Below are 121,838 nucleotides of genomic sequence, written 5' to 3' on the forward strand. Positions count from 1 at the left end.
GTGATGGCTATTTAACAGTCTGATGGCCATGAGATAGAAGCTGTTTTTCATTCTCTCGGTCCAAGCTTTGATGCACCTGTACTGACCTCGCCTTCTGGATGATAATGGGGTGAATAGGCAGTGGCTCGGGTGGTTGATGTCCTTGATGATCTTTTTGGCCTTCCTGTGACATCGGGTGCTGTATGTGTCTTGGAGGGCGGGTAGTTTGCCCCCGGTAATGCGTTCGGCAGACCGCACCACCCTCTGGAGAGCCCTGCGGTTGTGGGCAGTGCAGTTGCCGTACCAGGCGGTGATACAGCCCGACAGGATGCTCTCAATTGTGCATCTGTAAAAGTTTGTGAGGGTTTTAGGTGATAAGCCACATTTCTTCAGCCTCCTGAGGTTGAAGTGGACCATTTCAGTTTGTCAGTGATGTGTACGCCAAGGAACTTGAAGCTTTCCACCTTCTCCACTGTGGTCCCGTCGATGTGGATAGGGCGGTGCACCATCTGCTGTTTCCTGAAGTCCACGATCATCTCCTTTGTTTTGTTGATGTTGAGTGAGAGGTTATTTTCCTGGCACCACACTCCCAGAGCCCTCACCTCCTCCCTGTAGGTGATCTCGTCATTGTTGGTAATCAAGCCTACTACTGTTGTGTCGTCTGCAAACTTGATGATTGAGTTGGAGGCGTGCTTGTCCATGCAGTCATGGGTGAACAGGGAGTACAGGAGGGGGCTGAGCACGCACCCCTGAGGGGCCCCCGTGTTGAGGATCAGTGTGGCAAATGTGTTGTTACCTACCCTTACCACCTGGGGGCGGCGCGTCAGGAAGTCCAGGATCCAGTTGCAGAGGGAGGTTTTTAGTCCCAGTGTCCTTAGCTTAATGATGAGCTTAGAGGGCACTATGGTGTTGAATGCTGAGCTGTAGTCAATTAATAGCATTCTCATGTAAGTGTTCCTTTTGTCCAGGTGGGAAAGGGCAGTGTGGAGTGCAATAGAGATTGCATCATCTGTGGATCTGTTGGGGTGGTATGCAAATTGGAGTGGGTCTAGGGTTTCTGGGATAATTTGTGTTGATGTGAGCCATGACCAGCCTTTCAAAGCACTTCATTGCTACAAACGTGAGTGCTGTGGGTCGGTAGTCATTTAGGCAGGTTACCTTAGTGTTCTTGGGGACAGGAACTATGGTGGTCTGCTTGAAACATGTTGGTATTACAGACTCGGTCAGGGACAGGTTGAAAATGTCAGTGAAAACACTTGCCAGTTGGTCAGCGCATGCTCAGAGTACACATCCTGGTATCCGTCTGGCCCTGCGGCCTTGTGAATGTTGAACTGTTTAAAGGTCTTACTCACATCGGCTATGGAGAATGTGATCACGCAGTCGTCCGGAACAGCTGATGCTCTCATGCATGCTTCAGTGTTGCTTGCCTCAAAGCGAGCATAGAAGTAATTTAGCTCGTCTGGTAGGCTCGTGTCACTGGGCAGCTCGCGGCTGTGCTTCCCTTTGTAGTTTGTAATAGTTTGCAAGCCCTGCCACATCTGACGAGCGTCGGAACCGGTGTACTACAATTCAATCTTAGTCCTGTATTGATGCCTTGCCTGTGTGATGGTTCGTCGGAGGGCATAGCAGGATTTTTTACAAGCGTCCCGCTCCTTGAAAGCGGCAGCTCTACCCTTTAGCTCAGTGCGGATGTTGCCATGACTTCTGGTTGAGGTATGTACGTACGGTCACTGTGGGGACAACGTCATCGATGCACGTATTGATGAAGCCAGTGACTGATGTGGTATACTCCTCAATGCCATCGGAAGAATCCCGGAACATATTCCAGTCTGTTTTAGCAAAACAGTCCTGTAGCTTAGCATCTGCATCATCTGACCACGCTAAACCAGTTATAATTTTAAAAGATAAAGATAAAAATGCGTTAATTAGAAACAACCACACCATTAATGACAATTTTAAAAGCTTCTATGGAAATGTATATCAATCAGAATTAAACAACAGTTGGACGGACCCTATGGCCTTCTTAGACTCAACAACCCTGAAGCAATTATCAGCAGACAAAAAATAATCACTAAAAACAGAGATCGCCCAAGCACCAGGAGGAAACCACAGCCCCGTGTAGCTCAGTTGGTAGAGCATGGCGTTTGCAACGGCAGGGTTGTGGGTTCGATTCCCAAGGGGGGCCAGTATGAAAAATGTATGCACTCACTAACTGTAAGTCGCTCTGGATAATAGCGTCTGCTAAATGACTAAAATGTAAATGAATGGATGGCTTTCCCATAGAATTCTATTCAACATTTTGGGACAAAGTAGTGCCACTATTTACACAAATGACAACACACGTCACTCAATTCAGTACTTCCTAGTTCCATGTATTAAACAGTTATTTCAGTTATATTAAAACCAGGAAAATCTGGAGAGTCCCCTGCTGATTATAGACCCATAAGTTTAATAAATTGTCACAATAAAATAATAACAAAGCTTATAAGCAATAGAATGGCAAAAGTCTTACCAGACTTGATACATATCAATCAAACAGGGTTTATTAAAAATAGACACTTACAAACAAATACAAGAACATGTTTCAGTTTAATACAATATACAACAAAAAATAAGATATAGGTTTATCTATAATGGCTATTGATGCCATTAAGACTTTTGACCGTCTTGAATGGCCTTTTCTATTCAAAACTTTGGAAACGTTCAACTTTCCAGCTGAAATACTAAATGTTATTAAAATATTATATAAATGTCCTAAAGCAAAAGCTTACACAAATAATACAGTATCTGATTAAATTGCTTTAGAAAGGGGCACAAGACAGGGATGTCACCTCTACCCGTCCTGTTTGCACTGGCAATTGAACCGCTTGCAGAAAGAATTCGACAGGACCCAAACGTAACATGTATCAGTATTGGTAAACATGAATATAAACTAAACTTATTTGCAGATGATCTCCTGACATACATGACCAATATTGAAAACTCAATGCCCCCTTTGCAAAAAATATTTTCAGAATACGCTAAAATCTCAGGATATAAAATTAACGTGGAAAGAAATGTAATAATGGCAATAGGAAAAATAATCAGCAATCATTTAAGTGGACCACAAAAAATATTAAATACTTAGGATGCTTAATAAGTGACAACAAACAGCAAATATAACAAAAATCTTTCCATAAATCTTACTGGTAGAATTAACCTCTTCAGAATGGCATAACTCCTAAAGTTTTTGTATTTATTCTTGGTAATACCAATTACCCCACCATTGGCATTCTTTAAAAAAGTATAATCGGTCATAACAGACTTTATATGGGCAAATAAAATAAAAAGGAATGTTTTAAATCTCCCTAAGTCTGAGAGTGGTTTTAACCTTCTAGACTTGGAATTGCATCAACTTGACAACCAAGGCTTTTACTTGCGACAAATTGTTTACATCCCTGTTAGTGAGCATTTCTCCTTTGCCAAGATAATCCATCCACCTGACAGGTGTGGCATATTAAGAAGCTGATTAAACAGCATGATCATTACACAGGTGCCCCTTGTGCTGGGGACAATAAAAGGCCACTCTAAAATGTGCAGTTTTGTCACACAACACAATGCCACAGATGTCTCAAGTTTTATTTTATTTTACGCGTTCAGGTGTTCACACATTCAACAAGGTGTTAGTAAGGCGTTCAGTCGCTCGCCCCCTTTGGTTCATTTATGGCCTTTATCACCGTGTGTGTGTGTAATCTGCCCTGCATTTCATTGAATGTGGTTGGGTTTTTACAACTGCAAACATTAATGAATGCAGGGACAGATAACTACACAAAGAATCCATCTGAACACAGAGTGTTTAAAAGAACCCACCAGAATTGGAGCGCCGCACATTCTTTCAATTAAAACAAGTCCAAATATTTACAGTGGGGAGAACAAGTATTTGATACACTGACGATTTTGCAGGTTTTCCTACTTACAAAGCATGTAGAGGTCTGTAATTTTTATCATAGGTACACTTCAACTGTGAGAGACTTAATCTAAAACAAAAATCCAGAAAATCACATTGTATGATTTTTAAGTAATTCATTTGCATTTTATTGCATGACATAAGTATTTGATACATCAGAAGAGCAGAACTTAATATTTGGTACAGAAACCTTTGTTTGCAATTACAGAGATCATACGTTTCCTTTAGGTCTTGACCAGGTTTGCACACACTGCAGCAGGGATTTTGGCCCACTCCTCCATACAGACCTTCTCCAGATCCTTCAGGTTTCGGGGCTGTCGCTGGGCAATACGGACTTTCAGCTCCCTCCAAAGATGTTCTATTGGGTTCAGGTCTGGAGACTGGCTAGGCCACTCCAGGACCTTGAGATGCTTCTTACGGAGCCACTCCTTAGTTGCCCTGGCTGTGTGTTTCGGGTCGTTGTCATGCTGGAAGATCCAGCCATGACCCATCTTCAATGCTCTTACTGAGGGAAGGAGGTTGTTGGCCAAGATCTCGCGATACATGGCCCCATCCATCCTCCCCTCAATATGGTGCAGTCGTCCTGTCCCCTTTGCAGAAAAGCATCCCCAAAGAATGACGTTTCAACCTCCATGCTTCACGGTTGGGATGGTGTTCTTGGGGTTGTACTCATCCTTCTTCTTCCTCCAAACACGGCGAGTGGAGTTTAGACCAAAAAACTCTATTTTTGTCTCATCAGACCACATGACCTTCTCCCATTCCTCCTCTGGATCATCCAGATGGCCATTGGCAAACTTCAGATGGGCCTGGACATGCGCTGGCTTGAGCAGGGGGACCTTGCGTGCGCTGCAGGATTTTAATCCATGACGGCGTAGTGTGTTACTAATGGTTTTCTTTGAGACTGTGGTCCCAGCTCTCTTCAGGTCATTGACCAGGTCCTGCCGTGTAGTTCTGGGCTGATCCCTCACCTTCCTCATGATCATTGATGCCCCACGAGGTGAGATCTTGCATGGAGCCCCAGACCAAGGGTGATTGACCGTCATCTTGAACTTCTTCCATTTTCTAATAATTGCGCCAACAGTTGTTGCCTTCTTACCAAGCTGCTTGCCTATGCTCCTGTAGCCCATCCCAGCCTTGTGCAGGTCTACAATTTTATCCCTGATGTCCTTACACAGCTCTCTGGTCTTGGCCATTGTGGAGAGGTTGGAGTCTGTTTGATTGAGTGTGTGGACAGGTGTCTTTTATACAGATAACAAGTTCAAACCGGTGCAGTTAATACAGGTAATGAGTGGAGAACAGGAGGGCTTCTTAAAAAAGAAGAAACAGGTCTGTGAGAGCCGGAATTCTTACTGGTTAGTAGGTGATCAAATACTTATGTCATGCAATAAAATGCAAATTAATTACTTAAAAATCATACAATGTGATTTTCTGGATTTTTGTTTTAGATTCCGTCTCTCACAGTTGAAGTGTACCTATGATAAAAATTACAGACCTCTACATGCTTTGTAAGTAGGAAAACCTGCAAAATCGGCAGCGTATCAAATACTTGTTCTCCCCACTGTATAATCAGAACATTTCCTCTCTGGAGCTAGTGTGTGTGTGACGTGGGGGATCGATGACACTGTGTGTGTCCTGCTGACTCATTTAGATTTCATATTGATTCCCTGTGTTCTTGCTTCAGTTCCCTTCACTTCCCACTTTCCCTAGATCTGCACCATCTCTGAACAAGTTAATAAAAATACACATTTATAACTCCTAATAGTAGAGCAAATGAATACATACAATCTTTCTTTGAATAGCTAAAAGTATTCTGGAGGTTTATTAACTTTCACAGAAAAGTAACTCTCTCTCTCTCCACAATACACCCCTCCCCCTCCTTCCCTCTCTCATGCTCAGCAGCACACAGTCTTTAGCTGCACGCTAGAATAGACTCCAAGGGTCGCTCCTTGCCCTCTGCCCTCACGGACAGACAGATGGAAGGACGGATGGAGGCATGGTGTCTGACCATGGAACGCTATCCTGATTCGCCACCACACCCTGCTTTTACAATTCATTTCCTACATTAACCACACCCACTAAACACTTCCCTCCCCCACCATAATACCACGCTACTAAGCCACAACTGCTTTGATTGAGTCAATATCCTTTTTGTGTTCATGATTTTTACATTAAAAGTCTCAATTCAGAGTACTTTGCGCTTTACCCAGGGAGGGGTTGAACTAGAATGACAGGGTAGTAGTCTGTGATGTCTTTCTCTGAGGTCAGAGGGGCGCTAGGGCGGACAGGGCCCTTATGGAAAAACCACATGAATTTCACGTGAACACATGTGAAAACGTCATCTTATGTGATTTAATGTAAAGGTAATGCGATAACGTGACAGCATGTGATGCAACATGCGGCAACATGTGATAACATAAATCTACACGTGAGAACATGATCTCATGTTAAATTAATGTGAAATTAATGTGACAACATGGGGATGCAAAATTTCAACATGTGATAACATGAAACTACACGTGACAACATGTGAGCACGTGACAATACGATCTCATGTGAATAAATGTGACAACATGGTGACGCAAAATTTAAACACGTGATACCATGCAGGCACATGCACAGCTCTACCTGTGCAGAGCATATACCCCTTTGCCCTCCCAGTCTCTATGGTGCCCTTTTCGGTGTTGGTATAATATATATATATATATATATATACACAGTGCATTCGGAAAGTATTCAGACCCCTTCCCTTTTTCCACATTTTGTTACGTTACAGCCTTATTCTAAAATGGATTAAATAAATAAAAATCCTCATCAATCTACACACAATACCCCATAATGACAATTCTCCCAGTCCCTGCCACTGAAAAACATCCCCACAGCATGATGCTGCCACCACCATGCTTCACCGTAGGGATGGTACCAGGTTTCCTCCAGATGTGACGCTTGGCATTCAGGCCAAAGAGTTAAATCTTGGTTTCATCAGACCAGAGAATCTTGTTTCTCATGGTCTGAGTCCTGTAGGTGCCTTTTGGCAAACTGCAAGCGGGCTGTCATGTGCCTTTTACTGAGGAGTGGCTTCTGTCTGGCCAGCTCTAGGAAGAGTATTGGTGGTTCCAAACTTCTTCCATTTAAGAATGATGGAGGCCACTGTGTTCTTGGGAACCTTCAATGCTGCAGACATTTTTTCGTACCCTTCCCCAGATCTGTGCCCCAACACAATCCTGTCTCGGAGCTCTACGGACAATTCCTTCGACCTGGTTTTTGCTCTGACATGCACCGTCAACTGTGGCACCTTATATAGACAGGTGTGTGCCTTTACAAATCATGTCCAATCAAGTTGTAGAAACATCTCAAGAATGATCAATTGAAACAGGATGCACCTGACATCAATTTTGAGTCTCATGGCAAAGGGTCTGAATACTTATGTAAATAAGGTATTTCAGTTTATTATTTTTAATACATTTGCAAACATTTCTAAAAACCTGTTTTCACTTTGTCATTATGGGGTATTGTGTGTAGATTGATGAGGATAATAAAAAAAAACAATTTTAGAATAAGGCTGTAACGTAACAAAATGTGGAAAAGGGGAAGGGGTCTGAATACTTTCTGAATGCACTGTAGGTTATGGCTACACACCCCCTGCTATATTGTGGATAAAGAGTTACCTGTCTAACAGAACACACAGGGTGTTCTTTCATGGAAGCCTCTCCAACATAATCCAGGTAGAATCAGTAATTCCCCAGGGCAGCTGTCTAGGCCCATTACTTTTTTCAGTCTTTACAAATGACATGCCACTGGCCTTGAGTATAGCCAGTGTGGCTATGTATGCGGATGACTCAACACTATACACGTCAGCTACTACAGCGAGTGAAATCACTGCAACACTTAACAAAGAGCTGCAGTTCGTTTTTGAATGGGCGGAAAGGAATAAGTTGGTCCTAAATATTTCAAAAACTAAAAGCATTCTATGTGGGACAAATCAGTCACTAAACCATAAACCTCAACTAAATCTTTTAATAAATAATGTGGAAATTGAGCAAGTTGAGGTGACTAAACTGCTTGGAGTAACCCTGGATTGTAAACTGTCATGGTCAAAACATGTTGATACAACAGTAGCTAAGATGGGGAGAAGTCCATAATAAAGTGCTGGTCTGCCTTTTTAACAACATTATCAACAAGGCAGGTCCTACAGGCTCTAGTTTTGTCGCACCTGGACTACTGTTCAGTCGTGTGGTCAGGTGCCACAAAGAGGGACCTCGGAAATGTACAATTGGCTCAGAACAGGGCAGCACAGCTGGTCCTTAAATGTACACAGAGAGCTAACATGAATAATGTGCATGTCAATCTCTCATGGCTCAAAGTGGAGGAGAGATTGACTTCATCATTACTTGTTTTTGTAAGACATGCTGAATGCATCGAGGTGTCTGTTTAAACTACTAGCACACAGCTCGGCCACCCATGCATACCCCACAAGATATGCCCCCATGTTGAGGACCAGTGTGGGAGATGTTTTGTTGCCTACCCTACCACCTGGTGGCATCAGGAAGTCCAGTTGCAGAGGGAGGTGTTGAGTCCCAGGGTCTTTAGCTTAGTGATGTGTTTTGAGGGCACAATGGTGTTGAAGGCTGAACTGTAGTCAATGAACAGAATTCTCACGTAGGTGTTCCTTTTGTCCAGGTGGGAAAGGGCAGTGTGGAGTGCAAGTCATCTGTGGATTTGTTGGTGCGGTAAAATTGGAGTGGGTCTAGGGTTTCTGGGATGATGGTGTTGATGTGAGCCAGCCTTTCAAAGCACTTCATGGCTACAGATGTGAGTGCTACTGGTTGATAGATCATATGAGATGCAATGTTATTTACTTGCCAACTTTTTAAGAGTGTTTCCCAAACAAGCAGATAGAGAGAACGTTGGCTAAGTGCGTCGTTAGACCAATTATTGAAGGGAAGTTTGGCTCTTTTTACTGACTCAGATATTTTCGACTCGTTCAGTCAAAATAACAAATATTTCGACTCATTTCGTTTATTTAAATCAGTAATGTCCAAAGCAAGCATAACCCCCTACTGGTGAACAATGAACTGAAAACTCGAAAGAGTCATGGATTCTACAAGCCTCTCGTTTAAATGTTGTTCACCATAAGGGGCTTATTGGAGCTGTCATTAGTGACTGAGACTTGTATAATTGTGCTTTAAACAATGTACATTTGTTGATTGCTAGGCATACAAATACGATTATTTATTGATACATTTGAAACGAGGTCTAGTTGTGGCCACAACTGGACTAGATTGTGAACAACTCTTGGCGGAATGCATTGCTTGACTGCCGTGAGGGTGATAAGCACCAAAGCCTATCATTCGCAAACTGCAGTACAAATGATGTGTTCTCAAATCGAGTTTGTTGAGCAGAGACTGTGTGCATGATCTATGTAGTTGGAGCACTTCTCGGGAGCCGCTGAGCTGGAGGAGCGCATATTAATCCTGCTTTAGTCATTGCGGCCAGCAGGTCAAACGAACGACTAAACTAAACGAGTCACATAGAAAAACAAATCATGACTCTCAAGTCAGTAGAAAGAGTTGTTCAAAAAGAATGAATTGTTCGTGAACTGCACATCAATATAGACCATGTGTTGATACTAATAGGATCGAAAGAAAAGCAGCGCTGCTCTCGGATCAGCTTTCTCCATTCAAATCTTACCTTAACATTAGAATTATTCCACAATACTGAATACAGGTCAGCTCCTAGAGAGATATTACCACCTATGGCTGCAAATAGGCTATTGAGGCAGCTTATTACGCTTACCCAGTAATAATGCACTAAATCACTGATTGTGCACATCATTGAGGCAAACATTTTGACAGTAGCCTAGTCATAAAATAGAACTCAATTGATTGAACATGAAATTGATTTCAATATGATTAGAATAGCCTATATAGGGCCATGTAGCCTATGTATCTTTTAATGCAGTCATCTCTGTATTCATTGAAGCATCATTTTAACCTTCCCTTGTTTGTAACAATTGCAAATACTTTGGCCACTTTGTATTTGTAGTCAACTTCCTTCTGATGTAATCGACAGTCAGACAGATAGAATAAAGATGTTTAGGCTATGTTTAGCGGAGATCTTCTGTGAATAAAGTTACAGGGCAAAAAAGCATCTAAAGATGCACTTCTGCTGCTCTACGAGTGATTTGGCTCTACGAGTGGTCTGGATCACTCGTAGATGTGCAAAGGTTTTTAAGAGCCATGTTAGTAACGAAAGCTCTGGGAAACACCTTGGCTACTAAAGATAAATATTGCGAAGGTTCTAAAAGCTCAGACACACCGGTAGGATTGTCAAATGTTTGCTTGCCGACAGTACTTAGCACCTCTGAACCGTGTCGGCAGTCAACCTCTTGTGTTCACACAGCAAAGACCTTGGAAGCCACTCAGCCTTGTTAAAATACTCCAATCCAGAAGGTGGCAGTAGCGTTGTTTGGCAATGCATATCCATGCGTATTGCTTATGGTCTAGATTCCAAGCTATCTGCGCTAATGTTGCTATTTTGTAGAAAGCCCTTGTTGATACTAGCCAGATATCCACAGCTAGATAACTACCTAGCAAGATGACGAAGAAAAATTTGAATTAATTCTAAATAATCCCATACTGCCAGTGCCAGCCCATAGAAAATGTTTAGCTAGCTAGCTAACGTTAGCATATTTTCTAGCTAGCACAACATACAGTAGCTAGCTAGCTAAGGACACTGCACAAACTCTGCTACAAACACAGGCAGTTGTTTCATGGAAACGAGCTTATCCATTGTGATTTAATTATAACGTCAATACTAGCTATCCAAGAAGGCGTAGAAGTGCAGTCGTGTATTCTGTAGTGTCCTTGTGTAAATAGCCAGTTTTTTAGTTTTTTTGTCTTTAACTAAATATACTTTCCTGCAACCCGCCTCACCCAACGTGGAAAGGATTCTATTATTTCTTTATAGCTTTTATCAAGAACCTTAAGCTGAAACTAGTCTAGCTGCAACCGAATGGCTGTGGTAGCCAGCTAGCTAGCTACTTGCTATTAGCCACCGTTAGCGTCTTCACCATTGTCCGTGGCCTGCACTACCCACCAGCCAGCTCTAGCTCTAGCCTGGACAATTTGTCAGCCAGTCTGCACAGCATGCTATCGACCCAGAGCATATCGGATTTTCTGCCGGAATCACTGGACCCTAGCACCGGATCATCGCAACTAGCTAGCTGCAACCAAATGGCTGTTGTCGTTGGCTAATTACCATTGCCCCTTAGCAAGCACCAGTTAGCCTTGAGCTAGCCTTGAGCCATGCCCATCTCCCAGCTATCTACCTCTCTGTCAACCGGACAGGACCTCCTAGTGTTGACACGGAGCCCCGCCGATCCAACACGACTGGTCTGCCGACGAAATCGTCTGATGTGATTTCAACAGGCTTCCCGTTACGACGTCGACCATGAAGATCCATCTGCTAGCCCCGGCCCGCTAGCACATGCAAGCCGTGGCCTCTTGCTCGCCAGTGCTGTAGCAGCCCCCGAACTACCTCCGAACTGTCCTATTGCTGTTCACCGGACCTTATGATAACTCAGCTATACAGCTGATGCCTGCTGGACTGTTCCTTTATACGGTACTGCATCCTGTTTATGTTTAGCCTCAGCCCAAACTTTGTCGCCATTACCAGCTGTTGTCTTAGCTCTCTCGAATAACAACTGTGATTGCTTTATGCCTCTCTCCCATGTCAATATGCCTTGCTTATTGCTGTTTCGGTTATTTCTTATTGTACTATTTCACTGTAGATCCCCCAGCCCAGCTCAACCTGCCTTAGATAGCTCCTTTGTCCCACCCCCCATACACGCGGAGAACGACTCAATCGGTGCCTCCAATGATGCTATCTCTTTCATCGTTACCCAACGCTTAGGTTTACCTTCACTGTACTCATATCCTTCCATATCCTTGTCTGTACATAATGCCCTGAATCTTTTCTACATCGCCCGGAAATCTGCCCCTTTTTTTCTCTGTACCCAACGCACTAGAAGACCAGTTCTTAAAGCCTTTAGCCGTATCCTTATTCTACTCCTCCTCTGTTCCTCTGGTGATGTAGAGGTTAACCCAGGCCCTGTAGCCCCCAGTATCACTCCTACTCCTCATTTGTTGACTTCTGTAACCGTAAAAGCCTTGGTTTCTTGCACGTTAACATCCAAAGCCTCCTCCCTAAGTTTTAGTTATTCACTGCGTTAGCACACTCCGCCAACCCTGATGTTCTAGCAGTGTCTGAATCCTGGCTTAGGAAGGCCACCAAAAATTCAGAAATGTCCATCCCCAACTACAACATTTTCCGTCTCGATAGAACTGCCAAAGGGGGTGGGTTTGCAATCTACTGTAGAGATCTCTATCATACTATCCAGGTCTGTGCCCAAATAGTTTGCCGCTTGCTAGAGACCCACCTCAGCCCCGAGCTGTGCCCTGGACACCATATGTGAATTGATTGCCCCCCATCTATCCTCAGAGTTCGTACTGCTTGGTGACCTAAACTGGGATATGCTTAACACCCCGACCAACCTACAATCTAAACTAGATGCCCTCAATCTCACACAAATTATCAACACACCTACCAGGTACAACCCTAAATCTGTAAACGGGCACCCTCATAGATATCATCCTGACAAATTTACCCCCTAAATACACCTCCGCTGTCTTCAACCAGGATCTCAGCGATCACTGCCTTATTGCCTGCATCCGTAATGGGTCCGCGGTCAAACGACCATCCCTCATCACTGTCAAACGCTCCCTAAAACACTTTAGCGAGCAGGCCTTTCTAATTGACCTGGCCCGGGTATCCTGGATGGATATTGACCTCATTACGTCCGTAGAGGATCCCTGGTTGTTCTTTAAAAGTGCTTTCCTCTCAATCTTAAATAAGCATGCCCCATTCAAGAACTAAGAACAGATATAGCCCCTGGTTCTCCTCAGATTGACTGCCCTTGACCAGCACAAAAACATCCTGTGGCGTACTGCATTAGCATCGAACAGCCCCCGCCATATGCAACTTTTCAGGGAAGTCAGGAACCAATATACACAATCAGTTAGGAAAGCAAAGGCTAGGTTTTTCAAACAGAAATGTGCATCCTGTAGCACTAACTCCAAAAAGTTTTGGGACACTGTAAAGTCCATGGAGAATAAGAGCACCTCCTCCCAACTGCACTGAGGCTAGGAAACACTGTCACCACCGATAAATCTACAATAATCGAGAATTTCAACAAGCATTTTGCTACGGCTGGCCATGCTTTCCACCTGGCTACCACTACCCCGGCCACCAGCTCTGCACCCTCCGCTGCAACTTGCCCATGCCCCCCTCCGGATTCCGAGCTGGTCATGGGTGCACCTCAGCCACGCTCAAGGTCCTAAACGATATTATAACCGCGATCGATAAAAGACAGTACTGTGCAGCCGTCTTCATCGACCTGGCCAAGGCTTTCGACTCTGTCAACCACCGCATTCTTATTGGCAGACTAAATAGCCTTGGTTTCTCAAATTACTGCCTCGCCTGGTTCACCAACTACTTCTCAGATAGAGTTCAATGTGTCAAATCAGAGGGCCTGTTGTCTGGACCTCTGCCAGTCTCTATGGGGGTGCCACAGGGTTAAATTCTCGGGCCGACTCTATTCTCTGTGTATATCAATGATGTCGCTCTTGCTGCTGGTGACGCTCGGATCCACCTCTATGCGGACGACACCATTTTGTATACATCTGGCCCTTCATTGGACACTGTGTTAACAAACCTCCAAACGAGCTTCAACGCCATACAACACTCCTTCCGTAGCCTCCAACTGCTCTTAAACACTAGTAAAACTAAATACATGTTCTTCAACCGAACGCTGCTTGCACCCGCCCACCCGACTAGAATCACTACTCTCGGCGGGTCTGACCTAGAGTATGTGGACAACTACAAATACAGTGGGGAAAAAAAGTATTTAGTCAGCCACCAATTGTGCAAGTTCTCCCCAGTTAAAAAGATGAGAGAGGCCTGTAATTTTCATCATAGGTACACGTCAACTATGACAGACAAAATGAGAAAAAAATCCTGAAAATCACATTGTAGGATTTTTAATGAATTTATTGCAAATTATGGTGGAAAATAAGTATTTGGTCAATAACAAAAGTTTCTCAATACTTTGTTATATACCCTTTGTTGGCAATGACACAGGTCAAACGTTTTCTGTAAGTCTTCACAAGGTTTTCACACACTGTTGCTGGTATTTTGGCCCATTCCTGCATGCAGATCTCCTCTAGAGCAATGATGTTTTGGGTCTGTCGCTGGGCAACACAGACTTTCAACTCCCTCCAAAGATTTTCTATGGGTTGAGATCTGGAGACTGGCTAGGCCACTCCAGGACCTTGAAATGCTTCTTACGAAGCCACTCCTTCGTTGCCCGGGTGGTGTGTTTGGGATCATTGTCATGCTGAAAGACCCAGCCACGTTTCATCTTCAATGCCCTTGCTGATGGAAGGAGGTTTTCACTCAAAATCTCACGATACATGGCCCCATTCATTCTTTCCTTTACACGGATCAGTCATCCTGGTCCCTTTGCAGAAAAACAGCCCCAAAGCATGATGTTTCCACCCCCATGCTTCACAGTAGGTATGGTGTTCTTTGGATGCAACTCAGCATTCTTTGTCCTCCAAACACGACGAGTTGAGTTTTTAACAAAAAGTTCTATTTTGGTTTCATCTGACGATATGACATTCTCCCAATCCTCTTCTGGATCATCCAAATGCACTCTAGCAAACTTCAGACGGGCCTGGACATGTACTGGCTTAAGCAGGGGGACACGTCTGCCACTGCAGGATTTGAGTCCCTGGCGGCGTAGTGTGTTACTGATGGTAGGCTTTGTTACTTTGGTCCCAGCTCTCTGCAGGTCATTCACTAGGTCCCCCCATGTGGTTCTGGGATTTTTGCTCACCGTTCTTGTGATCATTTTGACCCCACGGGGTGAGATCTTGCATGGAGCCCCAGTCTTCACGACTATCAGTATGTCTTCCATTTCCTAATAATTGCTCCCACAGTTGATTTCTTCAAACCAAGCTGCTTACCTATTGCAGATTCAGTCTTCCCAGCCTGGTGCAGGTCTACAATTTTGTTTCTGGTGTCCTTTGACAGCTCTTTGGTCTTGGCCATAGTGGAGTTTGGAGTGTGACTGTTTGAGGTTGTGGACAGGTGTCTTTTATACTGATAACAAGTTCAAACAGGTGCCATTAATACAGGTAACGAGTGGAGGACAGAGGAGCCTCTTAAAGAAGAAGTTACAGGTCTGTGAGAGCCAGAAATCTTGCTTGTTTGTAGGTGACCAAATACTTATTTTCCACCATAATTTGCAAATCAATTCATAAAAAATCCTACAATGTGATTTTCTGGATTTTTTTCTTCAATTTGTCTGTCATAGTTGACGTGTACCTATGATGAAAATTACAGGCCTCTCTCATCTTTTTTAAGTGGGAGAACTTGCACAATTGGTGGCTGACTAAATACTTTTTTTCCCCACTGTACCTAGGTGTCTGATTAGACTGTAAACTCTCCTTCCAGACTCACATTAAGCATCTCCAATCAAAAGTTAGATCTAGAATCAGCTTCCTATTTCGCAACAAAGCCTCCTTCACTCATGCTGCCAAACATGCCCTCGTAAAACGGACTATCCTACCGATCCTTGACTTCGGCGATGTCATTTACAAAATAGCCTCCAACACTCTACTCAGCAAACTGGATGTAGTCTATCACAGTGCCATCCGTTTTGTCACCAAAGCCCCATATACTACCCACCATTGTGACCTGTACGCTCTTGTCGGCTGGCCCTCACTACATATTCGTCGCCAAACCCACCGGCTCCAGGTCATCTATAAATCACTGCTAGGCAAATCCCCGTCTTATCTTAGCCCACTGGTCACCATAGCAACACCCACCTGTAGTCTGCGCTCCAGCAGGTATATCTCACTGGTCATCCCCAAAGCCAACACCTCCTTTGGCCGCCATTCCTTCCAGTTCTCTGCTGCCAATGACTGGAACGAACTGCAAAAATCTCTGAAGCTGGAGACTCTTATCTCCCTCACTAACTTTAAGCATCAGTTGTCAGAGCAGCTTACCGATCACTGCACCTGTACACAGCCATTCTGAAATTAGCACACCCAACTACCTCATCCCCATATTGTTATTTATTTTGCTAATTTGCACCCCAGTATCTCTATTTGCACATCATCTTTTGCACATCTATCATTTCAGTGTTAATACGAAATTGTAACTATTTTGCACGATGGCCTATTTATTGCCTTACCTCCATAACTTACTACATTCGCACACACTGTATATATATTTTCTGTTGTATTTTTGACTTTATGTTTTGTTTACCCCATATGTAACTCTGTGTTGTTGTTTTTATTGCACTGCTTTGCTGTATCTTGGCCAGGTCGCAGTTGTAAATGAGAACTTGTTCTCAACTGGCTTACCTGGTTAAATAAAGGTAAAATAAAATAAAGTAAAATAAATAGCTACAGTGGAAAGGCTAGCTTGGAGGAAGTATTTAGTGTTGTGTGCATTGCGTCTGTGCACTTAGCTAGCTACCATACCATTTTATTTGGCTCCCCCATGTGGGGGTTCCTGCTCTCTGATTGGCTCAAAGTTGTTGGCCACTGACAAGCATTGTGATTCTACAAGTAGAATCGGTAGGTTCGTTGCTACTGGGTCGGCACGCAGCAGATACCACTTTTGTTATAGCAAGTGAAGGAATGGCTTCCCACTGTGATAAGCACCTATCGGGAGTCTATCGGCAGTGAGATTATCAGTGTGTTTCATGCTTAACGATGATCTCAACGCTACGAAGGCTCTGGGAAACGAGGACCTGGTTTATTTTATATGATATGAAGAGTAGCCTTGCCCCCCCCAAAATAAACTAAAAGAATGGATCATAGTAGGCATACCTGTCCCAATTCACAGTTTGACCTCTAACCTAACCTAAACTACAGCACTTAAGCCTAAAAATACAGGAGAAGTGGAAGAGAGGAGCGAAAAAAATAAAGAGAGAGAGAGTCACACACACAAAGGGGTCGGGGGGTGTTGTGGAACGGAAAGAGAGGCTTCTGCCTCTACAGCTGGTGGCTCCGAAAACTAACCAATCAGAGCCCGCTTTAGTTCACCTCGGCAGATGGCCAATTGTATCACTTCCAGCCTCTAAATGGATTTGGGCCAGACTTCATGCACACAATCGAAGCAAGGCCCGGGGGAACAGACACTTCAACCTGCTGGGTTTGTTTGGGTGGCAGACACACACACGCCAAATCACTGTACCTGCGTGCACGCACACACGCACACACACACACACTCAGGGCCAGAGGGACGACCCTCTAATTACATCTGATTATTCAATCATTACCAGAGGAAGTGACAAAGGACACTGACATCACCACAAGAGCTCGGCGGGTAAAGGTTAAGGGATAGCTTGGACAAGCAAGCATGTGTGTTATGGAATACACAAACACAGAATACCAATTGAGAAGAGACTGTAATTTTGAGATTAAGATTTAAATACTGGATATTGGATGTACCTACCTACACTAACTGGTCGTGATTTTTTTTCTTCATGTGTTTACTTGATAGCTACCTATACATAACTAGCTACCTAGAATAAAATGTTTAAGATAAAAAGTTGTGGTCAAAAGTTTTGAGAATGACACAAATACTAATTTTCACAAAGTCTGCTGCGTCAGTTTTGATGATGCCAATTTGCATATACTCCAGAATGTCATGAAGAGTGATCAGATTAATTGCAATTAATTGCAAAGTCCCTCTTTGCCATGAAAATTAACTTCATCCCCAAAAAACTTTTCCACTGCATTTCAGCCCTGCCACAAAAGGACCAGCTGCCATCATGTCAGTGATTATTTCATTAACACAGGTGAGAGTGTTGATGAGGACAAGGCTGGAGATCACTCTGTCATGCTGATTGAGTTAGAATAACAGACTGGAAGCTTTAAAAGGAGGGTGGTGCTTGAAATCATTGTTCTTCCTCTGTTAACCATGGTTACCTGCAAGGAAACACGTGCCGTCATTATTGCTTTGCACAAAAAGGGCTTCACAGGCAAGGATATTGCTGCTAGTAAGATTGCACCTAAATCAACCATTTATCGGATCATCAAGAACTTCAAGGAGAGGTTCAATTGTTGTGAAGAAGGCTTCAGGGCGCCCAAGAAAGTCCAGCAAGCGCCAGGACCGTCTCCTAAAGTTGATTCAGCTGCGGGATCGAGGCACCACCAGTGCAGAGCTTGCTCAGGAATGGCAGCAGGCAGGTGTGAGTGCATCTGCACGCACAGTGAGGTGAACACTTTTGGAGGATGGCCTGGTGTCAAGAAGGGCAGCAAAGAAGCCACTTCTCTCCAGGAAAAACATCATGGACAGACTGATATTCTGCAAAAGGTACAGGGATTGGACTGCTGAGGACTGGGGTAAAGTCATTTTCTCTGATGAATCCCCTTTCCAATTGTTTGGGGCATCCGGAAAACACCTTGTCCGGAGAAGACAAGGTGAGCGCTACCATCAGTCCTGTGTCATGCCAACAGTAAAGCATCCTGAGACCATTCATGTGTGGGGTTGCTTCTCAGCCAAGGGAGTGGGCTCACTCACAATTTTACCTAAGAACACAGCCATGAATAAAGAATGGTACCAACACATCCTCCGAGAGCAACTTCTCCCAACCATCCAAGAACAGTTTGGTGACGAACAATGCCTTTTCCAGCATGATGGAGCACCTTGCCATAAGGCAAAAGTGATAACTACGTGGCTCAGGGAACAAAACATTGACATTTTGGGTCCATGGCCAGGAAACTCCCCAGACCTTAATCCCATTGAGAACTTGTGGTCGATCCTCAAGAGGCGGGTGGACAAACAAAAACCCACAAATTCTGACAAACTCCAAGCATTGATTATGCAAGAATGGGCTGCCATCAGTCAGGATGTGGCCCAGAAGTTAATTGACAACATGCCAGGGCGGATTGCAGAGGTCTTGAAAAAGAAGGGTCAACCCTGCAAATATTGACTCTTTGCATAAACTTAATGTAATTGTCAATAAAAGCCTTTAACACTTATGGAATGCTTGTAATTATACTTCAGTATACCATAGTAACATCTGACAAAAATATCTCATAACACTGAAGCAGCGAACTTAGTGAAGACAAATACTCTCAAAACTTTTGACCACGACTGTATATGAATCAGTAAGTGAATACTCAACTTGACAAATACACTAGAAAAAGCAGGGAAAACAGTACATGTATGCAACTGAATAGTAGCTAGCGATACATTTTCCATGTCACATTGGAAAGGAAGGTCCTGAAACCTGTTAATTTGTTCCTATTGTCAGTGAGCGGGAATGAATAGTTCAGTGGTTGCGTCCCAAATGGTACCCGATTCCATATATATAGTGCACTACTTTCGACCAGAAATCCATAGGCTCTGGTCAAAGTAGTGCACTACATAGGAAATAGGATGCCCTTGGGGACGCACATGGGGCTTGAGCTGCTCTTCCAAAGGAAAATATGATGAGAGATCATTCCCCTGGATGTAAACTTAACCGCTTCAGGCTCTGCGTTATACTGAATTGGTCTTCTGGGCTTTAGAGCTGAGTGAAGGAGGAGAGGAATCCATATTAAATGTAATAAACTTACACCATCCCTGTTTGTTCAGATGGTTTCCCTCGTGTTTGAGAGAGAGATCAAATAAGCACATCAATTACAAATTGACCATAAATGTAACTGATGTTGCCTCTCGCTCGGGCCTCGGGACAAATATGACTGTGTGTGTGTGATGGCAGCCAGCAAAGGCCAACTGTTCCCTGTGCTCCAGGCTCAATCAGAGTCCATCTGAGGCCCAGACCCTCTCAATCTATACCAGATACATATCCTTACAGAGTCCATCAGACACACAGACCCGCTCAATCCACACCAGATTCATAGACCTTCAGGGCTATAGTCTAAGTGTGCACTGTAGTCTCTCAAATAGATTTTGTTCAACCTACACCACCCTTATAGACCCTCTCAGTCAACGCCAGACTCACTGATCATCAATGCTGTTCGTGGACTAGACACATTCGACGGCTTTACAAAAAAGATGAGTATGATGTTGAACTTGTGCACACACACACAGAGTCCATTCCCAGCACACACGCCACAGTCAGAGGTCTGAGTGAGGTGGACAGGGAGGGAGAGAGAGAGAAGGGAACATGGTGATGGTTCACACATGTGCCTGTGGACAGGCGGGCCGACCGACTCAGAAGCTTAATTTCAATTAGCAAGGAGGAGGTCTGGAAGTGGAGCAGCTGTGACATAACGCATGACTGGCTGTGTAAATATGCACAAGGAGGCGTTGTAGTGCCAGTACGCACAACCATTACCTCAGCGCCTGATGCTCTCATCTTGTCTCCTGTGACACACACACTCTCTCTCTCCTCTGAAATGTTCAGAATGATACATCTTGAAGAGAGTATGCTGTACAGACAGTGGCCGTATGGGACTTTATGAAACAAAATGGTCAGACATTAGCAAAATTAAGCAATGCACGCACACATACTCACACACAATTATGTGTCACAGATTGTGTGTCAGAGGGCTAATTAGCTGAATAAATTAGGCTAAAGGTGTACCAGTGTGTTCATATTGAATTAATCGGATGTGTTGTTAGTCTTAGAAGGCCAACTCAGCTTGCCTGAGGAAAAAGAAACACAGCCAGGACCGTTCATATGAGCATAGTAAGGCTATCAGGTTATATTTATTCCACTTTAAGTCCTTTCCCCTATACCAAAATCATAAAACTGAGAATATTGTCATCCTAACATTAACTGGTCATTTGTTGACTTAAAAACTCTAAAGTCATTGTGGGGCTGAATGAAGCCAGGACAGGAGAAGAGAGGAGAGGCAAAGGCCATTCAGCTGGACATAATAAGGTCTCTGGAAGGTCAGTGGGAAAATTGCCCCGACTGCACTGCTGTAATAGGGTTCATACTAACAAGGTCTCATCAGCCTCCAGACGCACACTGTTTTTCCATCAGAGCCAGGGCTTGTTGAGATCCCCAAACACAAATCAGAGTCTCCATCTCGACCCAGAAATTGACCTCAATCTCTTCAAACGTAATATTACGCAAGTGTGTCCCTTACAGATTGTTCTTGCACATAGTGGCCTAAATATGGAGTTATGAACTTAATTTTAGTTGACATAGGGTTCATGTCTGAAAATACTTAGACATGATAGTGATCTCTGAATGATCTCCCCTTGACAATAGCCTTATAATGCATCATCATGAATTTAGGATCTAGAATCTAGATGATTCACACAGGTGCACAGGAAGAACAAACACAGGAGACACCATTTTAAGTAGTCATTTTTATATACATGTATATATTCATATATTACACATTTAATACAGGCACATTGAGATCGATCATAAAGTGAAGAACAGAAAAAAGTGGCTGAAATATTCGTAAAAATGTACATTTCATGAGAAATCATTTACACATAATTTTGCTTTTTGAACTCTCCTTTTGACATAGAAATACATACAAAAAATTAACATAATGACAAGCTCCCCCCAAAAAATCACTGGGTGTTATGTAGAGACAGCAAGAACCAGCTTGCTAAATATACGTTGCATATATATTCCGTTTCTGTGTGGGGTTTCTCTGATCTAAGGGGTGAATCGAGAGAGTAGCCTGTGCTATTTAAAGGAGAAATCCACAAAAAAAATCCAGATTTTGATATGTTCTTCCTCTCTAAACGTTTCTCACCTGCTACATTTGTTTTGCATGATAATGCTTTAGTTTAGTAAAATCCATTTGGATAACCTCACATCATTTGGTTGGGACAGTATGGTGTCATATAGTGTTCTTGAAGAGATTCAAATAAATGTTGAGGTTTGTGTATTATTTTACCCCTCATCCAACTAAAGTTAGTATCGGCCTCTACAATGCTACTGAAGTTCGAGTCTTAAACTTGATCTTAAACAAATCTCATTGTACATAAAAAAAAAATGTATTACCAATAAAACAGTGATGATTCAGATTAATCCATGCCTTACAAAACAAAATCTTGACCGAATCATACTGTATCCAAAACAAAGAATATTTTACACATGATATGACATCAAAAATGCTTCTCGATCAACATTGTAAAAACAATAATCGCTTCTTTCTCATAGTTATTAAATTATGTGGCCACATGGACTAGGTGTTTTGTTGTTGTACTGAACAGTTTTATTTTGAGGATAGGTTGAATACATAGATAGAGGAGTCTAGATGGATATATATGGAGATGAGGCCATTTTAGAAGCAGCAAGAGTGTTAACAGTATCAAACCCTAACTGTTCCAAAGACCAGGAGTCTACAAGCATACAGTGGTCAGATGGCCACATACAGGATGGACAGTAAGAGTACAAATCTAGTATTGAAGTAACCTACAATGCCTAGAGGGGCCTTTAGAAAATAGTCCACAATCACAGTGTTGCTGATGTGCCCATTATCAATGTGTGTAATGACAATACAGTACTGATCATTTACCTATACCTATGTCAAAACTATGGTTTTGGGGAGGAGTTATTGGATGAAAAGGCATACAAAAACATGTTTGTGATATTGATAGAACTGCTACATAACGTGTATGCATATCCCTCCATCTAGGAGATGTAGCCCTTCTAGATACTGGTCCTCCATTGGTATATAAGGCAATAATTAATCACTCGGTATGACATCGAGTCAGCACCAAGAACCTTTGTCTGTCTCTCTCCTCACAGGCAAACATGGCAGTTACAGTATGTAACCTATCCCAACTGGATAGCATTTTATTACCGTTATCAACAGTTGTCAAGGTATATTTTCTTAAGGCATTTCTAGAATTGATTTGGCCCGATTGTGATTAAGAAGCTAGGTCAGTAGGCTGTCCAGTGCTCTTAAATAGACCGAAGGTTTTTTGTGAACAAAGATCTCTCTCTGATCAAAGATAGAAAATACCCCAGATAGAAAATACTTTCAAAGATGACATCATAGAAAAGAGACAGAACTGAGACAGTGAGTCCACTGGATCAGTGGTTTCTGAAAGACAGATGCCTTTGGGTTTGACTGGTGTAGAAACTGGAGGCATTTTCCTTTCAATGTCCAAAAACAGGACTATTTTAAAACAACAACTGGCACAAGATTAGTGCTTTCTATTTTTGTTAGTTGTGCTTTTTTAACATACAAAAGGGCAGAAAGAAAAGATGCAGTGCCTTCGGAAAGTATTCAGACCCCTTGACTTTTTCCACATTTTGTTACGTTACAGCCTTATACTAAAATTGATTAAATAAATAAAAATCCTCAGCAATCTACACACAATACACCATAACAACAAAGCGAAAACAGGTTTTTATAAATGTTGCTAATTTATGTGTGTGTATAACAGAAATACCTTATTTACATAAGTATTCAGACCCTTTGCTATGAGACTCGAAATTGAGGTTCAGATGCTATCTGTTTCCATTGATCATCCTTGAGATGTTTCTACAACTTGGAGTCCACCTGTGGTAAATTCTATTAATTGGACATGATTTGGAAAGGCACACACCTGTCTATATAAAGGTCCCACAGTTGACAGTGCATGTATGAAAAAAAGAAAAAGTGTATGCACTCACTAACTAAGTCGCTCTGGATAAGAGTGTCTGCTAAATGACTAAAATGTCATGTAAAATGCATGTCAGAGCAAAAACCAAGCCATGAATTGTCCGTCGAGCTCAGAGACAGGATATGTCGAGGCACAGATCTGGGGAAGGGTACCAAAAAATGTCTGCAGCATTGAAGATCCCCAAGAACACAGTGGCCTCCATCATTCTTAAACGGAAGAAGTTTGGAACCACCAAGACTCTTCCTAGAGCTGGCCGCTCGGCCAAACTGAGCAATCGGGGGAGAAGGGCCTTGGTCAGGGAGGTGACCAAGAACCCGATGGTCACTCTGACAGAGCTCTAGAGTTCCTCTGTGGAGATGGGAGAACCTTCCAGAAGGACAACCATCTCTGCAGCACTCCACCAATCAGGCCTTTATGGTAGAGTGGCCAGACGGAAGCCACTCCTCAGTAAAAGGCACATGACAGCCCGCTTGGAGTTTGCCAAAAGGCACCTAAAGACTCTCAGACCATGAGAAAGAAGATTCTCTGGCCTGATTAAACCAAGATTGAACTCTTTGGCCTGAATGCCAGGCATCACGTCCGGAGGAAACATGGCACCATCCCTACGGTGAAGCATGGTGGTGGCAGCATCATGCTGTGAGGATGTTTTTCAGCGGCAGGGAATGGAAGACCAGTCAGGATCGAGGCAAAGACGAACGGAGCAAAGTACAAAGATATCCTTGATGAAAACCTGCTCCAGAGCACTCAGGACCTCAGACTGGGGTGAAGGTTCACCTTCCAACAGGACAACGACTCTAAGCACACAGCCAAGACAAAGCACGGGTGGCTTCGGGACAAGTCTCTGAATGTCCTTGAGTGGCCCAGCCAGAGTCGGACTTGAACCCGATCGAACATCTCTGGAGAGACCTGAAAATAGCTGTGCAGCGACGCTCCCCATTCAACCTGACAGAGCTTGAGGGGATCTGCAGAGAAGAATGGGAGAAACTCCCCAAATACAGGTGTGCCAAACTTGTAGCTCATACCCAAGAAGAATAGAGGCTGTAATCGCTGCCAATGGTGCTTCAACAAAGTACTGAGTAAAGGATCTGAATACTTATGTAAATGTGATATCTCCGTTTTATTTGTATTGTTATAAATTAGCAAAAATGTCTAAAAACCTGTTTTTGCTTTATCCTTATGGGGTAGTGTGTGTAGATTGTTGAGGGGAAAAAACAATTTAATACATTTTAGAATAAGGCTGTAATGTAACAAAATGTGGAAAAAGTCAAGGGGTCTGAATACTTTCTGAAGGCGCTGTAGGCACGTTTCTCAATGAATTTATCCACAGTAAGAAAAGGCACTGAGGTCAGTTAAGTATTCATGGGTTGGCGTCACTCAGTCGCGTCATTGCCATTGTTATCAAATGTTCTATGGATGCCACAGCCATATTGATACCCAAAAGTAGAACGGGAGCTGTTTTGTCTAGATTACAGTGGCTTTGAAATACGATGACATTGCTAAAGTAGGCAAATATTTAGTAAGAAACAACTTTGCCATCATTATCATGTTGTCAAATTTACTTTATACAGATGGCAATGTTGTCATTACCTAGCACAGTTCGTCAAAAATAGCTAGAAATGCTAACGTTAGCTATCCGGTGGTTTCCTCTCAATCTTAGCTAGCCAGCAAATGTTATACTGCATCTAAAGTCAATATGGCAACATCAAAATGATGACAAAAGGTTTTCCTACTAATTATTTGCCTTCTTTAGAAATGTAATTGTATTTCCAAGCCACTGTAATGCACTTTTGATTAAATCTTAATCAGCACCAATTCACAATGCATTGAGTATAATGATCAGTAGGGCATCAGTTCTAAAACAAACGTTCAAAACAATATTGTGACGAAACGTGCAGCCCATGAATAGTTTTTTGCCTTTGAACGAGAACACTTAAAATTGACTTTGTATGGTTGTCTGAAGCAATTAAGCTTGTGTCATGAGAGTTTTAGAGAAGTCAGGTTATACTATAATTTCTTCAATGCACACGATCAGAATAGAAAGAGCCCAGAAAAAAAAAATCGGTAAAAAGAGACCTCGAGTTTCCGCTGGAGAAGAGAAGGAGAGGGGGGTGAGGGAAGAAAGTGTGGACTTTCCACTCCTCACGTTTTCTATTTTCTCACAGTTTTACACCAAATCTTTGTTACTCAAGAGCTTCAGTGGAATACACATACAACATTTACAAAGGAGAGAAGAAAAAAAATGTTTAAGAAATGTCCGGAAAGATTGTTAGTGCAGATTTTTGGGGGGGATATATATATATATATATTATAAGCCATACATTGTCACCTATACATAACAAAACACTACGATTCTGACTTTATAAAAGTCTGAATTAATCAGACAGCATTACACTTCTCAGTATCTATACCTTTACATTTCCTGACAGCCCAAGGTTTTTAATTTTTTAATTTTTTTTTTAACAGTGTTCAATACTCAGTGCTGCTTTACTGTAGTAAGAAGCTCTCCTCTCTTCCCGGGGACATAATATAAAGACCGTTTCCAAACTGTATTCGCTGCACCTCTCCCCTCTAACCCTCCCTTTCCATAAATAGGACAAAAAACACAAAAAGATTGAAAATAAACTTTCAATAGAGCCGTTGTGCTTGGGGGTAAAGGCCGGTGTGCCTACTCAACAGTCTGCCATGTAACGACCTAGGAGAATAAGGAACAACACAGACATTAGACCCCAGTATAGACCACATCATTCACATTTGACTAACCAAACGCGAGTGTCTTCCGCTCAAGTCACAACACAAACATTAAAACAATAAAATCGGTGACAAGTCAGTAGTTATTACCTGTAGCTAATCACTTCTTCCTAGGTAAGAATAGATTATGTGGCGAGTAGGAAAGAAAGAATCTCCCATACACAATATGCTCCTTTGCTTTATTCCTGCACCCATATGTTTCGGCTGCAGAAGCCTTAAATCAGGTGTCAGATTCTGTGTTTAGGTCTTGGTCCTATACGTACCTGTGGCAAACCTCTTCTTATTGAGGGACAGTCTGTACCCGGCTCCCAGCAGCTCCATGTCCACCCCCGACAGCGTGCTCCCCTCGCTCATAAACTGCACAGCCAGGGTGGTTGGGGTGGACGGGCCGTCCGACAGCTCAAACTTAGCCCTCAGAGACCCCGAGCCTTCGTTATCAGACTTCTCTGAGATATCACTCAGCTTCCATAGAGACTTATTCAGCTCCGAGTTCCTGGTGGAAAGAGATGAAAGACGACATGTGAACATGTATCTTACACAAGCAGTTGCACTTCCACTCTCTACCATAGATTGTAGACCTACACAAGGCTGGAATGGGCTACAAGACCATCGCCAAGCAGCTTGGTGAGAAGGTGACAACAGTTGGTGCGATTATTCGCAAATGGAAGAAACACAAAATAACTGTCAATCTCCCTCGGCCTGGGGCTCCATGCAAGATCTCACCTCGTGGAGTTGCAATGATCATGAGAACAGTGAGGAATCAGCCCAGAACTACACGGGAGGATCTTGACAATGATCTCAAGGCAGCTGGGACCATAGTCACCAAGAAAACAATTGGCAACACACTACGCCGTGAAGGACTGATATGCTGCAGCGCCCGCAAGGTCCCCCTGCTCAAGAAAGCACATATACAGGGCCGTCTGAAGTTTGCCAATGAACATCTGAATGATTCAGAGGAGAACTGGGTGAAAGTGTTGTGGTCAGATGAGACCAAAATCGAGCTCTTTGGCATCAACTCAACTCGCCGTGTTTGGAGGAGGAGGAATGCTGCCTATGACCCCAAGAACACCATCCCCACCGTCAAACATGTAGGTGGAAACATTATGCTTTGGGGGTGTTTTTCTGCTAAGGGGACAGGACAACTTCACTGCATCAAAGGGATGATGGACGGGGCCTTGTACCCTCAAATCTTGGGTGAGAACCTCCTTCCCTCAGCCAGGGCATTGAAAATGGGTCGTGGATGGGTATTCCAGCATGACAATGACCCAAAACACACGGCCAAGGCAACAAAGGAGTGGCTCAAGAAGAAGCACATTAAGGTCCTGGAGTGGCCTAGCCAGTCTCCAGACCTTAATCCCATAGAAACTCTGTGGAGGGAGCTGAAGGTTCGAGTTGCCAAACGTCAGCCTCGAAACCTTAATGACTTGGAGAAGATCTGCAAAGAGGAGTGGAACAAAATCCCTCCTGAGATGTGTGCAAACCTGGTGGCCAACTACAAGAAACGTCTGACCTCTGTGATTGCCAACAAGGGTTTTGCCACCAAGTACTAAGTCATGTTTTGCAGAGGGGTCAAATACTTATTTCCCTCATTAAAATGCAAATCAATTTATAACATTTTTGACATGCGTCTTTCTGGATTTTTTTGGTGTTATTCTGTCTCTCACTGTTCAAATAAAGCTACCATTACAATTATAGACTGATCATGTCTTTGTCAGTGGACAAACGTACAAAATCAGCAGGGGATCAAATACTTTTTTCCCCTCACTGTGTGTGTGTGTGTGTGTATGTGTATGTGTGTGTATGTGTATGTATGTGTATGTGTATATATATATATGTACACACACACACACACACACACACACACACACATATATATGCACCTAAGCTCAATTGCGAGTCTCATAGCAAAGGGTCTGAATACTTATGTAAATAGATATCTGTTTTTTATTTTTAATACATTTGCAAACATTTCTAAAAACCTGCTTTCGCTTTGTCATTATGGGGTATTGTGTGTAGATTGAGGGAATAAGGCTGTAACGTAAGAAAATGTGGAAAAAGTAAAGGGGTCTGAATTCTTTCTGAATGCACTGTATATATAAAGTATATATAGTATTTTTTAATAAATATGCAGAGATGCGCTTTTAAGATCAGAGTGACAAGCTGTAACAAGTTACATATCTTCTTCAGATTCTCATCAGATCGTCTGAAAAACCTCCAAGGTAATCCTGGAAGTGTAGCCAATAGATGCATGTAATAACTGTTAGCTAAGATACAGTAACGTTATGCTAGCAACATTTTTTGGGGGTTAATATAGAATTGGCTGGTGATGTCATTGAGTTCAAAAAATACAATTAAACTGTCCTAGATTTTCAGATGAATTTCAAAGGAAGTTCACGCATTTTGGAGTAGAATGTCCTTTTAAAAAAGTCACCAGAAAAAACCTTCTCACAATCGTTCAGGAAGACCCCACCCTCGCCCCCACCACTACCTCTGCCACCACTCCTGAAAATAAAACCTAGGGGAAACACTGCTATTAGTACAGATACACAACTACGAAACACATATATTGCTAGCGATAAGTACTGAACATTAACCATGCTCACAGCTGATGCCAGTGCTATGCTGTCTTGACTGTTGTGGTCTGTTTTTGTAATGGAAAATCAATTTATCAATATCAGTCGGTCATTACGAATCAATCAAGCAAGCAATCAATCAAAGCATCAATATCTAAATAGTACTGCTGTCCACATGTTCTCTGTTCGTTTCTCTCACCAGACAGCATTGGGCAGGGACTGCATGTTGATGACCCCTCCGTCTACGGGCACTAGGACCTGTACGTTGGAAAGAGGGCCGGGGCAGAGCATGGACTCTGGGTTGTAACGGTAGTCCAGCCTCAGGTCAGTGGTGGTGGGGGTACACTTCCAGTACACTGCCAGGTTCAGAGGGGTGGACTGGATCCCATTAGAGGACACCTAGACAGAGGGACACAGGTCAGAGGTCAGGTCAGTGGTAGCGGGGATACACTTCCAGTACACTGCAAGGATCAGAGGGGCGTACTGGATCCCATTATAGGACACGTGCGCACCCAGGAACACGGCATAAGGTCAGCGGGAAAAGGGCAAAGATCATATTATTGGAGAGATGCCCAAAAATTTATACATTAACAATATGTGAAATAAATACATTTATAAACACAAATTTGATGGTAATAAACGTTAGATTTTGAGTATAACTTATTTTACTTCTGGACTTCTGCATTATTACCACAATAGTGAGTATTTACTGTAGGGGTATACAGTATACTAAAGTGAGTCTTTTGTTTAGTCTGGGACTAACCTGGTATTTGAGGATGTCCACGTTGTAGTAGGACGCAGCAGGGTTCTGCTCTGATGCTTTCCTGAGGTAGGATGTGAGAGCTTGCATGTTGAACCAAAAGTCCTTGGTATTAGCGTCACTTTGCGAGGGATCACTGGATAACGCGCACACACACGAGAAATGATCAGAGACTCAAGTATTCATTCTTCTGCTCGGCGGCAGTGTGTGCGTGTGTGTGTGTGTGTGTGTGTGTGCGCTTGCGCTGAGCTCCAATAGCTGGAAAGAGTTACCCTTTTATTGCCCCCCAGCTATTAAAACATGAATTCTGTTTGATTCAATTAGTCCAGCCATGTGGTCTCAGAGTTAACCAGAGGAAGTAGACCGAGAAGGAGAGAAAGAAAGGAGGGGGAAGAAAACACCCTCTTCTCCTTTGGGGGAAGAAAGGAATCCACTCTTCAAAGAGACTAACTCAGGTGGCTGTCTCTTTTCCACTGATGGTTCACTGCTAATAAGTTGGCTAGGGCTAGATACATGGTGGCTATTCCGGAGGAAACACAACATGACGCTTACATTTAGAGGTGATATTGTAGCTTGTTGAGAGTTGATGCAACACTCCTCTAGACATGGCCTGTTGAGAACCTGATGTCTGAAAATAGTTTGCTGTCAGGATAATGATAGCTTTATGACTGATGCTAATAGAATTTCCCCTCAATGACGCAAGCTAGGTTCCCCCCTCCCCCTCTCAACACCTCTCTCTACGGGCTGCCACCCTGATATGCTCCAGTCTGGCCCACTGGTGTTCAAACAGTGTTACAGCCTTCCTTTGGTTCCACGCATGCCCACACCTGTATTGGAATCTGGTCTTTACTGATATAGCTGAATGATTCTCTATGGTCCTGTACGCCTGTATGGTAACTACACATCAAACAGGTTCATTAAAACGTTGTATGAATGTTTATGTTAACCATATCACCTGTGAATAAAACGTTATCAGAATGTTAGAATTTCTCCACTCACCTGAACAGTAGTGTCTGGTTTGGAAGGATCTGCTCCAGCTTGGACGTGCTCTTCAGTTTGAAGGTGAGCACGGCAGGGGAGGGGTTACTGGTGAACACCTTGATGATACCCATGGGGAAGGACAGGGTCATGTCACCCGTGATCTTTACTATGCACCTAGAGAGTGAAGGAGAGCAGCACGCAAAGGGTTAAACCTGTGCTCTTCACTATGCACCCGAGGGGAGGAGAACAGAGCAGTATGCAAAGGGTTAAACAACTGATCTTTACTACACCCGAGGAGATGAGCAGAGCAGCACAGAGAGAGCAGGCCCTACAGCTCACGCAAAGAGACAAATTGCCACTGCACTCGACACAGTACTTTGTTTATTTGGCACGCAGATGTTGCAGCACATCAGAGATTGTACTATTACTCATGCGCACAGAAAAGGAAACAGTACGTGGGACATGTCTATGGATGAACTCAAAGCATTTATTGCACTCTTGTCCATTTGGTCTGATAGGTTTGAGGTGAACTTTTCCCCAAGAGACCATGCCACGCAACCGCTTCAGAGAGATTATGTGACACCTGCATTTTGATGGCAAGGATGCAAGACCAACGCGTGCAGACGGACCAAGATCACCGCCGTCTCAGACCCCTGGAAATGTTGTGTAAAGAACTGCATTGCCAGGAGAGAATATAACTGTTGATGAGCAACTATTCCCAACCAAATCTCGGTGCCATTTCACCCGATACATGGCCAACAAACTGGACAAATTTTGAATTAAGTTTTGGGTTTCGACATCGGCGGCCAACAAGTACTTGCTCAATGGCTTTCCATATCTGGGGAAATATTAAACCAGGCTAGCTGGTGAGTGACTGTCTGAGACTGTGGTTTTGAGACTCGTGGAGACTGCAAAGGCAGTGACCATGGACAACTTCTTCACATCAATTTCCCTGGCAGACAAGTTGATTGCAAAGAAGACTAGCCTGCTCGGAACCGTGAACAAACAGAGTAGGGAGCTGCCACCCTCTGCGCAAAACAACATACCAGCAGAACTGTACTCCATATCAGTGATGGAGAGTGGTAAAGTAGTAACCGCCTGGTTATATTATCTTTGAATTTCTACATTGTCAAAAGAAGCTGAAACTTGCCTGTATTACTTACTATAACTCTATTACTAATCAAATCTACAAATCAAATTGATCAAATGTATTACCACTAATGTTTTATTGTAGGGAAACGAAAATAAGCTATACATCTTTCACTAGGACTTTGTAGAACTAGGTAGGAGCGAGGAATGCGTCTCGAGGTCAAATCAACAGATGAAGTGAGAAGAAACTTCTGGTAGGGGGGGCAGAGAGGCTCACCACAATGTCTCTCCTACTGTAGTACTACAGTGGGGAAAAAAGGATTTAGTCAGCCACCAATTGTGCAAGTTCTCCCACTTAAAAAGATGAGAGAGGCCTGTAATTTGCATCATAGGTACACATCAATTATGACAGACAAAATGAGATTTTTTTTCTCCAGAAAATCACATTGTAGGATTTTTTTATGAATTTATTTGCAAATTATGGTGGAAAATAAGTATTTGGTCAATAACAAAAGTTTCTCAATACTTTGTTATATACCCTTTGTTGGCAATGACACAGGTCAAACGTTTTCTGTAAGTCTTCACAAGGTTTTCACACACTGTTGCTGGTATTTTGGCCCATTCCTCCATGCAGATCTCCTCTAGAGCAGTGATGTTTTGGGGCTGTCGCTGGGCAACACGGACTTTCAACTTCCTCCAAAGATTTTCTATGGGGTTGAGATATGGAGACTGGCTAGGCCACTCCAGGACCTTGAAATGCTTCTTACGAAGCCACTCCTTCTTTGCCCGGGCGGTGTGTTTGGGATCATTGTCATGCTGAAAGACCCAGCCACGTTTCATCTTCAATGCCCTTGCTGATGGAAGGAGGTTTTCACTCAAAATCTCACGATACATGGCCCCATTCATTCTTTCCTTTACACGGATCAGTCGTCCTGGTCCCTTTGCAGAAAAACAGCCCCAAAGCATGATGTTTCCACCCCCATGCTTCACAGTAGGTATGGTGTTCTTTGGATGCAATTCAGCATTCTTTGTCCTCCAAACACGACGAGTTGAGTTTCTACCAAAAAGTTCTATTTTGGTTTCATCTGACCATATGACATTCTCCCAATCCTCTTCTGGATCATCCAAATGCACTCTAGAAACTTCAGTCGGGCCTGGACATGTACTGGCTTAAGCAGGGGGACACGTCTGGCACTGGAGGATTTGAGTCCCTGGCGGCATAGTGTGTTACTGATGGTAGGCTTTGTTACTTTGGTCCCAGCACTCTGCAGGTCATTCACTAGGTCCCCACGTGTGGTTCTGTGATTTTTGCTCACCGTTCTTGTGATCATTTTGACCCCACGGGGTGAGATCTTGCGTGGAGCCCCAGATCGAGGGAGATTATCAGTGGTCTTGTATGTCTTCCATTTCCTAATAATTGCTCCCACAGTTGATTTCTTCAAACCAAGCTGCTTACCTATTGCAGATTCAGTCTTCCCAGCCTGGCGCAGGTCTACAATTTTGTTTCTGGTGTCCTTTGACAGCTCTTTGGTCTTGGCCATAGTGGAGTTTGGAGTGTGACTGTTTGAGGTTGTGGACAGGTGTCTTTTATACTGATAACAAGTTCAAACAGGTGCCATTAATACAGGTAACGAGTGGAGGACAGAGGAGCCTCTTAAAGAAGAAGTTACAGGTCTGTGAGAGCCAGAAATATTGCTTGTTTATAGGTGACCAAATACTTATTTTCCACCATAATTTGCAAATAAATTCATAAAAAATCCTACAATGAGATTTTCTGGAGAAAAAAAATCTCAATTTGTCTGTCATAGTTGACGTGTACCTATGATGAAAATTACAGGCCTCTCTCATCTTTTTAAGTGGGAGAACTTGCACAATTGGTGGCTGACTAAATACATTTTTTCCCCACTGTATCTCTCACACACATTCCACGCCCACAATGGTTTTAGTAACAGGCAGGGCTGTGACTACACCAGGGAGAGGAACCAATGAAATTCCTGCCTAGCAACAGAGATGTATTGGTTGTGTAAGGAGTTGACCACGCCTATTAGAAGGTTATAAATATATGCGCTTGTGTAATCATGCTTTGTCTTTGCAGCTGTATTACCCAGTCGGTGAATAAACTTGGTTTGAGTTTTTCCTCAGTTTGTTCATAATCTTGTCATGGATATATTTCCATAAATATTACTTAATGCAATTCATCATTTACAATTGTTTATGCACTATTTATCAAGCATTGGTGCGTATGTTCATGGCAAATCATTTGGCCTGCACACCTTGCGGGTTGATATGCATCTAATGCGTATGCTAAAGGAGACACCTGGCAACGTTCTCTATCTAGCAGGTACTTATAGGCTGAAAGGCCCAGCGGTTCTAGTGTTAAACCTGTGATCTTCACTATGCACCTGAGCGGCACAGCTGTACACAAAGGGTTAAACATCTGCCCACTAGTCCAGTCTATCACAGTACATTTAATGGAATTCTAGTCCGAGGCAGTCCACACAGTCTCAGTCTTAGTTAGTCCACTGGTTTAACTCCAAATGTAACTCATCCAAGTCTAAATTAGACCCAGTACAACTCAGTCCAAGGCTACCTCAGTCCAAATCTAAACAAGGCCTGGTAGTCTAGCCCCATCCCAGTGTGCTGTGGTGTGGTCCACGTATGAGCTCCAACCCTCCCTGTGTGTCCGCTGCATTGCTTATGAAATGTTCCATTCGGTAATCCCTGCAAAAATAATCATTTTGCACAACAGCAATTTAACAGCAGTTAACCAATAAAAGGGTGTATGTTTTCTATGTCACAGACTATAATCTGCCCCGTGTGGGTTATCCACTCTGAAAGAATGGTGTCGGCCTAACCAAAATCTAAACCATTCCACACACGCAGACAGACAGACAGACAGACAGACATAGCCCACTGGCTCGTCGTGTGTGTGAAGTATGGAGCAAAGTTTAACTTAAAAATGTGTGTAACATATTATGTGTATGGACGAGTTGAATAGCAGTATGCAGCAGTATATGCAGTGCACCAATGGCTGTTCATAGTGTGTGTATGTGTGTGCGCGCATGTGTGTACAGCGGTATGTGTGTGTGTGTCTGCATGCATGCAGTGTGTCTACGTGTAAGGTGTGTGTGTTGACTTGTGTGTGCGTGCTTGGGTGCTGTGTGTGTTAGGCCCAGGCTAAGGGCTAGCTCTCTGAGCTGTAGGTGGTCATGTGAGACTCACTTAGTGGGATCAGCTCCTTTGAAGTAGGCATTAACAGACTCTGTGAAGGCCACAGCGATGGGCAAGGCATCCTGGGATGCCAGGGTCACCGGGCTGGGACCACGAGACGTCCCTGAGGGAGGAGAAAGAAAGAAAGAAAGAAAGAAAGAAAGAAAGAAAGAAAGAAAGAAAGAAAGAAAGAAAGAAAGAAAGAAAGAAAGAAAGAAAGAAAGAAAGAAAGAAAGAAAGAAAGAAAGAAAGAAAGAAAGAAAGAAAGAAAGAAAGAAAGAAAGAAAGAAAGAAAGAAAGAAAGAAAGAAAGAAAGAAAGAAAGAAAGAAAGAAAGAAAGAAAGAAAGAAAGAAAGAAAGAAAGAAAGAAAGAAAGAAAGAAAGAAAGAAAGAAAGAAAGAAAGAAAGAAAGAAAGAAAGAAAGAAAGAAAGAAAGAAAGAAGAAAGAAAGAAAGAAAGAAAGAAAGAAAGAAAGAAAGAAAGAAAGAAAGAAAGAAAGAAAGAAAGAAAGAAAGAAAGAAAGAAAGAAGAGAGAAAGAAAGAAAGAAAGAAAGAAAGAAAGAAAGAAAGAAAGAAAGAAAGAAAGAAAGAAAGAAAGAAAGAAAGAAAGAAAGAAAGAAAGAAAGAAAGAAAGAAAGAAAGAAAGAAAGAAAGAAAGAAAGAAAGAAAGAAAGAAAGAAAGAAAGAAAGAAAGAAAGAAAGAAAGAAAGAAAGAAAGAAAGAAAGAAAGAAAGAAAGAAAGAAAGAAAGAAAGAAAGAAAGAAAGAAAGAAAGAAAGAAAGAAAGAAAGAAAGAAAGAAAGAAAGAAAGAAAGAAAGAAAGAAAGAAAGAAAGAAAGAAAGAAAGAAAGAAAGAAAGAAAGAAAGAAAGAAAGAAAGAAAGAAAGAAAGAAAGAAAGAAAGAAAGAAAGAAAGAAAGAAAGAAAGAAAGAAAGAAAGAAAGAAAGAAAGAAAGAAAGAAAGAAAGAAAGAAAGAAAGAAAGAAAGAAAGAAAGAAAGAAAGAAAGAAAGAAAGAAAGAAAGAAAGAAAGAAAGAAAGAAAGAAAGAAAGAAAGAAAGAAAGAAAGAAAGAAAAAGAAAGAAAGAAAGAAAGAAAGAAAGAAAGAAAGAAAGAAAGAGAAGAAAGAAAGAAAGAAAAGAAAGAAAGAAAGAAAGAAAGAAAGAAAGAAAGAAAGAAAGAAAGAAAGAAAGAAAAGAAAGAAAGAAAGAAAGAAAGAAAGAAAGAAAGAAAGAAAGAAAGAAAGAAAGAAAGAAAGAAAGAAAGAAAGAAAGAAAGAAAGAAAGAAAGAAAGAAAGAAAGAAAGAAAGAAAGAAAGAAAGAAAGAAAGAAAGAAAGAAAGAAAGAAAGAAAGAAAGAAAGAAAGAAAGAAAGAAAGAAAGAAAGAAAGAAAGAAAGAAAGAAAGAGAAAGAAAGAAAGAAAGAAAGAAAGAAAGAAAGAGAAAGAAAGAAAGAAAAGAAAGAAAAGAAAGAAAGAAAGAAAGAAAGAAAGAAAGAAAGAAAGAAAGAAAGAAAGAAAGAAAGAAAGAAAGAAAGAAAGAAAGAAAGAAAGAAAGAAAGAAAGAATATTGCTATGACTGAATTGTACTATTCAATTTAACTTTGACATCAAAATGATAAAGGCTCACACTCATTCATGCAACAGACAACACAACCTGAAGAACACAGTTAATGTACTACATAATAAGGTCAGTCATTCAATTATATCATTATGGAAAATAGACAAATAATCCTTCCATTATTTCAGAGGAAAAGTGCATTTAAAAAATCCCAAGACATTACATACCAAAACAATCACACCTCTCTAGGAATTAAATGTTCCAGATTTGGGTAAAATATTAGGTATTGTTAAGAATTATTATACATTTACCATTGGAATGAATTACTGTCTGGGATTCTTTGAGTAAGAACTGTTAAACACTGCAATTAACTTCCTACCTTCAAAATGTTATTTGTTACTCAACAGAACACAACCATGCTTAACGGTTTGTTGATTACATGGACGTTCACAGTGAGAGAGAGGCGTATGCTGACAGAGAGACAGGCGCGTTGAGAAGATACAGATTTTTCATGAGCAGGCAGACAGAGCAGACAGCCAATCCGAGTGGCCGTTGTTAGTGTGTCACAAACAGAGAGGCGTGTCCAGGCTACTTGACCACACCCCCTACCTGCAGGTGTTTCACAGAGCTTCTCAAAGGTGGGCAGCTTCCCAATGAAACCAGCATCCTCTTTAAGGGCCCAACAAAATAAAAGAAAGAGGAAAGAAACCCCAAAAAAACAAGAAAGCGGTGAGATGAGATGAGGTGAGGTGAGGTGAGGTGATGGCTCTGGGCAGGTGAGATGGTACTAGGCAATGGGCTCCAAACCAACACACCTGGGTGTGAATGTGAGCATTTGTACGAAATCAGGATGACACACTGTGTGCATTAGGTGCTTTGCGGAGTGACAGTGAGGGAGGAGAAAGGAGACTCACTTTGGCTGAGGAGAAACAGAGGAGAGGGAGAAAGGAGGAACTCTGGTTCCGGAGAGGAGCGGGAAGGACGAAAGGTATGCTCAGGCCCTGTGAGGAGGAGAGGAGTGAGGGAAGGAGAGGAGTGAGGGAAGGAGAGAAGCCCAATAAGGTTTAAAGAAGTGGGGTTAGGTCAGGTGAGAGTAGAGGAGAGGAGAGGAAAAAAGCTGAGAATTGTTTGAGAGGAAAGGACGTTGTTAAGAAATGTGAATCGAAGTAGAGTAGAGGAGGTGAAAGGAGAAGAGGGGAATGGAGAAGAGAAGACTGTAAAGAGGAGGTAAGGAGTAGAAGACAAGAGAAGAGTAGAAAGGAGTAGACCATAAAGCAGGTGGTACGAGGTACAGAGATGGGAGGTGATGGAGCTTGGTCATGTTCTTACCCACGGTGGGTGTGTTGGAGGCACTGAGGGAGGCGGTGGAGGACAGGGAGGAGGAGCTCTCTGCCCGGGCGAGGGGAGCAGCCAGAGGAGGACTGGCGTTGGACAACGTCTTAGGCGGGCTGAACGGCCGCACCTGGTTGGATAGACCGCACAAACCCAGAAATCAACCAATAGTGATGGATATGGCAAGTTAACCCCATACATGGTACTGTATATAGCAAGAGTGAAAAACACTAAATAAATGTAGTCCATTATCATTCATTAATAGGGAATGGTTTCATCAATCAATGCTCTGACGTACAAAAAGATAGGTTGATGATACTAGAGATTCTCTATTAGATACTGGGCAGATTAACTCCACTAGAGACTCACAATTTCATTGATTCCTGTGAGTTTTCCTGTGTGTAGTTTGGGTCTGGAGGAGGGTCGTGGAGGAGGCACCAGGGCTCCAGATAGAGGAGTAGTTGGTCTGGCCAGGGCAGGCACTGCAGAGTGGCGGGGAGGAGGGGGTAGAGAGCGTCAATCATAGACAAAAAGCAGAAGTGAGCTACGGTATGATAAGGTAACCCCATGCTGCATTACTAATATATTTCTGATGGAATTCTAAAACAGGTTCAGTGCATTTAAACTTCTTAGACGTCACTGAGTCACTCAACGTAATGCAAAATCATGCATCAACACAGAAGTCACGACATGCACAAATTCCAAATCATAGAATGCATACAGAAAAAAGGAACATAACTCACAAAACTTTGTGTAAACAATTCTCTAAGGCAAACAAGCAAAACAAAAAAACACAAATAAAAGTATATTTTTCAACCAAAAAGATTGTAAATAACATTGTTATAAAAAGGTGGACATCTCAAACTGAAAAGACAATTTTAAAAAGTAGAAAAATATTTAAAAAACAAAAAGGCAACACTTCAAACTTCAATCAGACAAAAAAACATTTGTTTATGGCATGCTAGAGGTTACCGTTGTGTGTTTGGCTAGCTGCTGCTGCTGCTGCTGAGGCTACCATCCCCTCTGTCAGTGCTGATAAGACCTCCGAGACACAGGAGGCGCTGTCCTCCACAACCCCACTGCTCAGCGGCATCTTGTTATAGGGGTCAGCGGGGTCCTCAGAGAAGAAAAGGATGGACCGGCCAGACTGGACCCTGCCAATAGGAGGGTTAGACTGGGTCCTGCTGGTAGCGGGGTTTGACTGGGTCCGGTCACGGCTGACTGGGCCTGTACCCGTACCAGGACTGCAACTCTGTTGGCGTCGGAGTGGCACAAAGTCGTCGTTGAAGGCTATCCACTGGCTCTGGGACCAGGAGAAGGCTGACTGGTCCTCTCCCTGAGGGAGCCCGGCTGGGGCTGGGGGGGTTGGGGTTGGACCCTGGGGGTCTAAGGGCTCAGCCCGCCGGGTGATGGGGGCACTCTGGGCCCGGGCTGGGATGGGCTTCAGAGCCAGGAAGGGGTCGTCCAGTGAGGCCTCCCATGGAGAGAAGGTATTAGTTGTGGTGGAGGCGATGGGAGGGAGAGGGGTGACCTCTCCTTTGGTCCGCAGGCTGTCTGCCAGTGGGGGAGAGGAAAGCTCCCGCTGTAATCTCACCTCAGCTGTGAGGGGCGCCGGAGAGTCCAGGGTGGGGTAGAGTGATCAACATATACCACAGAGTAAGGAGAAGGAACCAAAGATATTCATGCAAACATCTTTACATTCCTACTTCATTTGATCATTTTAACATTCCACAGAACAAGTTAATATGAATGAATCAGTTATTCCAGGGGTCTTCAACCTTTTCTTGCCCAGGGACCCCCTCCCAGGCAAACCGGTGACCCAGGGACCCCCATCATACGTTCATAAAACATTTTTAAAAATAAACATTGTCTTATCAACAAACAAAAAATGTTATGGTCTTAACATCAGGTGAATGATAATGGCAAGGATAAGTAATCAACATTTTAAAATGAATAGATTTGGTAGATAGTTTTTCATTATTTTGACCTCCCCCACAATATAATGGGAAGAGTAAGTGTAAACTCTAACATAGCCTATTAGCTAGAAAGGTAACTCCAAACACATTTTCGCTAAGAGCAGCTGTTTAGCTGGTTAAAACAAAGGCTAGCCATGTGTTGGCAAAAATGTGTCAAGAGAGCTTACCAGCAGCACCTGTCGCAATGGTGCTTTTTCAAAGCCTATGTCAGATACTCCAGTGAGTGTAATTTGCTCAATATTAGGAGTTGAGAAATATCATTAGAAAGAAGATATTTTCCAATGTTCTATTGTAGGTATGTAATAAAAAATGTGTTTATTCTATTGTTGCTAGTGATTATATATATATATATATATATATATATATATATATATATATAGATAGATTGAAAGGTATATACAGTTGAAGTCGGAAGTTTACATACACTTAGGTCGGAGTCATTAAAACTCATTTTTCAACCACTCCAAAAATTTATTGTTAACAAACTATCGTTTTGGCAAGTTGGTTAGGATATCTACTTTGTGGATGACAAGTCATTTTTCCAACAATTGTTTACAGACAGATTATTTCACTTATAATTCACCGTATCACAATTCCAGTGGGTTAGAATTTACATACACTAAGTTAACTGTGCCTTTAAACAGCTTGGAAAATTCCAGAAAATTATGTCATGGCTTTAGAAGCTTCTGATAGGCTAATTGACATCATTTGAGTCAATTGGAGGTGTACCTGTGGATGTATTTCACGGCCTACCTTCAAACTCAGTACCTCTTTGCTTGACATCATGGGAAAATCAAAAGAAATTAGCCAAGACCTCAGAAAAAAAAAAATGTAATCCTTGGGAGCAATTTCCAAACGCCTGAAGGTACCACGTTCATCTGTACAAACAATAGTACGCAAGTATAAACACCATGGGACCACGCAGCCGTCATACCGCTCAGGAAGGAGACGCGTTCTGTCTCTTAGAGATTAACGTACTTTGGTGTGAAAAGTTCAAATCAATCCCAGAACAGCAGCAAAGGACCTTGTGAAGATGCTGGAGGAAACAGGGACAAAAGTATCTATATCTACACAGTAAAACAAGTCCTGTATCGACATAACCTAAAAGGCCGCTCAGCAAGGAAGAAGCCACTGCTCCAAAACCGCCATAAAAAAGCCAGACTACGGTTTGCAACTGCACATGGAGACAAAGATCGTACTTTTTGGAGAAATGTCCTCTGGTCTGATGAAACAAAAATAGAACTGTTTGGCCATAATGACCATCGTTATGTTTGGAGGAAAAAGGGGGGTGGCTTGCAAGCCGAAGAACACCATCCCAACCATGAAGCACGGGGGTGGCAGCATCATGCTGTGGGGGTGCTTTGCTGCAGGAGGGACTGGTGCACTTCACAAAATAGATGGCATCATGAGGAAGGAAAATTATGTGGATATATTGAAGCAACATCTCAAGACATCAGTCAGGAAGTTAAAGCTTGGTCACAAATGGTTCTTCCAAATGGACAATGACCCCAAGCATACTTCCAAAGTTGTGGCAAAATGGCTTAAGGACAACAAAGTCAAGGTATTGGAGTGGCCATCACAAAGCCCTGACCTCAATCCTATAGAAAATGTGTGGGCAGAACTGAAAGAGCGTGTGCGAGCAAGGAGGCCTACAAACTTGACTCAGTTACACCAGCTCTGTCAGGAGGAATGGGCCAAAATTCACCCAACTTATTGTGGGAAGCTTGTGGAAGGCTACCCGAAACGTTTGACCCAAGTTAAACAATTTAAAGGCAATACTACCAAATACTAATTGAGTGTATGTAAACTTCTGACCCACTGGGAATGTGATGAAAGAAATAAAAGCTGAAATAAATAATTCTCTACTATTATTCTGACATTTCACATTCTTAAAATAAAGTAGTGATCCTAACTGACCTAAGACAGGGATTTTTACTAGGATTAAATGTCAGGAATTATGAAAAACTGAGTTTAAATATATTTGGCTAAGGTGTATGTAAACTTCCGACTTCAACTGTATATATGTATGTATGTATATGTATGTATAGATATATAGATATATATATATATAGTACCAGTCACACATTTTTTATTTGTATTATTTTTTACTATAGATGTATTTTTTTCGTGGACCCCCTGAGTTATTCCATTCAATTAAATTGAACAAACAAGGCTTTATAATTCCTATCCCTATAATAATAAAAAACGGTTTCCATCTAAACCATTTAAACATTAAATCCAACCTGCTATGGGACAGCCAGATATAGGCCTAGTTCACTGTGAACTGCAATCATATGCAATCTCTGTGCAACATTTGGCAATGTGAGTGTCAGGCTATGATAGGAATGCCTGGCATGTTCAAATATAACTGTGAAGGGTTGGTTGTGGGTAATAAATTTGTTAGAGGATTACAGCTGGTTGAGAGGAGCTCAGCTACTCTGACTGTTTGGAGTGTTTGGTCATCACACCCTGCAGACACGCAGCGCCACACAGAGCTCTCAGCTTATCAAAGCTTATAAGGGCCTTTCAATCTACCACTGTTTAAGTTAGCCATCTTCCTCACTGGCTTGATTGAACAAAGTAAATATAGCTACAACTCATAACTATGAAATCCTACGATAACAGAGTGGATCTTTTGAGAGACAAAAAAAAACAAATTTTGACACAAAACGCGTTCATTTGAAAAACCAAACGCAACCAAAAAACACACAAAGACAAGCAATTGAATCAAATGTTGGATGCCATGTAAAGGCTATTTGTAAGTGTGGTTAGATAGTTGAAAAGCTATTGGATACTTGGAAAACTATTCAGTACAGTGCAACCACACTGTTCTAAAGAGGGGCAGCTAAGGAACACATTTTACCTGGCTCCCCTGGCAGAAAGACAGGGACTCGTTAATGTGTAGAGGAGATAAAGGGAATGGAGAGGGAAAGAGAGTAGATGTCTGAGGAGGAGGGGTGAAAGGGGAAGAAAGGAGGAGGGTTAATACACACAGAGAGCAAAAAACAATAACCCAGCAACCAAACACAAGACTGCAAATCTTACACACAGAAAATAAGACACAAAAAGAAGGAAAAGCAAAATAACCAACTTAAAAGTTAGAAAGTCCCTGAATAATCAAACACAACTATACATTCTTACAGGTTTCTCGAAAGAACTGTTTGCAGTTCAGTCAGGGCTAGTTGAATGTGATGAATGTGTCATGTGTGTATTAACGCCTGGTAATGCCTCTATTGTACACAGAGAGCTTAAACAGCATCATCACCGTATCTTAACCAGGGCACTTTACACTGCTCTTTTGGCTTTTAAGCCAGGACCTTTGACAGTAACGAGATAGTGTTTGACAGCATACGTGCCAGTGGGCCTTATAGCCAGCCCTCTGACCCAAACTAGGTGCAATTAACGGTGGATTACAATTAGCCCAGGCAATGGGTCAGCACTAACGTCACTCTATTTAAAACCCACACACAGTCAGTCACACACACACAGTCAGTCACACACACACAGTCAGTCACACACACACACAGTCAGTCACACACACACACACAGCACACACACACACACACAGTCAGTCACACACACACAGTCAGTCACACACACACAGTCAGTCACACACACACACAGTCAGTCACACACACACAGTCAGTCACACACACACACAGTCAGTCACACACACACACACAGTCAGTCACACACACACACACAGTCAGTCACACACACACACACAGTCAGTCACACACACACAGTCAGTCACACACACACAGTCAGTCACACACACACAGTCAGTCACACACACACAGTCAGTCACACACACACAGTCAGTCACACACACACAGTCAGTCACACACACACAGTCAGTCATCACACACACACAGTCAGTCACACACACACAAGTCAGTCACACACACACACACAGTCAGTCACACACACACACAAGTCAGTCACACACACACAGTCAGTCACACACACACAGTCAGTCACACACACACAGTCAGTCACACACACACAGTCAGTCACACACACACAGTCAGTCACACACACACAGTCAGTCACACACACACACACAGTCAGTCACACACACACAGTCAGTCACACACACCGTTAATTAACAAACACATTTAGCATCTCCTGGCTTCCACACACAGCCTACAAGCCACTGATTCAGACCTTTGGAACATCTACATTTAAAAAAAGTCGAATAAATCCATTTAATATAGCCTACACCATCACAATAAATCCATTATTTATTTTAGACAGGTCTAAAGACACATGATATGAAGAAAATGTAGTCTATTTCAGAAGAACAGAATAGCATACTCTGAGTTGTCCTTATGTTAGGCCCTGATCTGGCTATGCCAAATGGCTGTGGGCTACACTAGTTCATTTAGCAGACATGATTTTCTTAGAATTCCATGGCATTATTTTATAGTATGAAGAATACAATTGAACATAGCTGAATAAAATATAAATTATATTTTCTCTAAATGAATTGAGGGAGTGTGCACATGCAGCTATTCTGTGTTGAGCGGTTAACAAAGAAACAGGTACTCCTATATATGCTTAATTTAGAGTAATTTCTGTAACTTTAGTTGTGATACAAACGTTGGGCTATATGTTTTGATTTTTAATACAATCTAAGGATGCATGATGCAACTAATGATGATTTGAAAAAAGTGGCATGAAAGGCATGAAGCTCTGCTTAGTTTTATTGAGCAGGCTGTACACACTTCATCAGTCTCTCATTCACAATTTGATAAGCACTTGATAATGCCTTGAATTTCCCCGCGGCATCCCCTTTGTGTGGCCGTAATGCCCCCGCAAAAAAACCAATGCCTTTTGCGGCCAGTGGCTGTTGTGCCCTTGGGCTGAATATAATAATTATAATTCTCCTGGCTGTCTGCTCCGAAGCACCTCTCACTCACATGGCTCTCCATCACATGATAGGGTATTTCCCACAGGATACAAGTGAAGACAGACACACGTCCGTATCCAATTCCGAGGCGCATGAAGATATTGGAAGAACTTTTCGTCAGCCAACAAGATGAGTAGGCCTAACGAACAGCAAAAGCACTAGCCTATGTCAATCTACTATCCCCCATGAAAACACCATTCTCAAAAGTGACCGTAAATACATGTAATGCTTTTAATATGAAGGTGCATTTTTATGGTGAAAATAATCTTCCCCAAATTTGAAACTCACACGCTGCGTATGTATGCATGCAAGTTAGGCTCTACACCAGTTGTAAAGCGGATTAATGTGCTTAATAATTTTTTACAAATTGGCCACTTTAGTTGTGATACAAACCTTTTCAAAACATATAGGCCTATGGGCTAGGCTACATGGTGTGTGACTATTATTTGAAAAAGTCGCAAAAAAAAGACATGCGCTGTTTCTTGCCTTAAGCTGGGCATCATTCACAAGTGATAATATATAATTCACAAGTTATAGGCTAATACTGTCACCCCATCAGAATATTCTTGATTTAATCTTGTCTTTACATACACTACCGGTCAAAAGTTTGGACACACCTACTCATTCAAGGGTTTTTCTTTATTTTTACCATGTTCTACATTGTAGAATAATAGCAAAGACATCAAAACTATGAAATAACACATATGGAATCAAGTAGTAACCAAAGAGGTGTTAAACAAATCTAAATATATTTTATATTTGAGATTCTTCAAACAGCCACCCTTTGCCTTGATGACAGCTTTGCACCCTCTTGGCATTCTCTCAGCCAGCTTCATGAGGTAGTCACCTGCAATGCATTTCAATTAACAGGTGTGCCTTGTTAAAAGTTAATTTGTGGAATGTCTTTCCTTCGGAGACAATCAGTTGTGTTGTGACAAGGTAGGGTTGGTATACAGAAGATAGCCCTATTTGGTAAAAGACCAAGTCCATATTATGGCAAGAACAGCTCAAATAAGCAAAGAGAAACGACATTCCCTCATTACTTTAAGTCAATACGGAACATTTCAAACACTTTGAACGTTTCTTCAAGTGCAGGCGCAAAAAAGATGAAGCGCTATGATGAAACTGGCTCTCATGAGGACCGCCACAGGAATGGAAGACCCACAGTTACCTCCGCTGCAGAGGATAAGTTTATTAGAGTTAACTCAGAAATTGCAGTCCAAATAAATGCTTCACAGAGTTCAAGTAACAGACACATCTCAACATCAACTGTTCAGAGGAGACTGTGTGAATCAGGCCTTCATGGTCGAATTGCTGCAAAGAAACCACTACTAAAGGACACCAATAATAAAGAAGAGACTTGCTTGGGCCAAGAAACATGAGCAATGGACATCAGACCGGTGGAAATGTGTCAACCCAATTGAGATGGTTTGGGATAAGTCGGACCGCAGAGTGAAGGAAAAGCAGCCAACAAGTGCTCAGCATATGTGGGAACTCCTTCAAGACTGTTGGAAAAGCATTCCAGGTGAAGCTGGTTGAGAGAATGCCAAGAGTGTGCAAAGCTGTCATCAAGGCAAAGGGTGGCAATTTGAAGAATCTCAAATATAAAAATGTTTTGGTTACTTGTGTTATTTCATAGTTTTGATGTCTTCACTATTATTCTACAATGTATAACATAGTAAAAATAAAGAAAATCCCTGGAATGAGTAGGTGTTCTAAAACCTTGGTAGAGTATACTAAATAATATATGTGTGAAATGTCTTTTGACTTAGAATGTACTTACATTTGAAGACAGATAAATGCATACTAATCAAAACTGTGACAAGAATTCCACACAAACATTTATGACAAAAGCCTCAAATAAACATTTAACAAAAAAAAAACAGTAAAATAAACTGTAAATAAAGGTATGAGCAAAATCTCCTATTAGAAACATCATCTATTAGAAACTCATAACCAATACAAACAGTACACAAAACATTCTCTCAGACACACAACTTAAGTTTAGGTTGGGAGTGAGCACTGGAGAGGCCCCTGTCAACATAAGATATGTATGAGGAGGACTGATGTATATGTGTAATGTGTACACAGTAGGAGCTTCCTAATGTTGTTGAGCTCTGCAGTGGACTGCCTGGCCTACCTGTGGAGCTGTGTGGGGTCATGTCTGTATCAGCAGTAGTCTGAGATTAGAGTGAAAACCAGAGCCATTTATATACAGGCATGACCTAAATGATTGGCACCCTCGATAAATGAGCAAAAATAAATGAGCAAAAAAAGACTATAAAATAAATTCTACAAATGTTGCGCTATATTGTATGCAAAACATATATTTGTTTTAATTATATTATTTTATACTAATAAAATTGCTAATGAAAACAAATATCGAAAAGATGGGGGTAAACATTATTGGCACCCCTGTTTTCAATACTCCGGCACCCTCCCCTCGCGAGGAATGAGCCCTTTTCTAAAATGTTTTATGAGATTGGGGAACACATTGGGAGGGATCATAGACCATTCCTCCCTATACAGTGCTTTCTGAATGTATTCATACCCCTTGCTTATTCCACATTTTGTTGTGTTACAGCCTGAATTCAAAATTGATTAAATATTTTAAGAAATCTCACCCACCTACACAAAATATACCATAATGAAAGGTCCGAAAACATTTTTAATAGTACAAAAGAATTTAGTGACCCCCTTCTTGACAGCGGAGAGAAACATTTATGTTTTAAAGTACATTTCCTGCAATTGTACACATTTTGCCATGGGGCGTGCAGAAAATGTTGCAATTTTAAAACACATTTTATGCAATTCTGTTCATTTTGCTATGGGATGGAGAGACATTTGCAGTTTGAAAGCTAAATTCCTGCAATTCTACACCTTTTGCCATGTTAATATGATACAGTATGTGAGTGGGAGTGACTACAAAATCAAAATGGGGGCACCCTGGGGGTCAAAGCCCCTGGGCATATGCCCTGCGTGCCCGGTTGGTATCGGATAGCTGGCTAGACTAAATTACTCATCTAAAAAATGTTAGCTGACATGGCTAATTGAGTGACTGTCAGTGACTGACATAACAAGACAAAAACTGCAGATGCACAAGCACATTTCTAAAATGCACCTTGTGCATTCTACTATTCTAACTCTCAACAGTAAGTTCAGATCCCAAATGACCCACCATTAACATGGTCGCGACCCATACTTTAGGAAAGTGATCTAGATAGAACCCCATGGTTGGCACCGAACTCGCCTAGCCACCCATAGGAGTACATGGAAATTCTGTTTATACAGCTCTGAGAAAAACATGGTGGGTTGGGCCGGGGCTTACCTGTTGATGAGGAGGAGCCTCCCAGGGTGGGGCCAAACGGATCCAGAGAGAGAAGGTCATTATTGAAAGCAGGCCTACTGCGCACAGAGAGAGAGAGAGAGACAGAGACAGAGACAGAGACAGAGACAGAGACAGAGACAGAGACAGAGACAGAGACAGAGACAGAGACAGAGAGAGAGAGAGAGAGAGAGAGAGAGAGAGAAATTACTAAACAGTGAGAGAAGGGCACCAGAGGGTGTCAGTCAAGGAGCTTTTACTGTGATTGTTTCTGAGGCAGTTTTTAGCTGCGAAAGTTAGGGGACTTTTTATCCTGTACTTACTCGTTGAAAGATGCTGGAATCCTGGTCTTTCCCAACTCATCGCCTGGTCGAGGAAAGAACATACAAATTACGGACTTAACCTCGGCAGACACACAATGTTACATAGGTGCAGAGGTATGTCCCATACATAGGTTCCATAGGTGCAATGTTACATAGGTTACATAGGTGCAGAGGTATGTCCCATACATACCCACCTAGACACGCCCGTACATAAACACACACTGCAGAGAGCCAGAGAGCCCATGTTGAAGGACAGGGCTGCAGTGCTCTGTGTGGCTCAAACTAGAATGTGTGTTTAGGTGCTATGTGAAGCAGAGGTTCCCCACCAGCAAGATTTTCCTTTATTGGACACATATATTTGTTCAGATCTACATCAAACTACTTCCACTTAAGTGTCTCCTCTAAGACAGTGGCAAATATAGCCACAAACGCCGCATCTCCATACGTTTAGCATAGCTCTAGTTTTGTGAAATGGTGAAGATTCTAGTTTTGAAGCATTGCTAATAGCATTGTTATTAGCTAGCTATGTTAGCTATAGCTGTAGAGCACAGAATAAGCCAAGGTACTGTATGGTCCACTAGCCTAGGCTGTGGCAGTGGGACTGAGGTGGGGGTCTGGAGGCCTACCTGGCATGGTGTGTGGTGGGAGGTCAGACTGACTAGAGAGGTACATAGTACTCACCTGGCACCTGAGAGCCTAACCCTAGGATGGAATACACTCCTAAAAGCCTACTCATTCAAGGGTTTTTGTTTATTTTAACTATTTTCTACATTGTAGAAAAGTAGTGAAGACATCAAAACTTTGAAATTACACATATGGAATGATGTAGTAACCAAAAAAGTGTTAAACAAATCAAAATATATTTTATATTTGAGATTCTTCAAATAGCCACCCTTTGCCTTGACAGCTTTGGATACTCTTGGCATTCTCTCAACCACCTTCACCTGGAATGCTTTTCCAACAGTCTTGAAGGAGTTCCCACATATGCTGAGCACTTGTTGGCTGCTTTTCCTTCACTCTGCGGTCCAACTCATCCCAGACCATCTCAATTGGGTTGAAGTCGAGGGATTGTGGAGGTCAGGTCATCTGATGCAGCACTCCATCACTCTCCTTCTTGGTCAAATAGCCCTTACACAGCCTGGAGGTGTGTTGGGTCATTGTCCTGTTGAAAAACAAATGATAGTCCCACTAAGCCCAAACCAGCTGGGATGGCGTATCGCTGCAGAATGCCGTGGTAGCCATGCTGGTTAAGTGTGCCTTGAATTCTAAATAAATCACAGACAGTGTCACCAACAAAGCACCCCCACACAATCACACCTCCTCCTCCATGCGGAGATCATTCATTCACCTATACTGCGTCTCCTAAAGACACAGCGGTTGGAACCAAAAATTTCCAATTAGGACTCCAGACCAAAGGACATATTTCCACTGGTATAATGTCCATTGCTTGTGTTTCTTGGCCCAAGCAAGTGTCTTCTTCTTATTGGTGTCCTTTAGTAGCGGTTTCTTTGCAGCAATTTGACCATGAAGGCCTGATTCAGTTGATGTTGAGATGTGTCTGTTACTTGAACTCTGTGACGCATTTATTTGGGCTGCAATTTCTGAGGCTGGTAACTCTAATGAACTTATCCTCTGCAGCAGAGGTAACTGTGGGTCTTCCATTCCTGTGGCGGTCCTCATGAGAGCCAGTTTCATCATAGCGCTTGATGGTTGTTGCGATTGCACTTGAAGAAACGTTCAAAGTTCGTGAAATGTTCCGTTTTGACTGACCTTCATGTCTTAAAGTAACGATGGACTGTCGTTTCTCTTTGCTTATTTGAGCTGATCTTGCCATAATATGGACTTGGTCTTTTACCAAATAGGGCTATCTTCTGTACCTTGTCACAACACAACTGATTGGTTCAAACGCATTAAGGAAAAAAATTCCACAAATTCACTTTTAAGAAGGCACCTGTTAATTGAAATGGATTCCAGGTGACTACCTCATGAAGCTGGTTGAGAGAATGCCAAGTGTGTGCAAAGCTGTCATCAAGGCAAAGGGTGGATATTTGAAGAACCTCAAATATAAAATATATTTTGAATTGTTTAACACTTTTTTGGTTACTACATGATTCCATATGTGTTATTTCAAAAAAAAAATTAGTTTTGATGTTTTCACTATTATTCTACAATGTAAAAAATAGTAAAAATAAAGAAAAACCCTTGAATGAGTAGGTGTGTCCAAACTTTTTACTGGTACTGTACATATAAATAATATACTTCATATTTATTTTTCTTTCTTCATCCTTTACTCGCTAACCCCCACTAATATTTCATAGTGAGTTCACAGTTTGAGACTACGTGACTTGTTGCATTCCTCCATAGATAATTAATTAACTTGTTCGAGCATTAATTTGTCCAAGCAGAAAATCAAACATAGCAAAACATACAAATAGTTGCCAAAGCGCAGGAGGAAAAATATAACTTCTGACATGCTAAATAAAGACAAGCAATTAAGCAATTAATCTTACTCATAGCTTAGAGGAGGAATGGAAGTCATTTCTCAAATACACACATATAAAAAACAATCTATGTTTACTTTCGCTGGGGATATGTTGGTTTTGGCCAGGTTGATAGGATTTTGGGGAAAAAAAATCGACCCGAGCTAAGAAGAATGAAGTTGAAAACCCCCCTGGTTGCAGCCACAGAAGAGGAGGAAAGAGAGAGCGAGAGAGACAGAAAGACAGAGAGAGAGGAGTGTAAAATAAAATACTCACTGGATTGGTTCCTTCGCATTTGACCCTGAGAATATAAAACACACAAATTAACTACAGCAAGGATAAGTTACACACACACACACACACACACACACACACACACACACACACACTCACACACACACTCACACACACTCACACACACACTCACACACACACTTGGGACACACTGTGAACTTCAGCCCTCATTCTCCACAAAAAAAGACTCCCTAGAAAACCCAGAACATACTTCTTAATGTACAAAGACAAACTGAACATCAGGGAAAGTACATTTGAAGTAGATATGTTTTAAGAATCAACACTTGAGTAATAACTTACTTTCTGAATAATACTTCCTAAAAACAGAGATATGTGCAGTACAGGCTATATTTATCAGTGGCGACACAAAACCCCAAAATTGTCCCGAACAGTTCGAGTATACACTGAGTATACAAAACATTAAGGACACCTTCCTAATATTGAGTTGCACGCCCCCTTTTGCCTTCAGAACAGCCTAAATTTGTCAGGGCATGGACTCTACAAGGTGTCAAAAGCATTCTACAGGGATGCTGGCCCATGTTGACTCCAATGCTTCCCACAGTTGTGTCAAGTTGGCTGGATGTCCTTTGGGTGGTGGACCATTCTTGATACACACGGGAGACTGTTGAACGTGAAAAAACCCAGCAGCGTTGCAGTTCTTGATACAAATCGGTGCGCCTGGCACCTACGACCATACTCTGCCTTTGAACAGAGTATGGTCGTAGGTGCCAGGCGCACCGATTTAGTACTCTCCCTCTGAATGACACACATACACAATCCATGTCTCAATTGTCTCAAGGCTTAAAAATCCTTCTTTAACCAGTCTCATCCCCTTCATCTACACTGATTGGTGGATTTAACAAGTGACATGAATAAGGGGTCATAGCTTTCACCTGGATTCACCTGGTCAATCTATGGCATGGAAAGAGCAGGTGTCCTTAATGTTTTGTACACTCAGTGTAATTGATACATGGAAACTGTATTATTAACTATTAACTTTTTTCACACCAGTGTTAAAAACAGTCAATCACAGGATTAAGCCTCAAACACACATAAGACATTTAACCTAGGGTGAAAGAGTAAGCTGCACAGAACAGACAGGACACAGTATCTAACCCTGCACTGGGTTCAATCAGGTACTACACACAGAGGGTGAGACAGAGAGACCGACACTGCTAGTCACGGCAACCTACAGAAGATCTGCATGTACTTCTGTGTGACCCAATGGAAGCTAAGACCATCAATTCCAATAAAGCCTTTATTTCACACACTGAAAAAGATAAGGAGAGGGAAAAAGAAGAGGAACAGAAGGGGTTTAGAGGGAAGCAGCTAAGTGTACCGGGCAGGAGAACGGCAAAGAATGGGGAGGAAAAATGAAAAGGAAAGTGTCTTCAATAATTCACACCAGATGATGCAATGTTCGTCGTCACCTAGATTTTATAACTCAAGAACATTGAGCACAGAACATTTCCTTCAACATTAAAGTGGAAAAAAATAGTTACGAGATTTAAAGGAGGTAGTGATAAAAGAGAAAACATGAAGGAGGGAATATTCCAGTATTTAGGTGAAAGTCAAAGTAGAAAAAAAGACAAACAGTAGGTTGCTGTTTTCTGTCGTTGTACTGAGAAAATATTATTTGTAACGAACCAAGTCAGAAGTTCAGGCCTTGGAATAGCCAGAGAATGTTTTTCTTTAAGATACTCCTTAATGCTTAGAAAATATCTAATAAATTATCCATACATTTAGGAATTTTAGCCAAAGTTCATTGTTTAAAACAAACAGTATGTATAAAACATATCTGGAAAAACACTTCTACACACTTTGTCACATTTAATGGGCGACTAACCCCTATAAAGGGTGCATAAATAATCACATACAAGTAATGTCCAAACCAAGAAGTAAAATGACCCTAATAAAACGAGAGAGCAAAAGACCAATAGAGAGAGATAAAGAGAGTGTGGTAGAGTGAATGAGCGAGTGAGAGGATGAATGAGAAAACAAAGAGAGAGAGATTCCGTGACAGTTGTTTAGTGAGCAGTAGGACTCCTCTCGCTGATAGGGGGGGACTCCCCACACAAACACAGTGGTGAAGTTTAATGGCAGGCGCTAATTCCAACCTGTGCAGGCAGATAGAGAAAGACAGAGAGAGATAGACAGAGGCTCAGAGATTGAGAGATGAGATGGCAAGTCAGTCAGTTAAGGTTGAATGGAGAGCTCAACTCCAGGCAGAGAGGTCAAAGGTCAGGCCAGGCTTTGCGTGCGGTGCAGCTCTGACAGTCTCTGCATGCCAACCCATCCTATCCCATCCCATAACGTTACGTGACAGCAGGGTGAAGTGGTGTGTGTTTGTCTACTGACTCTACTGTGTAACACCACGCAACTAACTGTACAGAAGCTGCATCTGTCTAAGCCGGGGGATAGGGAGATTCTACTAAACTAGATGGAATTGTTTTAAGAAAGCCATACCAAGGATTATTTAGCTCTTTGATTTGGAATTTTAAGACCCCTTGAAGTATAAAAAATCTTGTTTGGCCTTACTGCTATTAGCCCATACAAAAGCATTAAATAACAGATTCACTACATGGAACAGATAGTCCCCAAACAAATATCTAAAAAGGAAGTTTGTTCTGAAGTGTCTGCGTGATGATCTGAGAGATATAAGATCAGGAAACATAGTTCATTTTTTTTCATGTACTTATTAACCTTTTCACGCGAGTTCCAAATATCTTTAACAGTCGCCCCAGCGTGAGTTTTTTTATGTGCGTGATGTCAAAATGCATTCACTGTTACAAAATGTGATTGTTACGCAACAGGACAGTTAACCCACGCTGCCCTCAAACCAAGGTACGCTGCCTGCTAATTATCTACAGGCTACATTTCAACTTGTCAATTTCAAATGATTTAGTAACAAGTTACATTTTCTAACAGTTTGAATTGAGGTGTGTTCCGCCTCCTCATTCATTCACAAAGAAGTAGCCCATTTCACTGCTGCGGACAATTTACCTTTGAGGCATTACTGAGCCGGACAAACTTCTCTCCTCGACGAGAGCCCAAGCAAACTTTTTCCTCCCTGGCACATTTTCCGGCTGGCACCCGCATTGCCTTCCCTACTAACAATAACTTTGGACATGTGTGCGTTCCTATCAAAGTAAGTGCCTTATTACATTATCATTGTAGTTTATGTATATTGTGTTGTCGTTTCTACTGTAGCACACCGTATGTATGTATGGAGCATAATGTATTTACTGTTTTATTCATGTTTTCAAGTCCTGGTGACAAAATCATGCATTCCGATTCTTGCATAGATTGTAATGGACACATACTGTATGATGTGTGTAAAATACTTTTTTGAGGGTTGTACTGATTATGATGAGCTAATGCTAAGCTAATTGCCAGCTATGTGTGGCGCCATGTTTGCAATGCATTCTGGTTGTCACGTAAACGTCTGTCAGACCAAAATGAGGAGAAGGGATGGTTCACTCATCTTTCCAGTAAACTTCCGGAAGTGAATGATGGAAGTGAATGATGGTAGACGACACACTCCCTTCAACATGCATACTGTAAAACAGACCCAACTCATCTTGTAACCTCTAATCTTCGGTTGACGCGAAAAAACAAACATGTCGGCGCGCACAAACGACCCATCGTCAGATTACTTTCTATTGTTTTTAAAGTGGTTTACTCAATTATTTCGATCACTGGTGAGGTCACCCGTGATGTGATGAATTGTAAATAATAATTGCTATTAGCTCATTCATATTATGGTTTCTGTCAGCCGAGAGTTAGCTAAATACGACCGCCCTGTGTTAGGTCACTCTTTCCTCAGTGCTATGACTAATGTAGCCAACATTTTCCGGTTTGGATGATTGTGTTATGCTGTCGCTACTTCTGTGAACGCCTGAACATTGCATCCAAAAAATAAACTGCTCACATTGAGGACAGAACGTTGTAAAGACTGTGTTTGTGCAATATGTTTCTGTGAAATATGCTTGATCAAACGATTGCATTGAACAGGGCAGCTTATTCATTCGCAGTGGTTACTCACGGCTGGCGAATTCTAGGAGTTCAAGTCCTTCCAAGCGAGCTGTCCTTGCGGTCCGAATGCAAATGGTAAATATAACAACATCCAGCATGTGTCCATACTGGAGATTTCCTTCACGGAGTCACTATCAAGAACAGACCCCTTACAAGAAGAGGTATTCTCTCAACTGTCAGCTCTGTTTATGATCCATTAGGTTTCCTCGCCCCATTCATATTAAAAGCAAATTCTTCAAGAGCTCTGCAAGCTAAAGTGTGGATGGGACAAAGTCATCCCCGAAGAACACTATTTCATGGAAGAGATGGCTCTCAGAGCTGGACTGACAGGTGCATGATGCCTGAGAACTTTGGTCAAGTCAAGACCTTCGGTGACGCAAGTGAACAAGGTTATGGCACGGCAAGTTACTTAGGTTCACAAACGGTATGGAAAAGATCCACATCGCATTCATGCTGGAAAAAAATCAAGGGTGACTCCACTCAAGCAGATGACGATCCCCAGACGAACTTGCTGCAGCAACATTTGCGGTGCGAGTGGACCGGATGTTAAGGTTGGAGCTCCAGATTGAACTCAAGGAGTCAACTTTCGGGACAGACAGTCAGTCTGTGCTAAAATACATCTGCAACGATACCAAGAGATTCCATACCTTTGTGGCTAATAGGGTTGCTGTGATCCGTGACCTATTGAAAGCAAAACAGTGGAGTTATTTGAACTCCAAACACAACCCAGCTGACGATGCCTCAAGAGGGTTACATGTTGAAACTTTCCTGAACTCAAAGAGATGGCTCAAAGGACCAGAATTCCTGGAAAAAGCAGAAACACAATGGCCGAAAGTCCCTGAGGAGCTTGGCTCCATCCCTCCGGATGATCCAGAGGTGAGAAAAGACGTCTTCGTGAATAGTACAAGTGTGGAAGAAAAGAGTCCAACCAGCAAACTGATTGAGTACTATTCGACATGGAACAGCTTGAAGAAAGCAGTTGCCTGGATGCTGAAACTGAAACTACTTCTTCTACAGTTAAGCCAGAAAAGGAAAGTTCTCACAAAAACTGATCCAGGATTTCAGAGTTTAACAAACTCACTGAAGGAATAAATTGACAAGTTCAAACTGACATGTGGAAAAGAAAGTCTGTCTGTGGATGACCTAGATGAAGCAGAAACTGTCATAATTTGATTTGAGCAAAGACGACACTTTAAACAAGAAATTGCACTCGTTGGGAAAGGAAGACAATGTGCCAAGGGAAGTGGCTCAATCTGTAAGCTTGATCCAATTGTTGACAATGGCATTCTGAGAGTGGAAGGAAGGTTAAGCAAAGCTGCTATGCCTACGGAACTAAAGAATCATATGATCCTGCCCAAAGACTCCCACATCTCCAGACTGATCTTACTCCACATCCATGAGCAGGTTGGCCACTCTGGGAGAGGTCACATGCTTTCCAGACTTCACCAGCAATATTGGATTCCCTGTCCCAACTCCTTAGCAAGGAAGATCCTTAAGAGCTGTGTCTTCTGTAGGCAGATGCAAGCTAGAGCTGGAGAACAGAAGGTGGCCGACCTTCCACAAGATCGGGTGTCACCGCCTTTCATGTGAAGCGGTATGGTTTGATCTTTACTTGCCTTGTGAGTTGAGATGTCCATCTAGAAGTTGCTAGTTATCTGGATACTGATTCCTGCATCAATGCCCTGCGCAGGTTCATCTGTCGAAAGGGCCCAGTAACAAGTATCAGAACAGACAATGGCACCAACTTTGTTGGAACACACAGAGAGAGCTAGGAGAAGCGCTGAAAGAGCGACATGGTCATTCAACCCTCCCTCTGGAGCCCACCATTGGGGAGTATGGGAGAGGTTGATCCGACTGGTGAAAAATATCCTCTATTCAGTCCTGGATGATGAGGCTTTGCAGACAGCCTTGTGTGAAGTTGAGGTGATCATGAACGACGAACCAATCACAACTGTAACGAATGACCCAAATGATCTAGAACCCCTGACTCCGAACCATCTGCTTCATCTGAAAGCAAAGCCAGTCCTGCCACCAGGCTATTCCAGAGAAGAGACCTATACTCACGAAGGAGATGGAAGCAAGTACAATATATCACTGACCTCTTCTGGAAGAGATGGATAACGGAGTATCTTCCACTTATGCAGGAGCGGAACAAGTGGAACAAAACTAAGAGAAACTTCAGTCCTGGTGACCTTGGCTAATGGGGCGTGTGGTGGAGGCTTTGCCAGGGGCCAAAGGTCTTGTCCGGAGCATTTTTTTGATGTTGAACACTTCAAATCTGGGACTGAGATCAATGGACTCTTGTCATAAATGGGACCTTGAATATTTGTATATAGCTATTAACTGTAATACTGCTCTGGTATAGTATGTTTTGTGTGTTGGCTAATTTTTTTTATATTAAGTAATTGTTATGCATTCAGTGCAGTTAACAATTAGGGGCCGGTATGTTAGAGCCGATTTAGACATATTTGTATAAAAGACAGAACAAACAGAGCTCCATGTTCGTGTGTGTAAATATATGAAATATGAATGTATGTGATGAAATATTAGGTACGTACCTTTATGATTTATATTTACCTGATTGAGATGTATTCCTTTGTTATTAGTGTACCTTAGTTTTTGCCTCCCCCTGTTGCCCATTCATTGTACTGTGGTAAGTGTGTTAGTGATAAGATAAAGGCAGGAAGTTGGGCATTCGGGGGGAGGGGAGTCCTAGCTAGACAGGGGAGCTGTATAGTCTTTTGACCATTCAGACATAGCCAAACAGGCCATATTATGTATTTTTCACATCAAGTAATCTATGTTTTAAGTTGATTGGAGAATAATTTCTTGTTAGATATAAGAGGAACAAACCTTTTTGTTGCACCATATCCCTGGATCTCATTGAATGTTTTTGCTGTTTGGGAACTTCGAATGTGGACTGTATGCATCCGAAACAATCCCGCTACTTCATGAAGATGGTTGAGAGAATGCCAAGAGTGTGCAAAGCTGTAATCAAGGCAAAGGGGTGGCTACTTTGAAGAATTTGTTTAACACCTTTTTGGTTACTACATGATTCCATGTGTTATTTCATAGTTTTGATGTCTTCACTATTATTCTACAATGTAAAAAATTGTAAAAAGAAATAAAAACCCTGGAATGAGTAGGTGTGTCCAAACTTTTGACTGGTACTGTATATTTAAAATAATTATGTTTTTTTTTTATTTGGCCTTACTGCTATTATCTACATGTAACAACAGATAGTCCCCCAAAAATCTGAGAGATATAAGAAAGATCAGGAAACATTTGTTGTTGTTTTTTCTACATGTATTTTACCCCTTACAGTCTCCATATATACACTCTACTTTTTAACTGGTACCGGGGGACCTTCAGACGAGTCTTGTGAGGCCTGTGGACATCTTAGAGAAAAACAACTGATATGTACATGTCCGTGAGAGTCCATCCCCTTTCCACCGAGGGGCCATATTAGTGTGTAGCCCACACTGTTCGGACGCTACAGAAAGAAGTTGGCAGATCGGCTGTACCGACTTCAGACGAGTCCCAAGACGCTTGTGGGGGTCATAAAGTACAGAGAACCCCACCTCTAGCCCTTTCATCTTTCACCACAGATGCGGAAGTGTGACATCGGCGGACGCAGTTGATTGAGACGCATCCAATGCAAAAAACAGATATCTCTAGCTTAAAGTGACATTGGGGATTTTTTGATTATGTTAATTTGATTTCCGCGGGGGCGCGGACATTGACTCTAGGGGGTTAAATAGAGTGTTCGAGAGACTAGAGACATTGCCATTCCACCTGTGCCTTTAAACAGTTGTGTTAAAGTAAGAGAAAAAACAAGTGACCAAAAGTGGAGACTATTTGTGACACTTTGTTCCCTACTACCGGTCTTGTAAATAACAAACACAGGCAAATGAAAAATAATGATGTTTGAATTCTAACTCCACTCTGATGTGTGGAGATTTCAATCTTTCAAGAAAAACTCAACTTAACTTTCTGAATGAGCTCACTCACTCCCATTGTCCACAGTGACTCATCTTAGAGAACAGAGACAATGGTCCAACCAGGGAGAAGAAAGGAATACAGCAGTAAAGACTTTCAAATATGTATGATACAGTGACTGTCTAATGTTTCTGTCAGAAGGAGAGCTTTTTGATAAGTACCCATTTCCCAGAACTTACAGGGGAAATACAATGTACTGTTGCCCCCTAGTGTTAGAGAGGAGATGGGACAGACAGACAGACGGGGAAACTCTACTGCTCCTCAGACAGGCAAATTGAGAGAGTAGACGCACTAAAGTTAGTGACTGGGTCCAGCTGAAGTGTACAGTGGAAATCTTATGGAGTTAGATAGGATATAGCTCAGAATAAATGTGTATCTACATGCTTAGAGAATTATTTCAGTGGTAATGGTAGTACTGTATATCACTGTCTTAGTCTTAACCTTGTAGGATATCGGATCTCCTTTATCCCAAACATGTATTTTCAAAGTATTCAAGTGTGGAGGACTCCTTCACCAAGGTGGGAGGTGAGGAATTATTGATTGATATATTGATCATAATATAGAATAATGATGCCATTTAGCATACGCTTTTATCCAAAGCGACTTACAGTCATGCGTGCATACATTTTACCTACGGGTGGTCCCAGGTATCGAACCCACTAATCTGATGTTGCAAGCGCCATGCTCTACCAACTGAGCTACAGAGGACCGAAAAGTTTGTGACTGTCAATATGTGTGTGGAATCTCTGACAGGATTGTGGAGCAACAGGTTTCTATCAAATGAAGTTGTACAGACTACAGAATTGACGTACCGAGGTTGGTGGCGACAGGCTGATGTTTCCGATGGAGGCCTTGAGTTCGTCGATGGTGGCTCGGCTCTGGTGCGTCCCGTTGTTGGGCGCCACCGGCTTGATCTCCACGCGGAACTTCCTGGGTTCATCCTCGTCCTCCGAGTCACTCGATGAATAGAACGAGTTCTCTTTGGCATGTGGAACACAAGGTTAAGGAGTAGAACAGACCATAACACACAGCCAGCCCAGATTAGTGGCTGTACGGCAATATAGTGGCTTCATAGTGACATGGTAACATGAAACCAAGAGTGACATCTAATTGAATACATCTTAGAATGGGATCGGTGCAAAAAGGAATGATAAGATGCCTTTGAATACAAAGAGTGTTGGAGGATATCATTTTCGTTGCGGTCTTCCGGTCTGATACAGAAGCCATCTTCATCAACCGTAGGAACATTCTAGAAGAGAGACAACAAAATATTGGGTCATTAATGCACATAACTTGCTGTGGTATTTTCTGCTAGCATGTGTGTGACACTCACAGCGTTCTGGAAGTCTATGGTGCCATAGTACCCAGGAGGAGCTCCGTTGGCATTATTCTACAGCACAGAGCAGAGAGAGATGAAGAGAGCGAGAGAAGCAGAGAGAGAGAGAGGGCGAGAGAGGCAGAGAGCGAGAGAAGCAGAGAGAGAGAGGGGCAGAGAGCGAGAGAAGCAGAGAGAGAGAGGGGCAGAGAGCGAGAGAAGCAGAGAGCGAGAGAGAGGGCGAGAGAGGCAGAGAGAGAAGCAGAGAGAGAGAGAGAGAGAGAGAGAGGGCGAGAGAGGCAGAGAGAGAGAGAGAGGGCGAGAGAGGCAGAGAGAGAGAGAGAAGCAGAGAGAGAGAAAGAGGGAGAGAAAGGCAGAGAGAGAGAAAGAGGGAGAGAGGCAGAGAGAGAGAGAGAGGCAGAGAGAGAGAAAGAGGGAGAGTGAGGCAAAGTGAGGCAGAGAGAAAAAAAAGGAGTGAAGGGATTGAGCAAATCCTGCCACTACTACTTCAATAATTTACACATATTTGCAATACTATTGCATGATGATGACACTACAAAATAATTAACTAGTATAATAATACAGTATCATACATACTATTGAATTAATGTAATTCAAATAAATGCCATTTTAAAGTATGTAACTGAAGGGTACTCACAGCAGCTTCAACTTCTGTCGACTCCCTGAGCACGGGCCAAAAGAAACAACCAAGAGTAGTTTCATACTCATAAAAAGTCCATGGTCATAAAAGTTTAACATTTTATCATTGAGTCCAATGAAGCTAAATGAGTATCATCCATCAGGCCACCAAACCTGGGTTACATGAGTATTTTAATATTTGTTATTTAAATTCTTGTTTCTGTGTATTTTAGTATTTTCAAATAATGTGGCCCGCATCACCTACTTCTATTGGAAGTATTTTCAAATAATTTCCTATAAATAGTAGACTATTTGAAAGAGTTTTCAAATACTTATTTCGAATACTATTTACAAATACAGTATTTGAGATACTTGAACCTACAGTTGAAGTCAGAAGTTTACATACACTTAGGTTGGAGTCATTAAAACTCGTTTTTCAACCATTCCACAAATTTCTTGTTAACAAACTATAGTTTTAGCAAGTGGGTTAGGACATCTACTTTGTGCATGACACAAGTAATCTTTCCAACAATTGTTTACAGACAGATTATTTCACTTATAATTCACTGTATCACAATTCCAGTGGGTCAGAAGTTTACATACACTAAGTTGACTGTGCCTTTAAACAGCTTGGGAAATTCCAGAAAATGATGTCATGGCTTTAGAAGCTTCTGATAGGCTAATTGACATAATTTGAGTCAATTGGAGGTGTACCTGTGGATGTATTTCAAGGCATACCTTCAAACTCAGTGACTCTTTGCTTGACATCATGGGAAAATCAAAATAAATCAGCCAAGACCTCAGAATTTTTTTTTGTGGACCTCCACAAATCTGGTTCATCCTTGGGAGCAATTTCCAAACGCCTGAAGGTACCACGTTCATCTGTACAAACAATAGTACGCAAATATAAACACAATGGGACCACGCAGCTGTCATACCGCTCAGGAAGGAGACGCGTTCTGTCTCCTAGAGAGGAACGTACTTTGGTGCGAAAAGTGCAAATCAATCCCAGAACAACAGCAAAGGACCTTGTGAAAATGCTGGAGGAAACAGGTACAAAAGTATCTATATCTACAGTATAAAACGAGTCCTATGTCGACATAACCTGAAAGGCCGCTCAGCAAAGAAGAAGCCACTGCTCCAAAACCACCATAAAAAAGCCAGACTACGGTTTGCAACTGCACATGGGGACAAAGATCGTACTTTTTGGAGAAATGTCCTCTGGTCTGATGAAACAAAAGTAGAACTGTTTGGCCATAATGACCATCGTTATGTTTGGAGGAAAAAGGGGGTTGCTTGCAAGCCGAAGAACACCATCCCAACCGTGAAGCACGGGGGTGGTAGCATCATGCTGTGAGGGTGTTTTGCTGCAGGAGGGACTGGTGCACTTCACAAAATAGATGGCATCATGAGGAAGGAAAATTATGTGGATATATTGAAGCAACATCTCAAGACATCAGTCAGGAAGTTAAAACTTGGTCGCAAATGGGTCTTCCAAATGGACAATGACCCCAAGCATACTTCCAAAGTTGTGGCAAAATGGCTTAAGGACAACAAAGTCAAGGTTTTGGAGTGGCCATCACAAAGCCCTGACCTCAATCCTCTAGAAAATTTGTGGGCAGAACTGAAAAAGTGTGTGCGAGCAAGGAGGCCTACAAACCTGACTCAGTTACTCCAGCTCTGTCAGGAGGAATGGGCCAAAATCCACCCAACTTATTGTGGGAAGCTTGTGGAAGGCTACCCGAAACGTTTGACCCAAGTTAAACAATTTAAAGGCAATGCTACCAAATACGAATTGAGTGTATGTAAACTTCTGACCCACTGGGAATGTGATGAAAGAAATAAAAGCTGAAATAAATCACTCTCTACTATTATTCTGACATTTCACATTCTTAAAATAAAGTGGTGATCCTAACTGACCTAAGATAGGGAATGTTTACTAGGATTAAATGTCAGGAATTGTGAAAAACTGAGTTTAAATGTATTTGGCTAAGGTGTATGTAAACTTCCGACTTCAACTGTAGGTCTGCAGGACACCCCCATTAAAAAGCAAGATCATTTGAATTTATCTTGGATAATTTGAAACAGAACCAGTCATTTAAAGACTCTCCACAAAGCCATCCCATCCTAGTCCCAGACAGTGGAAAGTACATAATTAACATTATATAAACTACTTACAAATCCTTGATAAATACTTTTCCAAGTGTAAAAGTAGAAACCGTATACTCACGTGGAGTCTGTGTCCTTGTTGTCTTTCCGGCGGCCCGGGATCGCAAATGTTTTTCTCTTTTTGGGTTTGGCTCCTAGTAACAAACCAAAGGAGTGCGTGTGAGACTGAACAAATGTATTTGTTTTGACAAATATCAGTGAACTCCAAAACGAAAGAAAAGTGATGAATCAGTAACTTTTAGAAACACTCATAATTCTTTAAATGTATCACAATAGAGCTGGAGAAGTGGTCAGACAACTTAAAACATTTAGACTAAGTGTTACCACACATTTAATTGTGAAATATAAAGTCTGACTTTTCACATTTATTTCAGATTTTCATCCAGTTTTCTGTTGGTTTGTTTCATTGAGGTGGGAATAGACTATAGAACAGTAGGGCACAAGCGTGTGTGTGTGACTTACCTTCAGTGGCGATGGCAGTGTTGCACTCCTCAAACTCAATAGGACCTGATAAGACAGAAACAATCATTTAGGTTCATTTGGCATTAAGAGCAGGGATTGGCAGCTTTGATGGGGGTGGGGGCCACAAAACATCTGAACTCATAATGAGGGGCCACAATGGCTCGCGGGTCTGCATACCCACATCCTTACCAGAGCCGGCCCTAGCCTTTTGGGGGCACTAAGTAAAATACGTTTTAAGAGTTAATTTCCTGCAATTCTACACATTTTGCCATAGGGCTGAGAGAAGATTTTGAATTTTATAACTGATTTCATGCAATTCTACTCATTTTGCGATAGGTTGGAGAGAAATGTTTGCAGTTTTGAATATGATATCTGAGTGAGAGTAACTAACAAAATCAACGGAGGCCCCCCGGATGGTAATTTGACCATGATTACTACAACATTTACATTTACATTTACATCATTTATCAGACGCTCTTATCCAGAGCGACTTACAAATAGTCAAAACAAGTTTAGATAGCTGGCTAAACTAACTTACCAATCAAAACATTTTTAGTTGACATGGTCTAATTGAGTGACTGTTAGTGACTGACATAACAAGAGAAAAACTGCAGATGCACAACCATATTTTGAAATTGCACCTTGTGCATTCTACTATTCTAACTTTTGGGGGAGGGGTTTTGTGTGTTTTGGGGGGGAAATTGATCCGAAAGGGGCGCCGCATGTGCCGCCATTTGCCCATCCCTTCCCTAGAGTCTCCTGATAAGACAGAAACAATAAGTTAGGTTAATTTGGCATTTAAGAGGAGAATGTACGGCTGTGACGATCAAGGAATTTTGGATGACGGTAATTGGCCAGCAACATGACCACTGTCATCGTAATAACCGTTCAAACAGCAAAACATATATTATGTATTATTTTTTTGTCTCATCGCTGCAACTCCCCAACGGGCTCGGGAGGCGAAGGTCGAGTCATGCGTCCTCCGAAACATGACCCGCCGAACCGCGCTTCTTAACACCCGCCCGCTTAACCCGGAAGCCAGCCGCACCAATGTGTCGGAGGAAACACTGTTGAACTGACGATCGAGGTCAGCTTGCAGGCGCCCGGCCCGCCACAAGGAGTTGCTAGAGCGCGATGAGCCAAGTAAAGCCCCCCCCCCGGCCAAACCCTCCCCTAAACCAGGCGACCCTGGGCCAATTGTGTGCCGCCCTATGGGACTCCCGATCACGTCCGGTTGTGATACAGCCCGGGATTGAACCCGGTCTGTAGTGACGCCTTTAGCTCTGCGATGCAGTGCCTTAGACCGCTGCGCCACTTGGGAGGCCCAAAAACATAAAAAAATTTAACGCACATTTTCTCCTCTCCTGACTGCATGTGCTGCCAAATAAATACAATTAATAGAACAGGCATCTCCATTCAAGTCAATAATGGCAAAATGGGTAGACTGGCGGCCATTGCGAGTGTACCCATAGGAGCAAAGCAGGAAGTAAAAGCAGGAAGTAAAAGCAGGAGGTGTAGCCATCTATGTGCCGTGATTTGTTGATTCAACTCAACTGACATAAAACAAAAACAATCCATTGCATGAGCCACATCAGTTAAAATAATTTGAATGAACATTCTACATTTCCATGGAAATTATTGCATCACAATACACGGCAGCCATTGCGAGTGTACACAAGTTTACCAGTCAAATTGACAGGGTTAGAGCTTCCATGCCATGCTGCTGCATTGTGGGGGGTGTTGCCTAGGCAACCGACTCATTTTCTACAACGCCTTGCTTGTTTTAGCACGTTGTTAAGAGCCCATGTTACCGCAGAAACGGACTCAACTGAATGAATGCCCGGCCGTCCCGTCTTCAGTCAGCAGTTTGTTCCACAAAAACAACAATTTAAACAGTTAAGACTGTTATTTTATTTTCATGACGGTCTTCATCCATAACCGTCGGTTACACGGTTATACGGTAATTGTGCCAGCCCTAGGTGAATGACCCTCGGCTGGCAGTGCTGTGAATGCCGCCCGCACACACACAGCTTGGCAGGAACACACAGCATCCAGTCAGGTACACACACACACACAGGCTTGGTAAATGGTCCATACTGATCCTAGAGGGCAGACAGGGTCAATAGCACAGTCAACACAGTGTCTGGTGGCCATCAGCGAGATGTGACACTCTATCCTGAACCAGGGGAAAACACTACAGCACACTGCAGTACAGCACGCTACACACATTCATAGCACTCATGAACACATACAGACACACACACTGCAGCACGCAATACAAACAAACACACATTACAGCATGCGCATTCATGTATAGCCACACTAACAAGCAATCAGTATTCCTCAGTCTCTCTCTCTCTCTCACACACACACACACACACCCTCACAGCACTTTTAGACACACACTCTCTCATGGACATACACACACGTTTAAGACAATTATAGTGTACATACTGTAAACCTGAAACCGCTCTAAAACAACAAATAAAATAACACCTGCCATTCAAACTAAGCAGACTAGCAAGTTCTAAATCCCTCTAACAGGTTTGAGCCACTGAACCACTTAAAGTGTCACAGAGTGAGGTGTTTAAAACCCATGGACAGACACACCCCACTAACCTGATCTGCCCTTCTTGCATGCGAGAGCGCGCGCACACACTAAACACACAGAGCTTGTGAGTTGGCGCCGTCTCAGTCTTAACCATCTAATGATAAAGCATATAGTGATAATTCAATAAATATACACGTAAAAAAATAAATAAAAAAATGGTCAAGTCTGCTTGGAGGAATGACCTTGATGTAATTTGGAGCCAAACCAGATTCTCACAAGAAAAAATAATTAATACATAAATGAATAAGAAAAACCCCTGCGAAAAACAAAAGATCTGGCTTAATTTAATGTTAATCAATTATACATATTTACCTCTGAGCTCTTGCACTTGGAATGCCACGCGTCTTGAGAAAACATTAAGGAGGGAGTTTTCATAGGGTTGGAGATGTATTAACACACACAATTCAAAAAGCTGTGGGAAAAACCAACACTCATGATGAATGTGCATGTAAATAGAATAAGACCCCATATAATGTTAGCGCAATGACGCAAGTCAACCAGTCAAAAGCTATTGTCTTATGGTTTATCATCAGCAGACAGTAAGACGATAAGTATGACTTTTACTTTGTTTTATGTAAATTTTCTTAGAGGAATAATCTATGAACAATAAATGAATTACTATTAACATGAGATTAAAGTGGTATAGTTTATAATATATGGAATAAATATGATTTTATTAATTTTGTTATCTATTTTGTCCGTTGATAAAGCAATCTAGGGATTCCGTGACTACACAGCCTACTCATCAGAACACAGATCCGTTGCAAGTTCCTTTTTGAGCATGTTCCTTTGTATTTATCTTCTTAAAAGCTGATGCACGACACGCAGTCTGCATTTACTAGCCTATACGAGACCATGGAAAGAGAAAAGAAAGAAGAGAGGGGAGGAGGCCAGCCTTGGGCAAGATTTTATTTCCATGGCACCAAAATGCCTTGACCTGAAAAAGAAAAGCTAATGATATTTTAGTCAAACATATACCGCAACAGCGGTTCAATGCAGCCTTCCCCAGAGAACGTCAGTCACGGGCAGAATTTACGCATTGTTCAGGGCGCGCAGAGCTCGGAGAAGCGCAGGGAAGCGGCGAGGCACGCGTCACGCCAACTGAAGTGGATAGAGTAGACCAATGACCGATCTACTCTACTGTGCAATATCAGGCCGTCTACCGTTAGCTCTTCACCGCCGGCTAACACACACTGACGTGACTGCTGTTTGTGTGTGCGCTCCGTTCCAATCAAAACACCAAGCTCATCCAAGAACTAGTTCACGAGAGAGAGAGAGAGAGAGAGAGAGAGAGAGAGAGAGAGAGAGAGAGAGAGAGAGAGAGAGAGAGAGAGAGAGAGAGAGAGAGAGAGAGAGAGAGAGAGAGAGAGAGAGAGAGACCATTGCTCAATCCACACGGTGCTGACAAGCAGGTATATTTACTTAGCGAAGAGGGAACACTTACATTTACCATAATCTCCAAAAGTATTAAACAGTTGCTGCCGTTGCCAAACACCCATAATAACCAATTATACGAGAATAATAATAAACATATTTGAAAGAACATTTCTAAAGCCTATACTTAGGCTACTCCACATTGCATGACTGACCATTACTGCTATTGCCTGAAATAAAGCATGAACAGTGCAGGAACCTTTCGCTGACAGCATCCTACAATTGCATCTGACAATATTTACGCACACACAGACTACAGCAAAAAACCTACACACCAGACACGCTAATCTTACCTAAATCTGCACAGGCGGCATTAGGAACCGTTTAAACATTTCATAAACAGACAGACGACTTTGTTTACATAGAGGACGAGGTTTCTTTTCTATTTCTCGTTCTCTCTCTCTCTGTGAGGGAAGCATGGAGTCGAGTCACACATGAGCGGAGAATGTTTTTTAAAAATTGCATATGCTTCATATGGTGCTCGGAGCGGAGCGGGGAGAGAGCGAGGGAGAGAGCGGGGGGTTTGCGTGTCTGGCTAGCTGCCAGTTGACAGCTCAGCTGGATATCGGTGAACACTGCGAATCCCCCCTCGCAGCGTGTCACTTTGGGATTGTTTCCGCAGTAGAATGTTTATTCAAGCTCCCTCTCTAAAGGCACTGGACCGGCCATCCGTTCAGCTATTTCATCAAGGGACAGGCAGGTTATTCTTCTGACACGACCTAGGCCACGGTGCGATCTCTAATGAACAGCTTGATACGGGGAGGAATTTTACAACTGTTTTCAGCCCTCAATTCATTCTGCTGTCAAAACAAAATGAAGGCTGCCGCTGTCCGGATGCCACGTCTGGACACAGGGGTCAAGGGTCACCGTTTGTATACACACAAACACACGGGCCCTTTGTGTCGGTTACCTGATGGGATGCGGTGCAAGCCCCTGGGAAAGCCACAATGCCTACCATAACACGAGACCGGCTGTAATCATAGATAACCATGTACCTTCCTCAGTAGTAAAAAGGATAGTATAGGCTATACATGAATATGGAGATGAGAGAAGGATGTGTAAGGTAAAGATGAGGATGCCCCATTATCCTTGCCATATTTATATGATAATCAACCCACTTTCTTTAGGCTACAATGATTGGCTTTGAGAACAATTAGGATCTAATAAACTCCTGACACGCAAGGTTTTACACAGATGAGTGAGCGAGAGAGTGCAAGACCAACCGAGCGAGTGGGAGGGAGGGAGAAGGAGTTACACCATTTGGAGAGATTTCCCTTGATTACTGTAGCATGTCGTAGTTTACACAAGAGCCTTTGTTGAGCTCCTGACCTCCAGAAGAGCTTTGGTTCTGGCTGCTTAGTTCAGTCTGTAGCCTCAACACAGCAGTGTGTGTGTGTGTGTGTGTGTGTGTGTGTGTGTGTGTGTGTGTGTGTGTGTGTGTGTGTGTGTGTGTAGGGCTCTAAAGTGAGACTAATTTGGTAGCATATGCAATTAACTATTTTGCTGTGCGACAAGGAGTTTTATTTTGGGAGCACTGTGCGACTATGAAGAAAATCTCCCAGATAATAATTGTTGTAATGATGTAATGATAAGGTTTCACTGTACCGTTGTTTCTGAGTGCCCTAGAGAAACAAGCGAGTGCAGATTCGTTAGCATCATGGTTGCACCATTACTACAGGGAAAATGGCTTGCTTCTAGACCAACCAGGTCAAAAGATCTGACACATTACCAGCGGATCGCCAGGACCTCATTTTAAATTCATAAACCATGTCGTGGGCCGTTCTAAAACTACTCACGCACCGTTAACCATTTGTTCCCTCATTGGCTAGCTAACAACCTGATAACTTTACCAGTATATCCAAACCTTTGGGGGCACAGAAATAAAGGAAAAAGTATTGCTTCTTCAGGCGATCAATGATCATAGAAATGAATGAATGACAGATCTCTTGCATGTCCTCATCGCGAACCTGACTTTTTAAAAGAGACAGTGTACAATTTTCAATGTGATGCATCTCAATAGGAAAATAGTGCTTTTACCATAGACTGTAAAACATATGGACGAAGCCATCGATGACGTCACCCCATTGTTTCTTATGAGAATGCTGTGGCGCGTTTGAAGATCAGGAAGTGTAATTTTAGTGTGTCACCATCTTGCTAAGTCATAAATAGCTCTGTAAGGTATGCAATGAGTGTCATGACAAGGTATGCAATGAGAGACATTCCTTTAAAAAGGAACTCAGGCATGCCCCACAGTTTGGGAACCACTGCTCTAGGAAGTGCCGTTGAAGGCTAGCTCAGTGCTGCCTCCTCTCATTGAATATACTGGCCGACCGAGGTACTACACCTGCCATTACCAACTAAATTATCCTTTTAACTTCATCTGTGTTTGGTTAAAGGACATATATCTGGTGAAATAAAAGCAATGGCAGGTATTCGTATTAACATTTTAGCTTTTATAATAAACAAATGTATTTACAGTGTTACATATTTGTCTCTTGGGCAATCTTTTTTATTTTATTTAGAGCCCTGGGTGTGTGGTGTGCCTAGAGATGGCGCTGCAGTGGAAAGCAGCCGTTTTACGGGGTCCTGACCAATTCTGCTATTTCGTGTGTTTTTTTTTACACTGATCGTAACTTTCTTTGTATATAATATCTCCACCCTCATTTCCTATGACCGAAAACAGCTTCTGGACATCAGAACAGCGATCACTAACCTCAATTTGGATGACAATTTCTACTTCAACGAGCCAGCAGCTCTGGACGTTCTGCATACTCCGGACCAGGCCCTAATCCCCGGGACTCAAAAGAGGAAACGATGGCGCAAAAGAGGCAAATGAGCCGGCATCCTGACAAGACTATGTTGGTGAGCAAATAAACCGCCTCTACCCTTCATTCTAAAGAACATACTGGACGAGCTCCGCTCGAGACTATCCTATCAACGGACCTGAAGAACTGTAATATTCTGTTTCTCGGAAGAAGGACATGGATAATATACATCTCGCTGTTTTTCCATTCATCCTCTAGACCGGACGGCTGCCTCGGGTAAGATGAAGGGGGGAGGGGTGTGTCTCTTTGTTAACAACAGCTGGTGCGCGATGTCTAACATTAAGGAAGTCTCGAGTTTTTGCTCGCCCGGGTTACCATTTCTTTTCCGTAGCTGTCTATTTACCACCACAAACCGATGCTGGCACTAAGACTGCACTCAGCAAGCTTTATAGGGCCATAAGCAAACAAGAAAAAGCACACCCAGAGGCGGCGCTAACTCGTGGCCAGTGATTTTAATGCAGGGTAATAGAAATACGTTTTCATCTCATTTTTACCAGCATGTCACCTGTGCAACTAGAGGCGACAAAGCTCTAGATCACCTTTACTCCACACAGAAACACATACAAAGCTCTCCCTCGCCCTCCCTTTCGCAAATCTGACCATAACTCTATCCTCCTGATTCCTGCTTACAAACAAAAACTCAAACAGAAAGCACCAGTGACGCTCAATACGGAAGTGGTCTGATGAAGCAGATGCTAAGCTACAGAACTGTTTCGCTAGTACAGACTGGAATATGTTCCGGGATTCATCCGATAACATTGAGGAGTTTACCACATCAGTCACTGGCATCATTAATAAGTGCAGCGACGTCCCCACAGTGACTGTACGTACATATCCCAACCAGAAGCCATGAATTACAGGCAACATCGACACTGAGCTAAAGGCTAGAGCTGCCACTTTCAAGGAGCGGAACACTAATCCGGATGCTTATAAGAAATCTCGCTACGACCTCCGACTAGCCGAACAGGCAAAGCGTCAATACAGGACTAAGATCGAATCCTACTACGCCGGCTCTGATACTTGTCAAATATGGCAGGGCTTACAAACTATCATGAATTACAAAGGGAAACACAGCCGCAAGCTGTCCAATGATGCGAGCCTACCAGACAGGCTAAATGCCTTCTATGCTCGCTTCGAGGCAAGCAACACTAAATCATGCATGAGAGCACCAGCTGTTCCGGACGACTGTGTGATCTCGCTCTCCATAGCCAATGTGAGTAAACAAGTTAACATTCAAAAGGCCGCAGAGCCAGACGGATTACCAGGACGCGCACTCAAGAGCATGCGCTGACCAGCTGGCAAGTGTCTTCACTGACATTTTCAACCTCGCCCTGACCCAGTCTGTAACACCTACATGTTTCACCATAGTCCCTATGCCCAAGAATGCCAAGGTAACCTGTCTGTAAGTCGCTCTGGATAAGAGCGTCTGCTAAATGACTAAAATGTAAATGACTATCACCCCGTAGCACTCACATCTGTAGCCATGCAATGCTTTGAAAGGCTGGTCATGGCTCACATCAACACAATCATCCCAGACACCCTGGACCCACTCCAATTTGCATACCGCCCCAAAAGATTGACAGATGACGCAATCTCTATTGCACTCCACACTGCCCTCTCCCACCTGGACTAGAGGAACACCTATGTGAGAATGCTGTTCATTGACTACAGCTCAGTGTTCAACACTATAGTAGCTTCCAAGCTCATCACTAAGCTCAGGACCCTAGGACTGAACACCTCCCTTCATAACTGGATCCTGGACTTCCTGACGGGCCGCCCCCAAGTGGTGAGGGTAGGCTGCGTACGACTCCAACACTGTTACAGGCTTTGGTTTTTCCATTTATGTTTTGGAGGATGGACTTTAGCACGTATAGCTCGTTAGCACGTAGGGCGCACCGATTGGTCACCTCGTTTGTCATTATGTGTTACACCTGTGCTGGTTGCCATCTCATTTGTGGGAAGGTGTTTCACCTGTGCAGGCCCAGGTGCTATTTAAGAGTGGCTGGCCCAGTGCTCCAGTTGTCTTGAGAGATGCGGAGGGTTAACAGATGACTCTCCCTATTTTGATTTCTAGACAAACCTTCATCTCATTTCGTTTTGCTCCACCTTTTTGGTTTGCTTCCTGTCTTTTAGTTTGGTGTGGGTTTTTCTTTTGGTTTGCCTTTACTTAGGCAAATTTAGTCGGCGCTCATGGTGGGTGTCTTTTAGGTCCCAGTTGTTGTTGCTATGCAACTTTCAGTGGTCACCCCCACGAGTGTCTTTTAGAATCCCTCCTAAAACCCCACCTGTTTCATTTTGGTTGTTGTCAGTGACTCTTTGTTAGTTCCCTCTTCTTTTTGAGCGACACTAGGACGCTGCCAGGACAACAACCTCTCCCTCAACATCAGCAAGACAAAAGGAGCTGATCGTGGACTACAGGAAACCGAGGGCCGTGCACGCCCCCATCCACATTGACGGGGCTGTAGTGCTTCAAGTTCCTCGGTGTCCACATCACTAAGGAATTAACATGGTCCACACACACCAACACAGTCGTGAAGAAGGCACGACCACGCCTCTTCCCTCAGGAGGCTGAAAAGATTAGACCAGATCCTCAAAAAGTTCTACAGCTGCACCATTGAGAGCATTTTGACTGGCTGCATCACCGCTTGGTATGGCAACCGCTTGGCTTATGACTGCAAGGCGCCAGATAGGGTAGTGCATATGGCCCAGTACAGAGGAAGGCCCTAAAAACACTCCAGCCATCCAAGTCAGAGACTGTTCTCTCTACTACTGCACGGCAAGCGGTATCGATGCACCAAGTCTGGAACCTGAACAGTTTCAACCCTAATGCCATAACACTGCTAAATAGATAACCGAATAGCTATCCGGACTATCTGCATTCACTCCTTTGGCTCATCATATATGCTGCTGCTTATTATCTATCCTGCTGCCTAGTGACTTTACCCACCTACAGTGAGGGAAAAAAGTATTTGATCGCCTGCTGATTTTGTACGTTTTCCCACTGACAAAGAAATGATCAGTCTATAATTTTAATGGTAGGTTTATTTGAACAGTGAGAGACAGAATAACAACAACAAAATCCAGAAAAACGCATATCAAAAATGTTATAAATTGATTTGCATTTTAATTAGGGAAATAAGTATTTGACCCCCTTTCAATCAGAAAGATTTCTGGCTCCCAGGTGTGCTCCTAAACTGAGATTAGGAGCACACTCTTAAAGGGAGTGCTCCTAATCTCAGCTTGTTACCTGTATAAAAGACATCTGTCCACAGAAAAAAATCAATCAATCAGATTGCAAACTCTCCACCATGGCCAAGACCAAAGAGCTCTCCAAGGATGTCAGCGACAAGATTGTAGACCTACACAAGGCTGGAATGGGCTACAAGACCATCGCCAAGCAGCTTGGTGAGAAGGTGACAACAGTTGGTGCGATTATTCGCAAATGGAAGAAACACAAAATAACTGTCAATCTCCCTCGGCCTGGGGCTCCATGCAAGTTCTCACCTCATGGAGTTGCAATGATCATGAGAACGGTGAGGAAGCAGCCCAGAACTACACGGGAGGTTCTTGTCAATGATCTCAAGGCAGCTGGGACCATAGTCACCAAGAAACCAATTGGTAACACACTACGCCGTGAAGGACTGAAATCCTGCAGCGCCTGCAAGGTCCCCCTGCTCAAGAAAGCACATATACAGGGCAGTCTGAAATTTGCCAATGAACATCTGAATGATTCAGAGGAGAACTGGGTGAAGGTGTTGTGGTCAGATGAGACCAAAATCGAGCTCTTTGGCATCAACTCAACTCGCCGTGTTTGGAGGAGGAGGAATGCTGCCTATGACCCCAAGAACACCATCCCCACCGTCAAACATGGAGGTGGAAACATTATGCTTTGGGGGTGTTTTTCTGCTAAGGGGACAGGACAACTTCACCGCATCAAAAGGACGATGGACGGGGCCATGTACTGTCAAATATTGGGTGAGAACCTCCTTCCCTCAGCCAGGGCATTGAAAATGGGTCGTGGATGGGTATTCCAGCATGACAATGACCCAAACCACACGGCCAAGGCAACAAAAGAGTGGCTCAAGAAGAAGCACATTAAGGTCCTGGAGTGACCTAGCCAATCTCCAGACCTTAATCCCATAGAAAATCTGTGGAGGGAGCTGAAGGTTCGAGTTGCCAAACGTCAGCCTCGATACCTTAATGACTTGGAGAAGATCTGCAAAGAGGAGTGGGACAAAATCCCTCCTGAGATGTGTGCAAACCTGGTGGCCAACTACAAGAAACGTCTGACCTCTGTGTTTGCCAACAAGGGTTTTGCTACCAAGTACTAAGTAATGTTTTGCAGAGGGGTCAAATACTTATTTCCCTAATTAAAATGCAAATCAATTTATAACATTTTTGACATGCGTTTTTCTGGATTTTTTTATTGTTATTCTGTCTCTCACTGTTCAAATAAACCTACCATTAAAATTATAGACTGATCATGTCTTTGTCAGTGGGCAAACGTACAAAATCAGCAGGGGATCAAATACTTTTTTCCCTCACTGTATATGTACATATCTACCTCAATTACCTCGTACCCCTGCACATCGTCGCAGTATATAGCCAAGTTATCGTGCGTACGTGCGTGTAACCGCCCCGACCCCTGTCCCGGTTTGCATGGTGTCACATGCTAAGTGAAATATCTACCTACCTACCTTTACAGCAGATGACATCTATTGAGTCAGATGGCCTTTTACAACCTCTCATTACTGCTCTCATTGGCTAACCCTCTCTCATAGGCCCCTACCCATCTTAAAGACAGGAAGTCACTTTCAAGGAAGTGGCCTCTAAGAAATTGACACGTGTTTTTCCTATCATTGCAGGTGTGTCTGTGCATGTGGGGCATCTTACCTGGTCTCTCTTTGCCCGTTCCTTTACTCTCAGCCAGTTTCTGTATCAAACCCTCCACAGAGGTGTTCTCCATGTTCCCCAAAAACTCTGTATGGACCTGTAGAGGGACAACACAACAAACATAGGGTCAAGATGTGCACTTCGTTGACAGGTTGAGTAAGTTAGAGTTTTGTCCCCAAATTTCTATTATACACTGCTCAAAAAAATAAAGGGAACACTAAAATAACACATCCTAGATCTGAATGAATGAAATAATCTTATTAAATACTTTTTTCTTTACATAGTTGAATGTGCTGACAACAAAATCACACAAAAATGATCAACGGAAATCTAATTTATCAACCCATGGAGGTCTGGATTTGGAGTCACCCTCAAAATTAAAGTGGAAAACCACACTACAGGCTGATCCAACTTTGATGTAATGTCCTTAAAACAAGTCAAAATGAGGCTCAGTAGTGTGTGTGGCCTCCACGTGCCTGTATGACCTCCCTACAACGCCTGGGCATGCTCCTGATGAGGTGGCGGATGGTCTCCTGAGGAATCTCCTCCCAGACCTGGACTACAGCATCCGCCAACTCCTGGACAGTCTGTGGTGCAACGTGGTGTTGGTGGATGGAGCGAGACATGATGTCCCAGATGTGCTCAATTGGATTCAGGTCTGGGGAACGGGCGGGCCAGTCCATAGCATCAATGCCTTCCTCTTGCAGGAACTGCTGACACACTCCAGCCACATGAGGTCTAGCATTGTCTTGCATTAGGAGGAACCCAGGGCCAACCGCACCAGCATATGGTCTCACAAGGGGTCTGAGGATCTCATTTCGGTACCTAATGGCAGTCAGGCTACCTCTGGTGAGCACATGGAGGGCTGTGCGGCCCCCAAAGAAATGCCACCCCACACCATGACTGACCCACCGCCAAACCGGTCATGCTGGAGGATGTTGCAGGCAGCAGAACGTTCTCCACGGCGTCTCCAGACTCTGTCACGTCTGTCACATGTGCTCAGTGTGAACCTGCTTTCATCTGTGAAGAGCACAGGGCGCAAGTGGCGAATTTGCCAATCTTGGTGTTCTCTGGCAAATGCCAAACGTCCTGCACGGTGTTGGGCTGTAAGCACAACCCCCACCTGTGGACGTCGGGCCCTCATACCACCCTCATGGAGTCTGTTTCTGACCGTTTGAGCAGACACATGCACATTTGTGGCCTGCTGGAGGTCATTTTGCAGGGCTCTGGCAGTGCTCCTCCTGCTCCTCCTTGCACAGAGGCGGAGGTAGCAGTCCTGCTGCTGGGTTGTTGCCCTCCTACGGCCTCCTCCACGTCTCCTGATGTACTGGACTGTCTCCTGGTAGCGCCTCCATGCTCTGGACACTACGCTGACAGACACAGCAAACCTTCTTGCCACAGCTCGCATTGATGTGCCATCCTGGATGAGCTGTACTACCTGAGCCACCTGTGTGGGTTGTAGACTCCATCTCATGCTACCACTAGAGTGAAAGCACCACCAGCATTCAAAAGTGACCAAAACATCAGCCAGGAAGCATAGGAACTGAGAAGTGGTCTGTGGTCACCACCTGCAAAACCAGTCCTTTATTGGGGGTGTCTTGCTAATTGCCTATAATTTCCACCTGTTGTCTATTCCATTTGCACAACAGCATGTGAAATGTATTGTCAATCAGTGTTGCTTCCTAAGTGGACAGTTTGATTTTACAGAAGTGTGATTGACTTGGAGTTACATTGTGTTGTTTAAGTGTTCCCTTAATTTTTTTGAGCAGTGTATATATATATATATAACTTGTTTAGTTTATGGTTAGTGAATGCCATAATGTAGTTATTTTGTGAGATACTTCTCCTTATTAGCTGAAATCTAATTTTTTCAAAGCCATTTTAGCTGTCAACCTAGCTGTTCGGTCCGAACAGATTCACAAATCATGGGAATTTGTTGCGCTATGCAGAACGTTGTCTTCCTCCAAGGCACGTGTTGCTCGGCAACCCCCCTGAACAGGCCTGCTCACTCTTGATAAAGCCAGTGTAAGAAATGTGCTAACAAACGTTTGTGCTATGAAACTAAAATACCGCACACTGACCCAAAAAAAGGAATTTGCTAGTTTCATGATAGTGTTAGACAAAGCAAGGAAAGTGAACTTCAAAACGTGATGTAGTTTTATTGGAATTTGCAGCTGTTGTTGGTAAGTCATGAATCTGCTAGCTTCTGATATGACTTACTGAATCTTTATCTTGGAGTTTGTACTTTTGGGATTATTCCATTGGTTCCATTGTACAGGGCAAACTAAATCAAGCTCAGCTCAAGTATTTTCACATGTATTTGACCCTGGTATGGCATCAATCCAGTTAGGATTACATTAATAAAGGAATAAAGAACTTGAAGAACTGAAGGCAGAGTGACAGACACTTGGAATAAGACACACTTGCATGGGTGTTCACTGAGTCCACTGAGGGCTCACTCTGTGGTAGTAGTAACACTGGGAGGTACTGGTGCAAGAAAAAGAAAAAAAATGGGGCAGTGTATGTGTGGGTGCATGACAGAGAGTGTGTGTGCCTATATCTGTATGTTTGTGATAGTCATGTGTGAGACAGAGAGAAAGGGGGGAGAGTGTGTGTGTGTGTGTGTGTGTGTGTGTGTGTGTGTGTGTGTGTGTGTATTTGCTGTGTGGTGTGTGATGGCTTATGTTGTGTGATGGCTTATGTTGTGTGTGACAGCTCGTGTCCTTGGGGACCGCTCTCTGGGTGTCTCTGGTTTTAGAATGCTCAGAAGGAGTGACACATACAATATGGCTCTGTGCTTTTCACTGTATGCTCCCTCTAAAAGACTGTACTACCCAGCATTTGCTTCAATCTCGGTTTCAAAAAATAAAAAACATCTCTGTACAATGTGTCTCAATGGTCTGTGGAGACTGGCTTACATAATACATGTTGGTATGGTTTTGTTGTGTCGGTAGATTTGTTGTTGACAGAGCAGTCTCCTGATGCCCTCTGGGTGCTATCACAGGAAGGATGGTGTTTGTTTGTTTGTTTTGGATGTCAGTGTGTGTGTGTGCGTTTGTGCCGTGTGTGTGGATGTCAGTGGTTTGTGTGTGTGCCTGTGTGTCGGGGAAGGGTAAAAGGACCAGATAGTCCCTGTTCGTCATCTGACTGACTGTGCCATCTCGCCAAACGATTCAGATGTGCGTGATACTGTAAGCACAACAGAGTCCCTCCATCCACTATCAAGAACAAACATACACGCGGCCCCCCCCCCCTCCCTCCCTCCCTCCCTCCCTTCCTCCCTCCTGAGCCCCTCCGGCGAGGCGGAGTGCATTAGCCCCCTGTGCCCTCGCGGGGGGGTTGGGCGTAGGGGAGGCCGTGGCGAGGTCGAATGCTCACTCCAGCACACGCGATCTGTCAGGTGCTGCAGCCCTGCCGCTCGCTGTGTGCTGCTGCCATGAGGAAATGCACTAATGTCATCACCTGCGTCTCCCACACACACACACACACACACACACACACACACACACACACACACAGAACCCCCCTCCAACCCCTCTGTACCGCCAGTGATTTTTCACACATGCACAAACAAAACACACATCCGCACTCAAGGGCACTTTCCTCACACACAAATGCTCGCATACAAATACAAACATTGCACGCACAACAAACACACTACACACTACACACACACACTTGCCCTCCTGTGACTCTCTGCACAGCACGCAGGCATATCGTTGTAAAAATATGAACCCGAATAAACACGCAGTAGTAATGAAGTAGTACCAAATATTACTTTTAGTTATATTGTCCACATATAAATGAATAAGTGAATAAATAATCGTACATGCCACTTAGCAGAGGCTTTTTTCCCAAAGAAAATGACATATGGGTGGTCCCAGGAATCAAACCCAATATCTTGGCATTGCAAGCAGCATGCTCTACCAACTGAGCTACAGAGGACCACCTTCTCCTCTCAAACCACATTGTACCCTGTGGCCTCACATCCCCTCTCTACTTCCTCCCTTCTTCCCTCCTCTTTTCCCATGCAGTGGTCTTCAGTGGTTCTATTTAAGTCCAGAGAGTAGAGGGCTGAGACATGCAGACTGCCATGCCACTGTTTAGACCCCAGGTTAACAGGAAACTACACTTAACGCCAGGCTAGCCAGTGTGCCAAACAGCCAAGCTGGGGCTGTCTGCATGTCGGTAGACATTGGGGTCACCTGGCCAGTTAATGTATGTGTGTGTGTGTGTGTGTGTTTGAGTCACTAAACCGTATGAATTATTTAAGTGTGTTGATGTGCTTGGAAAATACGGATTGTTTAAGAGTACTTGACCATGTGTGTGGACAGTGCCATGTCCATTTGCGTGTGCAGAGGTGTCATGCCCATAGGGGCCACAAGGGCATGTCCCATTTGCCCTGTTTAAAAAAAATTTCAGATGTTAAATTAATTGCTAAAATTCATTTTTAAGCCCACGTTTTATCATAATTATTTATAAAAACATCTGTCAGTGGTATCTTTGAGGGGGCACACTGGACCAGGCAAAAGGTACCCCCCCCAATTCTCCCTAGTAAGTAGTTCCTTCCAAAGTGCACAACGGAGCAAAGAGACACAGCGTTTGATTTGATTTTAGCTGCCGGTGATGGGTAGGACTCACAGGAGGTATGTTTGTAAATTAATTTGATCAAGCTATGCAGCCTACTGATTCCTTCTTGATGAATAAATAAAACAAAAAATGTTTTGCTGTTTCTCTGTAATACTAGCCACCTAGCAATTTTATGAAGTTGGCTTTAGCTAGCCAGCTAGACTGGGAACCAATCTCCCAACCTCATAACTAGCTACCAAACCATTTCAGGCTATCAATCAAGTTAGAGTAGCTTGTCTATCTATCGTAGCTGGCATGCCTGCTGAAAATGTTGCTATACTTTAGAAAAGCAAGCAATTATAAAAGTAATAAGACTCACATTCCTTTCACTCTTTTACCCAGATTTTAGCAGAGAAGCATTTTTAAAAATGTTTTTAAAGCACCAGTCAAGAGGATACAGACCGCTCAAGAGGTATGCTTAGATATGCAGAAAGATACTTGGTTTAGAAGTCAATGGGGCGCCTTATGATAATATCATGATATTTCTGGATTAATTATGATACCCTGATATGTGCCTGTGTTGATGATGTATGTTATGATCCCATGTACTGTGTTGTCATTTGGATGTAATATCATAGGCATGTTAATGCAGTATATTGAGATGTGTGATTTACAACAGTCAGAATGACACCCTCATTGAAATGACAATTGAACAGATAAAGAGGTATGCTTAGATAACTTGTGCAAAAACTATATATAGATTTCTTTACAAGGAATTCAGCATAAAATATTATGGCTCTAGATTGCAGGAAAAAGCATTTTCCATCCCCACGCACTTTGTGCCCCCTCTAAAATAATGGGTGCATGACGCCCCTGTGCGGGTGTAAAGTATATTGACAGTATGTATATTTGTTTGTCTATAGTGCTGGTAAAGTAAGTGTACTGTATGCGTGCGTGTTTGAGTGTCTGTGGTCTAACTGATGACGCAGTATCTTGCACGATTAGTGGCCACATTCTCCCTCCCTTCCTCCGATCCCACCTCTCCCCCTCCCCTCCATCCCTCCAACTTGGTAATGGTGCTCGATTGCTCACACAGCCTGGTTTAAAGGGTATTCATCACGGAATCACAATTACTTGGGCTGCCTGCGCGTAATTTCCCAGCCGTTTGGAATAGCACTCACCCACCTTAAGGCTCTATTGTAATTAAGCCCAGCCTAGCCAGGCTAACACAGACAGGCAACTTTGTCTTTCTCCTGTTCAAATGCATTGTAAGACTGGAGCTTTAGGGTAGAGTGGGGCTGTGGCTCCCCCTGTGGACACTTCTGGGACTGCAGCAGCAACAGCCACTACACAGTACAAACACAGTGGAGCGGAGTTTCTTTTTGAGTTGTCTATTCCGTCAAGTAGTAAAACCTCTAGAATTTCTTTAACAATATCTACCACAGAAGATAAACCTTTGAGATGTTCAAAAAAAGGGTGATGACATGATGTTGTAATTGGAATGATCAACATTGTAATTATCACTGATTCAGTACTATATGTACAGTAAAATATCCACACTTCGTAAGATCAGAGTGAGATGCCTAGTACAGTTGGCATGCCGTGCCTCTGGTTGCATGTTGAAGGTGTTTTAGATTGGTTGAGAGGGAGTTTTGATCAGTTTTTAATTGGTTGGTATAAACCGCTGAATGGAAGGCTTCCTGGTTCTCAGTTAAACGATTAGAGTGATCAAAGACTCCACTAATTCATCTGACACACAGTGAACCCACTGAGCAAGGGGACAGGACACAAACCCAACCCCGCCCACAGGAATGTGTGTGTGTAAATGCACGTATGTGTGTGCGTGTTGACTCACCTCTCCGATCTGAACGTGTGTCTCGTCAACAGATTGTGCGTACGACTGAATGATATCCTTCATGTGAACGATGTGGCTCTCCTCGATGTCCTGAAATTTCTTGAACACAGAAAGAAAAACACAAAGGAGTAAATATGCAAATCAGCCACTTACACTTAGGTGTACCTAAACTACAGGAAAAAAAATATGCCAGTAGAAGAGTTAGGACCCAGAGTTTTCCCTGACCTTTGACCTGATCAGGAAAAACAGCCCCAGTGGAAGTGTTTTTTTTTGTTTTTTTACATCCATCTTGCGCAAGGCGTCTATCACATCACACGTAGAAAATTGTTGAAATGAAAACAAAGATTCACTAGAGGCTGGGTGATGGGGCAGGCAGTCCATTGGAGTAAATATGCAGTTACCTGCAGCTTAACGAGATACTTCAGGATTTTGGCAATGAGGCCCTTTATATACTTCCCCATAGTCATATGAACTTGTGGATACCAATTTATGTCTCAGTGTCCAGTATGAAGGAAGTTAGAGGTAGTTTCACGAGCCAATGCTAACTAGAGTTAGCGCAATGACTGGATACCTCAAACTTCCTTCACACTGGACACATAAAAATGGTATCCAAGAGCTCATCTGACTTTCAAAATACAGCCGGTATAATGAATTTTGACTATATCAACAATGGGACTAATGAAACAAATACCAAAATATCGTTTTTGGGTGGAATTGTCCTTTAAGCTGCAGGTCCAGTTGACTACCTGCCCCTCTCCCAGCCTCTAGTGAATCTTTATTTTCATTTCAACAACTTTCTATTTGTGATGTGCTAGACGCCTTGCGAAAGATGGACGTAAAAATAATCTGATTGGGCTGATTTACTTGATCATTTCTTGCTTTAGCTTTCTGCTCCTCTGATCGCAGAATCTTTAACACATATTTTTAACCGTACAATTATTTCAGGTACCATCCCTTGGGTCTGCAAATATATATACACTCCCCCCTTCAGAAAGGTGGTGACCCGTGTGACCTAAATAATTATCGCCCCATTTCCAAACTGTCTTGCCTAGCAAAAATTATAGAATCCTTGGTAAATACTCAACTTAATTCTATTTATCTACGAAATATATACTAAATATACACCAGTCAGGTTTCAGACCAGGTCATATAACCATTTCTGCTACTTCTTTGGTTTTAAATTATGTTCTTAATTGTTTGGATAAGAAGAAACACTGTGCGGCCCTTTTTATTGGCCTCTCTAAAGCCTTTGACACTTAAAAAAAAATAAAAATAATAATTTCACCTTTATTTAACCAGGTAAACCAGTTGAGAACAAGTTCTCATTTACAACTGCGACCTGGCCAAGATAAAGCAAAGCAGTGCGATAAAAACAACAACACAGAGTTACATATGGGGTAAAACAAAACAAAGTCAAAAATACAACAGAAATACATATATATACAGTGTGTGTAAATGTAGCAAGTTATGGAGGTAAGGCAATAAATAGGCTATAGTGCAAAATAATTACAATTAGTATTAACACTGGAATGCTAGATGTGCAGAAGAGGATGTGCAAATAGAGATACACTGTGGACTACTCATTACTTATTCAGAGGCTTTCATCAATTGGCCTGGACCTGACTGTGTGTAGCTGGTTTGAACATTATTTAAAAAAGGACAGAACACAGTGTGTATTTACTGGTGGTGTTAAATCAGGTTTTCTGGACATAACAAAGGGTATTCCACAGGGATCGATTCTTGGTCAGATTCATTTCACTATTTACATGAACAATATTGGTTTATCTGTTAAAAAAAAACTAACTTTCACTTGTATGCAGATGACAATGTGGTGTATACTCAAATCAAATCAAATCAGGCTATATCAGAGCTTCAATAAGCCTTTATTGCCCTGCAGAAAGCAGGTATATTTAAAGACTAGTATATTGATGTGTTGCACACTCAATGTCTATAAAGCACTCTTGCATAAACTTCTGCCATACCTTACCTCATGTTAACCTTCAGACGTATAAGTTACCAGACCCGAACTCAGGGATGGCTAACCCTGGAGATCCATTCAATCTCCACCGAGTGAAGTAAATCTGCTTTTAGTTTTTTTTGCGCCTCTCATGTGGAATGAATTCCAAAACTCCTTAAAGTTGGTGGAGCTGGTGCCTCTAGAGCAAGTCAGGCAGCTGTTAGAGGGCCTTTTTACTGAAGAATGTGTTTGTTTCATACGATTGTGTTTTGCTTTTCGTGTTTGCTTTCCATGTATTGTGTAATTGATGTGTATATAGATAGGCTACGTAGCCTATAGTGTAATTGTTGTTTATTGATGTGTTGATGCAGGGCTCATCTGCAAAAGAGGCCGTGGTCTCAGCATGACTCCCTGCTTAAATAAAGGTTAAAAAAAATAAAGGAAACACCAACATAAAGTGTCTTAGTAGGGCGTTAGGTCACCACGAGCCACCAGAACAGCATCAATGTGCCTTCGTGTGCATGTGTGTAGCTTATAGATAACCTATATAACTAAGACAAATATTTTTTGTCTTAGTTTTTTTTTAGACCAGGTCAGGAAAAACTCTGGGCTCTGTCACGGGTTACGAAAAGAGGAATTCAAAGAGTATGTGTACAACAGAACATGTGCACCGTGTCCAATACAGGAAACACAGCGCAGAAGGATTACTCTTGGATTCATAAAAACACATGTATACATTTCCCTAAAGACTTCCTCTTTGTGCCCTGGCCACTTCCTTCTTGTGTGTGTTGTCTCTATTTGGGTGGTCTGGAAACGAAGGCACACCAACACAGATCCCCCTGGAGCACAAGGTGCCAATTATCCAGGGTGGGCCAGCCATGAGATACACGGAGCAGGCTCATCTCTGGTCTCTGGGTTTGGAGCGGTCTCTGTGTGTGTGTGTGTGTGTGTGTGTGGCTGGGCTCTAAATGCTGGTGTTTACTCCCATCTAGGGCTGGCTCTGGCTGAAGAGAGTTTGGGGTAAACCGAGGAGAAGGACTATAAATAATCATAAACTGCAAAATCACAGCGTGGCTAGAGGGGAAGATGAGCGTGCATGACCGCATAAACACACACACACGCTCACAAGCTCGTAAAATGTGCACAAGCATAGATATAGGCAATTTCATATTCTCTCACACACACACATCCATGATTGCGCCAGCAAACACTACCACATTTAGTGGACACACACAAACACATGACACACAGAGTTCATTCACAGATGAGCACACATGCATAAACCCCCAGCATTCACGTCAGCCTCCAGACACACTCAGACAGAGTCAGACAGACAGATAAGAGCCACAAACCCGAAACACACACATGCAAGTGACGTCACAGAACACATGTGCCCGCGCCGTGCTTCTAAGTCATGTGAACGTGTTGAATTTGAGATGAGCCGTAGACTGTGATCTTAGGAAGCAGAGCTGTCCTGCTGTTTTCTCTGGGGGAAAACAGAAACGCTCCCCTAACTCAAACCAGTTTGGCTGTGTGGCTCGCTGCGGTGCAGGAGTATATGGAGGGCCAAATTCTGTTGATCTGATTTTAATTTGGAGTTTATCTAATCAGTCGTTCAGATGGTTCCAATCAGAGTTTTCCACAATGATTCCGTTAGGGAGGAAAAAACAAGCTTTAAAGATGATAAAGGGCATGGAAAGCAGAACACACACAGCACGGAATACTGAGCGGTGGACACACACACACACACACACACACACACACAGCGAGGCCCTTAGAACATGCACATAAGAGTACAGTACACCACACACACAAAAAAGAAACACACAACCACATTCTCCTGTGGTACTAGAAAGTGCACAGAATAACTAAATCACACAAACCCACACCTGTGCAGTTTCAGCCATCTTCTGTTCAAACTCGGACTTGGCTGTGGCGTATTTCTCCACAAGGCCCTTGTAGGCTTCTGTGGCTTTCTTGGCCTTCACTCCCGCCTGCAGAAACACAGAGAGACAGACGGACAACAGGAAAATGGCCACGTGTTCTCATGGGTCACCATCATTCCTCTATGGAGCAACAGATCTCACCAGAGCAGAGACACCAAACTACTACAGTATGTGATTCAGAAACAGATTGGGGCAGTAAACGGACCTTCTGGCTTTACTATTACGAATGTACATAATGACAGACTGGGTTGTAAGATCTCGCTGAAATGGAGACAGAGAATGGGCTAGTGATAGGAGGTATTGGGAACCTACAGCTGCCCACTTCCGATCTTCTGTTGTCTACCCGTGATTTCCCCACCCTCCCACCTTGTCCACATCGTCTGTGTGGCTCTCTCCTAGAGTAGTTTGGTCTAGTGTACTTAAGTCTAGTGTAGTGTACCTTGTCCACTTCTCTCTGTGTGGCTCCCTCCTTGCGGAGTCTCTCCTGCTCCACAGTTTTGGCGTTGTAGTTCTCCTTGGACTTCTGTAAGGCCACCCCGGTCGTCTGGATGGTCTGTACTGCCCCATTAGTGGATGCCACTTCCTCCTTCGTCTGAACAAGACAGAGGGAGGGGTAAGACAACAACCATTAAAACAATTTCAAAACACATTCATTTTAGTGTAGCTTGAAAAGCCATTTATTGAAACCACTTAATGGCAACAAAAGATAATTCAAATAGAAGAGATTGGTTAAAACCACATATTCACATGAAGAGAGAGAGAGAGAGATAGGCGCTGTGTGTGACACCACTTTTGTTATGCTGAAAGCACAAACACGTCTCTGCTGCTAATTCACAGTCACTGTTTCGTTAGTTAGATTGAGAACTTTCATACTGGCCCCCCCGTGGGAATCGAACCCACAACCCTGGCGTTGCAAATGCCATGCTCTACCAACTGAGCTACATCCCTGCCGGCCATTCCCTCCCCTACCCTGGACGACGCTGGGCCAATTGTGCGCCGCCCCATGGGTCTCCCAGTCGCGCCTGGCTACGACAGAGCCTGGATTCGAACCACTTAGACCACTGCGCCACTCGGGAGTCTGACTCGAGCAGAGAAGTGTGTAAAATGCAGGCTTCAAACCACAGCCCTGGCACGACAGCAACAACTAGCCTAGCTACTGCTGATCAGCAGACTTTGGCAGGCTAACAGACTGATCAAACACAGCTATGCTTTGTTACTCTCTAGAGAAATGAAATGATTCATCAAAAGCAGAACCTCCTGGTTCCTTTATAAGGCTACTCTAAAGTAGTGAGATCATGTCTGCAAGCTGATCGTGGTGAGATCATTCAGGATGGGCCATTTTCTATAACAGAATCAATAAAAGCCAATAGAACTCAGAACGGGTAAACACATTACGCGTTAACTGGAAGATGGGTCAGATCCGGCTGACTCCACAAGCAGGGAGGGAAGACAGAGACTGATAAAGCTCAACAGCTACACAGTGTGGCTACTCCAGGCAGGACAGTGAATCTCCAACAGAACACACGCATTCTCTCCAGAATCAGTAGAATCACTCTACTAAAACTCTTCCCCATAGCGGTGACTGAAAGGAATCAACTTTATTGACCTTCAGAGGGTGAACATAGGTTTGTCCCCAGCAGCAGCCTACCCAGACAAACAGTACAAACACACAGGCATACAGAGCACAGGAACCAGCAAGGACAGACTAGCTGATGCCTAAAGGAACAAAGTAGAGGTCCTCTGAAGCTCAGTTGGTAAGGCATGGCTTTGGCGCTTGCAATGCCAGGATAGTGGGTTCGATTCCCGGCTCCAATCATACATTCAAAATGTATGCACGTATGACAAAGTTGCTTTTGAAAAAATATATATTAGTGTGTTGTTGTGTGCAGTTCTCCATGCCATACCTTTTTGTGGACCTTGGCCTGGTCATCCACATACTTCTGCACATCTTTGATGAGCTCCTGTAGCTTCCTCACTAACTCCAGGTGGCAGCTGGCCAGCTTCTCTGTGGACGTCTTAAACACATCCCACACCGGGGCAAATGTCCTGCAGGACACGTGCACACACACTTTATTAACTGGAGTGTGTTCAGTAGAGCATTCTTTCAGACTTGTCTTATCCTTAAATAGGGAGGGTTGATATGGAATACAAACTCATCCCTCTTCACCTGACCTGACTCTCTAGGTGTGTGTGTGTGTGTGTTCTTCTATCCTTGTGGGGACCTAAAATCCCCAAAGTCCCCACAAGGATAGTAAAACAAGGAAAATTCTCCCTTGTGGGGACATTTCCCACATCCCCATGAGGACAAATACTATTTTAAGCTTTGGGGTTAAGGTAAGGTTTAGGGAAAATAGGATTTTGAATGGAAATTAATTTTAGGTCCCCAGAAGGATAGAAGAACATAATGTGTGTGTGTGTCTTACCCAAGCTGAGAGAAGTTGCCAGCTGACTTGGCAAGTTTGGTCATTGACCTGGCATAGACCTCTTCTATGGTAGCCCTAGAGGGACAAAACACATCACGTCATTACCTTCATCATTTTTACCTACTGAATCAGTAACATCACTCAGTATGCGTTCCAAATGGATTCCATATATAGCGCACTACTTTTGACCCTATGGGCCCTAGTCAAAAGCAGTGCACTATATAGGGAATAGGGTGCCATTTGGGATTGAGCCTCAGTCTCTTCTGAATCAGTTCAACCAATATAAATCCATCAACACAGTACTAAAAGCCCTCAAAATCTCTACCAGTTGTAATGAGTTTTAATTGAGTGACTACAACAAGTACTGTACATGTAAGCCAAAGCACAAGACAACTCCACTCCCACAAAACACACACACACACACACGTCTGACTGCAGGCACAAAGTTGAGTGTTGGTTGGGCTTTGCTTTGACTAAGTGTGGCTCATCGAGTAGTGAGCTCTGCTCGTCACGGCCTCCTATCTAGTGTCATGTCGAAGCCTTCCCTCCCTCATCATCCCCCCGTTCTCCTGCATGGAAGTGACAGAAGTAAAAACTTAAAACGTTGGTTTAGTGGAGGCCTGAATTATGCATGTGTCATTTACTCAGCCTGCCACTGCAGTCACGTCAGCACAGGAGGAGAGGAGGGTCAGTGAGGGGGAACTAGAGCAAGCACGCATTCGCACACGTGCGGGCAGGCAGGCACGCACGTACTCAGGCAGGCACAAAGACAGAACACTAGCATGCACGAAAGCACACGCACATTCTGACTAGGAGTACAACAAACACGTGTGCCAAGTTACATGCACAAGCCTTCTACCTTTGCTAACAGACAGTGTAACTTAGCCTAGATGCACGGGAACGCAACCAAAGAAGGTTTATAGAATGTATTCTTGACAGGTTACCATGGTTGGTCATCCTTATCAGTCGTGGCATACTCTCTCTATATCCTCACCCCAGGAATAATAATTTGTCCAGTTCCCAAATCCACAACTCAAGGCTCTCACAAAGACACACACACAGGAAATGCCATGACTCCACAGAGAATAAACATACTCCAGGTGTGTAAATACCCTCTGGGCCAAGACAATTCTCCCTTCCAAAAAGCCAATTTATGCTTGATCCGAAATTGTGGTCGGAGGCTCCGTACAGATGGTGTGACGCAATTGCGGAGCCTCCGGAGGCACGCAGAGGCCAAATTAACATCTGTACCGCATTGCCATGCGCCTCTCAAATTTTGTAACAATGCAGGGCTCAGTATAACTCTGTATTAACATGATTGGTTGATGGTAGGTGGGGTGGGAGGTCCTGTATAAACACAAACTCACGTCCATGAGAACTTCCTCCACAACAGCTCTGCGCTGCTCTGCAAAGTGTATAGAAGTATGAATGACCGGTCTTCTGCAGAGGCCGTATCACCATAAATGCTGCATGGCCAATGCAGACGTTGGATTGACCGTGCAGCGCCTTTGACTCACACAGACCTGCCTGCACCCCTCCACTCCAAACTCAAACACTCAAACTCAAAGTTACTGACCAAACCTCTTTCAAATCTATTTATCTTTGACTTATACACTGATTGTACAAAACATTAAAGACACCTGCTCTTTCCTTGACGTAGACTAACCAGGTGAAAGCTATGATCCCTTATTGATGTCACTTGTTAAATCCACTTCAAATCAGTGTAGATGAAGGTGGAGGAGACAGGTCAAAGAAGGATTTTAATGCCTTGAGACAATTGAGACATAGATTGTGTATTTGTGCCATTCAGAAGTTGAATGGGCAAGACTAAATATTTAAGTGCCTTTGAACGGAGTATGGTAGTAGGTGCCAGGCGCACCGGTTTGTGTCAAGAACTGCAACGCTGCTGGGTTTTTCACGCTCAACAGTTTCCAGTGTGTATCAAGAATGATCCACCACCCAAAGAATATCCAGCCAACTTGGCACAACTGTGGGAAGCATTAGAGTCAACATAGGCCAGCATCCCTGTGGAACGCTTTCAACACCTTGTAGAGTCCATGCCCCGACCAATTAAGGCTGTTCTGATGGCAAAAGGGGGGGGTGCAACTCAATATTAGGAAGTCGGTCCTTAAAGTTTTGTACACTCAATGTACAGATAGATACAAGTGAACAACTCCCTGCAGGACGAATATTGGTTGTGTGTTTGAGAGGCCTGGGAAACAGGCCACAGTCATTGTAGCAGGCTATCGCTTTACACAATTCGGTGCATGTCTGTTTCTGGCCACCAGAGGGAGCCACAGTGTAGTGTTCCTGAGAGATATGAGAGACATCCTCAATGGAACAGTTGCAGAAAACCCAGATCCAATCAACATGTCAAGACTGATACTGATGAGTAGGTAGGTGTGCAAGATGAGTTTCAGTTACACAGAGGAGTAAAGATATAGCATAGGCTTAATCCTGAGATGTAGGCTAGTAAGCTACCCGTCTACACCACAGGCCGTGTCTACACTTGACACTTACATGGGACTTCTGCTATCAGAATACAAAGATCGTATTGAAAAGTCGGGTCTAGTCGCACAAAAGTCGCATTGTGGTCTGATTGTGTTCAGGTCTGGCTGACCACCTCAGGAGGTGGTCAGGGACGCATTGTGTGCGGATTTCTACTCAGTCTGGACGCAAATCAGGCTACCGAAAGTGCATAAAGTGGGCGACGTCATCAGCACTCCGCCCACAAGTCTCCAGAAAACGTGTGTTTTTGGAGCGAGGCACCTTTTCATTATAATGTTGGAGCAAATGCGTTCCTAGCGTGTGAAGAACGTGTTTGCTGGCCTTATACATTCTAGCCAGCTGGGGAAATGTTTTTTGTTGTTGTTGGACTAGAGCTATGCTAACCGGTTTGGGTTGCGGAAATGTAGGGGGACATGAACAAAGGCAAATAAAAAAATATGTTTTTATTTGTTAAGGAACTCAGGTTGTGCTTTCAAATGACTCTTGAAAGGTTTAATAGTAGAATGCACAAGGTGCAATTTCGAAATTGGGTAGTGCATAAGCAGTTTCCCTCTTGTCATGTCACTCATTGCAGACCTTAGAGAGCTACACTGAACAAAAAGATCAATGCAAAATGTAAAGTGTTTGTCCCATGTTTCATAAGCTGAAATAAAAGATCACAGAAATGTTCCATATGCACAAAAAGCGTATTTCTCTCAAATGTTGTGCACAAATTTGATTACATCCCTGACAGGTGTGGCATATCAAGAAACTGATTAAACAGCATGATCATTACACAGGTGCACCTTGTGCTGGGGACAATAAAAAAGGCCACTCTAAAATGTGCAGTTGTCACACAACACAATAGCACAGATGTCTCAAGTTTTGAGGGAGCATGGAATTGGCATGCTGACTGCAGGAATGTCCACCAGAGCTGTTAGCATTGTGAACGGAGTGCCCCATGGTAGCCGTGGGGTTATGGTATGGCCAGACATAAGTTACGGACAACGAACACAATTGCATCTTATCGATTGGCAATTTGAATGCACAAAAATACCGCGACGAGATACTGAGGCCCATTGTGAGGCCCATTTTTGTAAAGGTATCTGTGACCAACAGATGCATATCTGTATTCCCTGTCATGTGAAATCAATAGATTAGGGCCTAATGAATTTATTTCAATTGACTGATTTCCTCATATGAACTGTAACAGTAAAATCTTTGAAATTGTTGCATGTTGCGTTTATATTTTTTGTTCAGTATATTTATAACTTATAACCTATATGCATTTTGTAGCGGCACATCCCCCCTAAGTCTGCCACCGCTGCTGAAAAAAATCCTAGGGGAAACACTGGTTCCCCAATGATGAAAGGGTAGCATGAGAAAAAACAACAACAGTGTATTAAAAAAAGGTGTCTGAGTGATGATCATTTTTGTATGGACCAGCCCAGGCTGAAGGTACGCTTTGGAATTCCTGTAGAATTCCACCAGGAAACCTTTAGCAGATGAGGTTATAAAAATAGAGCTCAGACACAATGAAAGACATCTCAAGGTGTGAGAGGAATTATCAAGGAAGGTAGAATTAAGGTTTTATTATGGTTTAGACGCTACAGGTATGCAGTCCACTATACCAGTGTTTACAGTCTATGGTGTGGCCTAAATAGGCCTAAGCCTGTGTGAATAGGCTACACCGGACACCTTCCACAGTAATTCCTTAGGTTGGATTAACCAAATCGGGTTTGCTCCTGGGTGATATAAAATGCTGCAATATTAATCTAGTATACCAAAACATTAGGACCCCGCCCCCCACCCCCATTCTTCATACACACAGGAAACTGTTGAGCGTGAAGAACTAACCCGGCAGAGTTGCAGTTCTTGACACACTCAAACCGGTAAGCCTGGCACCTACTACCATACCCCGTTCAAAGGCACTTAAATATTGTGTCTTATCCACCCTCTGAATGGCACACATACACAATCCATGTCTCAATTGTCTCAGGTCTTAAAAATCCTTCTTTAACCTGTCCCCTTCATCTACACTGATTGCAGTGGATTTAACAAGTGACACCAATAAGGGATCATAGCTTTCACATTTATTCACCTGGTCAGTCTATGTCATGGAAAGAGCAGGTGTTCTTAATGTTTTGTCCACTCAGTGTATAAATCAAGTAATTGATTAACTACAACACTGGCTCCCTCTACAGCAAATAGGTCATCTAGCCCTAGTCTCACAATTTTAACATACATTAAGCGAATGATTGACTTGAGAATGTAATTTGGTCACTAATGAAAAAGTTAACATGTAGGCAAATGTGGTTGATGAAAAAATGCTAAAAAAATGGAAAATGGGTTCCATAAAGACTTTGGCTAGAGAAACTTCTGTGTGTAAATCATCTATTGGTGTCAATGGGAAATGGGTGCAAATCTTGAGATGCGTGTGTATCTCAAGTTAGGGTTAGCCTATGAATTAATACCAAGTCAAAACAGAAAATCCCCAACATTTCATTTGCATAACCATTGAACCAGAAGACTGAAAACAACACCTGCACTGAGAGAAAAAAGACTAATCTGAAGAGAAAACATGAAATGTTTTCGTAACAGACGGTTAAGTTAAAGGTTAACTATAAAAAGAGTGTTGAGTAACTTTGAAAGTAAGCCTCGAGATACAAATTCACCTCTGTGATGAGAACAACAAGTTTAACTAAGAAAACCCCAAACCCCATAGCCTGGTTACACATGTAGCACATGACATAGCAAAAACAGATGTGGAACCAGGCTAATCAACAACTTACCTTTCTCTGATGAACTCAGCAAGTTCCTTGGAGGAGATTTGGCCATGCTTCATGTTATGGTAGAGAACATCAAATCCATTGTTTTTTTCACCCTGGGAAAAAAACAAAAACAGAGAGATGGTTAGTAGACTGAAATACTGGTAGGCAGTAAGAACATCCACTGAGAACATCAAACCGCTCTGTAGTGTTCCCTTGAGTTTGAGTTAAGCCTTTCCTCCATGCTTTGCAGCGCTGGCGTTCTCCACTATGAGCGTTCTCATGGTCTGCATGGCTGTCAACTGCATCCTCAGCAGCCTTGACTGGTCCACCATAGTCGACCTGGCCATAATGTTCAGGTTCTACTACACGCCCTTACGGTTCTATGGTCCCTAACAGGGTTCTATGGTCCCTAGAATACTTCTAATGGTCCCTGTACGATTCTATGCTTCCTAAAACGGTTCCAGCGCTCCCTATACAGTGCCTAGAACAACTCCACAATCCCCATACATGAAGTATGTTCCGAATAACATTGATGGAGGAGGTTGATGATAGGTCTTCAACAGTCAGACTGTGTAGATAGTTTACTGTCACAGATAGACCACTACACTCTGTGTTTGTTTGTGTGTCAGTAACCGTCACTACTCTGGAGATTGGTGTCCAGCTGCACCATGGGTATTTTAAAAAATGCACACACCACTAGGGCTGTGACGGTCATGGAATTTTGGATGCTGGTAATTGCCCGGGCCAAAATGACCGCGGGTCTTCGTCATAACCATTAGAATAGCAACAAACAAACAAAAATGCTCCTGACCGCATGTGCTGCCATAGATTATATTTCTGTGTGCTGCACCTCGCTTGCACCTTTCTGCATCTGCTCGTTTGCTACAACACCTTGCTTGTTACAGCAAGGAGCAACAAAGTCTCATCACGTTAAGAGTCTGTGTACCGCAGAAACATCCCGTCTTCACTCAGCTGTTTGTTTAAACATTTGTAATATAGGACAGTTATTTTATTTTCATGACAGCCTTCATCCGTAACTGCCGGTTACACGGTAATTGTGCCAGCCCAATTTCGCCTAAAATGACATACCCAAATCTAACTGCCTGTAGCTCAGGACCTGAAGCAAGGATATGCATATGCTACTTTGAAGAATCTAAAATAAAACATATTTTGATTTGTTTAACACTTTTTGGGTTACTACATGATTTCATATGTGTTATTTCATAGTTTTGATGTCTTCACTATTATTCTACAATGTAGAAAATAGTAAAAATAAAGAAAAACCCTTGAATGAGTAGGTGTGTCCAAACTTGACTGGTACTGTATCTACAGTGAGGGAAAAAAGTATTTGATCCCCTGCTGATTTTGTACATTTAGCCACTGACAAAGAAATGATCAGTCTATAATTTTAATGGTAGGTTTATTTGAACAGTGAGAGACAGAATAACAACAAAAAAATCCAGAAAAACGCATGTCAAAAATGTTATAAATTGATTTGCATTTTAATGAGAGAAATAAGTATCTGACCCCCTCTCAATCAGAAAGATTTCTGGCTCCCAGGTGTCTTTTATACAGGTAACGAGCTGAGATTAGGAGCACACTTAAAGGGAGTGCTCCTAATCTCAGTTTGTTACCTGTATAAAAGACACCTGTCCACAGAAGCAATCAATCAGATTCCAAACTCGCCACCATGGCCAAGACCAAAGAGCTCTCCAAGGATGTCAGGGACAAGATTGTAGACCTACACAAGGCTGGAATGGGCTACAAGACCATCGCCAAGCAGCTTGGTGAGAAGGTGACAACAGTTGGTACGATTATTCGCAAATGGAAGAAACACAAAAGGACTGTCAATCTCCCTCGGCCTGGTGCTCCATGCATGATCTCACCTCGTGGAGTTGCAATGATCATGAGAACGGTGAGGAATCAGTCCAGAACTACACGGGAGGATCTTGTCAATGATCTCAAGGCAGCTGGGACCATAGTCACCAAGAAAACAATTGGTAACACACTACGCCGTGAAGGACTGAAATCCTGCAGCGCCCGCAAGGTCCCCCTGCTCAAGAAAGCACATATACATGCCCTTCTGAAGTTTGCCAATGAACATCTGAATGATTCAGAGGAGAACTGGGTGAAAGTGTTGTGGTCAGATGAGACCAAAATGGAACTCTTTGGCATCAACTCAACTCGCCGTGTTTGGAGGAGGAGGAATGCTGCCTATGACCCCAAGAACACCATCCCCACCATCAAACATGGAGGTGGAAACATTATGCTTTGGGGGTGTTTTTCTGCTAAGGGGACAGGACAACTTCACCGCATCAAAGGGACGATGGACAGGGCCATGTACCGTCAAATCTTGGGTGAGAACCTCCTTCCCTCAGCCAGGGCATTGAAAATGGGTCGTGGATGGGTATTCCAGCATGACAATGACCCAAAACACACGGCCAAGAACAAAGGAGTGGCTCAAGAAGAAGCACATTAAGGTCCTGGAGTGGCCTAGCCAGTCTCCAGACCTTAATCCCATAGAAAATCTGTGGAGGGAGCTGAAGGTTCGAGTTGCCAAACGTCAGCCTCGAAACCTTAATGACTTGGAGAAGATCTGCAAAGAGGAGTGGAACAAAATCCCTCCTGAGATGTGTGCAAACCTGGTGGCCAACTACAAGAAACGTCTGACCTCTGTGATTGCCAACAAGGGTTTTGCCACCAAGTACTAAGTCATGTTTTGCAGAGGGGTCAAATACTTATTTCCCTCATTAAAATGCAAATCAATTCATAACATTTTTGACATGCGTTTTTTCTGGATTTTTGTTGTTATTCTGTCTCTCACTGTTCAAATAAACCTACCATTAAAATTATAGACTGATCATTTCTTTGTCAGCGGGCAAATGTACAAAATCAGCAGGGGATCAAATACTTTTTGCCCCTCACTGTATAATTAACATAAAAGTTCAAATGTTTTGAGCAGTAGGTCTTCATAGTAGCGCTAAAGTGACCAGTTATCTATTCAACACATTCAGAGCATACGGATGCAGAGGTCCTTTGCTAGATATTGCATTTCATACATGTGGGGAAGTGGCTCCTCACCTAGGGATATTCTGGTTTGATCATATTTACTGAAAGTATTTATTTCTTCACATTATTTATTTAAGAGCAAGTTGTGTTTTGTCCATGTAGCCTATTTATTCATTCAGTCACTTACAAACCTTCAACAGCTCTAAGATAACTTATCCACCATCTCAAACCTCTATAGCAAATTTTGATTGTACGTTTCTTTATTTCAATTGGCTGAGCTCTAATGATGTGGCTAATTGACACAGCTGATTTTAACCATGGTAATTAGGTCACCTGACATTTCAAATAGGTGTGCCCAAATGTCTGTTAAGCTAGGTGAGCCACGGTTTTAAAAGTTGCCAATGTATAAATGGTTTTAAACTTGCTCTGGAAATGCAGTTTTAAAATAAATACAATACTTTTGAACAGTTTTTATCTCGGTCTTTGTTTTCAGCATTAAGTAGTTGAATAAGGCCAGCTCTTTCACAATACAGCTGAAGCATTAACTCTATTCACAGCAGAGGAGACAATGGGGCTGACACAGTAACACCGCTAATGTACCTCAAATACCAAACAGACAGGAAGAAAGCACGTGGTAGGTCAGCATTATAAATACACTGAACAAAAATATCAACGCAACCTGTAAAGTGTTGGTCCCATGTTTCATGAGCTGAAATAAAAAATACCAGAACTTTTTTATATGCAGAAAAAGTTCTCTCACTCAAATGTTGTGCACAAATTTGTTTACATCACTGAGCCGAAATACACAACAAACTCCACTGTGCAAAAAGTACAAACAGCGCTTTCCGGACCTCATGTACCTCTGAATAGTAGGCTATGGTTTAGGCAAGTTCTATGGTCATTCGAGGAATACCTTACAGTGCCATAATTTTACCCCTACGCATTATGAGGTCAAACACATACCTGACCTAAGATCAGGTCTTAGAGGCAACTTCCTCCTGCAGCAAAGGACTATCCTGTTGCAGAGCCTGTCTGTCCAACAGAGGGCAGAAATTAGCAAGCTCATAACATTTACATTATTTAGCAGACGCCCTTATCCAGAGCGATTTACAAATTGGTGCATTCAACTTCTGATAGCCAGTGGGACAACCACCTTTTTTTTTTTTAAATGGGGGTTGGGGGAAGAAGGATTACTTTATACTATTCCAGGTATTCCTTAAAGAGGTAGGGTTTCAAGTGTCTCCGGAAAGTGGTCAGTGACTCCGCTGTCCTGGCGTCGTGGGGGAGCTTGTTCCACCATTGGGGTGCCAGAGCAGCGAATAGCTTTGACTGGGCTGAGCGGGAACTGTGGTTCCGTAGAGGTAGGGGAGCTAGCAGGTCAGAGGTGGATGAACGTAGTGCCCTCGTTTGGGTGTAGGGTCTCATCAGAGCCTGAAGGTAAGGAGGTGCCGTTCCCCTCACAGCTCCGTAGGCAAGCACCATGGTCTTGTAGTAGATGCGAGCCTCAACTGGAAGCCAGTGGAGTGTGCGGAGGAGCGGGGTGACATGAGAGAACTTGGGAAGGTTGAACATCAGACGGGCTGCAGCGTTCTGGATAAGTTGTAGGGCTTTAATTAGACCTGGATCAAACTTAATAATAATGATAATAAATAAAATGCCATAGCTAGGGCAAGGCTATATATAGCTAGTTTTGCTGGGAAAGGCACTTTAATTGACAATCTTTTTTTAATGTACCTAATAAAATGTTCAGGAAGGTAAAATGTTTTCAGTATAAACTTAAACGACAAATCAGATATAAAGTATGTAGAAAAGGTCATGCTCATCTATAGCCTGGGAAGACAACTCACCACTGCAAGAGTAGCCTAAGTATATTTTTGTCTTTCAATAAGTGTGGTTGTTGGTATTGTCTGGCTAGGGCAATTCTAGTTATGTGCTTCCCTCTACATAGTAGCCTATTTAATCATTGCTTTGAACTGCAGAATGCTAAGTAATTGTGACTGACGTGTTAGAATATTAATTTGGACTGGTTTCAGGTCAATTTGTGATAGCTTTCTGATAAGGTGGGTGTGTGTTGAGGTGGTATTTTTATTCACCTCTGCTAGGCAATCAGCGATTAGTGTTAATACTTCAGTCTCCCCTAGTTTTTCAGCAGCAGCTGTATGCGGCCGTCTTGTCAAGCGGTGGTGTTGTCGGCCAAAGCAAAGACTGTAGCTGAAAAAAAGGCATTCTGCTGAGTTGTTCTGTGGAATTATTCAAGGAAGGCTTCACACCACTCTCTCACTTGACTATCTTACCAGGTTATTTTCATAGAAATCAAGTATGTGCATGATTTCTATCCCTGTAGGTTTTACAAACGCTCCCCACCCCGTGGCTGCAACTCTTCTAATCTAGTGTACCCTGCGCGCACAACGCATGTGGAATTCCTAGTCTCCAGCAGCCTTTGGAACTGCCAATCGGTGGTCAACAAGGCTGAGTTCACCTTAAAGTCCCTAGACTTTCTGATGGAGACATGGATTACCCCATGAGAACAATGCTACTACAGCTGATCTCTCGTCATTGATGTGTTCTCTCATAGTCAGAGAGCATCTGGTCGTACAGGGCTACTATTTTCTCCTAAACTGAGATGTTCTTTTTTCCCCCTGTCTCACCTCTCTGTCTTCTCATTTGAATTCCATGCTGTCACTGTCACTTGTCCACTCAAGCTTCAAAAGGTCCAATGCAGTCCTTTTTATCGCAATGAAAAGAATTTAGCTAGGACTGTCTGGGATAGGTTTGGAACTCTTCCTTATTGGTCTATTAACTAATTTACCGCCTTGTGAAGCCGTTAGCGATGATGCTAATGATAACCTTCTTCTGGTAGAGATGGAAAGGCTTTCCCAAAAACCTTCTCAATTAAATGTTAACTACAAAGTAACTTATCCCTACCTGGCAGAATGACATCATGATTATTTGCATCAATCCAATGGCCATTTGTTTTGTATACTCTGCAATCACATGAGCGCTACAGAAACAGTGCTAACCAAACAACAGTCTCTTGCTGGTGCACACTTGCATTAAAGGGTAACTACACCCCAAAATTAAAATGTATTATATTTTTCCCAGACCTCAAAAGTGGTCTCCTGATGTGGTTTAAACATTGTTGTGAACTTAGAACAACCCGCTTCCCCCTGATGCTAGGACATCAGAGTCCCTGTCCATCTTCCGAAAACAACTGAAACCTTACCTCTTCAAAGAGTATTTTAAATATGATATTAGTGGAATGGTGTTTAGACATTGTACAAATTAATTTAAAATGAAAAAATGAAATCTCTTTCGTCAATAAGTATTCAACCCCTTTGTTATGGCACGCCTAAATAAGTTCAGGAGTAAAAACTTGCTTAACAAGTCACATAATAAGTTGCATGGACTCAATAATAGTGTTTAACATTATTTTTGAATGACTACCTCATCTCTGTACCACACACATACAATAATCTGTAAGGTCCCTCAGTCGAGCAGTAGATTTAAAATAGATTCAACCACAAAGACCAGGGAGGTTTTCTAATAACTCGCAAAGAAGGGCACCGATTGGTAGATGGGTAAAGAAATAAAAAACAGACATTGAAAATTATTAATTACAATTTGGATGGTGTATCAATACACCCATTCACTACAAAGATACAGGTGTCCTTCCCAACTCAGTTGCTGGAGAGGAAGGATACCGCTCAGGGATTTCACGATAGCCAATGGTGACTTTAAAACAGTTACAGAGTTGAATGGTTGTGTTAGGAGAAAACTGAGGATGGATCAAGAACATCGTAGTTACGCCACAATAAAAACCTAAATAACCGAGTGAAAATAAGGAAGCCTGTACAGAATAAAAAATATTCCAAAACATGCATCCTGTTTGCAATAAGGCACTAAAGTAAAACAGCAAATAATGGCAAAGAAATTAACTTTATGTCCTGAATGCAAAGAGTTATGTTTGGGCCAAATCCAACCCAACTGTTCATATTTTCAAGCATGGTGGTAGCTACATCATGTTATAGGCATGCACAGTGGTGTAAAGTACTTAAGTAAAAATACTTTACAGTACTACTTAAGTATTTTTTGGGGGTCTCTGTACTTTACTATTTATATTTTTGACAACTTTAACTTCACTTCATTCCTAAGGAACATTATGTACCTTTTACTCCATACATTTTCCCTGACACCCAAAAGTACTCGTTACAATTTCAACGCTTAGCAGGACAGAAATGGTCCAATTCACGCACTTATCAAGAGAACACCCCTGGTCATCTCTATTGCCTCTGATCTGGCAGACTCATTGAACACAAATGCTTTGTTTCTGAATGATGTCTGAGTGATGGAGTGTGCCCCTGGCTATCTGGTTTGCTTAATATAAGGAATTTGGATTGATTTATACTTTTACTTTTGATACTTAAGTATATTTAAAACAAAATACTTTTAGACTTTTACTCAAGTAGTATTCACTTTTACTATTTTCTATTAAGGTATCTTTACTTTTACTCAAGTATGACAATTGGGTACTTTTTCCACCACTGGGTATGCATGCAATCGTTAAGGAATGGGGAGTGTTTCAGGATCAAATAGAAATGGAGTGGAGCTAAGCTAAGCACAGGCAAAATCCTAGAGGAAAACCTGGTTCTGTCTGCTTTCCACCAGACACTGGGAGATCAATTCACATTTCAGCAGGACAATAACCTAAAGTACAAGGCCAAATATACACTGGAGTAGCTAACCAAGAGGACAGTGAATGTACCTGGGTGGCCTAGTTACAGTTGACTTAAAATCTACTTGAAAATATATGGCAAGACTTGAAAATGGCTGTCTAGCAATGATCGACAACCAACTTGACAGAGCTTGAAGAATTACTTTTTTTGTGCAAATATTGTACAATCCAGGTGTGCAAAGCACTTAAAGACTTACCCAGAAAGACCTACAGCTGTAATCGCTGCCAAAAGGTGATTCTAACATGTATTGACTCAGGGGTGTGAATACTTATGTAAATTAGATATTTCAATTTCAATACAATTTGCTAAAGTTTCAACAACAAAAAAATAACATGTTTTCACTTTGTCATTATGGGCTATTGTGTGTAAATTGGTGGGGGAAAATGTAATCCATTTTGAATTAAGGCTGTAACACAAAGTGTGGAATAAATCAAGGGATATGAATACTTTCTGAAGGCACTGACAAGTAGTATGGAGCTGCGGCTCTGACAGGATTTCGGTTAGCCGGCAATTGCAGGCTTTTGGCCGATAATAATATTAATTTTACTGGTCAAAATGACCGGGAGAAAAATTCTCATTGCAAAATAGCTTACTGTGAGGAACTATAGTTTTAATATATCATTCGGAATGGATGTTAAAAAAAACAACACTTTCCTACATTTTCGCGCAGCAGGCCAGGTACTTATATGCGTGCTCAGGCGCGCACACTCCCTCAACATTATCAGTATTCGGCGCATGTGACAAATAACATTTGATTTGATTTATCAGGACAGAGAAACCAGACATGCTTATTGCTCACATGGAGCACTTTAAACAAAAGACAATTAAAACATTTTACAAATCTCGTAAATGATGGCTATGAAATAAACTTTAAAAAACTTGTTCTCACAAGTGTAGCAGGTTGTGAACTCTGCAAACCACGTGTATTGTGTGTAGGCCAGAGACAAAAAAATCTAATTTGAATCCATTTTAAATTCAGGCTGTAACGCAACAAAATGTGGAAAAAGTCAAGGGGTGTGAATACTTTGACGGAACTGTATGTCCCATCCTACATCCTGATATTACCAGGTTGACCTGGTATAGGTGAGAGATATATACAGCTCTGGAAAAAATTAAGAGACCACTGCAAATTTGTCTTATATCAGCATCTCTACATGTATGACAGCCATTCCATTCCAGTGTCTGTTGAATTCCAACACAAGCACACCTCATTCTACTGAATTAGGTACTGATTAGGTGATCACCTGAACCAAATCTTATTTAACGAGGAAAAATATAAAAACCACTGCTGTGGTCATCACTATCCTCTTGCAATAGGACCAGCTGGATGGCAAAAACAGTGCTAATAGTACCTCAAAAGTAATATTAATAAAAAAATTACTATTGACCATGCCAAAAGAGTTGAAAAGGAAAGGTTTGAGTGAGGAAATGTAGGGTTCAATTATGGCTTTACTGGCAGAGGGATACAGTGAGCATCAGGTTGCTTTCATCCTTAAAATGTCAAAGATGGCGGTTCATAAGAACAAGGTCAAGCAGCAGACATTGGGGACAACAAAGCTACAGACCGGCAGATGGCGAAAACGACTCTCTACTGACCGGGATGACCGCCAACTAATTCGAATGTCACTCAACAACCATAGGATGACATCAAGTGACCTACAAAAATAATGGCAAATGGCAACTCGGGTGAAGTGCACGGCGAGGACGATTCGAAACAGGCTCCTAGGGGCAGGGCTGAAGTCGTGCAAAGCTAGAAAAAAGCCCTTCATCAATGAGAAGCAAAGAAGAGCCAGGCTGAGGTTTGCAAAAGACCATAAGGATTGGACCGTAGAGGACTGGAGTAAGTTCATCTTCTCTGATGAGTCCAATTTTCAGCTTTGCCCAACACCTGGTCGTCTAATGGTTAGACGGAGACCTGGAGAGGCCTACAAGCCACAGTGTCTCGCACCCACTGTGAAATTTGGTGGAGGATCGGTGATGATCTGGGGGTGCTTCAGCAAGGCTGGAATCGGGCAGATTTGTCTTTGTGAAGGACGCATTAATCAAGCCATGTACAAGGTTGTCCTGGAAGAAAACGTGTTAAAGGAATAGTTCACCCAAACTACAAAATTACATTTTACATTTACATTTTAGTCATTTAGCAGACGCTCTTATCCAGAGCGACTTACAGGAGCAATTAGGGTTAAGTGCCTTGCTTAAGGGCACATCGACAGATTTTTCACCTAGTCGGCTCGGGGATTAGAACCAGCAACCTTTCGGTTACTGGCACAACGCTCTTACCCACTAAGCTACCTGCCGCCCAATTACATTGGTTTCCTTACCCTGTAAGCAGTTTATGGACACTGTATGACAGAAACCCATGCTTTGGTTAAACCATCAACCCTGGCACAGCATAGATATGAAATCCCCCCATTTCGTCCATCTGTGCACCAGCTGTGATTCACCTCATCAACTGAACTAACCCGTGACTGCCACACAGCCACTTCCTGGTTGTGTCCTGAACAGGGCCATACATAATCATCCCCACTGTGCTTATTTAACACATGGGTTCATTTCATTCCACCATATTGTTTACCCCCCTCCTATCTATCCCCTCTGAGAGGTCAGGGGTCATGGAAGGCTCATGCCAAACGAACCTGCAGCCTAGTGCATCTGAGGATAGATATTTGCAGCGCAAACAGAAACGAAAGAGAGAAAAGGATAAGGATATAGACTTCTCTGCAGTGCCCTGTAGTTTCCTGCAGACAGACATAACAGCAATGGTCTGAAATGGACTTCCTGTTATAGTGTTGTTATTTAAACCAGTCCAGGCTGCATCTGAAATGTCACTGCACAGGGCTCTAGTCAAAAGTAGTACACTATATAGTGAACAGGGTGCTATTTCGGACCCAGCCCAGGCCTCAGCTCTGTTGCTATAATCAATAGTGTGACTTTAGCACATGACTCACACAGCCTGATTTACATATCCTAGGCTACCGCAATGACTAGATACCATGGGAGCTGCAGAGAGTGAGAGACCGAGAGAGGCAGAAAGAGAGAGAAATTGAGAGTGAGAAATACAGACAGAGAGAGAGAGAGAAAAATAGTCTGAGAAAATACAATTCCAAACAAATTTTTACAGCAACAGGAAGGGCTAATATTATGTGCTCCTGGAATGCAGCAGTATAGAAACGAAAATGAATACAAAAGCTAAATAAAATCACAGGAAACAGGTCTGGGCGTTTTTCCTTTTTCCACCCCACCAGTACAATCCCCCATAGTGACTCGCAAGGAACAGAGACACACGTTCTATACAAGGGAAAGATGTCGTGGTTATGAGTCTGAAAACCAACCATGCTATGTTGTAACACTACTTACTCAGTGATCCTAGGAGACAGGAGTGCCACACGGCTCTTGAATTCAAATGCCCATTTGGAGACTTATTGACCAAGGCTCTGGTGTAGAGTGATTCAAATTCTAACCACACATTGTGAAATTCAAGACCAGTCATTACTCTTGGCCTGGCAGTGAGTGGCCTGTTAAGACTGCCCTCCACACCAGTGAAAGATAACCTGTGGAGGGGTTGGCGCGTGCATATCAATCGGTGCCTCTGTGGAGCGAGACTAGAGACGTCCACAATGTCCGATTGAAAGAGCTCAAAGCTTCTCAAGAACTTAGAGAGAGAGACAGATGCTGAGAAAGCTGAAAGAGAAAGAGCTGAGAGAGAGATCACTTTAATAAATGTGCCCATTTACCCAACTAGAATCAATCGGCCTATTCAAGTTGTGCTGATGATTAGCAACTGATACAATACAACATGCTACTTTTACGCAGCGTAAAGAATGGATTCTTTAATGTTTTGCATGCCAAATGCAATAGAATATTGTTTTGCCAGTGAGAGACCAGACCATGGACTCCCTGCTATGCTTCTCTGCTACAATCAGCAAACAAACATTGGCCTTAGTTATACAAAAGTAGGCAAGAGTATAACCATGCAAGAAGTTGACAAATTAAGACTGGACGGAGTGTGTACGTGCACAAGCATACGTGCGAACGTGTGTTTCTACTGGGAACACTGGTATCACTCACACAGAGGGAGAGGATAACAGCTAGACAGCTGGGGAGGTTGTGACCTCACGCCAAATCGTTGTTAATGGCTCTCAGTCTCTCATATTCCGTCTCACTTACCGTTTCATTCACACTACCTCTGTATGTCTGGTGTTAGCTCACAACTAGCCTATATTCTCTCACGAGAGGAAATTCATTGGGCCATTTTTGCTGACAAACAAAAGACAACATGTACCTTACACATATAGGTACAGTAGTCAATAGGCCCTTGTGGAAAAAGTAGCACACGCATTATGCAATTGACATTTCCATAATTTTGCCTATACTGCCGCACTATCAATCAGGGGCGCAATTTTTGTTTAGAAAAACACAAGTAAGAAGCTATATAAAGTTCCATTACCCTATATACAATGTGCAGGGATACTGGAGTGATAGAGGTAAACTACATGACCAAAGGTATGTGGACACCTGCTCGTCGAACATCTCATTCCAAAATCATGGCATTAGTATGGATTTGGTCCCCGCTTTGCTGCTATAACAGCCTCCTCTCTTCTGGGAAGGCTTTCCACTAGATGTTGGAACATTGCTGCGGGGACTTGCTTTCAGCCGCAAGACCATTAGTGAGGTCGGGCACTGATGTTGGGCGATTAGGCCTGGCTCGCATTCGGCGTTCCAATGCATCCCAAAGGTGTCCGATGGGGTTGAGGTTAGGGCTCAAGTTCTTCCACACCGATCTCGACAAACCATTTCTGTATGGACCTCGCTATGTGCACAGGGGCATTGTCATGCTGAAACAGAAAAGGGCCTTCCCCAAACTGTTGCCACAAAGTTGGAAACACAGAATCGGCTAGAATGTAATTGTATGCTGTAACGTTAAGATTTCCCTTCAATGGAACTAAGGGGCCATTATTCCTCCTCCTCCAAACTTTACAGTTGGCACTATATATTGGGGCAGGTAGAGTTCTCCTGACATTCGCCAAACCCAGATTCGTCCGTCGAATTGCCAGATGGTGAGGCGTGATTCATCACTCCAGAGAACTTGTTACCACTGCTCCAGAGTCCAATGGCGGCGAGCTTTACACCACTCCATCCGACGCTTAGCATTGGACATGGTGATCTTAGGCTTGTGTGCAGCTGCTCGGCCATGGAAACCCATTTCATGAAGCTCCCGACGAACAGTTATTGTGCTGACGTTGCTTCCAGAGGCAGTTTGGAACTCGGTAGAGAGTGTTACAACAGAGGACAGACGATTTTTACGCGCTATGCGCTTCAGCACTTGGCGGTCCCGTTCTGTGAGCTTGTGTGGCCTACCACTTCATGGCTGAAGTCTCCTAGAGATGAACGTACTTTGGTGCGAAAAGTGCAAATCAATCCCAGAACAACAGCAAAGGACCTTGTGAAAATGCTGCAGGAAACAGGTACAAAAGTATCTATATCCAAAGTAAAACGAGTCCTATATTGACATAACCTGAAAGGCCGCTCAGCAAGGAAGAATCCACTGCTCCAAAACCGCCATAAAACCACCAGACTACGGTCTGCAACTGCACATGGGGACAAAGATCGTACTTTTTGGAGAAATGTCCTCTGGTCTGTTAAAACAAAAATAGAACTGTTTGGCCATAATGACCATCGTTAAGTTTGGAGGAAAAAGGGGGTCTTGCAAGCCTAAGAACACCAACCCAAACGTGAAGCACGGGGGTGGCAGCGTCATGCTGTGGGGGTGCTTTGCTGCAGGAGGGACTGGTGCACTTCACAAAATAGATGGCATCATGAGGAAGGAAAATTATGTGGATATATTGAAGCAACATCTCAAGTCATCAGTCAGGAAGTTAAAACTTGGTCGCAAATGGGTCTTCCAAATGGACAATGACCCAAAACATACTTCCAAAGTTGTGGCAAAATGGCTTAAGGACAACAAAGTCAAGGTATTGGAGTGGCCATCACAAAGCCCTGACCTCAATCCCATAGAAAATCTGTGGGCAGAACTGAAAAAGCGTGTGCGAGCAAGGAGGCCTACAAACCTGACTCAGTTACTCCAGCTCTGTCAGGAGGAATGGGCCAAAATTCACCCAACTTATTGTGGGAAGCTTGTGGAAGGCTACCCGAAACGTTTGACCCAAGTTAAACAATTTAAAGGCAATGCTACCAAATACTAATTGAGTGTATGTAAACTTCTGACCCACTGGGAATGTGATGAAAGAAATCAAAGCTGAAATAAATCATTCTCTCTACTATTATTCTGACATTTCACATTCTTAAAATATAGTGGTGATCCTAACTGACCTAAGACAGGGAATTTTTACTAGGATTAAATGTCAGGAATTGTGAAAAACTGAGTTTAAACATATTTGGCTAAGGTGTATGTAAACTTCCGACTTCAACTGTATATATAGTGTCGATATATATAGGGGTAAGGTGACTAGGCATCAGGATATATGATAAAACAGAGTAGCAGCAGTGTAAATGAAGACAGTTAGGATATAAATAAATGGAAAATGGAATTAAAATGAAGAAGGATAGGCTACAACAACCAAGACCCAACAGGTAGGCTGCTACTTTATATTCTGAATGGAGTTGTTGTTTGTAACTGTAGGATGAGAAAGCTAATGCAGCCTCAATTAGCCTAGCTAGCTTAACTAGCTTCTCCCGGTTTCATTACAGTCAAGACATGTAGCTACTACGTAATCATATTGGATGATAAATAACCTATCTATGGCAGGTATTATTCGACTATAGTGCGAGTCGGCTAGGTTGGTTGCTGTCTCTCGTCTCTCCCTCCCTCCTCCCGGTTCCCGTGTCACACGCTCACACTCACAGTAGCCTACACACACAGCACAGCCCCTCCTAGAGCATCACCTCGCTCTACCGCTGCTCCCTCGCGCTTTATCAGCTCTGGTTAATAATGTAGCTTAAAAAAGGGACTTTTCTGCTGCTTCCCGCACTCGGATCGGGTCTGGATCCGATATATACAGAACGGGTTTAGTTGTCCTCGGATCCGTTCGGGTCTCTATATTTTACTAATTAATTGATGCATATCGGATGGGAATGCCCCAGGTCCATTTTGGAACAGGTACCACAGTCTTTCTGGCCTTAGCTATTCTCTGTCTGAGCAACACTAACAGTGTGTCATGTGTTCCGTTTGCTTTTGGTAGAACAAATTATGCTAAATTAGATCTTGATAGGAAATAGCATCAATTTTCCCATTTGAGCCAAGCACAAAACGTACACAATGACGAATAACATGGATTTAGCAAGTCAAAACAAAGGAAAAGAGAAAGTTTCCATGCATAGAGCAGAACTCTAGCACAGGACCAGAAATAGGTCGCTGTAATTCTCAGACAAACTAGAATGGAAGAGAAAAAGTGCAATAGCAAAGAGAACATTAGCCACCAGACCAGAACATGTATCCTCGTTTAAACTTCATGATTTGATTTGTAAGATGTAGAAAAACAGAACATGGTTTATTTTTCCCATTCAAATAAAGACAGCTCAAATCCTTGGTTGAAGCTACTCCCTGAATCATCATTGGTCCCCTGTAGCTCAGTTGGTAGAGCATGGCGCTTGCAACGCCAGGGTTGTGGGTTCGTTTCCCACGGGGGGACCAGTATGAAAATGTATGCACTCACTAACTGTAAGTCGCTCTGGATAAGAGTGTCTGCTAAATGACTAAAATGTAAATGTAAAAATGTCATCACAGTGTAAATAAATAATGAGGCCAAGAGTGCAATCTCTGGTTCTCTTCACTCCCACTAGGCTTGGCCAGGAACTTTCTTTTGTACTTCTGTGTATATTTAGATCCGATAATCAGATCAACAATTTCACATATCCTTTGATTCTTCAGTAGTGGAAACTTCGGTGATGAATCCAAAAGAAGCATTGGAGCAGTTAGTTGGCCAACAGTCCTTATAACCCAGGTGGACTCTCTCACATTGGCCAAGTGAAAGCTATGAAAAAACATCCTTGTCTGTACAAACTCACTAAGGCTTTTAGTATGTGTGACAGCTTAACAAGTCTCTTCCCCCCCCTCCTCTGTAAATGGGTGGGAGACAGGAAGGGAGCCCTCGGGAGAGCAACAGAGCTCTCCTCAACACATGCATGTGTAAACCCAGACGCCCTTATGACATCATCAGAATGTCTGCCTGCCGACGGCGCTGAAGCTCATGTGACTTGAAAATGTCTGCGAGGCAAGCAGGGCACCAGCACGCAGGTCTGTCACAACATGTCAAACCAACAGTAACTCACTGACTCACACTGGACTGGAGAGTTTCATGGTTAAGTAAGTATACACAAGGTTGTAGTGTAAACTCACTTTAGGTTCGCTATGACTGCATGGAGGTAGGACAGATGGGCATCTCTGTGAGGCCTCCTCCTCAATGTCATAACATGATCATGTAGCTACCATTCTAGGCCTATATTTTTACATTCTCCACCACACCCCATTCATAATCAAGCATTCTGTTGTCAGAGGAAGTTGCCTTTCCAAGTTGCTCCCAAGTACAAATATCTATAGGGCCAGGAGTTTTCCTGACAATATGACCTGACTAAGAAAAACTCTGGGCACAAGTTATTGACCTTATTTGTGAGGTAAAATATAAATTGACTCAACTCAGAGAAGCCGTTCCCTGTGTAACCCAAGTTCCCCAACTCAATGTTGACATATACCTCCCAACCCCAGATACCAGCGGAGAGTGAAAAGATTCCTCCAACTGTCATATGGCTAAGGCCCCATCTCTGATGACCTCACAACTGAATCTCATGGCCATTACCCAAAACAAAAAAATGCTCCTCTATTCCTCTCCACAGAGCGAGAGAGTCAGGGATGGAGAGAGAGGAGCTATCCTCCTATCCTCTATCTACCATGTCATTTTGTGATGCCCTCATATTCAATGCTCAGTGGAGGAAAACAAATAAAAGCCAAGACAAACAAAGGCAGCCATTTGTTATTTGGACAGTGGCTCTTTACAGTGAGGGAGAGGGCAGAAGCTATGGTAATGTAGCTAGGCCCTGTGTCTCATCTCACCATGTTTCATTCCATATTGGATGGATGGATGGATTTTAAACTACATTTGAGGCTAATCAAAGTAAAACCCAAACCAATGTGAACAGTCATTTTCTAGACAATTCTCGGTGTGTTTTAGTGTGTACAAATTATGTGGACGTGTGTGTGTGTGTGTGTGTGTATGTCCATAGGACAGCTTTCTCCTACCTGGTGTGTGGTCTAATAATTTCCCACTAGCTCCCTTCCCTTTCCACTAGTGCGCACACACACACACACACACCACACATAAGCTCCTCACCACAGGGATGAGAAATATGTCCCAGGGCTGTTGGCTCTATTAACACTGTTTGTTTATCGCGCTACCATCTTATTGTCCCATGAAACGCTGAGGGGGACAGACAGTTCACCACACACAAGCCCTGCCTCCACACAACGCTGGGTTAGTGGGCTATAGAGAGCTACAGTGTTCTCTCAACCCAACCTGCTGATCCACTGACAGACAGTTCACTTGGAGGGCAGTAGGCTATATGCCTGGCCTGGGGTGTATTCACATTCAGTAGGGTGAGACATATTGACATAGCAGACAGAAATCTAATGTTTAGAGCCGACACACAGCTATTCCATACGATAGAGAGCACTGTCTGTTCTGCACAATACATGTATATCTGAACATCTCTTGAATACGCTCCTGGTTTAGATGGAGTCTACTGTAAACACAATGCATTATGCATGCAAACAAACGCAACATAAAAAACACAGTAGACTGCAAACAATACTGAATACTGTACTGTTTCTGTACAGCTGCATCTGCACTATACTATTGACTGTTGGGTAGAAAATATTAAAATCAGAAAGGAATGAGGGAACAGATTCATTTAAAACACAGGGGTAGAAAATCCATTGAAGGGGAAGCACAGCAGTGACTACACTATCGGTTTCCTTCATTCCTAAAAGACTTGTTTGTTTAGCTGAGGGAAGAGATGCTGTCGTGTAGACATTTGAAATTCAGGGCATGTGCATGGATGGATGAGGGGCAAGAGTCAGTGAAAATATCTGTGTGTGTGTGTGATAGAGAGAGTGAGAGCAAGAGTGTGTGTGTACCCTGCATCTTAACCACACTGCTGATCTCTGCTTCCACTGTCCTTGTGGGGCATGTATCGGAAGCTGAGCACAAAGGGTAGGTTGAGAGATGAGAGGATAGCTGGGGTCTCAGTCTCTCTCAGCCTTCAAGATAACGGGCGGTCACGAGTCATGACGGCAGTCAAATTCCATGTGACCGTTTAGTCACGGTAATTAGGCTTCTCCAAGCTCTGATGCTGCTGATGGTCATTAGTAGCCTACCAAACTTGCTAACTGCCTGGTACTCAGCACTCTATTGTCCCTCTAATCACTCTGACATCAATGCAAATCTAATCAAAAATCTTATCAAACGCTTCATGAGAGCCCATGATTTCATGTTACGCAACATTTCTATAGGCTATGCAACTGCATGAGAATATACAATGATGGCCTCTATTAAAAAGAGTAGGATCCCATCAGCTTTCTATAGGCTAGGCCTAATATATTTATTTATCAACTTTCCTAATTTTAATATTACATTGCTTATCTTTACAACAGGATTACAGCCTACATGGCTGGCATGAAAATGAACTATGGGAAAAGCATCCTCCATTCACTATTTAGGTGCATAGATTACATGTTTTTTCCCATTTTTTTGTCCATTCTAAATCAAAAAACACATTTCACACATTATTTAGTATATGTAAAGACAAGATTAAATCAAGAATAGTGTGATGGGTGCCAATATTAGCCTATAACTTGTGAATGGTGCCCAGCTTAAAGCAAGAAACAGCGCATGCTTTTCTTTGCGACTTTCTCAAATCATAGTCACACCTCATGTAGCCCAGCCCATAGGCCTATATGTTTTGATAAGGTTTGTATTACAAATAAAGTGGCCAAATCACTTCTTAAAATGAAGCAGATTAACCTGCTTTACAATGGTTGTAGAGCCTAACTGGCATACATATGCAGCGTGTGAGTGTCAAGTTTGGGGAAGATAATTTACACCATAAAAATGCATTTTTATAACAAAAGCATTACATGTATAATCACATTTGTGGTCACTTTTGAGAATGGTGTATTCCTGCTAATGGACCATTCGTGCGTATAGCCTACTGCCGCGTGCTCATTGCTGCACTTATAATGTGAAGGAATAGCCTAATAGTTTATCAACATTTTAAGCTAAACGTTCTCATCTGTTGCGTCAGGCTCATTGCTTAAAACAGGTTTTTTGATGCTAGTGGTTGTATTCATTTGGCATCTATCGCATCCCACAACTGTCCCAGACTATGTTTGGAATATTTATTTCTCACACAGAATAGGTCAACTTTTGTACTATGGAAGATAGTAGATTGACATAGGCTAGTGCTTTTGCTGTTTGTTAGGCCTACTCATCTTGTTGGCTGCCGAAAAGTAAATGTGGACAGTTCTTCCAATATCTTCAATATGCACCTCAGAATTGGATATGGTCGCGCACAGCTGCGTCCCCGATGTGTCTGTCTTCACTTGTAACCTGTGAAAAAGACCTGATCATGTGACGGAGAGCCATGTGAGTGAGAGGTGCTTCGGAGCACGCAGCCTGGAGAAGGGAATTATTATATTCAGCACAAGGGCACAACGGCCACTGATTTTTTTAGGGGGCATTTTACTGCCACACAAAGTGGATGCAGCTGGGAAATTCGAGGCATTATCAAGTGCTTGTCAAATTGTGAATGAGAGACTGATTAAGTGTGTGCAGCCTGCGCAAAAACAAAGTAGAGCTCATGCCTTTCATGCAACTTTTTTCAAATCATCATTAGAGTCACATTATGCAGCCTTAGAATGTATTTAAAAACCAAACATATAGCCCAACGTTTGTATCACAACTAAAGTTACATAAATAACTAAATCAAGCATATAGGAGTACCTGTTTCTTTGTTAACCACTCAACACAGAATAGCACACTCCCTAAAATCATTTGGAGAAAATATCCTTTCTATTTTTCTTCAGTTATGTTCAATTGTATTCATCATACTATAAAATAATGCCACTGAATTCTAAGCAAATCTTGTCTGCTAAATGAACTAGTGTAGCCCACAGCCATATGGCATAGCCAGATCAGGGCCTAACATAAGGACAACTCAGAGTATGCTATTCTGTTCTTCTGAAATAGACTACATTTTCTTCATATCATGTTTCTTTAGACCGGTCTAAAATAAATAATGGAATTATTGTGATGGTGTAGGCATATTACATGGATACATTATACTTTTTTAAATGTTAGATGTTCCAAAGGTCTGCATCAGTGGCTTGTAGGCTATGCATGTAAGCCAGGAGATGCTAAATGTGTTTATGTTAATTAACAGTCAATTACCGTGAGACCGGCAGTTATTTGCTTGACAATCACCGGCTGACAATTTCAAGACCACCACAGCCCTACATGCACCACATAAAAAAAATGTATCCCTCCTCTTCCTTAGATGGCTTAAGGAATGTACTTTGGTGCGAAAAGTGCAAATCAATCCCAGAACAACAGCAAAGGACCTTGTGAAGATGCTGGAGGAAACAGGGACAAAAGTATCTATATCCACAGTAAAACGAGTCCTATATCGACATAACCTGAAAGGCCGCTCAGCAAGGAAGAAGCCACTGCTCCAAAACCGCCATAAAAAACCCAGACTACGGTTTGCAACTGCACATGTGGACAAAGATCGTACTTTTTGGAGAAATGTCCTCTGGTCTGATGAAACAAAAATAGAACTGTTTGCCGGCCAATGACCATCGTTATGTTTGGAGGAAAAGGGGGTTGCTTGTAAGCTGAACAACACCATCCCAACCGTGAAGCACGGGGTGGCAGCGTCATGCTGTGGGGGTGCTTTGCTGCAGGAGGGACTGGTGCACTTCACAAAATAGATGGCATCATGAGGAAGGAAAATTATGTGGATATATTGAAGCAACATCTCAAGACATCAGTCAGGAAGTTAAAGCTTCGTCGCAAATGGGTCTTCCAAATGGACAATGCAGCATACTTCCAAAGTTATGGCAAAATCGCTTAAGGACAACAAAGTCAAGGTTTTGGAGTGGCCATCACAAAGCCCTGACCTCAATCCTATAGAAAATATGTGGGCAGAACTGAAAAAAGCGTGCGAGCAAGGAGGCCCTACAAACTGACTCAGTTACTCCAGCTCTGTCAGGAGGAATGGGCCAAAAAATTCACCCAACTTATTGTGGGAAGCTTGTGGAAGGCTACCCGAAAAGTTTGACCCAAGTTAAACAATTTAAAGGCAATGCTACCAAATACTAATTGAGTGTATGTAAACTTCTGACCCACTGGGAATGTGATGAAAGAAATCAAAGCTAAAATAAATCATTCTGGCATTTCACATTCTTAAAATAAAGTGGTGATCCTAACTGACCTAAAACAGGGAATCTTTACTAGGATTAAATGTCAGGAATTGTGAAAAACTGAGTTTAGATGTATTTGGCTAAGGTGTATGTAAACTTCTGACTTCAACTGTATGTGTTATGGCTTTACAAGCTATGCTATATTGTGGATAAAGAGTTACCTGTCTAACAGAACACAGAGGGTGTTCTTTAATGGAAGCCTCCCCAACATAATCCAGGTAGAATCAGGAGTTCCCCAGGGCAGCTGTCTAGGCCCCCTTCTTTTTCAATCTTTACTAACAACATGCCACTGGCTTTGAGTAAAGCCAGTGTGTCTATGTATGCGGATGACTCAACACCATACACGTCAGCTACTACAGCGACTGAAATTACTGTTAAGTGTTGCAAAGAGCTGCAGTTAGTTTTAGAGTGGGTGGCAAGGAATAAGTTAGTCCTACATATTTCTGAAACTAAAAGCATTGTAATTTGGGACAAATCATTCACTAAACCTCAACTAAATCTTGTAATAAATAATTTGGAAATTGAGCAGGTTGAGGTGACTAAACTGCTTGGAGTAACCCTGGATTGTAAACTGTCATGGTCAAAACATATTGATACAACAGTAGCTAAGATGGGGATAAGTCTGTCCATAATAAAGTGCTACTCTACCTTCTTAACAGCACTATCAACAAGGCAGGTCCTACAGGCCCTAGTTTTGTCGCACCTGGACTACTGTTCAGTCATGTGGTCAGGTGCCACAAAAAATGGACTTTTTTTTGCAATTGGCTCAGAACAGGGCAGCACAGCTGGCCCTAGGATGTACACAGAGAGCTAACATTAATAATATGCATGTCAATCTCTCCTGGCTCAAAGTAAAGGAGAGATTGACTTCATCACTACTTGTATTTGTGAGAGGTATTGACATGTTGAATAAACCAAGCTGTATGTTTGAACTACTGGCGCACAGCTTGGACACATTTACATTTTAGTCATTTAGCAGACGCTCTTATCCAGAGTGACTTACAGGAGCAATTAGGGTTAAGTGCCTTGCTTAAGGGCACATCGACAGATTTTTCACCTAGTCGGCTCGGGGATTAGAACCAGCGACTTTTCGGTTACTGGCACAACGCTCTTAACCACTAAGCTACCTGCCGCCCCATGCATACCCCACAAGACATGCCTCAAGAGGTCTCTTCACAGTCCCCAAGTCCAGAACAGACTATGGGAGGCACACAGTACTACATAGAGCCATGACTACATGGAACTCAATTCCACATCAAGTAACTGATGCAAGTAGTAAAATTAGATTAAAAAAACAGATAAAAATACACCTTATGGAACAACGGGGACTGTGAAGCAACACAAACATTGGCACAGACACATGAATACACACACACACAATAACATATGCACTATACACACACATGGACTTTGTATTATAGATATGTGTGAGTAGGGGCCTGAGGGCACACAGTGTGTTGTAAAACCTGTGAATGTATTGTAATGTTTTTTAAATTGTATGGCTGCCTTAATCTTGCTGGACCCCAGGATGAGTAATGGGGATCCATAATAAATACAAATACAAACCAGGTAGACCCTACAGCCTAGTTATTAATGTGCAGTTGAATCATTAAAACCAAAGTAACAGTGGTGTTTCTCTTGACAGCGCCTCAAGCTTGTTTCAGTAAACTAGGTAAAAAGGCACTTTCTCTAGGCCTATATTTTAAGTTCTCTAGACTAACTTTTCCCACAATTGTTTCAGTTGATGGCACCAATTTTTCAGATAATGACCTGACGTGTCCTTTTATACAATCAATTATACTTTGTTTTTACCAATCTAACTACATAACAACATAATGGTAATATTGTATTTGAATGGTAAATCTCTATTGATAAACTGGGTAAATCAAGATGTACCCTAGGCCTATTCACAATACAAGTGAATGCAATAAGAGTGTGTGCATGCATTGAGTTTTGAGCTTGTTTTAGCTGATTTCATGGGGCTACAGATGAAAAACAATCTGTTTCCCTTCCATTTGGGACTTATTTTATTGTACTGATAAACAACATTTCCATAGAAGAAGCAATCCCTTTTATAAAAGCGTGCGCTCTCTCTTTAAGACCTAATTACATCATTCACACACAGTGAGAGACAAGAAACGTGAGGCAAAGGAGACGAAGTGAATGAATAAAGTTTTTGGCAATTACTAGGGTTTATGATGACAATCAGCTTTGAAATCAGCATATTTTGTGTCCTATTATCACAAACAAAGTACTAGGGTAGTGAACTGATGTCAGCTTCAGCTGTAAACTAGCAAAGAAAGTTAGCCTACAAAGCTGGAAGCTACCTGTATCTTCTTGCATTGTAAAGTGTTCTTGCCTATAGTGTATTGATGAACATTGTTTTGAAAACAGTCATTAACAGTTACAACATTTCTGCATGCAGTTTTGCATTATTCAAGTGTCTTAACTTCGGTGCAGCAGGAGTGGGGACTGGGTAGCTAACATGATGCAGCCCAGACTCCCAGTGAGTGCATTGGTTCCTCAGGACAGGCGAGAGCTAGCAATGAGTAAGTGGAACAGCCACGGTGCACTCGCGGCCTCGCTGATAGACAGACTTGATCCTCTCAAATCAGTAGACAACGTGACAGAAGTACCGAAAGTTACACATTCTAGTACTGAACCGTTAAATGTTCTAGTATCTAAAAAGTACAGAAGTTTCGGTATACCATGCAACACTAAACTAAATGTGACAGTGGGTGTTATCATTAGTCCAAACAATAGTTTCTATTGGACAAATTCAGGTTGGTTCCTTTTTTTGCGCAGTCTCAACCCCTGATTTTACTGGCTAATCATTGGCTAAATTAGATAGTAGTCTCTAGTGCTGAGCGATTAGTGCTTTTGAAGTCGGTTCGGTTTCGGTTTGAATATTAAAAAATAATCCTGGTTTTTCGATTTAAATGCGTTAATAAATAGTGACATTCAAATGATTTTAGAGCTTTTTAATGGAAATTCCAAAGCCAAAAATAGTGAATATTCAATTGCCAAAACATTGAAAATATTACATTGTCTCTGTCACATCCATATTGGGAGACAACAATGGAAAAATAGGAAATTACTATGAAATAATACTATATTTCAGATGACTATTCTTTTTCATTCCGTAAAGTCATCGTCTCATCTCTGCTCAGGAAGTAGGAGCCAGCCAGTCAGACAACGTTATCTCGGTGCTCCCCATACTGTACAGTCTTCAGTCATCCGATTTAGCTAGGTTAGCCTGCGTAAGTATGCTACTGGGCAGTCTGACTAAATCATTTAACTAGTTCTTCAAAGTAGATAAGGCATACTTTCACGAACTGTCTATTCCGCCCTATCGTCTTTGTGTTGTGTACATTCATCTCTCACGCGGTCTGTGTGTATCTAACTTAATGTAGCAAGCATAAAAGTGTATCCATCTCTGTGCGAGCCGGAAAGAACAGGTGCAATGGATTATGGTCATTGTAGTTAATTAACACGTTTCTGCGCTAAACTAGGTTGAATATTTGCTTAATGAAAACTATAACTTTTTTTATCTACATCACGATTAGTCTTGAGTGACTTGAAAGTGATCAATCAGTTGTGTAGCCTACTATCAATCAATCAAATGTATTTATAAAGCCCTTTTTACATCAGCAGATGTCAAAAAGTGCTATACAGAAACCCAGCCTAAAACCCTAAACAGCAAGCAATGCAATGTAGAAGGCTAGGAAAAACTCCCTAGAAAGGCAGGAACCTAGGAAGAAACCTAGAGAGGAACCAGGCTCTGAGGGGTGGCCAGTCCTCTTCTGGCTGTGCCAGGTGAATATTATAAGAGTACATGGCCATTAAGGCCAGATTGTTCTTGAAGATGTTCAAATGTTCATAGATGACCAGCAGGGTCAAATAATAAATCACAGTGGTTGTAGAGGGTGCAACAGATCAGTACCTCAGCAGTAAGTGTCAGTTGGCTTTTCATAGCCGAGCATTCAGAGGTCGAGACAGCAGGTGCGGTAGAGAGAGAGAGTCGGAAAAAAACAGGTCCGGGACAACATCAAAGTACATCAGCATAGGAACACATTAGATTAGGCTAGTCACAGTCATCCTCCTCCTTCCTCTCCATGTACTGTGATGTGGCAGAGTAAAAATACACCGTGCTCTTCTCTCTGAACCCAATTTCCTTGTATCATATACCCTTTGCTCTAGTACATAAAAATATATTTCTAAGATCTTCAAAAAGTCTGTGGTTTACATGATCTTCATCAAGGTGAGTTCCATTGTCATCAATGAAGCCTTATTGATAGCGTTCAACCACAGACACAGCCGATATCAGCCTACTGTATCACAGACTAGGCTAATCACAGTGTTGTATCCCAGACTTCTGGCCTCCTTCCTCTCCACTGTACTGCTCCATCTCAGCAGGACCTCATTTCTGGGTCTGGTTAGTCCAGCTGACTGTTGCGATTGTTATGAAACAGAACAGAGGGGACACACCCTGGCCGCCACTTCCTTATGATCTCAAGAAACATCTGTGGAATGCGACCACAAACACCAGTGATTACACACCACATGCACGGTCACTGTCCGTTTGTGTCCTTCAGTCAGGGAAATGCTGATGTCACGTTATGCCTACTGTATATGTGTGTGATGTGCAGTAGGCATGAGGGGGGAAAACAACATCAAAGTCCATTGTCATAAATCCTAGGCTGTCAAAGTAGCAGGTGGCTGCGGTAGCCAGCAGATCCAACACCGTACGCTTGCTTACAGCTGCACTACAGGGTCAGACAGGCCAATGCTTAAATTAAGACACTGCGGAGCCGCGCGAGAAATGGCTCGGAAAACGTACCTCCATCCAGGGATGAGAAACGTGTTGTACTCCAAATTGTCCCACTATCCCAAATGTTGCACAGAGAAGATTGAACGACTGCTAAAAAACTAGCAGTTGCTCAATCTTGTCGTGTAACAGATGGGATAATGGGACAATTCGGAGTACAACACGTTTCTCATCCCTGGATTGAGGTACATTTTCGAGCCTCATCTCGTGCCGTCTCCGGGGTTACCTCAATTGAACAAATGGCTTGTCCAATCCTGTTGTGCAGCTGTAAGCAAGCGAATGTGTAGGAGCTGCTGGCTAGTGGCTGCAGTTTATACACACACCTAGGGCCTATGCAGTCATTATAAACCAAATAGTAGCTTCCTTAAAATCTTGAATCCACAACATGTTGTCAGGCAAGTGGTTGAACCATGGTGTAAAATAAGAATAACCCAAAACTTAAATTTACACACTTCATACGATCTTGTTGTGAACACAGATAGGCCTACTATATATTTAGTTACTAGAAAAATACCCCTACAACTATTCATCTAGGAAGCCTCTAAATAGTGGAAGTAAATGAGTAATTCAACTTTGAGAATGTGGTTACATTTTAACAAGGGACCAATTTAACCATGTAACTCATTGTGATGCAAAATAAACATTGTTGACCTTATGGGAAAGGCCTTCATACGATATAATCGATTAAGTGGAACTAGCTTCAGTCACAATGTAGCCACGTCAAAACAGAACCGATCGCTCAGGGAGAATTCATTCTAATTGTTTCAACATTCCACAGTAACGTAAACTGTAACATTGTAACCATTCTTAAATCAGACAAATGTTGCAACACTGTAGCACTTAGCTAGCATAAGCCTACATCAAACTTATTAAAACATCTGGACTCACTGAAACATCATTATGGAAGAAACTGACGCGTAGGGATTGTGAATGACAACCACAAAGGCCCAATCATTTCTACGGGAAAGACCATAAACATTCCAAGACACTCCGTAACAGCCAATTGACTGCATGAGAGGTGGATTCAATTCAGCGGTCACGTTAGATATTATTCAGAGGCCCAATCGCCGGGGTGACAAAATAATATTCGCCGAGAAAAGTAGTGGGGGGAACGGGGTGACATCGTGTTGACCCAGATCCTTCAATTTCACCGGAAAGATTCCGCATAAATCTGGTTGAAGCGAATAATATAACATTTGTTAATGTCTTTGTCACATCCACTTGCGGGACTGTGGGACTTAAGCTAAACAATTTAGCCTACTAACCTGGCCAAAAAAAAAAGCAGAACCTACCCAGAAATTCTCTAGGAAGTAGGGCGTTATCATCTTGGTTTCTTCTTCTTTCCACTCTGCAAATATTTTCTTCTTTTAATTTAAATTCAGGCAATTGCTTCGCCGTCCTCCCGGTTTCCGTTGTTTGCCTTTTCTCCTTTTCCCTACGCTCCTCTTTCTTCTCCCTCCCCACCTCAGACTCCACCTCCTTCAGAAAGCGAAAGGCAACTGAATTAAATCTTTCTCCTCCAAAAATTCAGAGACGAAGAAACAGCGCCACCCATGGCGGGAAGAAAAACACAACAGCAGTTTCTGTTCTGCACTGATATTCTAGAACGGTTCTAGAATTATACTGAACAAAAATATAAACGCAACATGCAACACAGCCATTCTGAAATTAGTCCACCCAACTACCTCATCCGCATATTGTTATTTATTTTGCTAATTTGCACCCCAGTATCTCTATTTGCACATCATCTTTTGCACATCTATCATTCCAGTGTTAATACGAAATTGTAACTATTTTGCACTATGGCCTATTTATTGCCTTACCTCCATAACTTACTACATTCGCACAAACTGTATATATATTTTGTTGTATTTTTTGACTTTATGTTTTGTTTACCCCATATGTAACTCTGTGTTGTTGTTTTTATCACACTGCTTTGCTTTATCTTGGCCAGGTCGCAGTTGTAAATGAGAACTTGTTCTCAACTGGCTTACCTGGTTAAATAAAAGTTAAATAAAAAATACAATAAAATTTTACTGAATTACAGTTCTTATAATGAAATCAGTCAATTGAAATACATTCATTAGGTCCTAATCTATGGATTTCACATGACTGGGAATACAGATATTCATCTGTTGGTCACAGATACTTAAAAAAGTAGGGGCATGAATCAGAAAACCAGTCAGTGACCACCATTTGTCTCATGCAGGGTGACACATCTCCTTCGCATA

The 121,838-nt window shown here is 42.6% G+C and overlaps 1 protein-coding gene across 4 annotated transcripts; it reads right to left on the reverse strand.

The window, feature by feature from the left end:
- Positions 1–26,006: 26,006 nt before the first annotated feature.
- Positions 26,007–121,077, reverse strand: fcho2 (FCH and mu domain containing endocytic adaptor 2). Of its 4 annotated transcripts, XM_045208037.1 has the most exons (26): positions 120,900–121,077; positions 93,570–93,661; positions 88,291–88,365; positions 87,772–87,913; positions 86,307–86,459; positions 85,811–85,915; positions 81,965–82,063; positions 75,541–75,637; positions 63,778–63,822; positions 63,377–63,449; positions 61,166–61,190; positions 60,526–60,582; positions 60,381–60,441; positions 60,005–60,180; positions 51,141–51,165; positions 48,385–48,427; positions 48,065–48,141; positions 38,821–39,447; positions 38,218–38,330; positions 37,846–37,978; positions 34,973–35,084; positions 30,680–30,835; positions 29,684–29,816; positions 29,120–29,319; positions 26,611–26,840; positions 26,007–26,291 (listed from the first exon to the last, which is right to left on the reverse strand). In XM_045208037.1, the coding sequence occupies exons 1-26, from the start codon at positions 120,930–120,932 to the stop codon at positions 26,269–26,271; spliced, it is 3,105 nt and encodes a 1,034-aa protein (XP_045063972.1). In that variant the 5' UTR covers positions 120,933–121,077; the 3' UTR covers positions 26,007–26,268. The 4 variants fall into 4 exon arrangements, with proteins under 4 accessions (XP_045063972.1, XP_045063973.1, XP_045063974.1 ...); XM_045208038.1 differs by lacking the exon at positions 60,526–60,582; XM_045208039.1 differs by lacking the exon at positions 38,821–39,447.
- Positions 121,078–121,838: the final 761 nt, after the last annotated feature.

This window comes from Coregonus clupeaformis, chromosome 27 (assembly GCF_020615455.1).
Source record: "Coregonus clupeaformis isolate EN_2021a chromosome 27, ASM2061545v1, whole genome shotgun sequence".
Classification (NCBI taxonomy): Eukaryota; Metazoa; Chordata; class Actinopteri; order Salmoniformes; family Salmonidae; genus Coregonus; species Coregonus clupeaformis.

What these genes read in the sequence shown, in the direction of transcription:
- fcho2 (XM_045208037.1), bottom strand. Translation starts at nt 120,932, where the DNA reads ATGATAACGCCCTACTTCCTAGAGAATTTCTGG. An exon ending in CACTGCCATCGCCACTGAAG is followed by an intron (nt 63,450 to 63,777) that starts GTAAGTCACACA and finishes GTTTGTTACTAG; the next exon opens with GAGCCAAACCCAAAAAGAGA. An exon ending in CTCCAACACACCCACCGTGG is followed by an intron (nt 35,085 to 37,845) that starts GTAAGAACATGA and finishes CTCCTCCCTCAG; the next exon opens with GGACGTCTCGTGGTCCCAGC.